Genomic DNA, 118,505 nt, shown 5'->3' on the forward strand with positions numbered 1-118,505 from the left:
GGACGGAGGGAGTATCATTCAGTTAAAAAAAGTACAATTTTTGTTTAAAAAAGTACCATTTAATTTCTTTTTTGTCATTTTTCTTATTTTGTCTTTTGCTATGATATGCATTTGCCCACACATATCTGATATCCGAAAATACTTCCTCGTTTGTTTCGTGGGGGTGATGCAAAATATAGTGATGTAAACGAAATTTGATCATCTATTATTTTCTCATTACCAGAATTTGTATTTTTAATGACAACCTAATTACGACGGGTCAAAAATTTCGTCGCAAAAGCCGTTTGCGACGGGATTGACAACCAAATAAAGACGGGAACAATCGTCGCAAATGTCTTTTACGACGGGTTAATTAACGACGATATTTTCCATTAACGACGACCCATTTTATGACGGGTTCGCGACATGAAATCACGTCATTAAACAACAATTACTGGCCTTTAAGGACGAGATTTTCCATCGTTAATGGTACAATTTCTTGTAGTGTCTTTGTCCTAAAATGTTTTTTACGTTTGGAATTTTGCATGCAATTTAACGATTAATTAATGTGTATTGAGATTTCTCTATTTTTTTATTTAAATAAGACAAATTATGTTTATTTATAATGTTTCGCTTTTATCAAAAGTCTGACATTGGAGAAATGGAAAGATTTAATGCCCCAGTGAAAAAGTGTGAAAAATTAAATACCCCAATGAATTTAATTGGTTAAAATAATATTTAATACAAATTTTAATAGAATATTAAAGCATTTATGTGAAAATATAAAAGTAAATGTAAAAAAAAAAAAATTTAGGACACCCAATTTTGAATGGAGGGAGTAGTGAGGTTTCAATTGAATAATTAAGTTTGATGATATTCACTGTCTACTCGGAATTAAGATTTGCTTAGGAAAATATAACTCTTTAATTTAGCACTTATTTTGGAATCATCGAAATTGGGCAAATGCAAATCCAAACAAGTCATTTGACCCAAATCAAAGTCTTTCAGCTCAAAGTAATAAGCCTAATAGAAAGTGTTTCTTATGTTTTAAAACAAAACAACCATCGATAAGTCATATACTACTTAAAATCTTTGGGGAATATGTCATGTAGGGAGTGAAACATCATAGAAAGAGCAGAAGTGGCTAAATCATTTATACTACTAATTACGGTCAAAAAATTTAAATTTTGACCATATGAATATTAAGTCTGAGTAACAACATTATGAAATGGAGGAAGTATATCTTAGTTGTCTTTTAATGAATTATCGTGAATGACACAATATTTCCTAGTAATAATCCTAAAAGAACAGAAGTGGCTAAATCACAATGTTTAAAGTAGTTGAGACTTGAGAGGATACAATATTTCAAAACCGCAATCGAATCTCATTTACACAGTTATACATTAGTTGTCTTTTTTAACGTACTATTGTCACACAATTTCCTAGTAATATATAATTGGGGAATACGGAGTACTCAGTATTTATATAATTAGCGGCCATAATATATAGCATAGTGATAGACTGGTAGTAGTAGTAGTGGTGTATAAGGCATTAAAAGACCATGTCTTGACAGCTTAAGATTGTAGGATAGTGCCGACAATCTGCAGATAGGCCCTTGAGAGAGAATGGACGTTGGTCCTACTCCTTATTCGTCTACATATTCTACTCCAACTATTAAACGTGTGCATGTACAGAGAGTTGTACCACTTATTATTCAATTCATTCTCTACTACTCCCTCCGTCCCGGAATACTCGACCCGGTTTGACCGGCATAGAGTTTAAGGGACTTGAATTGACTTATTTAATTTAATAGGTAGTAGTTGATAGTGGGGTATTATTTTAATGTAGTTAGTGGGAAATGTGTGAAGGAATGGGGTTGGGGGAGAGTAGGGGTTGAATTTTTAATTATTTTTTGTAAGGAGTAGGGGTAGGTGGGTTAATAGGGGTGGAGTGAGAAATAATATAATATTGTTAGAATATTTCCATTTTTAGAAACAGGTCAAGTATTAAGGGACGGCCCGATAAGGAAAACAGGTCAAGTATTCCGGGACGGAGGGAGTACATTTATTGATTCACCCATGGATGCAACGCACCAAATTCTCCCTAATATTTTCTTATTTTTATGATGGCCGGGTTCAACAATGCATGTGTTTTCAACGAGAAAAAAAGAGTTAAGAAAATATAGTCACGGAGGTAAGGATCGAATTCATAAGAAAATTGTGTTTTTTACTACTCCAATTATCGGATTAGACTAATAGTAACCTGTAAAAAGGGTGTTTGTATGATTAAAATAAAGCGATCATTAAACCAACCAACAACCAATAATTAAAGGTCTAGCGCATCGGTTCACCACAAATATAGACTAGGATTGGACAAGGCTCTCGCAATTTACTAGTAAAAAAAACCTATGTAATAGTCCTAGGTCAAAAGTATCAAATTTATACCTCTCGGCGCATGCATAATCTAAGACTAACCAAACTCAACCAAAATAGTTCGGCCGAACATGATCAACCAACTTAAATCAGACTTTAGAAATCATAATTAACAACCAATAACGAAACCAATCCAACAATCAAACATTTATGGATCCCCTAAACCCTAGAAATAGACTACTCACACATAATTGATATTAAAACAATAAAAAAAATTAATGGAAAACTAATTAATAATAAAATTGGAATAACATAAATAATATCGAATAACGAATTGAAGAATGAAAGCTTGAATCTTGAATTAAAATTGATAATGTAAATAACAAGGGTTTCAGAGAATACTAAAACTAGGTGAAATAAATTTGAAAAAATCAAAGATAGTATCTAAGTCATTAGTACTTAGTATTAATAGTGTTTCTAAAAATTACGGAAAATAGAAGTCATTAAACTAAGAAAAATGAGGAAACGAGTCGTCACCCGATCGGGCTCGAGTTGCACCCGCTGCTTCAAAATCTTGGATGAAACTTCGCCCGATCGGGTCAGCTTTGCCTGATCGGGCGCGTATGCAAGTAAGGATCCAGTGCTAAAGTCGCTAGGTCGGACGCACGTGCCTTTATTGTTGCTCAGCCTTGTGATGCTAGCGAGGATTTCCACCCGATGGGGACCGAGCTAGCGTCTCCCGACCGGAAGCGCGTTAAATTTGGATTCGGAGATTTAATCGCCCAGTCGGGCGACTATGCCCAGTGCTCACCGGGTCGCGCACTCGTTGGCTTCCGTGAACTTCCTTTCTTTCTCCAAGGCCCAAGTCTAAATCTTAGGGCCCAAACATAAGTTTCACAAGCTCCTTGGAGTCGACTAGGATCATCCCGAACTAGCTCATCTTGTAGTGGTCCGAATAACATGAAATGGGCATAGAAAAACAATTTCCATTTAAATGACCTGGAAACTCAAAACTCACTACACAACTTATATTAGTACTAAAAGCTCCGAAAAGCTCATTTGAGATCAAAAAGTAATAAGGGACGGGGAAAAAAATCTATATTAAACCGATGTCATATTCTCATTCTGATTATGATTACTTAGGCTCTATAAGTACAATCACCATTTTCTGCACAGTCCAAATTATTTGGCACATATAATAACCTTGTCTTCTTCTACTTATGTTTGATATTTTGCATTGACGTTGGACATACGAAGTGAAAGGGAATTGTGAGGGATCAATACAATCCAAAGCCCAAAACATTCCATCATGAAAAATGTCCATCAATTAGTAGTTTAATACGGAGTATCTTAATACTATGTGTTTTTCAAATAAAAATGTTTTTTTTGTTTGTGAATGGGCCAAAACGATAGTACGCACGAATTACAAACAGGGAAGAAAAATTTGAAGTTATGATCTATTTTACATAGATCCTTGATTTTCACCACTAGGTTAAAACCTTATATTTCAAATGAGTACAGATGAAATCACAAAAATTATAAAAAATACGAGGCTAAATAGCTATTTAGAGTAACTGTAGACCAATTTTGTCGGTTTTTTTAACAAAACTAAACATTTAGAGTAACACTAGATAGAATATTACTTCTTTCATGAATGTCCAACGAGGATGACATAATATCACATCAAATAAACACAATCAACATCAACATTTAACACAAAAGTAGCTAGGTGGGAAATGCAAATCATAGAATGAATATTGAATAGTGAACAACCTAAAATCTAATCGTATAATTTGGCCCGATATTGTTAGCATTTGGGACCATTAACTAGTCATATTTCATAATATTTACTTCAAACAACTCATAATAAAGTTTATGGACCGCCATTATATATAGTAACAATGAAACTTCATGAACATCCACTTTTAGTTAGAGTTGCGTAAGGGTATTAATTAATATTAGATTTTGTTAGAATCTTTACGTTTTTCATTCTTCTAGAAGATTACCCTATCCTGTTTGGTATCATTTTTTGTTTATATTTTACAAGAAAAATTAAACAAAAATGTAAATATAAAAAATATTAAAAAAATCCAACTTTTATTGTCCGTTTTCAAAATCAATATAAGCACTATTAAAATGTCTATTTTGAAATGTTATGATCAATCCACATTATATAACTCCAAAATCATAAAATCACAAATTGGAAACTAACACCAATACCGAACGGATCATAAGCTTTTGGCCATTTCCTTGAATTTCTTTTATCAAAGCCAAATATAGAGACTTGTACAAACAGGCAAATTGGGACAAACATGCTATGTTTAATTCAATCAATCTGTCCTTCATGTTAATGCTAGTACCACTAATGGCCTCAAAGTGCTCCCACTTCAGGTGGAAGACGACGTTTCAAAAGCACTCTTGAACGCGCACGCGATATGCCTAGTACACTTGTGTTTTATGAGATAGAACTTTGAATGTTAATTTCACAAGCAAAGGGGGAGATAGTGAAAGGCCGAGAGCATGTACAAAAGATGATTCCTTGTAAGTTGTAAATGAAGTTGGGATAATAGCTTCATAGCTCCCAGTGCAAACTTCATAAACCGCAATCAAAACTAAGGTGATGTTTGGTTGTACTTGGGGGTTATATTTTCCTTGTATTTGCAATTCACATGTATTTTAACTTCCTAAGAATTTGAGTATTCTTGTTTGGTTGAATATAGGAAGTTAAAATTCCCATGAGAAGTTCTACTTACCTGGGGAAGACTAGGTAAGCAACTTCCCCCATTTTGGGGGAAGTAGAACGTCCTATGAAGTTTCACTTCCTATGCACATGTCAACCAAACAACCTCTTTGCTCTTCACCCTCTAGGAAATGAAACTTCTCATGTATTAGAATGTCAACCAAACTATACATAAGTTTGAAGAGAACGAAACATAATAGTGAGACGGACTGAGACCTATGCAGAAAAGATGGCTGTGGGCCGAGGTTAGGGCTTAGCCCATGGGTATAAACAGGCCGGGTCGAGCCCAAGCCATACCTATTCTACATCGTGCCGAGCCGGGCTAAAAAGTTCAAAATAGGGACCAGGTCCAGCCCATGACTTTGTGTTTGTGTCACTTTTTTCGTGCCGGGTCGGGTCTCATGCCAGCCCCGCCCACATCCATCTTTGTGGCTGTGCACCCTCTCTAAACAGTAAAATTGCAGAAAACAATGGTGTTTAACCTTTCAATGCTAACACACAGAATAAAAAAAAACCTAACTGTTTGTAGTGATTTCACCACCATCATGCAGGAATGTTCTTTACAAGTTTCAGAAAAATAATTACTGCTAATCTGGTACTTGTGCACTAATTCATCCATCGCTGCATAATAATAAAAAAAAATCACAAGACCTGTCAACTTCTACATATTCATAGCCCAAAGACATAAAAAACTACCTCACATTTACCAAAAATTTGCACAGGGCTGGATAGAATCCTCGAGCGACATCCTTAGATAATTGACATCGAGTCATATTGTTGATCATATATCAAGGACTTCAGTACTGTGGTGTTGCGCCCATTTATGCAGAACTCGCATTCTATCTTCCAATAACAAAGAGTACAAATTTCCATGCAAACCCATCAGAACGGACCTGCAGTCCCTGGGAAGAGCTGTTGTATTTTGTTGAAGACATCCATAACCTAATACCAAAATTTAGAAGAAGAAAAAACATCATAAATTTACTACCTCAGGAATTCAGCAAGTAATTGAGTAAACTCGGAGGTAAGACAGTAGACAGGTATCGAATCCCTTTATTTCTCCTTCCTATCATCAACATAATTTATTGGCTAGTTGTCTAGTGATAGATAGTACAATCTATAACATTCAGGAAAGAAAAACTAGAATGAGTCAAATTTTATGAAATGGTTCCAAAACAAGAATCTGTTAAAAACCAGTAAGACTAAATGAATGGTTAGTAGCTTGAAATTTTAATTTACTGTGTTAAGCTTTTGCATCATAGATTCATAGGCCATAGCTTAGGTTTAAAATTTTGTGTTGGCGTTGGGTCTGGTTTCTACTGATACTTGTGTACACTGATCCGCCTTCACCTTTGCAGAGGAAAAGTGGTACTCCGTACCTTAGAATAGACTTAGGACACTTTGAGTTTATAGTTAGGTGATAGAATCTAGCCTTATACACTAATCAATCCCATATCCCTACCCCATAAAAATAAAAATAGAACAGGAAAAAAGAGGAGGGGGGGAAAAATAGATGAAACCAAAATGATGGTCATGCAGAAGTGCAGATGGTAAGACATAAACAGCAAGCCAAGAGCAATTACTCCCCAATTCAACTTCCATTACCTCATTATCGTTTTGATATTTGACGATATTCAAGGGGTTCTGTGAAACCTGCAATAGCAACAGGAGTCAGACGAGTTCACGAGAGATAGGATAGGACTGTAAAATGAGAAGAGCAAACATACATCCATAATGGCTTGTTGAACTCTGGGATTCTGGAACGCCATTGCAATATCAGGATTAGCCATGATTTTTGAGATAACTTCTTCAGGTGTAAGGCCGATTTGGTCTACCAAAATAACACCAAATTTTAGTCAATAAATAAACCAAGGCCAAGAAGCTTTGAGAAGGTAACCATGCCTTGTATACAAATCACATGAGTTCATGAATCATATAGATTACAAGTATATTAAATTCAACCAGACTCATTCACATGGGATCCGTGACAAGTGTCCATACTCCATATGCAAAGTTCAAGTGTTGAAAAACCTCATGCGGAATAACCAAGGACTGTTAAGGTAACCCGACAATAAGAGTCCAACTACATAGCTTGTCCAGGAAGACGTCTAACTAAATGGGAAACAATGCCTTTAAGAGCATATTTAGCAAATACCACAAATTCGGATTTCAACCTAATAAAATATAATATTTTATCTTTTCTCTCTCCCCAACAATATTTGAACATATTTAGCAAACACCAAAATTTTACAAGTATGCATCACTTTTCCACCATCTCTTTACAATATTTTAAAATAAAAAATTTGTTAGGTGCTCATTTGCCACATGTCAAACACTCCTTGCGTCAAATTGGTTTTCCATTTGGTGATCATGAACACCAAATGTTGCATGATTTCACTATCTCCTTCTTCCTTTCTCTCTCATCTCTCTACCTACGTTATAGTTTTTTATTCCATTCTCTCTCTTGAACACCAATTTTTGGTGTTTGCTAAACATGCTCTTAATCCACCTAAAACATTATTTTTTATTAGCCATCATCAACTTTTGCCTTTTCAAGCATAAAACTGATTCCGAAGTTATAGGACATTTTAATGAGGAGTCATGATCTGTAGTATGTTGCCTGCTTAAAAAATAAGAAAGATCATAAAGGGGGGATGGGGGGGCATTTTAATGAGTCACGATCTCATGTTCTAGCTCAGAAGCTACTGATGCAATCTATAGCATGAAAAGATCTAAAGGACCTTTAGATAATTGATCTATGACTTTGAACGTGCAACCTATAGCACGAGAAGAGCTAAAGGTCCTTTTAGATAATTGCTCTATGACTTTGGACGTGAAATACAGGCAACGATTCTGAAGGAGCAATGTCCATAAAAGCCGCAGAGTTTTGAGGTGATTTTTTTGAATTACATCCTAGTTGATGTGTAATAATATCTGCATGATGGTTAGGTAATTGAATAAGAGCCTTTCCGACAGGACTTTCCCCCTAAACATCCCCGTTTTTTTTTCCGACATGTATCGAAACAAATTGAGAATTTGATATCTCCAACAATAGACAACATAGACTCAAAAAATGTTCGAATGTATTTCATTCAATTACTGGTGAGTGATAAGCTCTGCATGATGGTTCGGTGATTGATAAGAGCCTTTCCAATAGAATATTCCCCCTAAAATATCCACCCTCCCCCCCCCCCCCCCCCCTCTCAATAGAAATTCAAAGGCAACTTCTTGGATTTAATGAATTTCTTTTCCTCGATCAAAGAAACATAAAGGACAGAATTGTCTAAAAAACAATATTGCATTGGAAAAATCATGAAACTCACCAAACTGCTGCTTAACTTCAGGACTATTCAAATCAAAGTTTTTTAGATTATCAACCATACGGTTGTCCCAATCCGGGCTTCCCCCCATGTTGTCCCTGGGAGATGAACATAACAATCAGCATCTAACTTTCAAAACAAGAGAAAAGGCAAAGCAATCATCACATAAAGCATAACTAAACTAGGGACACCTAATTTAAGCAAGATCCCACAACAGATCTATAGTGCTAATAGTCTACTAGAAAACAATAACTTAACAAACAATTTAAAACATGTTAGCAAATTATGGTTGACAACATAATTTTGAAAACTTCTTTATTATTTTGAAGATATGAAAATTTCTGAACTATTTGAAGGCCAGACTATGAGTCACAATTTCAATTGTAGATATGAAAACCAACAGCAACAGGTACAAGATAAAAATGAAACTCACAAAGTCAAAAGTATCATGTCCAACAGACATGCAGAAAAAGATGATCTACAAATATATCTAGAACATGGCATAGCATAGATAGATAAAAGCACACATCTAGATATTCCTATATCAACTTTAAAACTTGTAGGGATAGCATCAGAAAGACCAAACATGCACAAGATAAAAATGAAACTCACAGCATTTCTTGCAGCTGCTGACGATATACTGGATTTTGTAGCATCCCTGCCATGGAGTAAAGTAATTTTAGCATCTTCAGTAACCATATTTGCATCATCCCCGAAAAGAACAGTAAAATAGGAGAAGATTGTTACATACTCCATAATAAGTATGAACTATAAAACACAAAAACATAATCAACTTTATTTTGTTCTTTTTGATAAGGAAATAAAACATAATCAACTCTGACATTGAAAAAATAGTTTCAGGTACTATTACACTAATGAGAGAACTGTATCCAATGACATATGTTAACAGAGTTAAAGCATACAGAGAGGTGAATCAGTGGGCTTACACTTAAAGGTAGCTGGATCCCTCATCTCTTCAGGCAAATGTCTGCAACAAGAATATAAAAATAAATAAATTATAACTACCTTCATGGTTTTTATTTTTCTAAAATATAGATTGTAGCAAATGAAGCTTAAACTGCATTTTTTATGTAAAAGAAGGCTCAAGTCAAGTCTGGTTCTAAAATCATGCCAGACCACACTCAAATTACACGAGAAAAAGAAAAGTCCAATCCAATATTTCCACACTCTAATGTCACCTTCTCAGTTAGAAATTGTTTACAAGATTTGAAATTTGTGACTCACTAGTCACTACAAACACACTGGCAAAATTTACTTGTTTAATGATGTGGAAATCATTGGAAAACATGTAACTTCAATACAAACGCAATGCGTTAAAAGAACTCCATCAGAAGATGCAAGGCGAAGTCATTGTTGAATCAATTACAATTACTGAGAAAATGATGCTTGTGACCAACACTGCAAACCAATTAAGAAATGTTATGAAGGTGTTTGGAGGAACAAAACTTAGAGGAAGACTTAAGCTCCTCTTATCTATGTTACTCGGACTCGGTACTCGTGTCCAATACGGGCAAGTGTGGAAGACTCGACTATTTTGTGAAAAGATTCATGATTTAGGCCCAAAATGAAGTGTCCAAGTGTTCTAACCCATGTCTGAGTGACGAGGATCCGACACAAGTACTTGGGGTGGAACGAAGAGTCCGAGTAACATAGCTTCTTGTATCTCCTAAAAGTTAATAAAGTTTTTCTCCAGGTTGAAATATGTGTGGATGGGTGCATGAGAGAGAGAGAAAGACAGAGAGAGCGAGATTCTGGGAGCAGACACAAGATTAAGGCCGTGAAGCATGTTAAAATAATACGGAGTACATTATAGAATAAAAGGAAAGATAATATTACGGAAAAACCATCTGCTGCACAGTCGGATCTTCCATCATTTTCTCCAAAGTGTCCACGGATAGCAAAGAACCGTTATTTCCTGGGAGGGCGTAAAAAAAAACACCATTCCATGATATTAGGGCAAGGAAACAAAAACCATAAGAAAGCAGGTTGAGCAGCATAAAAAAAAGTAAGCTTATGAAGTTGATCATTCATCAAACTAGTACTCCGTATAAGTTACACCATGCAAAAGTATAACACATTAACACAAGATAGAAACAAAGCTCTAGCAGAGTCATTTTCCTCATTTATTTTTCACATAGAGAGCATGCAGCGGTGCAGCCGCATTATTTACAGCAACCTTTTCTTATTACATTTTCTCTATTGGTCAATTATAACTTGGGTATGAATAAAAAAATGATTAACATAAACAGGCATAATTTTCACTTACGTGTAGATTGAGCTTGCTCTGAAGTACTTTCTTTTGAAGTAGCTCCATCTTGTACTACCTGCACTTAATGTAGTTAGACACACTAAAATCAGATTCTAATTGTGCTGAACTTATTGCTGATTTACACTAGTTCACTACCTCAGCAAATTTTGCATTCTCGGATGACGTTGCCGAAGATGAGTCATTATAGTTTTCAAATGCAGTATTTTGGAAAGTTTCTTCAGGAGAGACATCTACAAATGCTGCATATAACACGAATACCACCCAATGGAAATGAAACAATTGTCATTGTTCGGCATAAGAAACGAGTCGTATGCACCACATTTCAGCATAATAAAGATGTTAGAACGACAGTAGCACCCAAACAAACACAAATTTCCAGCAGAATAACACAAAGCCGAGTTTTCAAATTTGTTAAAACCCATCAAACCAGCCAGGAAAATATAGATAAATTTTGTTTTTGCAACTTTTATATAAGGTCTTGCATTGAAATTCATGAGAATGGTATGGTATCAAGTAATAACTTTTTTGAAATAACAGGAAGATCTGGGTTTATTCCTGGTAGATTAATTTCTGATAACATCAACTAATTGGAATAAGTAACAATACCAGATCTTTTAGCTTCAGCCTTAGTTTCGGCTTCATCTTTAACAACTGCAGGCCTTAAGGATTCTGTTTCAGTTGCAGAAGCATCAACTGTCACAGTGGCACCAGAAGCAGCGGGAGAAGGAGTGGTAGCCCGGTTCGGTGCAGAAGAGAAAGTAGATGGTTGTTGGTAGGGAAATCCAGAACTACTAGGGCCTGATGTAGGTGGAGGTGGAAATGGGAAAGGTAAGCCAGTTGAAAAGCCCGCGTTACTAAATTGATTATCTTTCGGGCCCATCTGACCCATCATTGTACTGACAGCTACTTGCATTGCTTTTTTCTGACAGAAAAACAGAACATCAGTTCCACAAGATGTTAACAAAGAAAGGCAACTTGCAAGCAACACAAACACTTGAAGGATATATTGTATGTCATCAAAGACGCGATAGAAACCTAGAAATCGTGAAGAAATGACAGGTAAGTTTGTTCCAAAAAAATTAATACATACCAACCAAGAAAAAATCAGGCTGCTGTTCTCTACATCAATAACTTTTGGAATACATACAAACAACTGCAACGCAAATGCCAAAGAAAAAAAGGTCGTAGCCATAGCACAAGGCTCTCGCTATTTAGTGTAGGGTCTGAGAAAGGTCCAAATGTAACATTTTATGGTAAGGAGATTCCAAAGAGTACCTTGGATTGATTTTACAATGGAACGGAGATAAGGGAAAACTGATTATGTTGGTTTCAACATGTGAGACATTGACCAAAAGATGTATGGTAAAATAAGGAAACTGGAGGGTAAGATGACAAAGTTGGCCAAAGATGACTTGGATGGAAGAGTTGAGAATGGTGTGAAGAAAATGGTTTACAGGAGGGTAAAACACTCACGGCCCGTTTGGTAGCCGGCCATAAATGGTGTCAATGAGAATGAATTTGTATGTAAATTGGTAAGGATATATTCATTCCCGTGGTAATGCAAGTTCACTCAAAATTATTTCTTTTTCTTTATAATTTCTATTACCATCCATTGCCATTTGGTGAGTGGTATTCATAGAAAAAAAACGCGGATGCGGTCGCGTTCGCGGTAAAGGTCGCGTTGTCGCGGAAACCGCTTGTAATGGAAGAATAGAACGGATCGCGGCTGACGCGTTGTGAATTTTTTGGAAAAAACTACATTAACACATCTAAGCCTTATTATTACATTTTTAGTCTAAAAAGTATTATATCAACACGATATAACCACATCTATCCTAATATAAGTGAGTATCATATTTTGTGAACAAATAAACACACGAAATATCATGTTTCATAAACTACATAACTAATTACGAAAATATTTTTGGTCAATTTATGTAAAGAAACGGTGTAACGGAGAAAAAACGTCTAACGCGGCGAGTCACCGTTACGTAACGGACGACGCGGGGAGAAAGATGTGAATTTTGTCAAACCGTAACATAACGGGTTTTCACGGAACGGCAAATCCAAAATAGGTTACAGAACGGCCGTTACGTAGCGGAACGGCAAATCCAAAATAGGTTACAGAACGGCCGTTACGTAACGGAACGGCTGAGTTTTAATTCCATGGTGGTATTAGGTGGGAATACAAATTTATGAAGGAAAACACCAAGTTTAAGACAAAATTTCATTACCATGGACATCATGGTGTTATTTTCTTGTCAAATAACACTAAGATTCATTCTCATTCCCACCATTTATTACCGACTACCAAACGGGCCGTTAGTAGAAGTGAAAGGAGGAAGAAGATACTAGTTGATGACCACATGAGATAAAAGCTTTGGTTCATATAGCTGACCCCGTCCAATTGGGAATAAGGCTTTGACATTTTTTTTGTTGTTGTACCCATTTAGTTCTATGTGCTGACCACACTTCCATAGACACTGGAAAATACCTCCATACATCCAACTTCTACAACCTATTCCAGGGAGTTCCAAATATTATGCCATTGTCCCTTGCATTCCCATGTCCCCCATGTCTTAATCTATGCTTCTTCTACACAGCATATGCACTAATGACTCCTGGTTTCAAATTTTACACCCTCTCCTCACACCCCTCCCATTACTCTTTCTTATAATTATAATAGTGTGCTCGTTATACCATTAAATGTTTCTCTACATCTCCGAAAAGCACTTAAAATCTAAAGCAATTAGTACCACCACAAAGGTAGATTACTAGTAGAGTAGAAGATGTTAAAACAGTCTAACTATTAACTTAAGACTCTACACAAATAAAATACAGCATGTAATTATTTATTGTAAGAAAGTTCACAAAGTAGTAGTGACATACACATCTAAAGCCAATATTGTGTGCCAACTGCCAAGACATTAGTTTTGCTTTGAGACCTCAAGATACAATTTATAATCATAAACTTAATTACTTCCATCCTTCAATTGTTACAACCAATTGAACCACAAACACAGCAAAAGCGGATATTTATTCAAAAACAAAAAAAACACAAATTTCATCAAAACTTACCTTCATCCATGATGAAACAAAGGAGAAAAGTGCAGAAACACCAACACCAACTCCAATCCAGAACAAAGGTGACCCACTACAATCCCAAATCAACAAGTCAAGAACAAACAAACTTTCACCAAAATTCAACCCCAAAAGAACTAACAAAACATGCATGAAAAATAAAAATTAAATAGAAATGATAGAAATTACATTTGGGAAGAAGGAGGTGGAGCATAAGGCTGTGGATTAACACCCACAGAAGTAGTTGTCTCTTGAGCAGTAGCAGAAGTGCTTGCAAATAGCTCAGCCCCATTATCTTTCTTCCCATAATTAGAAGATTTTCTCCTGGAATTTGGGCTGGAGAAGGCAAAAAGGACAGTTTTTGATCTGGGTTTTGAGGCTAAGAGATACCCAATTGGTTTTGGGGGAAGAAGAGGGAGGCCAAAGCATTGTTTAGTAGAAAGGGTTCTGTAATTTGGGGAATAGGTTAAACCCGTTACTGGTTTTGATGAAACTAGGGATAAATTCTCCATCTTTTTGCTTGGCTTACAAATTGGAGTTCTTTGGAAATGGTGGTGAACGATGAACAAAAGGATGAAGATTGCTAAAAAGTTGTTGCTATTTTGCGGGGTTTAGCACAGACAGAGAGAGAGCGAGAGTATTGCCTTATTGGCTTACTGGGATGATTGTATGAACAACATCAGGCCTCATTATCTTGGTTTTCGCATTTTTGGGCTGTGATGAATGAAGATGGCCAATTCCAAGATCCATCACTCAACATTTCAACCAGTATAGGTGATCATGGGTCGGATCGAGTCGTATTTTTTACCCGAAAAAAGTTTTTTTTTTAACTCAAGCCGACGAAATTATATTAATATCTTACAAAATTGTACAGGTGAAAAAGCCTCGCTTAGCGAGGGCAAAATTAAAGTTCCAAAGGCCCACATACATCCTCGCAAACCCCCATCGAACCCAAAAACTTGCCAAAAAGGGGTGAAAACATCTACTTATCATGTGTCTTGTAAAGAGACTTAAAAACCTTTAAAAAAAAAAAAACCGAAAGCAAAATAAAAACAAGCATAGGAAGCATCAAAAACCATATCGTCCCTTTTCACTTCCTCCAAAAAGCTTGTGTAACTCCTGAAAGTAAACTGCTTCAGTTGTTGGTAATCTCTCCTTCTTCAACTTCAACAATTTCAATGGTCGTATCCATTGTTGAACCACCAACAACAAAAGGTGTGAAAGCTATACCTTTGCCCTTGTTACGAGTATCATTATCAGTATATTTCAATTTCTCCACCACTCCTCTAATATCTGTAACTATCGAACCAAAGACCAATTCTGAAGCTGGAATAGAGGTAGCAACTTGGTTCAAAGTATCTGCATTGTCATGTGGTCGTTTTGCCCCAACAATTGAAAGCGCCTGTTCTCTTGCATTCCTCGCAATAGCACTGACATACTCTGGATTTGCATTTTCAAAATCAGCTTCATACTCTCCTTTAGCACAAGAGGGAATGATGTAATGCATCTTACTACTAACAGCCATGATTAAGGAATGAGCAGCAAGGGAATGAGCAACTTTGTTGCAAAATTTTGGAATATGAGACAAACCCACAACCCAGCTCTGGCCTAGAAGAGCAGCTACTTCTCTCAAAACTGGACCAAGCTCATGATGATCCTGCTCCTCAATCTTTCCTAACAGCATTTTAAGATGCAAGGCATCTGTTTCAACTTCCAACTTTTCAAACTTGAATTCTCTTGCAATAATAAGACCCTCCCTTAGTGCATATAATTCCGAAGCAAGAGATGATGTAACTGTGAATTTACTGGAGAATCCCACAAACCAGGAACCAGTAGATCTTCTGAAAACTCCTCCACCACCAGCAACTGCATCTGATTTCCATGCTCCATCCACATTCAATTTCATAACTCCATCTTTTGGGGGGAACCATGTCTTCTTAGTCAAACCTGGAACCTGACTGGCACCTAATTCTTTTCCCTGTAAACAAATGTTAGCAAAATTCCAATCGACATAAAAGGCATTATAAAGAGAGAAAGCAGATTTCATTTTAAGATAAAAAACAACTCTATTCCTAGAGGGCCAAATCTGCCAAATTGCAGTAGTAAAGATATGCTTCCATTTCATAGAGTTGTTTAAATTGAAAATAATCCATTCAATCCAATTTGAATTGGCATTGCTTCGATAAAAGTTACCTATTCAAAATCGATAAAATTGGCATTGCTTCGGCCTCACGGGCTAGATTTTTGTATACTTTCTTTGTGTTAAATATTGCAATATTCTCTTTATGTAAGTATACCGATTTAAAACCAACATAAGTTGGTGGACTTGGTGGGGAACTCACCTTGTGACTTGGAGGTCACAAGTTCGAGCCTCATCAACTGCGAAATGCGCATCCATCCGCTCCACCCAGTCCATGGATCGGGTGATATTCGGGTGAAAATAGTAAACCATTAAAAAATCATCAACTAATAATATGCATAATAATTAACCATAAGAAAAAAAATTATATACCTACATTCATCTCCTAAAGACCGAAACATATAATTTTATCAACACATTTTATGTTTAAATATAAATATAAATAATATATTTAAAATAAACGGGAGACGAATCGGGTGGAGATGTAAGTTTGAGGTTGTGATTTATAAATTTGAAAGTGTAAAGTTGTAATTGGCAAAGATACAACTTTATTGGGTTGTATTCCGTATTTGATAAATTTTTCTTATTCTATTAATATGAGTTCTGCTTTTGTTAAGAGAACATGTAAAATGTCATAGCTCAATTGGATAAGGAACTAGTGTTGAAACCTAAGGTCATGGGTTTGAATATTATACAAAGTATATTTCTTATTTTTCAAATTAAAGTGCACTCATGGATTGAGTGAAAGTGTAACACCCCGACAATTCTCTCTTTTCTAAAATAACCTTTTAATATAAAACATAGAGAATTATCAAGGCGTTATCGCCCGTGTGAAAACGTAACGGCTTATTCAGAATTTTGCAGCGGAAAACATAAAACTAACTTTAGGTTTATAAATAATCGATTACAGGTTTAGTCTCAAAATCAACCAACGAAAATAAGGAAATATAAATAGTATGACAAGTTTAAAGTCCATTTAAACAAACCCAAGTCAACTTAGCAAATCAAAACTAAATACAAGCTCTCTATTCCCGATCCCAATGATGCAACATCTTCAAACCTGCAGATGGACAATGCTTATTGATCCTTAGAGACTGCTCACCAAAGATTGGGTCATCACAGGATCAATAAGGCATAGCCATGATCAACATGCACAAGCAAAAGCACGTAATCAGCAAAGCTGAGTACTACATACTAAATCAATAATAATCCTAACATGATTCTATTAAACGAACAACCTAACATGGTACTCAATAAAACATAAGCAAGGATAATCAAGATATATTGACTTGAAAACTATATTTGACTGAACTAGACCTTTGTATCATTAACATTATTTTAATTGAAATAGTCAATGGACTGAGTTGTCTACTAGAAACTTCTTCTTCTTCACTAAGGAAGACGAGGTACGGGCGCGACTCCGTAAACCCCAATGACCTGCGATATCGAGGGACTTTTGAATAAAATAGAACCGGTGATCAATCCGGCCCCAGAAAAAGCCATAGGCGACCCATGACCCCAACTCCTGATTGTCCGACACTTTAGACGTGCACAGTCTAAAGCTATTGCTACTCATGTTCACTTTACATGACTTAACTTTTAATACTTGGTTATGACTCATCAAACATAAATATTATATTCAACAAGTAAACGCAACTTCTTTTATCTTTGAATTAAACAAGTGATCACAGAGACGTCACACAAGACTTATTCCAATTAATTCAACCTTTCCTTTAATACTGATAAACCCCTCTATATGGGTATAAGGTTTCAACTTACTAAACAAGGTCCTCGGCCCTTATAAAGTAGTGAAAAGCTAAAAGGGAACACTGAACAATCGATCTGAATCAACATATATGATAATTTAATGTTCCCAACCAACATGTTCGCATCAATCATCCATACCAACATGCTATAATTCTCATAACGAAATATATATGCTTAACATGTCCATCCAACAATATTAAACATGCACTTTCAACATAATCTAGTTCATCAACAATTTCAACATAACCAAGTTCCTTAATCATTTCAACATAACGAAGTTCATGAATCATTTCAACATGGTTTCCACAAATCACACTCATTCCAAGCACACAGGTATGTACGTACCTTGTGTAAACAAACTGATAGGCCACTTTAACGAATTCAAAAGTCGCCTAAAGAGAATTCTCCTCCTAAAACAACCAACAAATAATCCCAATCAATTTCTAATCATTGGCAACCATAATAAAGCATTCTAAATGCATCCTAAACATATTTAGATCATTCCCCAATATCAAAACTTAAACCTTTGATTTCCTAGCATCATAATTATTGAATTAGTGATTGAAATTCGTTGAAAACTCTTTGCAAACATCGTACTTTAAATTTTCAGCAATATAAACTCGTTTAAAACTCCGCCAAGGCCAATTTAACATGCCTAGTACGTTGAAACAATAATTTTAATAATCCACAAACGTCCTACCATGATTTAAAACCATTAAAACCTTAAAATTCATACTTTAAATAATTCAAATTCTTATTTCAATCAAATTATATAATCTGAAAATTAATAATTTAATTATGCAAAACATATAAATATGAAATTCATAATTGAATCATAAAACTATAAATTTAATTCAAGAAAACATAAATTAAATTAATAAAACATAATTAAAACCCTAACTTAAACATTATTAACAAATCTGAAAATTAACTAGTTTATAATATCAAACATAAAATCTGAATTCTAAATGTACATCATTAAAACTAATAATTTAAACAATTAAAACATTAATTAATTTATTAAAACATGAATAATAATTTAAATAAATTGAAGGGGAAGAAATAACCAAAAGAGAAGAGAGAGAGAGCTGGCCGGCGGCAGGGGCGGCGGCAGCGAGGGAGTTGAGCGGCGGAGAGAGCTGGGCGGTCGCGGAGCTAGGCGACGCAGCAGGTGGCTGCAGGTGGTCGCGGTGGTGGTTGCACGTGGCTGAGCAAGAAACAGAGAAGCAACAAGTGGAGAGATGAAGGAGGGCGGTGGCTGGTCCTTTCGGCGGCGGCGATACAGAGGGTACGGCGAAGGGCGACCGGTGGTCTGGTGATTGGTTGCCGGCAGTCGAGAGCTTGGTGGTTGCTGGGATTGCTGTCGGTGGTGGTGAGAGAAGCACGTAGAGGAGGAGGGAACTCCACGCGAATTGAAAGAGGAAGAGAGTAAGGAAGGGCGCCGGCTGGTTGGCGGCGGCGGTGCAGCAAGGGTCGACGGCGGTGCTGGTACAGCAGCCACCAAGGAGAGGAGAATTACGAACGTGAAGGAGGAGGTTTTGGGGTTTTTTACGTGAAGCTTGAAGTAGCAGGGGTTTTGGGGTTTGCTTTTCCACGTGAAGTTGGATTAGAAAAGGGAGTAGTTTGGGTTTTTGTTATTTGGGCTTCATCCAAATGGGCTAGAATTAGGATTGAAGTTGCTTGAATCCAGAATGGTTAGGATTGCTTTTTAAATTCAAACGAACGTGTTTTCGTAAAACGAATTCTTTTCAATGTAAAGTTCTAAAACTATTTTGATTTCATAAAACGTTAAAAAAAATATTTAAAATGTAATTAACTAAAATAAATATACGTTAATTATATATTTATTACTTAAAATTCGTAAATTCTATTTAAATATACATAATATACGTTAAAATATATTAATAAAATTTATAAATTTACGGGGGATTACAATCTACCCCTCTTAAAAGAAGTTTCGTCCCGAAACTTGACACGAAATTTCCCGCATTTTCCCAAAAGCTTTTAACTTATTCTTACTAGAGAAGTACTTGTGCCACCGATGTGCACTCTTTTGCTAACTCAAAGCTATTTGTGTTACTCATGAACACCTTTTCTTATGCGGAGAATCTATTTGCTTTGCATCAACTTGTAAAATTTGCTAAAATAAGCACAGAAAATGCCACAAAATAGGTAAAAAGCGCGAATTTCTATCGCATTCTACCCCCTTAAAGAAAACGAGTTACGCCCTCGTAACTCACCTCAGGGAATAACTAACTAAAATTCTCTTTTGACGAATTCTATCCTCAAAATTCCTATATCACTAAAACTACTAACTTTAGACTTTTCACATCAGATGACGAAACAAAAGAACAAGTCACCACGAATTAAATAATGCTTAACTTGCGCGGAGTTAATAGAAAAGTACCAGAATCCATATCGGCAGATCGTTCATCCTCATTCTGATTCATCATGTACAACTTTCCTGGAGCCTTATTCGGGTTGTTGTTATCATTTGCAGGCTTATTATAGTTCTCTTGATTGTTTTGTGCCCCTCCAGGCTTTGAATTTTGACCTCCAGACTGGTTAAACCTCACTTGGTTTCCACCTCCATTACTATTTTGTTCCTTTCTTTGCTTAGTGAAGCACTCATACTCCCTATGTCCCCTTTTCTGACAATAGTTGCAGGTCACTAATTCTCCTTTGCAGTTCTTACCAGGGTGATTGTTACTGCACATCTTGCAATAATGCACTCTCTCAGATGGGTTCGAGTTGTTGTGGTGCCCCTGATTGTTTCCTCCTTGGAAATTTCCATTTCCATTCCCATTTCCGTTTCTATTCTTTTTAAAGTTTTCTTGGTTACCCCCAGCATTAAAATCTTTTCTCTTTTCCCCAATTACCACAGTTTTCTTTTCCCTTCTAGACTGCAGACCATAAATATGAGCAGCTCTCCCATACACTATGTCTAAGGAAGTAAAAGTTTCTCCACCTAATCCCAGTTGAATTTCATCCGTCAGCCCTTGCTCAAACCTTTGAGCCTTTAGCTCCTCAGTAGCTACCACCTCAGGTGCAAACCTCGATAAAGCTATAAACTTGCTATAGTATTCAGCAATAGTCATATTCCCCATCCTAAGGTTGATAAACTCCTGCGCTTTCTGCTTTCTCATAAAAGGAGGATAAAACTTTCCCCTTAAGGCAACTATGAATGAATCCCAATTGAATCCCTCAACAGCACTTAGTCTATTTCCATTTTCTTTCCACCACAAATCGGCTTCATCTTTTAGATATAGGACAGCTTGACTTACTCTCATACTCCCAGGGCAACTCACAGCCTCAAATAGTTTCTCAAATTCCCTAATCCAGTTTTCCAGGAAGGTAGGGTCTGCTTGTCCCTTGAAATACGGTGGCTTGACCTTAGAAAGTCTTTCAAACATTTCCCCTGCAGAATCGGGGCGCTCAGTTCTCTCCTGGGTTAGCTTTTCCGCCAAGAGGCGAATCGCAGCAGCTAGATCATTGTTGTTGGCCATTCTAGAACGCGACCTGCAATTAGTATACTCTATTTTAGGTTTGAAACACCACTTATACATTATCCCATACAATTTAATACTTGAATTGACCATAAAGATCGCCTCAACCAACAATGTTCACATTAATACACATCATTTACGAAGGCACGAAAATCGTTTATGAAGGTGCAACGATCGTCTACAAGATGCAATAATCATTGGAAAATAATCATCCTCAATAATTCGCGAAAGACATTTACGCACTACACATAAGGCATAACATTTTGAATCATATTGGTCATGAGGGTCTAGATTGGCCCTCACTTCCTTTATGTACTCAAATCATTTAATATTTTTTTGTGGCAATTGAATTGATCCACAATTCACACTGAGTATGCAACCAATAGGAAGATTAATCCACGACGTACTACCTAGAGGTTGGGGTATTATGGAATCCTCAAAATAGAATAAAGAACAATTCCTTGAAAACTTTAACTTTTATTGCTAACTCCATAGAGGTTTATTACATCCTTGAAAATAATAAAGAATATTTCAAACTTCAATAAACTTAAACTTTAAACATAAAAGAGCTAATTAACTATTTATGACTTCAAAATATTTGTGGCCTCTTGCCTATCCATTGCCCTTGAAACTTGCGGAGTGAAATTTAGATCTCAAGATCATCGAACTCTTCTTCAGGGTCTTCATCGGGGTCTTCCTCAGGGTTTGCATCTTCACCCATGTCTTCATTTTGATTAGGCTCACTTGCCATCTCCTGTTCACTTTCGAGCTCTGCATTCGAATCACTAGAGATCTCAATGGTTGGCTCATGAGCCGCTGGGTTAGGATTCTCTGTCTCAACACCTACATTCTCGTTCTCCACATCTACATCATTTTCCTCTAGGTTATTATTTACACTAATTCCCATAGGTTCTTCTGTAACTGAATCCCCAACATGACTCCCTACGATTTTACCGTCTCTAAACCCACTTTCTGCTGCTTCAATAATGGTGGTCAGAATTTCTGAATCATATTTCCATCTACCATCCCAAGTTCCATACTTAACCAAGTTTGGAGTTCCATTATCAGAATGCATGTCTTTAAACCTTTCCTTGAGTTCTAGGTATGGAAATTTGTTAGGTAAGCAATTAATGATAGTGGCTGCTATGATATCCTTTCTCATTAAGATAGGTTGCCCTTGAACCTTAGCATAATATTCACATCCAAACACAATTTTCTTCACATAAATATCTGGGGTTTCTATATCAAGTTTCTCGAAGGATCCTATATTGGTATACTTGGAAAGAAACATTTTATTCCTGAAATAAACAATTCAAGGTCTCACTAACGATTTTCCAGCCAAAACATAAACAAGGTTCAGTAATCGATAAGTTTGGTGGAATCAAACAATTCTTTATGCACTTGTAAATGTAACACTTAAACAATTAGCACACGCACGTACATAATAATCAATTTCTAATGCTAGCGTTGACTAGCTACTAATGCACATATAATTCTATCTTATATGCCCTTCTTATACTACCCATCTCTCATAAGCTAAAGCATTGGAATAATTTAAATAACAAGGTAAAAGGACGCTAATATAATAAAATTATAACATAGAATAATAACATAAATAAAATATAAAATAAATAAAGTAAAATAAATTAAGGAAATGCGTAGCGAATAAATTAGAAAATAAAGTTATTAATTCGAAAAAGATTTATATTTTCTAATAATGAATTCTAAATCTTAAAACAACTAAAAAAAAAATTTGAACTTCTTTAAAAAAAGATGTATTCATATTATTTTTATTTATTTGTTTGAATAATAAATAATAAGAAAAATAAAATGTCGAAAGTATCACTTTAACTTTGAAAAATAATTTGATTTCGAACGTAAATAAGGAATATCGTATACTTTCAAACAAGATAAAAGGAAATCGGCCCCCCAAAAAAAAGTACCAATTTTGAACACTATAATCCGTAGAAGCTCGATTTTTAAGAAATTTATTTTAAATAACTAACTAGTTAGGCGCCTAAAAATTTATTAAAATAAAACCTTAGCTCTGATACCACTTTGTAACACCCCGACAATTCTCTCTTTTCTAAAATAACCTTTTAATATAAAACATAGAGAATTATCAAGGCGTTATCGCCCGTGTGAAAACGTAACGGCTTATTCAGAATTTTGCAGCGGAAAACATAAAACTAACTTTAGGTTTATAAATAATCGATTACAGGTTTAGTCTCAAAATCAACCAACGAAAATAAGGAAATATAAATAGTATGACAAGTTTAAAGTCCATTTAAACAAACCCAAGTCAACTTAGCAAATCAAAACTAAATACAAGCTCTCTATTCCCGATCCCAATGATGCAACATCTTCAAACCTGCAGATGGACAATGCTTATTGATCCTTAGAGACTGCTCACCAAAGATTGGGTCATCACAGGATCAATAAGGCATAGCCATGATCAACATGCACAAGCAAAAGCACGTAATCAGCAAAGCTGAGTACTACATACTAAATCAATAATAATCCTAACATGATTCTATTAAACGAACAACCTAACATGGTACTCAATAAAACATAAGCAAGGATAATCAAGATATATTGACTTGAAAACTATATTTGACTGAACTAGACCTTTGTATCATTAACATTATTTTAATTGAAATAGTCAATGGACTGAGTTGTCTACTAGAAACTTCTTCTTCTTCACTAAGGAAGACGAGGTACGGGCGCGACTCCGTAAACCCCAATGACCTGCGATATCGAGGGACTTTTGAATAAAATAGAACCGGTGATCAATCCGGCCCCAGAAAAAGCCATAGGCGACCCATGACCCCAACTCCTGATTGTCCGACACTTTAGACGTGCACAGTCTAAAGCTATTGCTACTCATGTTCACTTTACATGACTTAACTTTTAATACTTGGTTATGACTCATCAAACATAAATATTATATTCAACAAGTAAACGCAACTTCTTTTATCTTTGAATTAAACAAGTGATCACAGAGACGTCACACAAGACTTATTCCAATTAATTCAACCTTTCCTTTAATACTGATAAACCCCTCTATATGGGTATAAGGTTTCAACTTACTAAACAAGGTCCTCGGCCCTTATAAAGTAGTGAAAAGCTAAAAGGGAACACTGAACAATCGATCTGAATCAACATATATGATAATTTAATGTTCCCAACCAACATGTTCGCATCAATCATCCATACCAACATGCTATAATTCTCATAACGAAATATATATGCTTAACATGTCCATCCAACAATATTAAACATGCACTTTCAACATAATCTAGTTCATCAACAATTTCAACATAACCAAGTTCCTTAATCATTTCAACATAACGAAGTTCATGAATCATTTCAACATGGTTTCCACAAATCACACTCATTCCAAGCACACAGGTATGTACGTACCTTGTGTAAACAAACTGATAGGCCACTTTAACGAATTCAAAAGTCGCCTAAAGAGAATTCTCCTCCTAAAACAACCAACAAATAATCCCAATCAATTTCTAATCATTGGCAACCATAATAAAGCATTCTAAATGCATCCTAAACATATTTAGATCATTCCCCAATATCAAAACTTAAACCTTTGATTTCCTAGCATCATAATTATTGAATTAGTGATTGAAATTCGTTGAAAACTCTTTGCAAACATCGTACTTTAAATTTTCAGCAATATAAACTCGTTTAAAACTCCGCCAAGGCCAATTTAACATGCCTAGTACGTTGAAACAATAATTTTAATAATCCACAAACGTCCTACCATGATTTAAAACCATTAAAACCTTAAAATTCATACTTTAAATAATTCAAATTCTTATTTCAATCAAATTATATAATCTGAAAATTAATAATTTAATTATGCAAAACATATAAATATGAAATTCATAATTGAATCATAAAACTATAAATTTAATTCAAGAAAACATAAATTAAATTAATAAAACATAATTAAAACCCTAACTTAAACATTATTAACAAATCTGAAAATTAACTAGTTTATAATATCAAACATAAAATCTGAATTCTAAATGTACATCATTAAAACTAATAATTTAAACAATTAAAACATTAATTAATTTATTAAAACATGAATAATAATTTAAATAAATTGAAGGGGAAGAAATAACCAAAAGAGAAGAGAGAGAGAGCTGGCCGGCGGCAGGGGCGGCGGCAGCGAGGGAGTTGAGCGGCGGAGAGAGCTGGGCGGTCGCGGAGCTAGGCGACGCAGCAGGTGGCTGCAGGTGGTCGCGGTGGTGGTTGCACGTGGCTGAGCAAGAAACAGAGAAGCAACAAGTGGAGAGATGAAGGAGGGCGGTGGCTGGTCCTTTCGGCGGCGGCGATACAGAGGGTACGGCGAAGGGCGACCGGTGGTCTGGTGATTGGTTGCCGGCAGTCGAGAGCTTGGTGGTTGCTGGGATTGCTGTCGGTGGTGGTGAGAGAAGCACGTAGAGGAGGAGGGAACTCCACGCGAATTGAAAGAGGAAGAGAGTAAGGAAGGGCGCCGGCTGGTTGGCGGCGGCGGTGCAGCAAGGGTCGACGGCGGTGCTGGTACAGCAGCCACCAAGGAGAGGAGAATTACGAACGTGAAGGAGGAGGTTTTGGGGTTTTTTACGTGAAGCTTGAAGTAGCAGGGGTTTTGGGGTTTGCTTTTCCACGTGAAGTTGGATTAGAAAAGGGAGTAGTTTGGGTTTTTGTTATTTGGGCTTCATCCAAATGGGCTAGAATTAGGATTGAAGTTGCTTGAATCCAGAATGGTTAGGATTGCTTTTTAAATTCAAACGAACGTGTTTTCGTAAAACGAATTCTTTTCAATGTAAAGTTCTAAAACTATTTTGATTTCATAAAACGTTAAAAAAAATATTTAAAATGTAATTAACTAAAATAAATATACGTTAATTATATATTTATTACTTAAAATTCGTAAATTCTATTTAAATATACATAATATACGTTAAAATATATTAATAAAATTTATAAATTTACGGGGGATTACAGAAAGCCACGTCGAACATATACTTTCTTTTCTTTTCTTATTTTTATATTTACTAGGTAAGCAGAAGAGACCCTACTGAACCAACACATATCACAATTTAATCAGCTCATCTATGCAGATCATCGCTTGAACACTCCCAAATATTTCGTAGTTGATGGGGATCGACCATGTTGCCCACCAACTCTACCAACTTGTGTTGCACATATATTTTCTTATAACATTTTTTAATACACGGTATAGAGTATGGATAGATTTTTATAATTTTTTAGGGTAAGATAAAGTGCCCTACCAAACCGAAATCCAGCACGGGTCAACCCAACCCGGGTTCAGGGCCGGCTAAAGGGAGGTCCAGGTGGACCTCCATCACCGGGCCACAAAATTTTGGGGCCCCAAAAAGAAATTATGTTGGTTAAACCCCCAAAAAACAAATATTATATATTTAATAGCTGCTTTATAATTCGATATGTAATCTTTATCCCAGTTGGTATGGACTCATAAGTGTGGTAGCTGAAACCTGGGTTCGATTCTTCCCATGCCCCCTTTTTTATTTTATTTTATTTTTTTCATGTCCTTCAAATCTTTACATCAATTTTCTCAAACCATCACACATAAAACGTTATACCATATTATTAATTTGACTCTATATTTTGTATAAATGAAACAATATTAATATAAAAATTATGTGTTTATCTTAAATAATTGCCCGTAAAAATTATTAAGGGCCCAATATCTGTATTTTAGCACAGGGCCTCCAAATTGCCGGAGACGGCCCTGCCCGGATTAGCGGGTAAGACACTTTGAGAGTGGGGCATGCTTAGAGCAATCCTTTCTCAAAGTACCCCCTAGTGGGAATTGAACCTCCAACCAAGAAATGATCAAAAGACGAAAACCATAACGACATAGTAGGATAAGAGCTTCCTTTTGCGTCAAAAAATCCGCCGCTTGTTAAACCCTTAACCTTTTAGTTAAATGGTGTAATCTTTTCTATTAGGCTAAAACATTGTTTGGTTAGAGTATAGATATATTGTTTCCTACAATTTTGCTTAATATTCGAACTTGTTATTCAGTATTCTACAAAATCTTTTTAGCTAGTCAAACACTATCGTTTTGGCTTAATTTTCACTGCACAAAACCAGCTAGCAATTTAAGAATTTAAGATCTCGATGGAATGAAACATAAATATTTAAAGTGTAAATGAAGCATTATTGTAGAATGAAGAGTATTTTGAGTAATACTCCGTATAATTTATGAAATATAATGCACAAATAAATGTAGTATTACAATGTCAACTACGTAGTACTCCGTACTAATTTCGTCCCACAAAAAAATTTGTCTGCAACTAAGCCAACAAGATATCCAAATTCAATTATTCAATTATCCATGCGTATCAGCATTTCACTAAAAAAATAATGTACATTAACACCTAATTAAGCCGATGCATCATACTTTCGTATTACTTATTTTCTTTTATTTGCGAATGAGCCGTAATGACAATACAAATTTTTAATGGGCATGTGAACCTGTAACATAACATACTTCATATGCCTCAGTCTTAACCACTAGGCCTAAGACATCACTGGTACATTAATTCTCTAATCTTTATATATTCATCCATAACCATGTACCATTTTAATCATCCTCACCACAACACACACACCATGCCTCTCTCTTCATCCTACTCCGCCTTTGCATTATTATTCCTCCTCCCTGCCTTAGCCGTCTCCACCTCCGACAACGTGGCTGTCCACCACCATGACAACGGCCTTAAATCCATGCACTTCACCCTCTACCAGCATGATGACCTCAACAAGACAGCCTTCCTCATAGTTAAAGGTTTTGCAGGGCCTGAGCTTAATGCAACCGTAAGCCCCATAGGAAGTATTTTCGTAGTAAGGGATCCACTTACTGCAACACCAGATTCTTCCTCCGAGGTTCTCGGGTTTGTGGAGGCTGCATCCATCACTACGAGCTTTGATGGGCTCGAAAACTTGTCCATTGGAAAGATCACTCTCAACTTGAAAGGACACAAGGGATCTATATCATCTCTTGGAAGTGTTAACAATCTCAAGCCATCTTCTGTTCCTGTAGTTGGCGGTACTGAAGATTTCTTTCTTGTTCAAGGATATTTGGTTATGGCTATTGTTGATATGAAGGGTTACAATCTTACTTACAAGTTGGATTTCCATCTGTATTGGCCTCCTTATGCTGCTCAAGCACTCAACTGTTGATCAACATTTGCTTGCTCGAACACCTGCAGACTGCTCAGCACTTTGCTGGTAATAGATGTGTGAAAGAATAATCAAAATTGTAATGTGAATTGTTGCTGTTTGATATTTGTCTTTGCTTGAAATTCATTGAAAATATTGACATTAGAAGACAGTTAACATTGTTTACATAATAAGATCCAACACTCAAACTCAGTTTATGATGCAAATAACAGCCACTAAGTTAGCAATCAAAAACTACTGATCTACATACTATTAACTTTCAGTAAGCATCAGATATCACTATATCAGGAAGAAACCAGGCGGCCTAATCAGGTAACATAACGATATGTAACATATCTACCGGCATTCTCACTTGGTCGTATGATCTTCACAGCTTGCCCACGTTGAAGGCCGTAATGTCTTGCAATAGGATCAGTGACCAGCATTCTTGGTAGCTGGAAAACAGGAGATTAAAAAGGCTAACATGAGAAAGTAATTAAAAGGATAAATAAATGCATATATATACAGGGAGTTTTCCACAAATTGTGAACATCAATGAGCTAATTATGTATAGTTATGTTATATACTACTGACCTGAGTTTCTTTAACTCCATATTTCTCAAGCACTGCCTTCTTTTCCCCATCTGTAAGCACCTGATGTTCAGGAACAAGATCGTGCTCGGTAACATTATACAGCAGTTCAGAATCCTGCATCAGAAAAATGAAGGTATAATTGTAAGAAATCACAAGATTATTTGGATCATGTTGATAGCAGTGAATTCTGCAGACATGATTCCCAGCCTGAAAATCCATCAAAATGCCAAAATTTTTATGTTCTTGAATAAGGAAAATCCATTTAGTAGTAAAGTATGTTACTACTCACCTGAAAGACCTCCATTCTTATATTTGTTATTTCACAGACCTTCTTTGCTGAAGGTGTCAAACGTTGCTCAACCACCAAAATTGCCCTGTATACTTTCTCAGCTTCCATCCTCTCAAAGCATTTCCTGAGTGGGCCTATACCTATGGCTTGCTTTGATGTCTCCGGAATCACAAAGAAAACCATTATCTGCAACACAACAACTAACCGGTAAGAAAGTTGTGTTACTCCGACTCTTCATTTGTTCATGTACCAATATCTGAAACGATTCTGACATGATTTACCAAGTCCAATTCCAAGTCCAACACTTGTTCATGTACCAATATCTGAAATTCTGACATAAATTACCTGATCAGAGGTGTCATTTCGCTTATTCTTAAACAAGAAAAGGTCATCTCTGCTCATATTGTCACCATAATGTTCAATGAACTGTTGTTTAGTCATGTTAATCTCATCATCAGTCACTAAATAGCCTCGATCATTCAACATTTGCATTACAGTTTTCCGAACTTTGTGGAGTTTCGTAATTCCTTCATCAGAGGGAGCCATCTCTTACCCAGTAATGTCTACAAGTATTAAAGCAGGCTCAGTCACTAAATACAAGTTTAATAAATCTGCAATTACATTTATAATAAACACCAATTTCTGGTAGACATAATAAACACAAATATGGAAATGTGGTGTGACATCCCCTCCCTAGTTTGTAATTTAGATTGCCCTTTCACTCATTCACATCAAAATAATTAAAAATTTAAGATGTTAATCATTAAAAAAAACAAAAACAAAAGTAACTTTTGCATAAAATTGGTAACAAATACGAACCCATTTTGCGGAGTACATAAACAAACCCTAAGATTTATCTATTATGAAAACAAAAAGGTACTAGCATTCATGGCCTGTCATTTTTAATTCATGCAATTAATAAGCAATTATGAAGAAAGCGGAATCAGAAAATTGCAAAATTCAGGTAACACATAGTAGTAAGAATGCAATCAAAATTCAGAATTTATTCTTACTGGGGTTTGGGAAGGCGTCGGGAATTGGTAAAAGCGTCGGAACTGTGGTGGTCACAGCGGCTGGAGATTGTAGGACAGAGAATGGTTACCCTGTAAAACCCTCCAAAACCCAGATGTTACTTCGTACAATTAGACCAGTAATCCGTATAACATTATAAGTAGGTCAACTTATTCCTTGTTGGTTTAGTGGTGATTGGGGCTGAACTTGGTAGGGAGAACCCGTGTTCGATCCCCCACAACAATAATTGGGAGGGGAATGGAACATAACCACCCGAACTCGTCCCGAATCCGGATTAGCCCTAAGGGTGAATCGGGTGCTAACACAAAAAACAAAAAATAAGTAGGTTTTGGGGGTGTGTTCTGGGTACGATAGGTCGTAATATGTGGTTAGTAAAATATAAAAGGGGTTTTGGAGATTCTTATTTATAATGGGTGTACAATAAATATTGTACACCGGAGTAAAAGTTAACTCAAAATGCTTAAAAGTTAAGCATATATATGTAAAAGTTATCTATTTTTTAGTGATAAATTTTTTCATTTTAGTAAAACTTATTTTTCAAAATAACTAATAATGTATAAAATCAATCATTTAATCCTTTAAAATATTTATCTATCATTTTTTTTACTAATATAAAAGTTAATCAAAACTAGGTTAAAGTTACAAAAAAAATGGTTAAAGTTATCTTGGTGTACAATAAATTTATCGTACACCTTGTGCGCACAAGACCTTTTGTTAGTTTTATAATTTTTCAAATGATAAATTTAGGGTCCGTTTGTTATCGTTTTTGTTTTCAGCTTTCTGTTTTTTCACAAAACTAAAAACCAAAATATGAAAGCCACACAAAGTAGTTTTCGATTTTTTGTTGTTAGTTTCAAAAATAAATATGATTACTATAAGTATGCTTATTTTTTAATTCATAATTCAATTTAAATCATATGATTTACGAAATACTAAATTGAAAAACTGAAAACGGACAGTGATACCGAACAAACTCTTAATTATTATTTTGTAAGAATGGGGTCAATTTAAACCGTTAGAGATCCATATGAAGTCGCTCTTGTCTCACACAACTTCTTCTATTTCTTTAGTTTTAACTTGCTTTTCTTAAAAATGAAAAGGATGAAGATAGTTCCTTCTATTTTTTTAGTTTTAACTTGCTTTTCTTAAGAAAGAAAAGGATGAAGATAGTTCCTTCTAAAGATTTGTTGGAATTCCAAATTAGGGTATTCAATTTGTGACGGACATAAATTAACAAAAGTTAACATTATAATATGAAAAATTGGTATAACTAAGGGTAATTAAGACAAAATAGGTGCCAATTGAGAGTAAATTAACATGACAATATAACATTATTAACTCTTAAACATGATTGTATGTTAACTAATTAAGTTGGTAAAATTTTAGGGTGATACCAAAACCTGAAATTGAATCTCGTCTACATCATTTAATTTGCCCTTTATGACTTTCTCTACACACAAAAAAAAAAGCAACTCCTAAGCATGAAACACATTGCACTGTATTCACAAAAAAAAAAAAGCAACTCCTAAGCATGAAACACATTGCACTGAATTCACAAACATTTTTGTTTGGGCATATGGCAAATACAAGTATAACATTACATCGGATATATTGTAGGAAAATGGATTACATTTTGGAATTAGAACATTAAAGACCAAAAACATAGAACCTTCATCATTTCTCATGAGGTTGAAGGCAAATCCTCAAGCCTTCTACGGGAATTGGTTCAGGGGTATAAACAATCTTTTCGTTGGGATTCGCCTTCTTCAATTTAAACCGGGTCACCACATTATGAATAAACGCGAGTATTTCAATACGAGCGTACTCTTTCCCCGCACACATATTAGGACCTCCCCCGAATGGCACAAAAGTAAATGGGGGCGGACCATTTCCTTCGAATCTTGAAGGGTCGAACTTTTCAGGATCATTGAAGTATTTGGGATTCTTGTATGTTGAATGAACTGACCAAGACACCTGATTAATCACCATCAAATTAACAATTAAGTAGTAGTTAATTTGAACAAAAAATTATGAGGGTAAAATAAGTGTCAGACTGTCTGATAGGACACGAGTTGTATATGATTGAATACCTTCCAGCCTTTTGGTATAGTGAACCCTGCGTAGGTGATGTCAGTGAGGACCTCTTTAAAAGCTCCTTGTGAAGGTGGTGTTAATCTCATTGATTCACATACAACATTCCAAGTGTACTTCATCTTCTGAATATCTGCCCAAGTCAGTAGCTCCCCTGCCCCTTTGGACTTGCTAATTTCCAATTGCTCTGATCATCAACACAAAAATTGTAACAAAATTAAAACATTTACATTATACCAAATCTTATAAGACTTATAACTTGTGGTAACGGACTACTGGGCCCCCACCCAGAGGGCCATTACAAGCTGACTATGCTAGGGAAGAAAGGAAAGCTCACTACTTGAGCCAACCCCAATTCCTCCCATGTCAACGTTCATGGTAATGCAAATTTTATTCAGCAAGTATCCCAAGGTACACATTCAACAAAAACCACGGGTAAATTAACGAGCAGTCAAAATACGTAATTCCTCCGTTCCTAAAAGATTGCTCCATTGCATTTTTCTGGGTCAAATTTTGAATATTTTGATCATAAATTCTCATTAGTCTATAAGAAATAATATAGTCACGTCACGTGAGATCTTGTTAGATTCATTTCAATATACATTTTTAGAATATCAACTTTTAATAAATTTTACGCACGTAGAATTATATATAGATATTTACGTTTCATGTCTTGAAAACCATGAAAAGTCAAATGAGACAATCTTTTACGAACAGAGAGAAGAATAAACTAATAGCTTACGTACCTTCGTAAACGTTGTCATAAACCTCGGGATGAAGAGCAAGGTTGTCCAAAACAAAAGTGATAGTTGTGCTAGTAGTATAAAAACTAGCCATCAAATAACCAATGATCTTATTCGCAATATCATATTCCTTCGACAAGTTGTAATTTTCATCACAATAATACGAAGCCAATAATCTACTCAATAAATCTCGATCCCCTTTCTTCATCTTCATCTTCTTCTGTAACTCCTCCCTCCTGTTTTTGATGATCTGTTGAAGCTTTTCCTTGATGATTGCTCCACCCTTAACGGCGCCATTGAAAGGGGTACCTGGAATATTCAATGGAACTGACAAGATCCCCTTCGCCACATCGAAGAAGGGCTCAGCTAATTCTCTTACTTGTTCAGGATTGTCATAGTTCATAAACACTCGACAAGCTAAAGCAAATGTGAATTCTTTCGAGAGAGGATGTACCTTCACTAACACCAAAATAATCCCTTATCGGTTATCCGTAAGCACAATAAATTTAATTAAATTACCATGTTTAAATTTCAGGAATCGAAACAGTAAAAAGTTTTAATAAATTATCCTGTCACCTTATAGCTAGATTTAAACTAGTGTGTGGCCAGGGCGTTGCCCCGGGCGTTGCCCCGGGTTTTGATTTTTATTCGGATTTATTTGTTGTAAATATGTGTCCATGTATATGATGGGTCGTCATAGAATTATGGGGTTAGACACAAGATTAGCTGCCGATTAATAACCTTCCCAAGCTGAAACTCCACGCTCTATTACCCCGAATGCATGTAATATGTTCTATAATTATTCAACCACTTACTCGTTATCACGTTCTATTACCCTGAGTTTATTTTTTTAGGCTTAATCTAGAAAAGTAATAATTGTACATTTATAAATTGAAAAGTAACAATTGTACATTTTTAAATTGAATAATCATTCCCTTTTTTTGCATTCACTTCTATTCAATTTGTTGATTATTGTAAAAAGATCATAAACGTTTATATAGAATATATAACACAAGTTGTGGTTGGTTAAGATGGTTGGACGTTGAACTTTTAACAAAGAGGTCTGGTGTTCGATCCTTGCTTACATGTTTCTTAAAAACGTCTTTTAATATATTAGTATAGATAAAGTATTGTCAATTTATTAAAAAATAAATAAATTATGATTTGAGTTTTGATTGTTTTACATGGTTACACGGTTGCTAAACGCAGCCTGAATTTATTTGACGTAATACTTTTTACTTTCATTTTTTTCATTCTAAAAAAATCTTAGCCCTCACTTTTATTATTTTCTCTCAACATTTTCTGACATTATTTGGTTCAAATAAATTTGATTGTTTAGTATCACGTGTATCTAATCAAATAGAATACATATTTCGTTTGCAATGAATGATTTTTTGATTTGGAAGATCTTGTTCAATTTGTACGATATACTTACTTCAATTCTAATGCATTAGTTGACTGACACGCTTGCCAATGAATTAGCTTGACCGTAAGTAACTAAATAACTATAAAAAATATTTGTTATTTGTAAAATATATTATTAATACTATCTAACAACACACTCTTTATTACACAATCACATTTGATTTTTTATATATTAGTAAGAAAATGAGGTTAAAGTTTATGAATAGTGTAAAAGTTAAATTATTGCAAGCATTAAAAAACAAAGGAAGTACTCCGTAGCTCGCTAGGGATATCTGACTACATGGACCTGTATGGTGCACCCAACTACCCGCTCCGTTCCTAAAAGACTGCTCCAAACCATATTTTTCACTTTATTAAAAAGAAGTAAAAAGAAAAGCAAGCTAATGTACCACACAAAACATTTGAGAATCACATACTATAAATGATGTGGGACATACTCAAAGAGACGAAACGAAAAAGAACTTGTGGTCATCTTTTAGGGACAAAGGGAGTATATGACAAAAAATGCACCTTTAAAATCCAATTATCCATGTCTAGTTAATAAGATATACACATACCTTAACCTCTTGGTGAGGTGCCCACCTAGCCTCCAAATGCTCTTTAGCCATTGAATCCATGATAGAAACATAGTGTTGCATCCCCTCTAGCTTAAAGAACGAATGATCTTCCACTATGGAAGACGGCGACGAGGCCTCGTAAGGGAAAATCATATGCTTAGTGATCGAAGTCGGCCACCAAGTGGTAATGGACTTGTTAGTTTCATTAGAAAACAGGAATTTGTTACCTAAAGGACCACATAAAACAGCCATTTTACCACCAGCAATAGAAGTTTTAAATATCTCTGAAGAGTATTTGGTCATTCTATCATGAATGAACTTTTCTGGGGATGAAACAAAAGCTAAGGTTTCTCCGATTATTGGCCATCCAACTTTTCCTGGAGGAAGTTTTCTTTGATCTTTCTGGGAAATTATTAGTGTCAAAATTATGAAGATTATTGATAGAACAAAGCCTAACAAGAAGATTGAAGCCATGGTTTATGGCAAAATTAAGCAAATTTTATTTCTTAAATTGAGATTATTGGTCAACTCTTTTAGTTTCTTGATTGGAGTTCTGATTAAACATCGTTTTTGGGACAATATTTTAAGCACATTTTTTACAGCTTGCAAGTCAACTAGTGTACCGTGTACATTAATTATATCATAATAATATTTTAAGCACATAAATTAGAGATGATCAACATGCATGATCCAAAACTCCAAATTAAACTATGTACTCTGTGTATGATTTAGCAATGATTTAGACCCATTTTAATCTAGTTTATTGTCTCAGGCCATTTTCCGTTCATTATAGGTACGTTATATGACAGAATCAATATCTTATTTTTAAAAACTGTACTGGCTCGTTGTTTTTAAAAGTTATCCATTATACCTTAAAATCATTTTATGCTCCATAACCTTCTCATCGACTTAGTAATGTGGTTAATTAGTTAGTTACTATTCATCATTATCTTCCCTTTATTGCGACATGGTGTGAGCGGAATGACGTATTTTCGAGCCTCTGCGTGACGCGTCCATGCTAAGGAATACACTTTTTTTTTAAAAAAATCATCATTATCGAATTACGTACTATTAGGGTTTGTTTGTGCCATTGATGTAGTCCAGGCCTTGAGAAGAACACCGTGTAACTCCAGAAAACATACAATGGATACGTTTCACACAACTTACACAATGGGTAGTTGGGTACAAGTTGTACAACTTATAAAACACATTTATGGTGCAACATAGCCACAGAGGGGCACAATATAGAAATCACAAATAATAATTTTTTATCAATTAAGGTTGGCATGAGTGGTTAAGGGTATCTTGCTCTTTAACCAAGGTCTCGGGTTCGAGCATTTGGAATGGAAAAAACCTCAACTAGGAGGGATGCTGCCCATCGACAGTGGCGGGACCAGAAGTTATACATAGGGGGGGCCAAATTTTAATTTATAATTTTTATAACATTAAAAAACAAAAATAAAATAAGAAAACTAAGTATAAAATTGAGGGATAACCGTTTGAGCTATACTAGACATGTGCTCTTATAGTGCATATTTAATACTTGAATATATCTTAGGGGACATGGTCCAGCCAACCCCCCCTAATTCCGCCCCTGCCCATCGAGGTATCAATGCAAACTCCCGCTGGAGATTAGTTTACTCACAAAGGCGATGAGAACTCCTCCCAGTAGAACCAAAAAAAAAAAAAACAAATAATAATTTCTTTTTATTAATGAAATATGGCAACTTTATAAATCAACAAATTTATAATACTTCGTATGTAGTACTCCGTCGTAGTTGGTTATTTTAAACTGCCATATTAATAGTACAAACTTTTCTATGAGACGGTCTTACAGGAAAGACCGCCTTGATGGCCTCCAACATGCCACGTAATTGCTGACATCAGCCCGTATATATTTTTTAATAAATATATATATACATTTTTCATTATTTTTCATTTCATTTTCACATTTTCAACCTCAAAATCTGTTTCTCTCTCCTCCCTCAGAATTCTGGATATGGCTCTCTCTCCTCCCTCAAATTCTCTACCAAATCTTCGCCGTCGCCGCCGCGGTCGGTCTTCGTCGCCGCCGTGTCATCCTCGACGTTATCATCGCAAGAATAGAAGAGAGGAATGGAGATGGAGGAGCACCGTGGGGATGGGAGAAGCAGGGAGCTGAGGCGGCGATTTATCTCGCATCAGCAGCGGCCTGCAGCTGTGGTCTCGGCTTCGGCCTCGGCGTCATAGGCGGTGGCTGCAACGCAATGAGAAGCGGGGAGTAGAGCGTCGAATGAATGAGAAGAAGGAGAAGTCGATAACGGTGGTAACGAAGGCCTTCTCTCGCCACCAAGGCCGTCCGCCTCAGCCACCGGATTCCGCCTTCAAAACAGGTTAGGTTTTCTACAATCTGTAGATTTTCATTTTATTTATATGAATTATTATGTTCTTATGCTAGAGTTTTTGGATTTTGATTTTTGATGTAATTAGGTCTTGCGATTTTGTTTTGATTCGATTAGGTTTTTGTTTCGTTTCGATTGAATTGATTAGGTTTTTGTTGTCAATCCTTTGGGTTTTTGGTGTCGATAAGATTGGATAGTTTAGGTTTACTTTTTTTCAGCTTATGTGGATGTAATTGATTTGTTCTTGTTTCCGACAGGAGGAGGAGGCTTTGCGGTGGTGGCAGTCTGGATGATGGTTGTGATGTGTTGGTGCTGTGGTGTGATGTCGATTATTGTGATAGAATCGCGTCACACTGTGGATTCGTAGCTGGAAGCACTGGTGTTTTAGGTTTAGTTAAGAATTGTAATGTTTTAGTTACACTTTTTTTATATTTAGTTAAGAATAATTATGTTTTAGTTTTAGTTATAATTCTGAAATAATGATCTTCTCGGTGGAATTGTTGGACAGATTTTTTATGTTTAGTTATGAATTTTTAAGTTTTAGTCACGATTTTTTTGGTTTTAGTGAAGGTTTTTTGAGTTTTAGTTACGTATTTTTGAGTTTTCATTCAGGGCTTTAGTTATGATTTTTCGAGTTTTAGTTATGATTTTACCAGTTTAAGTTACGATTTTCTTGGTTTTAGTTAACATTTTTTGAGTTTTAGTTATGTATTTTTGAGTTTCAGATAACGAATTTCAGATTTTTAGTTAAGGTACAAATTTTTAAGCATTGAAAATAATTAGTTGAGCAATTGAATCAATTAGTTAAAAATGAAACTAATAAGTTAAGCTTCAGAACCAATTAGTTAAGCAACGTAATAAATTAGTTAAGTAATGTAACATATTAGTTAAACCATGCAACCAATTAGTGAAGCACTAGAATCAATTAGTTATGCACTGGATTTAATTAAGTTATCACTGGAACTAATTAGTTAAGTTTAAAATTCAATTAGTTAAGCAACGAAATCAATTAGTTATGCAACGAAACCAATTAGTTATGCAACGAAACCAATTAGTTAAGTACTGAACCAATTAGTTAAGCACTGAAACCAATTAGTTAAGCAATAAAATCAATTAGTTAAGCATTGCAACTAATTAGTTAAGATTTTATGAGTTTTAGTTAATAATAAGTATGTTTAAAATCAATAACTATTTGGCTCATAAGTGTAACTATTTGTCTTTATACCTTAACTATTTTGTTATTCAATTAAATATGATTTTTATTACTTTTAGTTATGTTTTACACTAGTTTAGTTAGTACCAAAAAAAATTTGAAAATTTTAATTTCCAAAAAAAATTCGGAAAAAAAAAAATTCGAATCGAAAAAAAAATATTTAAGCCTGAAATCCAATTAGTTAAGCTTAAAGTCCAATTAGTTAAGCTTGAAGTCCAATTAGTTAAGCCTGAAAAAAAAAATCAAAAAAAAAAAATCAAAAAAAAAAGATTTCAAAAAAAAAAAATTCAAAAAAAAAGTTACATGCTGATGTCAGCATGACGTCAGCACACACGCCAACATGGCTGCCAGCAAAAGTGCCAACAAGGCGGTCTTTCCTGTGAGGCGGTCTCACACAAAAATTTCTCTATTAATAGACCTATGGTTGTTATTCTATCCTTCTGCATAACCCAATAAAAAGTATTTATAATTTAGAACAGATTTCTTAATCTGAATTTGAACACCCAAAATTTGATAGACCGCAAAAATGGAGCCCCAATCTTCTCCTACACCTCATGTTCTCATATTTCCACTTCCAGTACAAGGCCATGTAACTCCAATGTTAAACTTAGCTGAACTTCTTTGTCTTTCAAATCTGAAAGTAACTTTCATAAATTCAACCCACAACCATCAACGCCTGACCCGGTACACGAACATCGAATCCCGTTTTTCCGGGTATCCCGGGTTCGGGTTCAAGACGGTGCCCGACGGACTACCCGATGACCACCCACGGGCTGGTGATAAGAGTTGGTTGAGTGAATTGATTCAGGGGTTAGCATCAAGTGCTAAACCTGTATTGAGTGAGATTGTAGTTGGGGCCGAGGCAGAGGCAGAGGCAGAAGCAGAAAAAGTTACATGTTTGATAACAGATGGGTGGCTTAGCTTTGCTAATGATGTGGCGAATGAAGCTGAGGTTCCAGTCATTGCAGTCAGGTGTTTTAGTGCGTGCTGTCTTTGGGCCTTTTTGTGTATGCCCAACCTTATTCATCTAGGAGAAATACCCTTCAAAGGTATAATCTATACTACTAATATGTTTTCCTTTGATTTTTAATACTTGCAACGGTAGTAACTTTCACGCATACCTATGTAAAATTTTAATCATTAATATTAGACCTGATTAAATGGTGGGCCGGGCCGGACTTGGGCATAAAAATCAGCCCGTTATGTCGGGCCGGGCCAATATTTTGTGCCCAAACCCGTTATTTTCGGGCCTAAACTACCGGAAAATTCTGCCCAAACCCGCAAAAAATTTAGGCGGGCCGGGCTCGTCTTAATCAGGTCTAAATTTAATATCTTTAATTCTCTTTAATAAAAAATAATAAAAAGTTAATATTTTGAAAATACAAATTGAGACGAATCTAGGATCCTACCTGATTATGTTTTATCTTACGTATAAATCACCAACAATTCTCAAAATAGAGTATGTGCATAGTGTAAAATACACGAACATTGCGAGTATTAAAATCGGAATAAGTATTAAATAGCATTTTTAATAACGTATGTGTGCTTTGTAGAACTCTTTAATCACTAGAATATGTCACATCATCTCTTTAGCAAATAATATGTACCACATATAACATTCATAAAATAAGATTCATACTTGGACCTGTCACGCAAAAAGTTAATATCTTACAATTTTAGTCAACCATTAGATATGTTATTTATTGCACACAAATGCATAAAACTTGGAACATCCAAGTGTATACTACACACCATCTTTTTACACAACGCACACAAAGTATTAACTCGGACGTCGTTCGGACCAAACACTAGTTAGGAGTATTACTTAATAATTGCTACCACCCAAGGGCGTGTTTAAAAGATGCTTCCTCCGTTTCTTATTAGATGACACAATGTGATTTTTATCACTATTCACACGAGCTCTTTTAACATCTTTTGTGATTTATATTTAAGAAAAAACTTAGTCATGTAGGTCTTATTAGATTCGTATTAATGAATATTTTTAAATATCAACTTTTATAAAAAAAATTATCCAGAATTAAATATATTAATGTTTGAAATCGTGCACCAGAAAAAATGCCTGAAAATTGTGTCATTTAAAAAATAACAGAGGAACTGAGGAAGTAGATTATAACTTTTTGGTAACTTGATTTTGTAATGGTTTTTATTTTTTGTTTTGTTTTATGAACAATAATAGATAATGAAGAAATGGATGAGCTAGTAAAGAATGTTCCTGGAATGGATAGCTTCCTTCGGTACCGCGACCTTCCAAGCTACTGTCGAACCAAAGACATACCAACATGCCGTCAACTTCAACACTTGTTCACTGGCGAGATGCAACAAATCCAAAAAGCCCATTCTTTCATCCTCAACACATTTGATGATCTCGAAGGCCCAATTCTCTCTCACATCCGTCAACATTGCTCAAGCTCAAGAGTTTACTCTATAGGCCCATTACATGCACACCTTAAATACAGACTCGGCCCAAATGAAATAACAATATCCAAGCCCAACAATTCGTCTAGTAACTTGTGGGAAGTCGATCGAAGTTGCATATCGTGGTTGGACCAAAAGCCCGACAAATCCGTCGTATATGTAAGTTTTGGCAGCATAACTATCCTCACAAAGGAGCAGTTAATGGAATTCTGGGCCGGGTTGGTACATAGTAAGAAGTACTTCTTATGGGTTATAAGGCCCGATCTAATAATAGGAAGTACTTCCTCCGAGTCTCTTAAGCTATTGGAGGGGACTAAGGAAAGAGGATGTATGGTGGGGTGGGCCCCACAGGAGGAGGTCTTAGCACACCGGGCCGTGGGCGGGTTCTTGACTCATAGTGGGTGGAACTCGACGTTAGAGAGTATAGTAGCTGGGGTGCCAATGCTTTGTTGGCCTTACTTTGCTGATCAACAAGTGAATAGTAGATATGTGAGTGAAGTGTGGAGAATTGGCTTAGATATGAAGGATACGTGTGATAGAACAATTGTGATGAACATGATTAATGATTTGATGGACAAGAAGAAGGACGAGTTGGAACGATCAATGCGTAAAATTTCGGATTTAGCAAACAAGAGTGTCAGTCAAGGTGGGTCGTCGTATTCAAATCTTGATCATCTAATCGAAGAAATAAAAGCCATGTCCAACAAAGGGGAACGTTAGATATAATCGTTTAATCTTGGTCTTCCTGCTATTTTATTTATTTAATTTATAAATTTCGAATTGTTATGATAATCAAAACATTACATCATTATCCCCTACCACGTAATGGTGGTAAGATCATCAATGTTGCAAGTTTGAACTACTAATTTGCAATTGGTTTTACATACTACATAGGGTGCTCAGCAAGATGCATGGCCAAAGCAAAATTAGGTTCTTAAAAACAAAGCATAGTTAATTCATAAACAAAATAGTTATAATACAATACAAATAGATGCACTAATGAGTGAAATAATTAGAGTCATAAACTCCACGAATTAGTTATAGCAACACAAATAGTTACACTTATGAGCCGAATAATTAAGTTATTATATTATTCCATAATCAGTTAAAGTTGTGATGTTTTGGCATCTCTAGTCAATTCATCAAAATTCACAATGTTCTTAGAAAAAGCTTTCTTGTGAGACGTTCTTAAAAATAACGATTCTGCGAGTTAATTTATATACAATCTTTCTAACTACCAACGGATATATCTTAGAAGTGAATTGAATGAAATGATTATTGACGAAAAACCAAGTTTTTCTACATCAATTCTAAGATATACATACACAGTTGAACACTTGAACCTCCACGCACATGAGCATATCTCCCACGAACATCCTTATCCAGCTTCCCCAAGGGGGCATTTCCGCCTCCGTTTTTCTTTTTTACTCCTACGGTCTCGCAATAAAGAACGGTAAATAAAAATTGAGCAAAATTATTTATTACGGAGTAACTAACAAAATAAAAGAACTATTTCTAAATTACATGGCCTATGGCAAATTTTTGCCAGTAACATATTTCATACAATAGCTGCTTTTTTCTACAGGAGAATAGAACTGACCAGGCTTTCCTTGATATTGGTACACAGAAAGCCCTGTCTTCTTATGAACCTCTTTTTTTTCTCCATCTTTCCCTTTCTCGTCCATGATAACGTGAATCTTACTCGATTTCCTCATCATGGTGCTGATCACTCAACTCCTGGAAGGTTTAACAGTTAGGAAGTCAACTGTTTATTGCTTTAGAAACCAAATGGCGACTTTCTCCGGCTTCCACCTTCTCCGTACTGTTCATTCCACTTTCGCAATTCGTTCATACTAGCTGCATCAAAGGCAACTGAAGGTCCTACCTGCAAATTACAGAATGATCAAGCAATGACCAATTTTGTCAGCAAAATGATTAGCCTTTGTATGATACTATTTACTCCCCAATTTTTATTTTCATCTGGTTTAAAGGAGGTTGTGTAAAAATTTCCCCATTTTGCCTATACACTCACTGGCTCGTGTAGTGTTGTCTAATCCAATCATTCCACATTTCCGGAGAATCATGTTCTAGAATGCGCAAACTGGGTTGTGGTTTGCTTGTGTCCACGTTCTCAACGGCCTAGTTAAGAGAAGTTAAGTGACGGATAACTAATAACCTCATCCCTTCCAAAAACAAGAACATACTGCATTCTTGATAACATTACTCGCAACTCCTTCAACATATTTAACAACATTAGCTCCAAACAAGAAACAATACTATATTTCAATCACATCAACAGAAATATTTTCCATGCAATTGAAATAGAGTCCGTAAATAGAAATTATTTGTTTCCAGTAGCTTTCTCCTTAAGTCTTTTTTTTAGCCCTTTACCATAATATTAAGCCCCAAAACAACTAGTCAAGTCATGTCATATGAAGGTTATGCTGATTACCTTGGATTTTGACTGAACAAAATCGTCCAAACCAAGTGGACGTAGTATAACAGATGTATCAGTCTTTTCAACCTGTCAGGAAAAGCAAATGAAAGCATTACAGTCAAGCTAAAGACTTTATTACGTATACACAAAAACAAAATAGAGGCACGCAAACACGTCCCATATTTGACTACCCAACTTCATAACATCCAAATATTTACATTGCTTCATAACAACTCTGTAAATCCAAAATGGAAAAGCTCCTAATCCAATACACCAGTACCCATAATTATCTGGTATTACTTTTTTCACAATATTGAATCAACTCATGTTTGCAGTATTAAAAGAACAGTCACATGAAAAATGTGCAAGGTCAGGCAGAAAAAACAATCAACTATAAGGTTTTTGTTTGCGAATGAGCTAGCTCTATACTCACTACCGTTTTGTGGAAGTACATGAGTTCAACTCCCGGAAGCCTCAATCCCCATGTGAAGAGTCAGTGATATCAATTAGGCTGATTTACTGCTTTAGGGTGATTGATTAACTTCCTCCGTTTTTTTACTTGCACCATATTCCTTTTTTGGAAGTTGCATATTAGTTGCACTATTTCCTTGTATGGTATGCATGATTGCATTCACATACTTCCACATACTTCTTGGTGTGTTCACACACCAAATACCCATTTTATCCTAAATGTACATACTTGTTGGTGTGTTCACACACCAAATACCCATTTTATCCTTACCACTAATTCCTAACGTTTTCTGCCTATTTGTTTATTAAAACATGGACATTCTTGATATTTACTTCCTTTCTTAATGTTTGTGCCCAACCCAAATGGTGCAAGTAAAAAAAAAACGGAAGAAGTATGTTGTTTGTTATTTTATGTGTTCATTCATTAAGGTAAGATATACATGTACCTTATTTTCTTCTTCCAATAGTTCTTGGACAGGTCTATATGCTGCAGCAATGCAGAGGTTCTGTGGAACACAGGGAATTTATGTCAGACGCTCGCAATAAGTAGGATAATGATACAGAAAATGCGAATAAACAGGAAAAAATACCTTCAAATCACTCCCAGAATATCCTTCTGTCACCTTTGCCAGCTCATCAAATTGGAAATTTGACTCAATGTTCTCTTGAGCAAGAAATATTTTCAATATTTTCATTCTATTTTCTACATCTGGAAGGTCCACATATATCCTGTACAACAAACAGATATATAATGATTCTAAAGAAACTGTTTTCAGTTCAGTACTTATGGCTGCTTATCTCAGAACTTCCAAAATTCAAGCGACCAACCAATCAGAGAAGCTAAGTGCACGTATAATGAAATGTCCCATAAAAGACAAGTATATCCAGGTAAGAAGAAATAAAAGGAGGGACCAGAGTACTGAAACAAAAATGGCGAACTACACCATTAATACAACGCATCATGCATCACTACAATTTCTTTGATAGCACCGGGGTGGGGTTTTCTTTCTATGCGTTCCACAGAGTCACAGACTGTTATTTGGATAATTTAAACGGACACTCAAATAGAACATCTTTGTTTCTGTTCTCTTTCAGATTTCCAGGGGACTTATCGGACTAAAATACTCGTACAGTCATCTCCTCATTGATGTATTAACATAAAATAAAAGAACATAGTAGCATAAAGTTCCTGGATTACGCATTCTTCTGAAATAATCTAACAATTATATTCAAAGTGACCTTCCAAGGTAACATAATTAATACCACATAGGTTTCCAGCATAAATTGATCTTGCAGCCTCAACCCTAGAGATTTTCAAATTAATTTAATCAAGTGGGGTAACTTAGTTGGCCAACGAAGCAGCCAGGTAATGAGCATAAATATTGTCTTACCTTCTCGGCAAACGACGAATGACAGCATCGTCAAGGTCAAAGGGCCGATTTGTTGCACCGAGGATGAGAATTCTTTGACTATCCTTTGTCCTTAACCCATCCCAAGCTGCCATAAATTCATTTCGCATTCTTCTTGTTGCTTCATGTTCAAAGGAACCTCCACGAGCACCAAGCAAACTGTCCACCTACATGAAAAAAGGCCCTCTCTTTATTATACAGAACTCAGGCAGTCAAATAGATAATTTTCATAGACAATGAAAACATAAACATGTCCTTTTTCATACTATTACAGTGTTGGGGAAATCAGAAAAATAAGTCGAGGCAGAAAACAAGTCTTCTATTGATCCAACTCAACTACACTTAGATTCTTAAATTTCACCATCACCAACTCAGATTTCCTCCTTATCAAATGAAAATATGACATATAAGATGGATTTGTTCTCCGGTCTCTTTCAACACCCCTTCATTATGCATGGGGAAATCACCTTACAGAACGAAAAAGAAACGAAAGACAACCAGGAAGTAATAGAACAAGGAACAATTTCTGACTACGTTGCCGTTTATATTATTCCCCACAATTGTCCTCAAAATCAGCAGCATAATTACATAATTAAAAAGAAGCCATACAGCAGAACTTAAAACAATCATCATGACAATGTATATTACCTCATCAACAAATATAATGACTGGTGCCAGCTTACTAGCAAAGGAAAAAAGAGCCTTAGTAAGCTTTTCAGCATCTCCAAACCACTGCCACAAAAATAAGTGATACTCATTAGGCCGTCCGGCGACAGCGGACAAAGCCAGCAAAATAAATCATCAAGAACAACAATATTAAAAATTCTTAGGTTCACCAACAGCTAGATGAACCAAAGGGTGTTAATGCCCATTGGCGGACCCTCGCACATCTTCCCCTCACAATTTTTGGAGGCACATGTTAGGGGAAAATGTAAGCGGATGCATCTAGAACTAGGGGCACCCTGGTGCACATTAGATGTTCACCAACAAATCAACAATACCCAGGTTGGTTTCCAAAGCTGCCAATATAAGGCAAGGTCAAGATGTAAACAGCCTCACCCGTAAAATCCAAAAAGACCATGCATTTAAAAAACAACTTCTCAGAAGATATGAGATAATAACGAAACAATAGTATCAAAACTTACTCAAAAACGAAACAACAGTATCAACAAGGCAGCCTTTCAATTGCCAAAAAAATAATAATGCGGCAGTCTTTGAAGAACAATTTTCTACACAGAAGGTGCGATTTTTCGTATTCTAGTTTTTTCATTTCTGAGGACATCATGACCTCTGATTGTATTCCACGTTTGTTATTAATATATTATACTTTTCTTATTTTACAAGATGAAGTAACTTTGAGACTCAGAAGGGGGGGAGAGGGGGGGGGGGGGGAGGGGGGGGAGGGGGGGGGGGGGGGCCTAAAGGAGAGAAGCAGAATGAACTGAAAATTTGTTAGTACGCACACACAATATAAAGTAGAAAATTGGCGGCAAAACTTGTCAGCATATCAAAGAGACTACAAATCGCATGCAGGTGCTGCTACAGTCAAGGTAAGAAGACGACGAGGCAGGAAAACTCGTTAATTAAGAATACAAATTCAAGTCCGCATAAACGTTCATACCTTTGATGTTAGATTTGAACCAGTCACGCTAATGAAATTTGCCCCTGCCTCAGTAGCAAGTGCTTTGGCAAGAAGAGTTTTACCAGTTCCTGGAGGCCCAAACAGCAAAATTCCCTTGCAAGGCTGATAAGAGCTTCAGGTTATTAATAAAGTTGTTACCTTAAGAACAAAACTCAATTACTATTTGATGCAAAGTAGTACCCGCAGCAAATTTCCGCGAGAGAAAAGCTCTGGCCTTTTCATTGGAAGAATAACCAATTCATTCAATGCCTTCTTCACATCTTCTAGAGCACCAACATCATCAAATCGGACACCTATTTCCCCAGGAGCAACTACTGCCGAAACAAAGTTACTCTCATACTCGTCTTTTGCAAGGTTCTGTCACACATATGATTTAAACATATGAAGCTAAAACCGTAGAAAATAGAGTCATTAAATCACATATTAAACAAGAGCATACCTTTAGACTTTGTGAAGGCTTTTTTGTTATTGATTCCTGCTCCATCAACCTTGAAATTGCAACCTCCAGGCTATATGCAAAGCATCAAACCAAAAATGCAAAAAAGAAGTAAGTTAAGAGCACTTATAGCAGTTAGCAGAGAATGTTAAGTGGCAAAATGATGCACATTGAACACAAAAAATAACTACATACCTTTCACGAGGTATAGTGAGTCTTTCCCCCTTAACTGACGGAATTAGGCAGGATGCTAAGTAATGATTCTTGGCCCAGCCAACAACCTTCTCGGCCTCTATGGACAGGTTTCAAGAAAGCAGTTAGCCTAATAGGACAAGGAATAGAACAAAAAACTTGATAAAGCATAAGAGTGGTAACAATTATGTGCAAAAACTTTCCTAGTCCCTACACTCAGACAACTGAAGATGGAGAAGACCGCCAAATAGATAGCTTTTCTTACATGGCTGACCTACCATTTTCCCAGAAAAAAATAGAAGGTAGAAACCCTTATAACAATATTCAGTTTCTAAAGGGCCCAATCAAACCCATGGAAGAAAAGGTACCGAAAACATGTGGTCCCTGATAAGGGACCAACCCCAAACCAATACCTAACATGCCGTACCTTCCAAGGATTTCACATTGGTGATTGGTCTATATTCCCCTCTTGAAAATTTCATACTACTCAGAAGAAGAATTACCAGCATAAGTTCAGAAATTTATTTCCTATATTATCACATCATCCAGATTTTTATTGACATCTGAATAGAGTTAAGTGAGGAGAATTCCATCATTGTTGAAGGCTCAATCCAATTAACCTCAACAGGAAGAAAAGGAAAATGAACATAGTAAGACAATGAGAAAAATCAGAAAAGGCATCTAGAAGGCGTGGAGAATGCAGACATTTTAGCCCGCGGGCTCAGAGAATTCGAATAGGAAAAAAATTTATAGGCACATTATGTAATAAGTACCTATTTCACTCCAAATTTATGCTACAACCAATTATTTTGAGGGTTCAATTACAAATAAAAAAAGGAGTTTTTTTTCTTTGCCGAAGGGGAAACAATGGGAAGCGGCCGACGATTATTAAGGAAAAGGGGTTGGGGGAATCAAATGAGAGGGAAGCGAATGTTAAAAGGTGTGATCTGGATTTGAACCAAAATCTGAGGTAAATATTGTACACGAAATTTGAGTGGAACCGCTGGGCTACCCATTACACATTCAGATAGTCTATGCGCGAAATTGTGAATACCTTCTTTGCTTTTTATTTTTTATAGAAGCTTTGCAGATTTTTCAAAACTTTCACATGGTTCACTGAACCTACGTCCTTTAGTGGATCGGCCAGAAGAAAAAACACCAAAAGTTAAGGTACCGAAAGGGCCAAAACAAAGATAGGATGAGAGAAGTTAATCCCCCCACAGGCAGCATCTTACTTGAAAATTGAAATACACATTGCAATCCATTATTCAACAAAAATCACAATCTACTCCCAAGCACCTAGCTGAAATCTATCTTGGGGGAAGGCTACATACTCTCTCAATAATAAGACAACGTATGGATGTCGGCAACGTGGAGAAAAGAAGCATCAACCTTGGGAATTTAAGCCTAGAACAATTATAATATTAATAATATGACAAGCAGGACCCAAGTATATATAACTCCCTCAATCCCACAAAAAATGCCCTTTCTTTCCTTACAAAATGTAATTAAAAAAAGACCAAATTCCCGTAAAACCAATATATTTATTAAAATACTGATTGATTTAACACAATTTACAATCAAAACCGTACATTTATTATAGAATAAAAACACTTTTTGTATGACAGGTAAGAGAGACAAAGTTATAAAAAAAAGTTTTTCATCAACTTTGTACACAGAGAGACCAGGATGGAAGAAAGGATATCAGATAATAGTTCTTCTAACTTTCTTAAACCTCTATCAGTTTAATGATACCATAATAGTGTAATACTACAAAAACTCAATGTGTGAACTTTTATTTAGCATCTTCACAGAATGGAATTAAGAAGTGGTGTTATATTTTGTCGTTAATGAAATAAGTCAACATTTTCTGAAGTACGTTTGAGTAAATTGAAGCTCATGTAAACAAGAAAAACTTAGTGTAGAGAGTCCATCACTAATATACCCACAATAACCCTTTTGCGTACTTACTTCTTTTTGTCAAGACCATGCCATCAGTGCCAACCTGTAGTAACTCCAAACAAGACAGCTCATGCTCTTCAAGGACCTACAGTACATCACAAGGATGTAAAATCCACTCAAATAAACTCAACAATAAGGTTTGTGCCAGGCGCTTTCTTTTTTTTACCATTTTTTAATCTAGGGTCACTATATACATCCATAAAAGAAGTTTAATGCCAATAAAGTTCCACATACAAAACTAAAGGAACTCTATGTATATGCAACGAACAGGAATGGCAGGAGCTCAAGTGATGCACCTCCTTTGTCTCCAAACAATGGTTACCTACTTACATTTAGCCCAAGTTTTAAACGGGAAGGCAGCAACAAACAACTAAACTACAGTTAATAACAGCAATTAGACCAGAGTGGATCATATGCCAAGCGGAGTCTAATAATAAACATATACTCAGCCTTCCACCTGATTAACTTAATGGCTATCCCCATACGAATATAACAAAATCATGCTTTACCTTATGTAGTTCATTCAGATTGCTTCGTGAAATTACTATTCTCCTGTCTTCTTCAAGTTGTTTATTGAAAGTCTGAAGTAACTCTTCCTCCTGATAGCAGCATGTGGAAAGAAGACAGTCAAATAAACAGAAGACAAAATAATCAAGACATCTAAAATACAAGCAGTAAGGACATTAGGTGTGAGAATAGATAAGCCACTTCACAACTGAAATTCATTATTCCAACAAAATATATTTTAGGAGGGTCAACATGATTTCGGCAATGCTGATGAAACAGTGCCAATCAATAGAATTATTTGAAGACTGTTCAGTTACACAAAGTCGTTTCTCAGAAATTTTAAACTCGCAAATTTGCAAAAGTGCTCTACATATGCTTTCAAATCATACCATGACATCTGTTGCAGACCTTTACGTTACTTCATCAGTAGCTATACATAATCCATTCTAATAATTTTGGTTCATCTTATACTACTAAATTTCACATACAACAGAAATTTAAAACAAATATTTTGGACACTACCATGTTTAATTGTTTAGATTCCTTGATATCTACAAAAAAAGACAAGACAAGATGCCAAAAGATTTTTCACAATCTAATAGAGGATATTTCAAAACTCTTGAATTACTAAAATGAAATAGAACAACTCCACAGTTCTACTGCAAATTTCTTTCCTTGTTTTATTAATTTAACCAACAATAAGGAAACAAGGGAAATAATTTCTGGGTCATCCTAACCTAATAGGAAACATATTACAGTCTTCTTTTCCCATTAGGATTTTTTTAAATTTTTAATGGGTGGAGCTGATTAGAGAGAAGTTGGTTGAACCACATGGAGGGTATGTGTGGGTAAAATGGTGGCCCTTCACACTCATTTACCGTATGTTTTGGAACCCACATGTTTTAGAATCTACTTCTTAACACAGAACCCACAAGTTTAGGAATCCACTTCTTAACACAGAACCTACATATTTTGGAATCCAGAAGCTTAACACCAGAACCCACATGTTTTGGAATCCACTTCTTGCCTCAAATGTTCACAATCATCAAAGAGTCATCCAAGGGTTTTCGGACTGAACCATTTAGTCACCGTTTTCTTAAAAAATAAAAAAGGTGTATCAAAAAGTATGTAGAGCTCTAGTCATCCTCCTTATATAATGGTTGAAACTTGTTCTCCTTTGGGATCTCTCATGTAACAACAGGTTTCATATGGTTAAGGGAAAACACTTCAAAAGAAATAAATAATAAAGAGGAAGCCCCAACATCTAAAATATAAAATGCATAGTATTTCCAGAAACTACTGCAGTCACCTTTGGTGGATGTATGCACATGACATTTGTGAAAAGCTTATATATATCAGTGTCATCAGATCTCTTTGTTGCTTTGAGTCCCTCTGTCAATCTTCTCAAGGGAAGTGGCTGCCAAATTGAGAGGAAATGAGGAAGGAGTTAGATGCAAAACAATGGGAAATCATGTAAGTTTAAAATTACATCGTTAACTGGCAAAAACAGCAGCAATCCAGAATCACCAAGAAGTTCATCCATTAAAAACTTGTTGTTAATCTCAATACACCAACCCGGCATAAAAAAATGAATACAAAGTTATCAGGACAGTTGCCAAAATGACAAATATATTATAAATTTATGGAAAAATTGATTCTAAAAATACAACATTTAAACGATCTGCTTAAAAAGGGATGACTTTCCGTTTAACTAAGAATAACCACAACCTTTTAAACCTGTCTTCTTTTAAAGGGCTCCCCTCATAAATGATTTGCTACAATAGGTAATATGAAAACCAAACTTACAAATTAAACATTTTTTCTTTATATAATTAACAAGAAGATTAAAAAATATTGTAGCATAATACCTATTTTAGCAAGTTATTATAGATGGGAGCCTTTTAAAAGAAGATAGGTCTAAAAGGTTGTGTTATTCTTAGATAAACATAAAGTCAGCCCTTTTTAAGTAGATCGCTTAAAGTTTGTATTTTTAGAATCAATTTTTCCTAAATGTATAAGTATAAGAAAAAAATGCAGTCAACAGGGGGTAGTAGGAAAAAAATTGCTGTTGGAAAATTGTACCCTGCTTTATCAAACTCTTCTCTTAGCCCAGTTGCTTCATGGCATGAAAATGAGGAGTACTTTTGCAATATCAAAAGCATAATTCAATCATACTATCAACAGCTACTGTTACTGCTAAACCAGACTTGTTCAACAAGTACAACAAGATGGAAAACAGCACAACCAGAAGAAAATTAAGCACTGAGCAGGTGAAAAGGTTTCCCCGTCACAAAAACTTTTTGTTTTCTTTGAAATTATCAAATAATTTCATAATGTAATTCAGAGAAATGAGCTGCGGTACATTTTTCAAGGCAGCTTCAGTATACTTTACTAAATATGTGGAGCAACTTAAACAATAAAACAAATAGGATAATATAAGGAAAAAAACAAAGACAAGAGGAAATTAGAAACTTTTAAAAGAAAAAATATGACAATGTCTATTGAATAAGCAAAAAAAACAACCATATCAAAAATTTACAAGTAGATGTATGAAATCAAATTGTGGCAAAAAGATTGTGAGGCATTACCAGCTTTGCAAGGCGGGCGAAATTCGGGAGTATCATTGTCTGCCAAAAAAATAATGAAAAAGATCATTTAGCAAAAAACTAGCTGCTTGCATGCATCATACATGTGAAATGGAGAGGGGAGTGAGGACAAATTAACGGTAAACAAACTATAATCGGGCTTCTAAGGTCTACCAACAGGATGGGTGACCATCCACCACATTTAGTTGATAAAAATAATTTCTAACGGAACTATAGACAACAGAACAAAAATGCAAGGAGTTCACACATAATATTATGAACAAACTGAATGAGTGGTCCATAAAACATTCAAGAAAGAAACTCGAACAAGTTGTTTAGCCTCCTTTGGAAACAACCAAATATTAACAGCTCCCTGACTCATTTACTCTTTTGAACAGCTGAGAACATAATAATTGTAATTGATTAACAAAAATGTGCCCTAAATGAAACCGATTAGATTTCACTACCCCCGTTCCTCAATGTTCTTTACGCTTACTATTTGCACGGACTCCAATGCAATATTTAACCACTAATATATCCAATTCCGTATGTGAAAAAAGTATAAAAAGTTGATATTCTGAAAATACATACCGAGACCAACCTAACAAGATCTTACATGATAATGTTTTGATATACTTCCTCCGTTCCAGAAATATCGCACCATGGTTGACTTTTACTCCTCTAACCGTTACTTTGACCCTTAATATCTCAAATCATGTGCAAGTAATTATTATAACAAAATAATCTTTAGAAAATATATATCGATACGAATCTACCATGGCCCCACAAGACTAAAATTTTCATACATTACTAATCACAAAAAATGGCCAAAGTCGTAGTGTGAGTAGTGTAAAAAACAAATGGTGCGATATTTCCGGAACGGAGGAAGTATATAAGAGTGAGAATTTACGGTCAAAGTTTTCAAACTTTGGACACATATTCCAAAGCGTAAAGAACTTTCAGGAACTGAGGTAGTACACGTTTGGAAGGTTTGATCTCCAACTCTAACATGTGTTCACCGCAACTTCATCGAAGAATTTGATCTCTGCCGGAAGCCAAATGATGCGCCCGTTAGAAGGATTGAAAAGTGGTAAAACGGATGGGATTGTGAGGGAAGGGGAAGACCAAAGCAAACAGGGAAGAGGGTGATCGAGAGTGATATGTATTTATTGGGGATTGAGGAAAATATGGTGTATAGGGAAGAATGGAGGGAGATAATACATGCCGACAACTTAACATGACTTCTTCCCCCCCCCCCCCCCCTCTCTCTCTCTTTTTCCTTTTACTATTCTTTGCAAACTTCTCTCGTTTAACCTATTTTTTTTAATGTTCCGCAGACGGCTCCTTATGACGGTTCATGCTAGCAGACCCCAATCATTTTGGGACTAAGGCTTGGTCAATGGTGTTGCTGTACTACTTCCTCCATTCTTTAAATATTACCATTGTTCCCTTTTTTATGGAAAGTTTCAATCATTGCAACGTTTCCTTTTTTGCATATGATTGTGCTATATCCTTATCAGTCATCACATGGGTCCCTCTATACACTTCTCTCTATCTCTTTCCTCGATCCTCATGACATGGGCTCCTAAATTACCGTGCATCCCTTACAGTACTAAAAGAATCGTAAGAATAACAAACAAGTATGAAGTATCAGTGGAAAATTCTCAAACAAGTTGGCAGAAGTCCCACCAATATATATTAAGACCTTACCTTAACAAGTTAACATATTGTCAAGTTCAAGTTTGAGATATGACGTGATTTTTCTAGACAAATCAGTCGTAATTGAAGCTATTGGCATTAACATGGATATAAGATCCCCATCAATCACAGAGAATTTATGGATGGACAGAACCAAACGTCAACTACTGGACATGAAACTTACAAATTTCTCTTTCTCTTTGGAACCAGCTTCAACTTTGTTCTGCCCACAAATCAGAACCAACGGCCCTGATAGTCTGTCAAACAGTTCCCCAACCTTGCTCACAAACTCAGCACGATTGGACTTGGGAGCTGCACGTGACAACCATAACGAAGAATCGGGAAAGTAGACAATGAGAGGTTGATGCGCCTGTAAAACCTGAAAAGGAGTAAGCATAAAGTCAGGATAAAAGAAGGTTCATAACATAAATAAGAACTCATACATTATCTCAGCTTGGGTTTCCTGTTTCCATATGCAAATTTTATTTTATTTAATTAGTCCCTAGTCTTGATTCATAACATACTTCACATAAAGCTTCCATAGCAATGTAACAGTCAGCCTGAGCATCAAGATCACGTTCAAGATCCGTCACTGCAAGGGAAAAATAAGGAATAAACAATGTCAGAACAAATATATATTGTCTTCTCAACTGTCAACACATTAAAGGCACTTCGATAAAGTATACTTCCTTTGCAATGATATAATAGCAACATTGGGGGGGGGGGGGGGGGGGGGACGTTATTTAAGGAGCCATGTGACGAGAGAGATAAAAAGAGGGACCCATGCAATGTAATAACGATTGGTTCGTAAGTTCGGATGTATGTGAGTGTTGATCTGATCCGGCAATTTGCTTTTGTAAGCAATCTGTGAGTACCGAGGAAGAACAAGTAGCGGAGAGGAACCAATTTATTTTTTCTTTAGGAGTCTAATGCCATTTTTTTGGAATCATTTTAGGGTTGAAGAGTTTAGAAGGTGAATCATTTTAGGGTTGAAGAGTTTAGAAGGTGCATTACCATGCATATATATAGACGTTGTAAAGGATTGTTAGTATCATTATAAGGCTGTAACAATCCTACCATCCTAAATGATTCTAACGATCCTATAATGAACCTATGGCTTTTGAGACTGAGTAACTCTATGGCTTTTGAGACTGATCCTAGTTGTTTGGAAATATCCAGATTAGGATAGGATGATCAGGGTCGCGATATTGTTGACATTATGTGATGAGGAGAGGGATTGAGAGAATCACATGCATATAAGGTAAGTTCCAATTATACTGGAACTTGCTAAGAAGGAAAGGTAGCAATTAAAGAAGAACGGAGGAAGTAATCATTCGCATACATGTAAGAAAAGAGTCATTATCATTATCATCACCTCTGCAATTGCCGGGAGGTTGTTTCCAATTGACCCACAAGTGATAAAGGGATGACCATAATCATAAACTAAAAATATTTACAAGCACTAACAGGTACATAACAATAAAACAAAAATTCGACAGCAAATACAATGACACAAGGGGCTTGGCTTCACGATAAAAAAAGAAAAAAAGAAGCACCAATTAGTAGACACAAAATAATTAAGCCTAAGGGTAAGAACTTTTTGACCATAACTTCTTTTTGTGGAGGAGGGGGGGGGGGGGGGGGGGTTGCCTATACAAACACTTGGAAGAAACACCATCATGCTCCCAGAGTTCAAACCCCAAGTCAAAGTGCCCCCAGAAAATGTCAAACAGGAACACAGCAAAAAACATAGCAAACAGAAATCAACTATTTACACAATCATAACCTGTAGAACTCTGAATCTCTGAAGAAACTCAAGAAAGAAATCAAAGAATGCACTGTGAAAATTGAGGAAATTGACATGCTTGGAAATATTCAAATCATGCCCCAATACAGTGTTTAAAAATGCGCGCTTAAAGCACGCTTAAGCCCTGAAGCTCGAAGCTCTAGGGCAAAACGCTTAATTAGGTCTGAGCGAAGCTCTTGTGATTAAGCCCGCTGAAGTGCGCTTAAGCGCATAAAGCCCGCAAAGTGCAAAAATCACGCTTTTGGCGCTTCATTGAAATTCTTTTTTTTTAATTGTTACTTTACGTTGAAAGCGTTTTTATATGTTGTTATTGTGTTTTGGACCACTCCCTATTAATCCTTAACAATAGAAAGTATACCAATAGTCCAAAAAAAAGAAAAGAGAAGACAACAGTCACAACAGCCGACCCTAGCTTCTAGCTTCTGGATAAACACTATGTTATATGTTTTATTTTTGTTAAAGCAAAGAGTAATATATTTTTGGAAGCAAATCTGTTGTTTATATATTTTTGTGGTTGTTTTAGTAAGATATATATTCATAATAGTAAAAATCTTTAATTCTTAAAAAGTGCGCTTCACTTCGATGAAGCCCGTGCCTTGCGCTTGCGCTTTGCGCTTAAGTTCTAGGACTCATATCGCTTTAGTGCGCTTTGCGCTTTTTTATACACTGCCCCAATAGCAACATTAGATGAAGAAGATAAAGAAACATAAACAACATCCAATACTCAATTCGTCTCATTAGTTTCATCCTATCCCTACGGTAAAATACTCTGTAAAACCCAAATCAAACACAAGTACACAACTCAACACTAGAAGTGATGAATAAAGAAGAAAACAACTAAATGGATCAACAACCAAAACGAAAAGGAAACAAGAAAAAGAATCTGACAACCTCAACCCCGAATAACCCCCACCCTCCCCTAGCCGCAGTTTTCTACCGGATGAGACTTTCCTCTTATTAACTTCATCGGATGTAAAGACCACCACCTGTCTCTTTATTCACTATTTCACATTGATGGAAGACCCCTGTGAACCTGTGTCCTGGTCCTTTCCGTGAATTTCTCTACTTCAATGAGATAATTTAGTTGCATTTTATTTCCATACCCTGACCAAATTGGGACGGGCGTAAAAGAAAGGTGTGACAAATAAATTCGGACGCAGTGAGTACTGTATTTCTTTATTTGATTTGATTTTTACATTTTTGCAAATACAAAAAAAATGGATTAAATTAGGAAAAATATACTCAATGGCAAACAGGCCACCTCTTACAGGTGTGTGTTATTCGGCCAATTTTTCACCCGGGTGGATAACAGTGTAACCAAAAAAATTATAAAAAAGTATCTCAGAATTATGATACAAAGAAGTAGCTAACAACAAAAAGTCTGAGTCCATAGAGAAGCATAAGTAAAGAACCGCAACCCAGAATAAAAGAGGACATCTGTCTCTGTTATTTTTCTGTTACAGATTTAAGCAAGCACAACCAAGATGATTTTCTAGTCAAACATTACAGCCTATTAGTACCTGAATCATTAGTGTTCACTACCGAGATGATTTTCTTGGCAACCAATGGACTAACATATAAACAATATCGCTCCACAAAAATGAACCTTGATCAGTGTAGGAAACTACCTGGAATCCAATAAATTGGAGGTTTTGCATCTTCCTCTGTGCTACCATCTTTTTCCACCCTGTCCAATATGACAGCTACACGCTCATTCTCAATCTCATACACCACGCCACGTTGCCCAGTTAGTATCTCTCTGCAAAAGTAGCCAACTAAAATATAATAATATCCAAGAAATACACCAAACACACGGAAAAAAGAAGTAGAACCCTAACTCACACACACAGAGTTTAAGAACATGAATGACTAAAGTGATAAAACTACTTTCTTTCTATAAGCAGCGACTAATTCACGCAAAATACCAAAGATCATGGTGTTTGGTGTAATAAAGGCTGTAATACACCTTTTTGAGGCTTCAAATAGTGACATGAGGCATTAGAACTAAAGAAGCCGCCAGCATATCCTCAGTAGTGGTGACTGTTAGTACCAACTTACTAAGAACCTATCCTTCAGAAAATTAGAAGTAAAGCTATATGCAAATGTCAACCAAATATCAAAAGCTCCATCAAAGACTTAACTTCTATAAAGAAGCTATCATAATAATCATACTTATCAGCATGACTGCATGAGTATGCAACTTCCCCCCTCAATCAATAAAACATACACACGCAAAGGACTAATGTGGGACAATGGTGATAAAAAAGAATAGAGAAACAATCTAAAGAATATCAATGGTGAATCCAAACAAGACTATATATTTTACAATGACTGCTAGTTAATATCATTCTGAACATATCCTGCAAGCTAACAAGCTACACATAAACCCTATCAGAAGAAAATATTTCCTACTAGTTGTGTTAAGCAAAGAACAAAAAGGCCACTGAAATACCCTAGCCAAAGGAAGATACGTTTTTAAAGTTTTGATTGATTTCTGATAAAGAAAAACAGACTATATAAAGCATATATGCGTCCAATCAATGTATAAGTTGGTTCACCCGATTTCTTTGGAAGCAAAATATAACTCACAGTACAATATCAATACAACATTACTAGTTACTACACAAGATAAATGTAGCATTTAAGTCATATGATATCATACATGCAAAAATCAAAACCAGTTTAGGAAACTGTTGCAATTTTAACTGAACTCGATGGAAGTAGCTAAAGTAACTATACTCTGGAGCCGAGGGAATAAGTAATGTGTTTTTAGGTATTAATTGGATTTTTTCTAGAACATTATGACAACTTACCAACCCACCTGCTACGAATAATAGTATAAGCATTCATCGGCCCATTGGATGTTGGAATCTTCCCCAATAAGATCCTGTGATGCATTGTATATTGTCAAAGATTAGGGGAGGGACAATGTCTGTAGGAGGAGATAGTGGTAAAGGTTTCTCTAGAAGACATGAAGAAAAAAGAGAAATGAATCCTTTTCTTAACTTTGTCGGAAGTGTCAAGGTATTTTCATCCCACCCATAACAAAACATATTCCTCTTTCTAATACAACATGCTCCTACGCACCATCTAATGGTACCACAACGAATCTCAGTAACAAATAACAAACAAAAGATTGCCCATTGTGCGTCTTGAATCAGCCTGTATTAACGTCCTACCAGCTCCCTCTCAAAGTACGAAATAATAAAATCCTGAATTAAATTACACGAGGAAAGTGTCTCAACACAAAACCAAACCAATGATTGTTTGGACAAGCATTAGATCATCCCACAAATGCAAAAGAGAAGTTTTTCAGGCAATAGGACAAAGACATGCCGAACAAGCATGATTTTCCCTAATCTTCAGTAACAATAAAACTTTCGAGTTCATACATGCATAGATAAATGGCAAAACTAAATAGCACCCTAACTTAGCAGAAGAGCAGTGGGAAAGAAATGGTCAAAAAATAGCAGTATTACGAAAAAAACACGAGACAAGCTTCCTTCCAAAATGAAACATGAGTGGAATAGTTATAACCTGCTATCTGATTCAACGTGCACAGATCGCCCAACGTACTTGATATGGTCACCTGTGAGCAGACAGAATAAATGACATTGTGGTATATCTGCTGAATAAGATAACTACCAAGCAACAATCGGCAGTGACTAAAAGCGATATATGAAGTTAAACTCTATCTAAAAAGTCAATCGGCAGAGTATAGACATGTACATGCATAAGTTTCAATACTGGGACTAAAATCTCAAACTAGCAACCACCAGAAATACTCCCATACAACTGATGGTTTACCATCCAGGTATCACTAATTAAAACAACAATCCATTGAAAAAAAATAAAGACCAAAATCATCTTCTCCAACAGATAAATATTCTTACAGGAACAGGAACCCATGAAGTCACACCAAAAGGAACCAAAGCACAATACATTATCCCAAAAACACTTGCATTCCAGCTCATATTCCAAAGAATCATCAACTCTTACATACAATGTGATGGTTGACTACAATTCCACAAAGACAGAAACGACGGAAAAAATCCAGACCCGGAAAGAAGGACCAAAGTTAAGGAGAGCAAACCGACAATAATCACAAACGCTTAAAAAATATGTTTAATAGATGTGCAGCAACCTGATAAACACGGACCGATGTGTGCCTATCTTCACAACCCAAAACACAAAAGACAATACATCAGGGGACACTCACTTGCTAGGCTACCATACGTAAAAATGATCATTAGCATTGAACCACCAAAATCAAGCTTCAAATTTAAGGGAATTTAACTATTCAGGGACCTTAGGTTTCCACGTGTAGGCAACTAACGAAAAAGAAATGAGTATGGCCTTCTTAAATCCGTAAGTATTAAAAGAGTGGGTACTTCTGTAATATAAAGATCAACATAGGATAGTCAGCAGCACAGTCTAGTCAACCATATACATACAACAACAGGACATAATACAAATACAGATTAGTTTAATCAAAAAAACATAAAGAGGAGAAAAGCAGAGTTAAAGTAAAGAAAAACTACTGAATACCTTTCCTCAGAGGTCGTTGTGACTCATTAGCAGTCTGGTTATCAGCTGACTCGGACTTAGAGGATTCAGAGGAACTTTCACATTCTCCAGACACTCGCTGCAAGATGAGAAGTTAAAGAAACAGCCACTAAAGTCATTACACTATCGGAAATACAATATTAGCTCAGAAACACTGAAAGAGTGAAATGTGTTTTTTTTATAAGGTAAAGAGTGAAATGTATGACAACGTGCAAAGCATATTTTGTAGGAAAGGCACTGAAGTCAATTGCACTGTCAGATACAACTTTAAAAATTAAAATGTCTTCCTAGTTGGGCTGATCTGTCAATTTGTACAACTTTAACAGAAAGCCTTAATGCAAAAGGTTCAATCCCATGCTCATCCTAAAAGGTTATTTCTCAAGGATATCAAGAGAACATGAAGTGCCTAGAAGGTTAAGAATAAGGATACAACCAAATTCTTCAAGTGCTATGTAAAATTACAATATGAACGAACTTCTTGGACACATAAGTGTGCTTGGACATTCGAGTAAAAGTTCTGGATATGTAGATTAGGGTAAAGATAGTTCATTCAGGACCACAAAATTCACATAGCTAAGTAGTAAGAATGTCATTGGTGGTATAAAAACATTTCTGAAAGAATAAGGTTATAAATATAAATTAAAAGTTGCTCAAAATTATCATTTACATAGAAACTAATATATAAATAACCAAGTAACCAACTATGCCCTCTTCCCCTTTTTTTTCTCCTAACCACCTTCTACTTCCCTCCGTTGCGCCTTAGACTTTGATCAACTGTCTTTTAAAGTCCCTCCTCCCTTTCACTGAAGTGCTCCATCCCTCTCATGAATGCAGAAATCTGAGCTACACCAGAAGACGAAGACGAAGCTGCAATTATAGTATTCATATAATCTCGTCCCTGAAAAGAAGGTGATCCAGCTGCACCTTCCAGTACGGCTCATTACCACCTGGACAATTAGACATCCAACCCGCAATCGCAACGACCCATACTCATTCGGTTAGCTCGAAAATGTGCAGACCTTTAGCGGCTGGATCACTCTCTCGGGAATAGGAGGTAATAATAAAAAGCACATCAGAGAGTACTCCCCTTTCTCGTCAAGATGTCTGGCTGTACTAAAAAGGTCACTTTTGCACCTTGCCCTCAGGTTTACCTAAGCAAGGTGTCTGTTTTCCAAATCAAGGTGTCCACACAAAGGCTTAACCTTTATTTAACCATAACCATTTCCAAAAGTGGGTGGCTACAGAGAAAAAATGATATGTCATGACTATAAAGATTTGACAAGTAAAACTAAAAGTAAAGAGTCCCCAAACACACCCTCCTTCGCTACAATTAAAATGATGCACAAGACTCCAATTCACTCAACAAATTAGCCAATCCTATTAATTCTCTCTTTTAGAATATTGCATCGACAAGAAAGTTTACGAACAATTATTAGTCTATCTAGAAAAGAATATCAAAGATAAGGGCATAGTGAAAAGTAGAAAGGGGATAAAAGCACACAATAAATGTGCTTCAGCGCTTCTTTGAGCCATAAAGTTATTGACTTCACAAGAGACAATACCTTTTCAAACTCATCAAGATTGAAAGGTACAAGCTTCTTAAGGGCTTCTTCAGCTGTTGCTTGCACATCACTTTCCTCGTCCTCAGTAGCATCCGATTTTGTCTCCTCTTCCTCATTTTCATCCTCAGCTTCTGACGCGGAACTACACTCTTCACTGGACACTGCTTGTTCATCATCTGACTCATTTTCAGACACACCATCTTCCCCAAAATCCTGCACCATGATATCACATTTTTAACTTCACTACAGCTTATACACGTATATTGCCCACAAAGAACCACTATTGATGACTTACATAAGGAGCAAGAATGGTGCTATCAAGCACCAATAATGGAACTTTTAAATCACGAGCAAGCGCTCTAACTAATCTTTCTCGATATAGTTCAGTGCCTAGAAATCATGAAAATATCACATTTTTTGTAAGTAACTTAAGAAACTTTCATAAGCAATGCAATTGTAAGCCAAAAGTTAAAATATTTGACCAAGCAAATTAGCAACCTGGAACACTTTGAAGCAGTATTCTCCCACTTGAAGATGGCAAACGAGAACCATACGTGGAAGTGAGTTTCTTGTTGTTTAAGTGGGAAGAAGCACAATCCACCAAAAGACTTTTCGTATGCTCACTAAAAAAACAAATAGCTTTAATGAACACGGTATCAAGATAACATAAGTTATAAAATAAAATAAAATAACAATGGGGAGTATTTACTGGACATAATAGGGAAATGTTTCCCATGAAACAGTTATTTTCTCGGACGGAACAATCCTCCGAATGAACTCGTTTTTGAACTTTTCCTTCCTGCTAAGAAAGGGGGACTCTTTCTTTTTAAGCTCGATGGCTAGCTTCTCGTTACTGAGCCATTCCTTCTGATCTTGTTCCCCTAATCGAGCATGCTGATCAAATTGATGAAGGGCCTCCTTTACTTCTGTCCGCAGAGCACCATTCTTGTCCAAGTTCACCCCATCTTTCACAGATATATGCTCCTTATCTCTAGCATTCCCCCCACCGCCTTCCGAACTATAAAATCGACCCTGCCAAGACGTATGTAACTTCCCATTCAATTTATTCAAAACCAATGAATTGCTTACTGTAGCAATCACCCGGCTAGATTCTAACATATGTTGCCTCACATAATTACTCCGTACATAATTATTCCCCGCAATAGAACCTCGAAAGCTAGAGCAATCGTTGGAGTATAATCTAATGGAGTACTTTAATGACTGATATATATTCTCCCACCTCTGGTTTCTACATTTAAATCTTCTTGCAAGCATTGCAACTTCTTTATTTTCCACAAAATTCCTATAAAAATAACAAAATTCAGCTCAATAAAGCTCATTTGTAATTCAATTCGGCAACACATTTCATATATTAATATATATCCTTCAATTCATCAATGAGAATAAAAGCAATAATCGTAAAATAAAAAAATAAAAAGAAAATATTTCGTCTTCCTTCGTCAAAATTAAAACTAAAAAAAAAAGAAGGTTGAATTGTATAATCGTACACAAAATAAATGAAATCTGGAGAATTGCTGCCCAAATGTAAATTAATTGCAAATACAATTGATGAATTATATGAATAGGCCCAGTTACCTAAAAGACTTCGTTCGTTTCTTGCTAATCTGAGTCAAATGAAACAGGCAAATATAAATAATTTAGGGTTTTGAAGTGAATTGGGGGAAAAAGTTATTGGGAAATTAGGGCTCGAGGAGACGAGGATAATAGAATGGCATTAGAACTCGAACTCTAACTCGAATGCGAACGTTCTGTTAGCTTGTTCCTCAACTCACGTGGTCACGTGCTTATGTTTTTGGGCTTTAAACTCAAAGTGCACCGGTCGCGGTTCGTAGTGTCGCTGAATGGTACGATTGGGCTGTAATGCGGTTTTTATGACGGTGTTACGGAAGTACATCCTCCTTTTCTATTTACTAGATTTGAAGTCCGTGCGATGCACGAGTTACTTATTAATACATTAAAAATAAGTCTAAAACTCTGTACCGGTAATTATCACTTATTTCTTTTTATTTTTTATTTATTTTTAAAGTTTATAACGTAAAAAAGTAGACTTAATTTGTGCAAAGTGCAACACTAATTTTCTTATCATAACTCTAAAAGAAGTGAAATTTTATCATAACTATAAAAGAAGTGGAACACCATAATTTAAAAAAGTGAAATTTTATCATAGAAGTGGAACACAATAATTAAACTATCTATGTGGCACGTAATATCTACGTGGCACCTAATTATTTATCTATGTGGCACTCAATTTTTTTAATTCCAAAATAAATTACAAAACTTATTTTTCATTGGCCGAAACCAATAGTAATCCTAGGTGGCGCTCTAATATTGCATTTTGGTTTGGTGTGTTTATCAACACATAACTCTGATCGTTCATACTTATGACTAAGATAAGAAAGGAAAAAATAGTTGATAAGAAATATATTCTTCATAAATTGAGTCAAATTTAACAAGATTCAACATTATTCTGTTTTAAAACTAATTAATGTTAGAGTGAAAAATATGAAAAAATATTTAAAGTCAATAGTACAACTAAAAAACGAATAAAATACATTGTTTGTTCTTGTTATAGTCACAAACTAGTATAGTACCTATGCAATGCACAATTTATAATCTAAATACAAATTTATATGAAATATAAAGTATATAGTGGTAAATAATTATCATCAAAATAAAGCTTGTGTGTATTCTCTTAATTAAAATTATTGATTGATAAATTTGTTATTGCTTCATTCGATGTCTTATTTATTACTCCCTCTGTTCCTTAATACTCGCACCGTTTTGACTTTTTGCACTATTCACATAATTCACTTTGACCCTATTTTATTTATAGTATATGGAAACAAATGTTAGTATATAATATATTGTTGGCTTCATCTTAACATATATTTTCAAAATATTAATAATTTTATAAGTTTTTATAATATGTAGTTAAAGATATTGGTGGTCAAAGTTGTGCATTGGCAAGCGTGTCCAGTCGAAACAGTGCGAGTATTAAGGGACAGAGGGAGTATAAAAAAATTAAAAAATAAGGTTACAAAAACAAATTTATCTGAGCTACACCCTAAACCCTAAATCTACAAAGCAAACTATTTTTGCTTTTGAACTGAAGACAAGGAAAACAACTAACTGTCGCATTTGAACTGTTGTATGCATGTATAACAAGGTTTTAACGACCCGAACACCCGACCCAAGATAGTGCCACAAGATCCTACTTGTTTAAGCGATACTTACAGGCACTTCACTCAGAAGTTGATACAAAATGACTGCATCCAACCCATTTGGACAGAAATTCTTGTTCCTATCTCGCCTGCGAAAAAGGAACATTTAAATGTGGACAGGGCAAGAGAAAGAAACATTTTATTAGGGACAGGGCAAGAAAAGTAACATTTTATTAGGGACGAGGGAACCAAGAGTTTAACATATATATAATGCAACTTTGCTTCTGCTCTAGTTTTGTACAATACAACTTCCATCTCCAACAAATTTAGAAAAAATAGAAATTTTGACAAGGAACAAAACAAAAATATTCATATCATAAGAATGAAAATGATGTTTTAGCACACTTCTCTTGCTACCATGAAGAGACGAGAAACATAACATCATGAACCTGAGAAAAAACACTAGACTTACCAGAAACATAATGCAAAAATATTAACATCAAAACTCTAAACTTCCACATAGTTTCCGTTGGACCTTTTTACTTCCAGTCATGTGTTCAACTTCCATTCATCATTATCATGACCATCAAGGAAAATACAAGCCTTGTACCATTTCCGCACATAGAACCCAAATACAAGCATTAATATTCTAAGACTGAGAGAACAATGAAGCTTGTTAAGAATGAATTTAAGAAATCATTGAGTTTTAAACAATCCAATTTCACTAAAAATAATACTCCCTCCGTCCCAGAATAGTTGTTACACTCTCATGGGCACACAGTTTAATGCGATAAGTAGTAGTGTGGTTATCAATTGTTATTTTATTGAAAAAGTAGATGTGATAGGAGTTAGTGGGTTATTTTTTTTAATTGAATGAGAGAGGGTGTGGGGACAAAAAAAGATTTAGTGGGAAGAGAGAGACAATATAATAATTGTGGGGTCATTCCTAATTTAGAAGTGTAACAACTAATCTAGGACGGACGAAAAAGGAAAGTGTAACAACTAATCTGGGACGGAGGGAGTAATAAGATATCATGAATAGGAACAAGCTCCTCTCTTTCCCTTGTGAAAACAAGTTGTGATTCACTAATTAACAACACATGATGGCAAATCCTGAAAGATACTTTTACGTTTAGTTTTCTGATTCACATGGCCATGATCTAAACTCGAACTCAATCTCAGATGAGTCCACTACACTGAAACCCATCTGCAAAGAAACATAATTAGAGTTTCTTGATTTGATTCAAGGTCTTGCTCAGCAAATGAAGATAGGAACGCTAATGATCACATTGGACAAAGTAATATAAAATATGATTCAGAAAGGACATCAAAATACTGCTCTGTATCTTTCATGATTAGAAATTTAAGCATAGAAATCTTGATTTTGGAATAGTATGTAGCAACAGAAAAACCATCAACTAAAGAGACCTGATTCCTGATACGGTAATCTGATATTACTGCTGCACTCCGTCATATCTCCAGGGACCTATGAGCATCTCCAGAAAAAGCAGCTACCTGGTTACAAACATCGACATGAATGTCATCATAAATTCACAATATTCGGATGGAGAAGACACAGTGGTTGACATAAAAGTGCGTATCTTTAACAAGGCTACATTTCTAGAAACGAAATCCATAGCTTGCTCATCAAAAGCATAATTCCTTTAAGTTGACTCATAATAATTTCTTAGTGTTTCTGGTAGGTACAGGGGCCAAAACAAAAGGTTGTATGGTATTCCCATACAGTTTGATATACAAGGAAGAAACAAAGGTTGTACGGTATTCCCATACAATTTGATATACAAGGAAGAAACAAAGGTTATACGGTGTTCCCATTATATTAGTTATTCCTGCAAGTAGGGTATGGGCGCGCTATGGAGTAAGTCTTGAATGTTACTCCGTACAATCCTCATACAAGATATCGTAATACAACAAGGAAGCAACAAATCTTCACCAGTAGAACAAGTCTAAGCCTTGAGAAGTATAATCAGGAAAAAAAATCTACCTACCGATGAACCGCTATCCCATTTGTCGACTACACAAAGTTTATCCCCAATTAGAAACAAGAATAAAAAAACCTAGAATAAAAATAAAAATAATCAAATTATGAAATTAAAAAAAATGTTATTAACCCGGCAAGAGTTGCAACAATCATCTTTAGTAATATCAGATGACCTTGAACTGACTTATACCTAACTTTTTCCATTTTTTGATGTAGCGAAGTTTTTTTGTGGGAAATTAAAATGAGATTAATACACAAAATAGTCCGATGGATTTCTGGGAATCAAATTCCAAAAAAGCAAATAAATTGAATTACTAATCATCCCCAAACATATTGAAATTGGATATTTGATTGAAGCAACATCAATCATTAATCTGATAATAATAACAAGCAAATATGAGAATTGAAGCTATGAATAAAGTACCTGCGCGTTGACGGCATTAGGGTTAAGAAGAGAGATGCTATATTATTAGAAATAATGACATTAATCAAATAGAAACAGAAAATATTGAAACATTGGAAAAAGAGGGGAGAGCGAATTGCTAAAACGTACTGACAATGGAGAGTTGTCAGATCGGGGGCAAATGGAGCCCTTCAAAACGAACGCCATGGGAGATGTCCTAAAAAGCATAGTAATTTTTTGGTAGCGCCAAGAAGAGGAGGAAAAGGGGCGAAAAAACAGAGTAATTTGTAGTATATAGAGGAAGAGGAACACCGTTGAAGAGAAGAGGAGAGAACTGAAGAAAGAGGGAGAGGCGAGGGTGAAGAAACGGAAGAAAGAGGAAGAGGCGAGGGTGATGAAGCGTGACAGATTAAGTGAAGAAGGTCAAAACAGACCTTTGACTATTGATAAGAATAAGGACAAAAAAAAACTAAGAAGGAAATCAAGGGCATATATGTAACAACACTATTGGGTGAATAGTATTATAAGTATGAAGCTTTATAAGTGTTAGGATTTGACTCTTCAAAAGAACACACACAGATCATAGAATCAGTAATTCAGTACACATAACATCCAGAAACCCATTATAGAAACAGATTCCACACAACAATATATACATAGGTCCCATCCATTGTTACACAAACATCACATGTAGATTTTGTGCAGCATATTTCTAATGCTTGCTCGTGTAGGAGGATATGGATGGTGTGACAGTTCGTCGCTCACCCATTGTTGCATATGGACTCCAATAGAATCTAAGAAAGTGCCACTCCTTCCATAGAACCCAACTATTTTACCTTCATTATTTGTCGAAGAAAAGTATGTGCCTATGGAAAATCAAATTTTATCTGCAACATTACTTGGAGAGTCAGGTTCATTGAAATTATTTTTAATGTATGTGTCAATTTCATAGGTGAAATAAACAAAATTTGACAAACTTGTGCAGGTGTGTGCCTAGTTAGTAATTATGAAGAAAAGGTGAATAACAAAGTAGGATGACATTTTGGAACTCCTGACTAGATTACCTAAACTTAAGTAAGCTGTGATGTCACCTACCTAAGTTAGTGAATAGTATCATGAGTGGAACGAGTATGGGAGTATCATGATCCTTTTGAGGTCTCCCCATATGTACTTGTGGACAATTTGTCCATTGATTAATAATGCACTAAACTTTTCCCTCAAAAAAAACTAAAGGTGTGATGGGGAGGCGATAATGATAACTAAGCTATTATTACTGGTATATTTGCAAAATCATGTAATATTCTTAATCGCGAGAGGTTGAGAGTCTTGAGACCGTGTGACAACTAATGAACCGAGGGAGAAGATATTGAAGTGAAATAGAGCAGAGTGCAATAAATCGAAGGAAGAGATATTAGTAGATGAGAAGAAATCAATTACATGGTAAGTGCAGGCGCCGTTGGCTATTCCATGTGGAGCAGACCAAGCAGAGTGGCCATGTTGATCATACTGAAATTGTATTGAGCAAATAGCATCTCCTTTTGTTAGAATAATTTTCTTCACCCCTGTACACACTCCATCATCCCAAGGCTTACCTCCTTCACCTCCCCATGGCCCTGATTCGTGGAGAGCTGGTTGTCTAGGCACTCCCCATACAACCTGCAAATTGTACAGAATGAAAAGCATTCAAGAGATGATTTTCTATTACAACAACGACAGTCTGTTATGCGCATGATACAACTGTATGATGTGACTTGTTTTTCTAAGTACGTACGAATATTATATACTTCCTCTGTTCTTATTAACATGACACAATTATTTAGTCACGTTTGCCAATGCACGATTTCAAACATTAATATCTTCAATTATGGATAACCTTTTTTATAAAAAGTTGATATTTACTGAGACGAATCTAACAAGACTCCACACCAATATATAGCATGAAATGTACCTCAGAAGACTTTAGGCTAGGCATGTCATAAGGATCAGGATAAGACTGAGTGAAGATTGGTTCGCTTTCTAGACCATAGACTCCAATGCTATCCATAAAATATCCATTTCTGCCATGAAAACCAACAATTGCACCAGATGAGCCTGTGGAAAATGAAAATCCTTGTGGATTTCCAAATGGTCCATAACTCCTTTTGTTGGTGTGGAAAGTAATTGATTTGATGATTGTAGGCCCTCGCATGATCGTGGATCCGTAGGAGCCTGTTATATGAGTCAGCCTTTCGTAGGGATAGTCGAAAACAATCTGCAAATCACCCACAAAAATCAACAACATTCTGTTTGAAATAGACCAGATAACAGAATCTGTAAAATAAAAAGGTAATATGTACAATTATACAAACCTTATCAAGCTTGAGTCCTCCAGATCCACCATGCTTTCTCCCCCAAAGCACTTTCCCGTTTTGATCATAACAAACTCGAATTGATACTAACCCTCCTGATCGCGTTATATGCACTTCTCGTACCCCTGTATAAATTCCATCATTGAATATCTTTCCACCATCCCCTCCCCACGGTCCAAGTGACAGAACTTTCTTGCTAATCTCAGGAACTCTACTTGTATGGGTAGACAGGGTAGTAGGGATCATCTATTGAAGCAATCACCAAAGTGAAAATTATATGTGAAAATTTCAGAGCTTAGACTTTTGAACAATTAAAAATTAACAACATTTTTAAAAAGAGATGACAAAAGGAAAATGCTGTTTATACCCTTTGCGTCTCCAAAAGTCTTGTTTGCTGGTGAGACTTAACATAAACCCCAATAGAATCAAGGTATTTGCTGCTCCATCCATGAAAACCCACTAAAATCTCACCACTTATAGATAGCGAGAAAGGAGCTCCCTGCTCAATACCAAAAGGTCCATATCTTTTCCTGTTGGTTTCCAAGGAAAGTGATCGGACAATTACTGGACCACCTTCTGTAATAGAGCCACAATATCCGCTAATTGAGACAAGGAATTGAGTAGGGTAGTCAAACTTGATCTGCACAGCACAATTATAGTAGACTTAACCATGTTGTAACATCAACTTTGATATCATTGTCATAAAATGTACTTCATTTCTTCTTGAAATGATTAAATTTGAAGCCATGGATTTGGAGCACACCTAATAAATAAGTTTTTACACTGATTGGAAATTTGGAACTATGTCATGGGGTAATATACTAATATCACAAGGCTCTATTTAGGAGGTAACGATAGAAGTGTCTGATTATTTACCTGATCAGTCCTAGTACCAGAGTTGCCGCCATGCTTGTCTGACCAAATCGCGTGACCATTCTTATCATACTCAAACTGGATGGAATGGATTCCAACCAAACTTGTAGAGATCACTACTTGCCTTACACCGGAAAAGATTCCATCATCCCATCGATTCCCCCTTTGGCCTCCCCATGGTCCAAATGCTATGTGGCTTACCTCGCTCCCACTGATGTTCTGTCAAAACCAATGTATGTAACCAAACACGGGATAGTGAACTGAAGATCAGTGGTAATAAATTAACTGGCAGAAAAAAACAAAGACAGGAAATTAGATCAGTGAAAATAAGAGCTTCAGTTACCATTTCACTTTCACTTTTAGTTCAGTAGTTTCTGTTTCTGCAGGAGTAAGTGGTTCTTATCTATAAAACTGTAGGTACAGTAGTTTGCTTGCATTTGTATCCAAATTTGGGAATCAAATCTTGTCTGCATCTCTGCATTTAGTGATTTCATAAGGCATGAAATAGGGATGTGATTCCCAATTCAGGTATGAAGAGCCATTTCACAGAAAGCTGATTCTTATTCAGTTAAGTTTGCAGTACTTCACCAAATAATAGACAAGGATATATGCAATACTTTTGAAAACTAGATGTTAAATAAGATCAACCTTATTTAATTATGCATATCAGCATCTTCTTTGTTTACTTATCAGCATCAACCATAAACAAATACAATACCCTATCAAATTCAAGTAGGCATCTGGAAAAAAAAATTAATGGATAGCTAGATGCTAAGCTAAAGCATTCACTTTTTCTTTTTTAATCATTTATCTTAGTAATATACTGAAGAATGTTCAAGAAATACCAAAAAGATAAAATGCCTTCAAATGTCTTTCGAGTATTTAACTCATTAATTTGACCAAATCAACCACATTTCAAGCGACCATTGGTTTCACACAAGTAAATATGCAAAGAACCAAAGAGAGGCAACAAGAAATATATCGCTCAAGAATATGAAGCATGGAGCATCTCCATCCAATCTGTCACCCACTTTGTCCGTCACTCGCTTCTCATTCGAAAAAAGAAAGCTAATTAAAGTTCAAATGTTGGTACTTGTGCGGTGAAGCCATGAATAGATTGATATAGCAATCGGGGAATTAAATATCTATATGGATCGTGGTCTCGTCTCTCCTTCAAATAAGCAATCGATCTTTCAACCTCAGACTTGACATGTTCATACATTTCTTGAGCATTCTGCTTGTCCATTAGCTCGTGCCTTCTCCCTTCAGCGCAACAAATGTATAATATTATCAAGACTAGAACATGCATGACCAGAAAGGGAGACAACTCGAGTTTAGTAGTATACTAACTAGTTAGCTGATGATCAACACATACCTTCTGTTTCTATTGGCTTCCCGAACAAGTAGTATAAACGTCCTGGAACTTTCGGGAGTATTATAGGAAGGTGTGCTGGTTGGTTTGCAACTTCACCACTTCTCTCAGTCCTGTTCAGTGTTCTCAAGTCATGATCACAACAGTGTGTTATGAGTACATTTTAGTTTTTGAAGCTTATTAATCCCTTTGCCCTGAAATAATCTCATGTATACTAATTTTTGATGTCCGGACAAAATATAATGTCTCATTTTCTAAACGAGGACATATATGACTATAAACATGGCTACTTTACTTCATTTCAGGGTAGGAATGGAGTGAGGCTGGGAAAATGTGACTATAATTTGCGAATATGCACGAGGGAGTATACGAATAACTTATCATTAGTACCTCAATTTCACACCTATATTTGTTTCTGCTTCAATTGCATCTTTGATGAAAGGAATCTTTGTTAAATCATGATAATCTGCAAATAGCTGCAATATTTGAACTCCATTCTGATCAATATTTATCACACAGAAAAAGGGACTTATTATATGAGTATCTCTTACCAGGACCAGGATCATGAACAAATAGCAAAAATGCACCTAATAGCTAAAGTAAATTAAAGCCCTTTAGACTCACTTCAAACATATCATCTGCACCCACGACCCCAAAAGGAACAATTTTGGCTCCAAATCGTGCTGCCATCCGAACAAATTCAGGCTCTTCCGGCCAGAATAACTTGTAAAATTCACCCTGGAGTTTTAGGAAACATGAATTGCATTAAAATCATCATGAATCAACCCATTTTTATCAGACAAGATTGTTGTTTAGTCATGTTCCTAGTGCCAACTTCTCCAATCAGGAGACGAACCATTATGAATAAAATTCAGTCCATCAGTTTATAAGTAGATTATTTATGGGGCATCCAAATAAAGTATACTATTTAGTTTTTTGTACGGAATGGAAGGAATACTAGTGTACTACACTCAAACATTATACAGACTTAAACAAAATAAGTACGTAGTATGTTTTTTTCATATATACCTTGCGATGAAATGCCTCTCTCATACCTCCAGGATACAATAGAACATGTGATTTGGAAGCAAGCAACTTGAACAAATTAAGACCAGAGACAGGAACAGCTCCCATAACTTTGAAAGGGTCATATACTGAAAAATCGAAATATCTTGCATCTCTTGGCTTTGTGAATATTATGGGGTGTGCCATTCCACGTACAACGATGTTTTTCTGCTCAAAAATAGAGGACACCAGGGGAATCAACTCCACTCCAGCTAGCAAATGACAACCAACCAGTATTGTTGGTCCGTCACAAGGAAATCCTGCAAGCCCATTCACAATCTCTCCATTTTCCAGGGTTGATAACATCACAGGTGCAGTAGCTGGACCAAACAACCTATCATCATTTATACCAATCGAAAAGATTGCATGTTACTCGAATATTTTTCAAGAATGACACTTCGTATTATCTCTAAAATTTAAGCACAAACTATTCTAGTCATAAAATGAAGGCATATTCATAATACTTCTCATTCATCCAAATTAACTACTACTGATTAATAGTCGTGCTATACTAGTTACCAATACTGGCGTACCCCTCTTCTAAATTCGGAAGGGGTTGGTGGCACATAATCTTTACCACAATCAAGGATTTTCCCACGACGGTAGAAACAGGTCCCTTTAATTGTATATACCAAGTCAACACCATCTTCCTGTTAAAAACAATTTGGCAGTATCAGGTTACTTAATCATCCACCGCCAACCTAGCATTGGAACAAGTACACCGAGAATTTTAAACATACACAATGTCGAAAGTGCACACTAGGAAACAGGAAGAGAAAAGAGATCTGCAACGGATGCACACACAAAAAAGAAAGCCTGACTGTGTGAAAAAAGAAAAAAGGGATTTCATCTTACCAGGAATAAGAAATGACCGTTGTCCTTAAACTTTCGAATATCACAATTTGACAACACACGAATGAGTCTTTCACCTTCCTCTAGACTTGGCAGTAATCTATCTTTACCACTGAAATGACAGCATATTCCATGTTATAAAAGTAAATAAAATCTGAAAAGGAATAGAACTAAATGAGCAAGTAGAAATCACCCCTCGAAAAAATAAGAATTAAGATTTTGTGAGATTGCCTTACACACCAACAAGTAAATTGTCTGACTGTATCCAGATGGAAGATGTATAGATCCTGTTTATGGAATGTGATGTATTCTATACTATTCATATTACAAACACCTTATTGAAGAATTTTATAAATAAATTGAGACAGAAAATCACGGAAGAGTTGTAAGTAAAAATAGTAAGATCCATGATGTAACTTTCTTCACTAGCAGTTTAAAATCTCTACCCGGGCCAGCTGGGGAGCACGCAATTTAGTTAGGATTTCTCAATAATTTAGAAATAAACAGAAGTAAATAAAGAGAGAGAACCTGGAAAGAATCAAGGTTGGAGCTTTGACAGCATGGAGTCTCGAATTGGCATAGGCGGAAGCAGTCATAAACATTTCTATCTTCCACAGTAACGTACTTACTGATAAAATGTTTGTAACGACCTGCAGAATACTTTTCTGTTTTCTCAGTAAAGTTAAATAAGAACACACATTTCTTATGCAGCATATAATAGTAATGGAAGGCTTTTGTCTATGAAGTTATCAATTCGTAAGCTGTTCTGAAGTTTTCAAAATACACCTAATGGCTAATATGCACTCCAAGAGTTAAAAATCTTACAGAATAGTAGGATATTATAGTGTGAAAAGCTTCAAATATGTCTTCAAGAACTTGTGGCTGTGGAAATATTTTGAGCACAGCATCCTTAAGCATGCTCATAACATCACCTACAGATCAGTAGCAGAATTACCAATAATCTTCAGTCTGTAAAGTATTAGCAACATTAGTAAGTTATGTTATGACCAAGAGATTTTGTGAATAAAGGATGGTACCTCCATGAAAAAATTGGCTCGGCATTGATGCCAACAAAGGTTTCAATAATTGGAGTTTTGATCTACCAAAAGATGTAGCTGCCAAACATCCTCCCCAATCCCCCAAAAAAAGGCATCTGTGAGTAACACTTTGACGTATATATGCGCTATACAAATGTGTGTTTGAAGAGGTCACCAACCTGGATTGGCCACAATTAGCATAAGATCAATGTGAGGATTATTAGCTGCCACAGCTAATGCGAGGCAACCTCCAACACTCTCTCCAATAAGATATATCGGCCTGTTTGGTGACAGCTTATACTCTGACCTCACAGTGCCTTCAACCAACTTCACTAGTTCTACAGTTGAGGTGGAAAAGTGGGATTTTAGACATTAAATACAAACTGTAGAACTACCAGTTAATTAAAAAGTTACTACTTCTAACAAGATAGCTGGCAGAAAAATGAAACGATTATCAGGCAAACTATATTCCAAAAAAAATCTTCCATATCTCCATGCTACATCAATTAGCAATAATTCCTAAAATTTTATTTAATGAAAAAAAATTGCTTCTGAATTTATCTAGTAATGCATAGAGAAGAACAAACAGGCACAAAAAGGGTCTTCACAACAAACTGATGCAGGCACGCAGCATTATAATTTCAAGAGCATAAAAAAATCTACTTAGTATATAGCAAGGATAACATAAGGAAAGAATATATACGTAAATTGTAGACAACAAAATCATGATTAGAATGACAAAGCACCTGAAAATGGAGTTCGATCCACGAGGGGAATATGCAAGCACCAAACTTCAAATATCCTACATATTGACACAAGGGCTCAATCAATCAAAATAAACCAAGAAATACTGTGATTAACCTTCTCTGATTATTGATGTTGTATCCTACCTGCTAGTACTTGGGAGTTTAAAGGATAGGCATCTATATATTTGATGCGACAGATATATACTTCTTATGAATTAAGTTGCATGTGGAAATCATGGCCCTTTTTTATGTAAGTAATTCCATATTTTGGTCCAAGTTAATCTAAAGAAATGTGATACAACACTACCACCAATACCATCACCAGCTCCACCAGTCTGTATGTACACTCTTCAATCCGTGTGTCCGTGGAAGTGTAAATTAAAATCTCCTTTAGTGTAAAACTGATTCTTAATGTGATATTTTAGTTTGAAAGGGAAAAATGACAGTAACTTAAGCACACATAAAGTATTAAACAGTATATATGGTTCTTTTTGCTCGCAAATAAGTCATATTCACATATACTCCATACTAGTTTGGGAAGTTCAGAAGAAATAGTGGCCTGTCATAAAATTATTCTTAACTAGATTAGGTCCCATGCACGCACGGATACTCGAAAATTATTATTTGACAATCTTTTTTTTATAAAATATTTAACAAAAAGTTTATCCCTTAAAAGTTAAAACTAATCCGTAATCAATAAATTAAGCTTGAACATACTCATTTATTCATTTAATATGCAACTTTTCCCTACTACGTATTATATATTTTATATGTTTAATATGATACTTTGACCAAAATATTCGATATGCTTTTAATATGTTAATTTGACCAAAATATTGAATAAATATATTTTATATTATTGATATGACGATTTGACTAAAATATTACCAAAATCGTCTAATACTGTTATATACTACAATCCAATATATTTTTTTTCCCATACATAAATACTCCTAGTTTATGTAAAAGGAGAAAAAAAGAAGTAGATATGGAGTATGTTTTTTTAGGAAAGAGTTTTTTGGCGGGAAAATTTTGCACCAGGAAGTGACATGTGTCATTCCTGGTGTTAGTTTTAGTATAATGTAATAATAGATGACTTGTATTTCGTAAAAAAAAATGCCACTACCGGGGGTTGAATCAGCCAATCAGGTAATAAGAGAACAATCTAACTATGTCCAGTGTTATGTGTTCAAGTTCAACTAGTTTCGGACAGAATATATCGAGGTGAGTAGTCTTACTGGCAAATTTTATGGTGCTGCCTTAAAAGTCCAATCCCAGTTCCATCTATCCCTGCACAATTACACCCCAGATTAAGAACAGACAGACAAATATGTTTTATAATCAGAAAAATTAGAAGTTAATGAGAAAGAGAAGCAACCAGGGAGATAAAGGAGCAGGGGGAGTGGCTCTTTGGGCTTTGAGTAGAAGTTTTTAGTTTCACAGGGGGGAGCACTTGGACGGCAATCCAACGGGGAAAACCATCTTGGTCCCCCACCCAGAGCCGTACCCATACCTGTATCCTTAATATCATTATCAGAAGTATGGTTGTGGTTGCATGTAAGAAAGCCAAATTGGTGCATGTATAACTTGAGACTTTCACTAATCCTCACTTGACGATGTTCAACTTCTGCCTGGTAGCCCTGCTCATCTTCCAGTGGCAGTTCCCCTCCTTCCAAGTTCAGTCTAACCACACTGTGTCTGCTTCTATGCCTATGTCTAGTACTGAAACTGCTTATCACACTGTCTCCAATACCATAAGCAAGCCGGCACTGCCTCTCTTTTAATGCACATGACCCAGTCACGGTCGCTGTAGAATAAATCCAACGGGGTAAACCATCTAATTCTACAGGTGCCCTCGCTCCGTAGAATATGTTAGAGTATGCACATGTCTGCATTGTCGTGGATCCTCCTATGATACAGAAGTTGTAGTGATCGTGTTAATAGAACCGATCTTTATCACTTCCAACTACACAAATTACAGCTACTGATATTAGTACTCGATACAATACAACGTTCTGTTGTTAGGGAGATTGGCTAAATAAATACTTCTTATACTTGTATGTACTCTTAACCAACCATCTACATGTATTTAATTTGGTGCCCAACAAACCTTTCATGCTCTTTCAAAACGGCACGTCCTAAAGTTGGTTACACAACCTGAAGTTCAATGCTTTTGGAACCTAAATTGTACCAATCATGCATGTTGTGATGAACAGTTAAGTTCCCTTTTGTCATGCTATTTTTATGCAAACAGAAGAACAGTACACAACTGATTTTCCCCGTTTATGTACATATAGTACCACAAAACTTAACTTATTTTATTCTCTTGCTAATCAATCTGTTTCCATGAATTACGACAGGTACGACCATAGAGGTTACAGTATGAAATAATGTCATCCTATTGAAAATCACAGTTTATAGAAAATTAAGCTGAATTAGACTAGCCAAATTTAATCAGAAAAAATTCTAAAGATCATTTAAGATGAATGACGACATAGCTATAAGTTGCTCTTTAGTCTTTACCAAACTAAAGCAGCCCCTCCAGCATAAATCTCACCCATGGTAAAGTTTTAGGTAGGTCAAAAATGCGCACAACCATCCTCTTTAGTCTTTACCTTCATTGATCTATTGCTTCTAACATTTGTCATTTTTAAAAACATTACCTGTTGCAACATACTCTGGATCGGCATACCCAAATGTGCCCATGACTCTGGTTGTCACATTCGAGTGTCCACCAGATGGTCCCAGTTTAGCTAAGCCGGAATCTGATATCTTTGCATCATAATCCGTGTTCAGAGTAAAATGTGAACAGATGAAAGAACATCACAAGCAATTTCCTGACAGAGATGACATTATGATTAGTTAATAACAGCTGAACAATTTAACAGAAATGTTTGTTGTCAAATATATTCACATCATTTGTGTGCAGAGATCCGTGGCATAAAGTTAAAAACAAAATATTCCAAATTTTCTTATCAGTAGAAGAGATTCAAGTTAAGATGTTTTCTAATAAAAGACGGCCTAAGCAATGGGTCATGGCTATAAGTTGCTTTCTTCCATTCTCGTTGCCATTTACTATAACTGCATTACTATGATTCTATGAAACATCTAAACATATTACCACAGCATCAAAGCTAAAATCAAGAAAATGTATATAGTTCATAATACGACATCAATAAGTATATTTGAGGCCTTAAAATCTCTATATATCATTTGCTTGTCTGAACTATGCAGAAAAGCTAGGCCTCGAGCTACTCCCAAAGCTGCGCTCATCCGCCTGTTACAGCTGAGTGGTTTCGTGGAGATATTCCTTATAAATTAAAAGAGATCTTTTTTTTTTTTTTTTGAAGTACAATATTCTCGACAATCAATCACTTCAAAACTTACTTCTGAACAGATTGTTTTCCAAGCTTTCTTTTGACAAGTATTCATATCAAGAAGCAATTCCTTATCTTCCCAACAATATCCCAACAACTTAACCAGGTTGGGATGGGACAATCTTCCCTAGAAATGCACCTCTGACTGCATTTTTAAGCAGAAGCAACAAACAAGTCAGGACCCCAATAGGAAGGTTTTCCTGTCAGATAAACCAACTATGAAGAAAGCCAAATGCATTATGATAATGGTCTTGCCCGTACATGCACAGATTATGAAAAAATATCTAACTGTAAAATCCTCTATTCTGTCCTAACCACTCCAGATTAACAGGAAAAAGGTAGCACATCAGCAGCATCAGTTAAAATATTAAACGAGACACTTCAGATATATGATGATTGGTTCGAAGAAAAAAGTAATTTATAATCTCTTCTATTCCATCGTGAAGCTTGGCCGAAATTGGCATCAGGATAGCTTATAGGTCAACTATCTTGTTTATTTAGTACTTTAAAAGAACAGTTGATAGTTGTAAAAGATGGTCACTATCATGATCATTTTGCATGACTAATGACATATATGTACTAAGCAGTAACAACAGCAACACACTAGCAATTCTATATCTTGAAATTGTCAAACATTTACCTGATCAACAGTTCCAGTATTCCCCACTTCTACCATGATGATACCAAGATCTTAGTTTTTGTTCAACTACTGAAGACAATTGAAACGAATCACAGTCGTCTGTGATTTAGAAATGCTAATAAATTGATTTATAAAATGCAACTTGAGAAAACAGGCCATGGTAACAGCATGCAAAAAGAACTAAAGTCACAATACTAACTGCCTCTCAATTAATCCACCACTATCCAAGCAGTACATATCTTCCTTTCTATTTCGTGCAGAAGTTCTAACTAGTAACTACAACTTTTACCCTAAACCTCTTAACGTTTTTACAATTGAACAAATGCTAGCCAAACGGAATCATTGAATCTAATACAGTATAAAATTTTAAAACATACTTCCTAAAAGCATTATCACAACCCAATGGTCTATCCTAGGTCCTACGATTCGCCCTCAACTACAACGCTTGCTGATTCCCAATGGAGCACCTAAAACTCCTAATTACTGAATGATAATCTTGGTCTACTTTCACAGAATACCATCATGAATGAAAATTATGTACAGGGCCAAGGGAAAACCACAAGAGGCTAAAAGAAGAAACATTAAGCATAAGCCAAACAATACCAACACTACTAGACACGCAATTTTGTCATAAATTCCTAAACTAGTTCCATTCCACAAAAGTATTTCATTTTCCATATCGTTCCACTATAACAAAGAAAATCAGTGTCAACTCATTTACTACCCTAAGTTTACTGTGAACCCAAATCAAGTGCGATGAGTTGAAACTGACAGAACCCTAAATTGGGTATGCATAATAACATCACTTCGAAAATACTCAACCAAATTTGGAACAGTACAACTATGGTGACGCCGATGATTTCATCCAAAATACATTCATTCCAACATTTATAGAAGGCAGTTGGATTCCACATCCTAGCATAATCTTAAAAGCTCGTTCAACCAACTACGCTCTTCTAATAAGTTTCATCACAATTGAAATTGCTCAATCCCTTTTCAAAACTTCTAGCTGCCCGTAAACACAACCAAAATCTGTATTACAAGTTATAACATACTGAATGGAAACACCATTTATACCAGCACAAATGACCATAATGTTCAATTCAATGAATTCAAAAGCTTAGCTTTTCCTGAACTTACGATCAGATAGCCTTTCCGACTCATACAATATGTTATTTAAAAGTCCCCTTTGGGACTGCATACAAACAGTACGAAACAGAAGTCCGGAACATGGTTGTATTAATAAAGTGGATTAAGTATACACTTACAATACTCCTCCATTCGCTTAAAATGTCGTACTAAACCAAGATACGGAATGTTTAACTGTTTTGGTGTAAATGATTAGGATAATGGAACTAAAAACTTACGCATCCTTTAATTTCTAAATCTTCTCTGGATCTGTCTCATGCATGCATGTGTTCTCTGAACTGTTCCCTCACCATGTCAACCACAAGCTCTGTGTTACATTGCTGTATTTTCAACACAAAACCCATACACAAATGTAAAAAAAATAATCTAGCTATCTAGTACTCCGTTGTAATTTTTACCTTATTCATCCATTTGTTTACCAAATTCCTACGAAAAGGCATTTTATCAGCAACATTATATTTTCAGTCTCTAAATTTCTTCCCATTTTTCCTATTACCGGCATGAATTGAGCTAGTTTAATGATAAGAGACCAATAGATTTTCTCTCAAAACCAACATATTAGGTTGTGCTCTATTCACTTCATTTACACTTATTTCAAGAAAAATAAGTTCAATTAAATTCAAATAAGTTCAGGAATAAATAAAAGTTTTGATAAATTCATAATCAAGTTATGGAAAAAATAAATGAAAATCGGGTGAATAGAAAGCACTCTAAGTAACCACCTTCCACGGATTGTTCCATTTGACTTTTGCACTATTTACCTAGAATACCATATTGTTCCACAAGAACAAAAAAATCTAAAGTTGTGACATTGACAAACGTGAAAACAAAGTGAAACGGAACTAGTCGATTTTAAGGTTATGCAATGCACGGCTTTACCTAATACTTCATTTAACAAATAATCATTAAAACAGCGGAAGAAGGCGATGAATAAGTGAATAACGCACCTTACTGCCAATATAGTTTACTCGTCCCAGGCATTCTCGATAAAGCTATGAATACACAAACAATTAATTAACCAGCAAAAATAAACAAATTAGTACTAATTTATTTCCAAAAAAAGCTTCAACTACCAAAATTAAAGGTAAAAGAAGGAACATGCACTAACACTGATGACATTGTTGGCGAATTCTGGAGGTAATGCGGTTCGCAAAGACGCCCATTTTTGTGATTTTTGTGGGATATTCCCCCGATTTTTTTTCAATTTGAAATCAACAAAAAATTACATCAAAATTGAACGAAATGCTCAAGTAATTGAAAAGGAAGGTTTTAGCGGGAATGACTAATGAGGGATAAATTGAGGAAGATTTTGGCATACCCAAAGTTGATTTTCGAACATCTATAGGTGCTTACTCACACGGACGCTGTACTTTATCATTTTAATGAAGTAGTTAAGTCCGTAATACAAAAGATGTCACTGGGCCGGGCCATTCCAAAGCATGGCATGGCAAAAAAATGGAAAAAATATGACCCGATATGAGTACGAAGTCTTCTGTTGTGGGATATCGACTTAGACTACTTTTCAAAAAACACGAGAAGGTACGACAAAATATGTTAGTTTGAGTAAAATTAAGCTTAGGCACGACCCGGTCAGGCACGTGGAGTTGGTCGTGGATGGGCCGCATTTTTTAAATTTCCAGCACAGCCCGGCCCTGCATGAAACAAGTGGTTGGGACCCGTTCAAGTCAAAATCGAGTCAACCATCAGAATCGGATTAAAAGTGGTATCTCGCCAAACGTTTTATAAATCGAGTTTCTACTCGGAAGATTTTTTTAAAAAAAAGTGACTTCTCGCAAAACATGTCCTTTAAAATGTGATTTTTGACCAATTTCCCTAAAATCATTCTCCATGTGTTATTGGATGCACAATACATATTCATTAGGTGATAATACCTCGCAAATTATAAGGTACACCCGATTGCGTGTAGCTCTACATGCAACCGGGTTAAAACTACGTCGTTTTGATAGTTTTTGAGAAAAAAAATTATTTAAAAAAAATAAAAAAAAAAAAGCAAAAATATTTTTCGGAGATTCTGGCTGTTATCTAAACTAGGATAAAATTTTAAAATTCAAAAAAGTGCCAAAGAATAAGGCTAAAGAAAAGGAAATAAATTTTGGGAAATCAAATTATTACATACGGAGTGAAATCGGTTCCTCAAGAACAGACGTTGGGTCAATCGATTCGTTTACCAATTGATGCACCATCGTGAGTACTATTATTTGTTGTCGGTTTGTTTTCTCGAATTGTCTGGTTGTTGTTCTTTTCCAGATTGAACATATGCTTTTATTCAAAGTTATGTGCTTTTAGTTGGAATTATGTACTTTATGTGTAGTAACGTTATTGTGGTCGTAAATTGTTAATTTGAGTAGGATTTGTTCTTAAATGTTGTACTTCTAATACTATTATTTGAGTAGGATTCGTTTACCGATTGTTGCACCATCGTGAGTACTATTATTTGTTGTCGGTTGGTTTTCTCGAATTGTCTATTGTTGTTCTTTTCCAGATTGAACATATGCTTTTATTCAAGGTTATGTGCTTTTAGTTGTAATTATGTACTTTTATGTGTAGTAATGTTTTTTTGGTCGTAGATATGTGATTTTAGTTGTAGTCATAAGATAACTACTTGGAAGTGATTTTGTTCTTAAATGTTGTTCTTAATTATTATTTTTTTAAGATTTTGATGGAATAATTTGTTAAGATATTGATAGAATCTTTGACTTTTTATTTAATAAAAGTAACTGAATTTTTTTGTAACGATTTTTTTTTAAAACAATCAAGATTTGCGTTTTTTCTGGCGGAAAGTAATTATAATTGTGATTTTAATTTATTTTTTTTGGGCAAAAACTATCAAAACGACGTAGTTTTAACCCGGTTGCGTGTAGAACTACATGCAACCGGATGTACCTTCTACTAACCCATAATACCTCCGTTTCAAAAAAATCTTTACGCTTTTCGTTTTAGTCCGTTTCATAATATTCTTTACACTTTACTTTACTTTATTCTATTTTTGGACATGAAAATTTATTACCTTACCCTTCTTACCTCACAATATTTATCATTTTCCACTCACTTTCTCTTACTTTATTTATTTTTTCTTACACCCACCCACCTTTTTACACATTTCTCTTAGTTTATCCATATTTTATTATACTAGTGACATGTACGTGCGTTGCACGTGGTTTTTTTCAAAAGCGTAATTGTTTTCGTTTTGCATTCTATGAACTACTTCCTCCGTCCCTTAATACTCGCATCGATATTTTTTTCGGACCTGTAACACCCCGACAATTCTCTCTTTTCTAAAACAACATTTTAATATAAAACGTAGAGAATTATCAAGGCATTATCGCCCGTGTGAAAACGTAACGGCTTATTCAGAATTTTGCAGCGGAAAACATAAAACTAACTTTAGGTTTGTAAATAATCGATTACAGGTTTAATCCCAAAAATCATCCAACGAAAATAAGGAAATATAAATAATACGACAAGTTTAAAGTCCCAATTAACAAACCCAAGTCAACTTAGCAAATCAAAACTAAATACAAGCTCTCTATTCCCGATCCCAATGATGCAACATCTTCAAACCTGCAGATGGACAATGCTTATTGATATTTAGAGACTGCTCACCAAAGATTGGGTCATCACAGGATCAATAAGGCATAGCCATGATCAACATGCACAAGCAAAAGCACGTAATCAGCAAAGCTGAGTACTACATACTAAATCAATAATAATCCTAACATGATTCTATTAAACGAACAATCATAACATGATGCTGATGAAACATGATTCTATTAAACGAACAATCATAACATGATGCTGATGAAACATAAGTAAGGGCAAACGACACATATTAATTTGAATACCACACTTGACTAGACTAAGCTAGACTGGACTAGACTTTTATAACAAGAGTATTATTTTAATTGAAATAGTCAATGGACTGAGTTGTCTACTAAAAACTTCTTCTTCTTCACTAAGGAAGACGAGGTACGGGCGCGACTCGGTAAACCCCAATGACCTGCGATATCGAGGGACTTTTGAATAAAATAGAACCGGTGATCAATCCGGCCCCAGAAAAAGCCATAGGCGACCCATGACCCCAACTCCTGATTGTCCGTCACTTTAGACGTGCACAGTCTAAAACTATTGCTACTCAGTTTCACTTTACGTGACTTAACTTTTAATACTTGGTTATGACTCATCAAACATAAATATTATATTCAACAAGTAAACACAACTTCTTTTATCTTTGAATTAAACAAGTGATCACAACGTTCAACCAAGAGCCAATCCAAACTATTTTAATCCTTCCTTTATCCATATTTAAAAACCTTTATTAGGTATAAGGTTCAACTACCAAACAAGGTCCTCGGCCCTTATAAAGTAGTGAAAATCTAAAGAGGAACAACGATCAATAAAGATCTAAACCAATATTAAATAATATAAAGTTCCCCAAAACCAACATGCTTGCATCAATATTCCATGCTAACATGATTCAATTCTTATAAATAAAGTTCTATGCTCAACGCATTAATTCAACGACATTGAACATGAAATTCCAACATAAACAAGTTCATAAATATAGTCATCATATTCTCAATACAACACACATCTAAGCACACAGGTATGTACGTACCTTGTGTAAACAAACTGATAGACCACTTTAACGAATTCAAAAGTCGCCCACAAAGAATTCTCCGCCAAAACAAGGAGAGAGAGTGGCTGGCCGGTGGAGGTACGACGGCAGAAGCACTGGTGGCCGCGGGTTGGGCGACGCGACTGGTGTTGGTGGTCGCGGGTGGTTGCGGTGGTTGTTGTCGCGGCGGCTGAGTTTGCGGGGCAGGAAGAAAAGAAGCAACGAGAGAAGGGGTCGTTGCGTGCGTGGAGGAGGAAGAAGGGAGAGGAGAGGTTTCTGGTTTGGGCGAAGGACGCGGCGGCGCAGCAATGACTGGGCGGCGACGCTACGGTGGTGCGGAGGCTGAGCGAGAACAAAAACAGAGCAACTATTAACGTGCAACCGAAACCAAGGAGTTTAGGAGAACGAAAGAGAGAGAAGGAGAGGTACCGACGGCGGAGGGGACTGGCGGCAGGAGGTTGGTGGCAGTGACGGTGGTCCAGCGAGGCTGCTGGCTGGCGGCTGAGCAAAGGGAGGAAGAGGAAGCAGGTTCCACGAAATTGGGAGGATGAGGGTTGAGGGTTTTTGCTGCTTGATTTTCACGTGAAATTGAAAAGGGAATGGTTTTGGCTTTTGTTTCTTTTGTTTTACGTGAACTCAACAAGTGTGGGGAGTTTTGGGTTTATCTATTTGGGCTTTGTCAACTTGGGCTAGGAATTAGAATTGAGTTTGTTTGAATCCAAAACCGGTTATGATTATTTTCCAAATTCCAATGTATTTCGTAATTCAAATTCTTTTCAACATAAAATTCTAAAATCATTCTTGATTGCACAAACCGTTAAAATATTTAGGATATATTTAAATAAAATTAAATATACATTAAATATATAATAAAGTTCTAAAATCGTTAAATATTTAGAACGTAATAAAAATAAAATTAATATACGTTAATTATATATTTATTACTTAAAATTCATAAATTCTATTTAAATATAAATAATGTACGTTAATATATATTATAAAATTTATAAATTTACGGGGGATTACAGGACCTTCCCTTGATACTTGCATCGCTTTTATAAATTTTTTTTACCAATATTATATTATTTTCACACTTACCTACTAACCCACCTACACCCCTACTCCCTACAAAAAAATCATTTAAAAATTCACACCTCAACTACCCCTTACACATTTCTCACTAACTATAATAATAAAAAATCCCACTATCAACTACTCCAACACCCATCTATACCTAGTATTTAAAAAGCAAAACCATAAATCTATAGATGACATGTGGCATCCCCTTTTTTCATGCATCATTTTTTGACATGTGACATCCCTTTTTTAATTCATCGTTTATTTCCCAATTATTTATTATATTTTACGACTTTAACACCTTTTCCACTTCATCTTCTCCATACAACATCGATTTACCATTTCAATTCATATAACATTAATCAATCTTTTCCACTTCATCTCTTTCTTTAGCACTTAATATTAATTTCATCATTTAATTTAATTTTTTATATTCTTTTAACCTTCAAATTTCTCACCTCTTTTAAATCATATATTCCTATTCAAATACAAGCCCTCCAAAAAATTTGAATTTTAAAAGACAGTCCAGTAACTACTAATTGCCGTTCTTGGAACGAGCTCAATAGCTAGTTAAATTAATAAGTCAATCAATTATCTTAAACTTACGATCCTTAGTTAATGCCTTAATGTCCACGTGGATGACATGCATCTTTCAAATCATAAATTAGTTTAATTGTAATTAGTTTTTAAGAGGAGGGGTATATTTGGAACAAAAAATTACGCAAAATAGGATGTGTGTTGGGGCTTTTTATAATAAGAAGATTCAATCAACTTTCCTTACTTTTGTCTTAATACTTGTGCAAATAATAACTGTAAAGATCTTTCTAAAACGGAGTATTAAACAAATACGCCCGAGAGGATAATCCTAATTAAGAGCTAATAGTCCAAACGGTTTCTTTCTGGGTTGTCGGATTTTATTAAAAATAAGAAGCGAAGGTCAAACAAGAAACATGCATCTTACCAACAACCGTATACTTCCATTATCACAAATCTAGAATTTGTAGATTTCGATCCATTTTTCTTTACTCATCTCTCATTTTTGCAGTCAAAATCTATTTAATAACAAAAAATATTATATTATTTTATTTAGGGCGTATCTGTCTCATCATCTAATTAGCGTGTAATATTAGGATCAATGCTAGTATTTGGTTTTACACTTTCGACCTGTATACATTAGTGTTTATGCACAGTACATTGCTTATCACTTAATCAGTATCAAATTGCTTACCACTTGAGTCAATTTTATGTTGGTGATAACAACAACATTAGAAGGAACCTTTTATATTGGCAATTTTTTTCGTGTGCAAACTCTTGTCATTCACCATCATCTTCCTCTTCAACGAGTTTAACCCCTATCGCCAATACGGCTATATACGTATCTTAACTTTTGTTGTATTTTTATTTTCTTTAAAAAAAAAGCCATATACGTACTTGGCTAACTGTAAAACACAAGTTAGATATACACCTAGATACTTAATTCAATTAGTACGTACTTCTTGCTATAATAAGTTATGTTACTAGAACTTTTCATTTTATCTCAAATACTCGTGTCGGATTCTCAACACTTGGACATGGATATGGACGCCTCGAAACTTCATTTTTTGTCTAAAATCATGGAAAATTTTCACGATTTAGCCGAATCACACACTTGGACATGTATCCATGTCCAACACTAGTTTCCGAATCCGAGTAACATATAGTAAGGCAAAAACTTGTACATGCAGTACATTTTACTCAACCCTAAATCCTAATCACCCAAAATCGCATAACATCATCCATTACGCATGATGCTAACTTTCTTAATGTGATACGGATTGACTAAATTTGACAATACACTTATTGTATACAAGACCTACCGAGTAACTAATTCAATATTAGTAATCCTTCAGATGGCATCAATACTTGTAAACTACGGAATTCAAGTGCAAGAAAACTCTTATAGAATACAAAAGCAGGACTAAAAACAGTTAACACTTAGGTTAACAGTTATACCAACTTCCCATCCTCCCAAGTTTGTGTCAGCACCATTTCAATACTTCAATAAGACTCCCCCCCACCCCCCATCCTCATTATTTTCCCTCCTGGGGATAAGAATTTTAAGACCTAAAACCCAGAAACAGCAATAAAAGCTCTTCTTTCAAGAAACAGACCCACAGCTTTTACTATTTATAGAAACTCTTTTCACAAACTCAACCCTTAATAACTTTATAAGCTAGTAGTATAATTATCCTCTGCTTCTCATTTCAGGTCACCAAATCAAAACCACCCACAATATAAACAAACTTAAGCACGCTAAAACAAGCACAATCACATTTTCACATGCATATATGCACTCCCTTCATATAACCCAAATGCTTCTTAGTTCTTACTTTCATTTCATACACCTACTCACTTCTACTCATTCTACCATCATGAACAACCAGCACCTCAACAACAACAACAACAACAACATGACTTCTTCTTCTTCTTCGTCATCATACTACTCATTTTCTCTCTTCTCTTCCCACGGCATGACTGGAGTCTTTTCATTACACGATATTCAAATTGTAGAGATTTTCCTTGCTGTTGCTGTTTTTATAGTGATACATTCTCTAAGACAAAAGAAGTTCCATGGTTTACCTGTATGGCCGGTTGTAGGTATGCTGCCTTCCTTAATCTTTGGACTTAGGCAAAACATGTACGAATGGCTTACTGATACTACAAACCGTCAGAGGGGTACCTTCCACTTCAAAGGACCCTGGTTCAGCAGCCTGCAAAGTGTGGTAACATCTGATCCTCGGAACTTGGAGCATCTTCTCAAGGCAAAATTCTCCAACTTTCCCAAAGGAGGGTATTTTCGGAACAACCTGAAAGATCTTCTTGGTGATGGGATCTTCAATGCAGATAACGAGACTTGGGCTAAGCAAAGGAAGACAGCAAGCATTGTGTTTCACTCAACAAAGTTTCGACAACTAACTGCTGATTCCTTGTTCGAGTTAGTTCATAAAAGACTCCTACCTGTACTTGAGGAATCACTGAAAAATGATATCCCTATTGATTTGCAAGATGTCCTGTTAAGGCTGACATTTGACAATGTCTGCATGATAGCTTTTGGGGTTGATCCTGGTTGTTTAACCCCAGGGCTTCCGGAAATACCCTTCGCTTGTGCTTTTGAGAAAGCAACAGAAGCAACAGTTCTCCGTTTTGTCACTCCAACCTGTGTATGGAAGATGATGAAGTACCTCAACATTGGGCCAGAGAAAGACCTGAAAGAATCAATCACAGGAGTTAACTTATTTGCTGATGAAGTTATTAGGACAAGGAAGAAGGAGCTAGCTTTACAAGATGAGAATAGTAAACAGAGATCAGATTTACTTACAGTGTTTATGAGGTTAAAAGATGAGAAAGGACAGCCATTTTCTGACAAGTTTTTACGAGATATCTGTGTAAACTTCATACTTGCTGGTAGGGATACCTCGTCTGTAGCACTCAGCTGGTTTTTCTGGCTTATTAATCAGCACCCAGAGACCGAGGAGAAGATTCTAGAAGAGATATGTAGAATTCTTCGCGAAAGGGAAAGTGCAGGTAATGTAGAGATTACAGGACCAGTTATTTTCCAGCCAGAGGAGATTAAGAAGATGGACTTTCTGCATGCTGCTATCTCAGAGGCCTTGAGACTCTACCCTTCAGTGCCAGTAGATCATAAGGAGGTAAAATACTCTGTTTTATTTATTACATATTCGTTCACAGAATTAAATCAGAAGAACACACAATTTTCTGTGTTCATGAAAAAGTTCTTGAATAAGGCAGATTAAATCTCAATTCATCCCCCAGTCAATTTCCAGAAAAACAAAGATAACTTTACATCTTACCAGTATTAGACCTCCTAGACATGCATTACACAAACCTTCATCATGGTAGCCATCTACTATTCTCCATACCATTTTTAATATGAACCAACCCAAATTTTCATATGATTACAATTGATTAACTATTTTATCTTATAATAGACTAGTAATTGTCAATATAGACCCCAACCTGAATCTGACCAGACCATATATAACCTCATCCAACCCTAAACCAGAACAAATGACATACCAACATTTTTTTTACCAACATAATATATCGGCAATTATTCCAAATTGAACCAACTCGTTTGCAGTTTGCCACCCCTATCCAGAACTCCACAAACCCCACCAACAGCCCAGGTTGTAACATCCACCACTAAATGGGTTCAGATAAAACAACTTGAGAAACACACAGTCTTGAGACCTCCAAAATATGTTTGATTTCTGTTTCAGAAATTAAAAGCACCCCCTCGTCCAGACACACTTGCACCTTACATGAAATTAATTTGAAACAGAGAGAAAGATAAGGAGAATAATAAAGGAAGAAAAGAATTAAAGAACAAGTTACTCCTACATTGATTGACTACAAACATCACTCACTAAGATTCTGATTCTACGTACTTTATCGATGTACAGGTAGTTGAAGATGATGTGTTCCCAGATGGGACAGTGCTGAAGAAAGGAACAAAAGTAATATATGCTATCTACTCGATGGGAAGAATGGAAGCCATCTGGGGTAAAGACTGCAGAGAATACAAGCCAGAGAGGTGGCTTAGAGATGGGCGATTCATGAGTGAGTCAGCATATAAGTTTACAGCTTTCAATGGAGGACCTAGACTATGCTTAGGCAAGGACTTTGCTTATTACCAAATGAAATTTGCTGCTGCCTCCATTCTCTACCGATATCAGGTGAAGGTGACGAAAAATCATCCAGTTGAACCAAAGCTCGCACTGACTATGTACATGAAATATGGGCTTAAAGTAAATCTCATCAGGCGCGATGAAGCTGAGCTTCATAAACTCCTCAGGGTTAAATACTAGAAGTATTAATTTCGACAAACCTGTGTGTTATGTCTTCTGTTTTAGCTACTTTTTGTGATTAAAGTTGTGTAAGAATACATATGATTAGAGTAAAAGACTAAAAGATAATTTGAGAAGCTATTTAGAATATCCACATTCAGGAGCTGCTACATGTCAATATATAGTTAATTAATCATAGAGTTGATATTTAAAGTTTAATGGAAGCATTCACTATTTGATTATGGTTTACCTCTTCTACACAAGATTATACTTATATTTCGAATGAAGCATTCACAATGTAGCTTTTTTTTTTTGTTAGGAAGCATTCACAAACTATAATGTCTTCGTCTTTTATCTTTGGGACGTAAGAACATATTCAAGCTAATTTACAGAATAATGCTTCATAAACTGAGAGGATGATAACATAATAGCATTTTATCTACGGAGTATTAACTTGTCAACAAATGAAGTGCATCGCCAGCAATAATTCCAGATCGATAAGAAAAGACACATCTACTGTATGGACAGCCATCCGTGGCATCATATAAACAGAATAAAGTTCTATTTCAAGTGCGAAGATAATTTGCGACTAATCACTATACGCAAGTGCGCAAAATGATACGAGACAGAGATAGCAATTGTTTTAACAAAAATAAATGATAGATAAAAGAAAAAGATAAAGATAAAGATAAAAAATACCATCTTCTACCTCTAACTCTGGAAAGTATATTTATTAACTTTCTTAACGCTGTCTCAAGATTCTCAACCTACAATACCTTTAAAAATAGTTACTTCACCAAACGTTGTTTAGATTAAGTAGAATTTTGGCTATAAGCTACTTAAACTTGTTTCCGAACAGGCGAACAGGACCTAAGTTTATCAATTCAGTACCATTTTGGCTCAGTACAATCTCAGCCTCTATAAGCTACTTAAAAATTTGTTGCTGAATAGGACCTAAGTTTATCAAGTTCCTAAAGGAATCAAAATGGATAAAATTGATGGAACTAGTCCACGGTGAAATATTCTTTTAGGCTAAGAGCTTCCAAAATCCAAACACATAAATAAAAACTATGCTCACAAGTGAACAACAACTGCAATGAATAGCACAGAAACAACTATACAGCTAAAATAGGGAGGAGCATCCATCAAATAATTGGAAAAAAGACTCATATACATCTAACCAATGAAAGATGGCTGCCGTCCGGACCCGGGTCCAGGAATGTCAGATCAGACAGCCCTTGCCATTAAGAAAAATCCCCTACGTCTATTGCACCCAGACCCACCCCCCAAGTAAGGTGCTCCATGACCTGGACCCTGAAAAAGTATTAATTGAGTTACACATCACATTAATTGCCCATGCCAACATGTTATGTATGAAGTACCTTGCTCCTCATAAATTCTATGTTGGTTATGGGCTGAAAAACAGTTTTGACGTTTAGGTTCAGTTTCCCTATATCCACCTCAGTCCCCATCTGTAGAACTATGAGAGACAATGACAATTCTTGGTTTTATTAAATCAAACTAGAGTACAGAGTGCCAGAACTGCAAGTATCTACTTAAATACGCTCAAATTATCCCTTCTCATAATGAGCATGCGTATGACCCTACTCTGGTCCGGTATAGAATGTAAATGCTAGATCTAGATTATAGGTTCATAACCCTGGCCCCTTCCCATTTTGGGCGGAACGACATTTTTCTTCAGCACTAAAATGACTGATATACTTTTTATGTTTCCTCCTTACTATTCTACAAGATGAAAAAATGCCAAGAAAATAAAAGCTTATAGTAGATCGTCAGAAGTGACATCCTGCTCATCGGCAGAAGAATAAGCATGAAGTTGAATGTAGTTTACATAATGCATCTATGTCAACACAATCACACTTCATTATAACACCATGCTTTGTTCAACAGTCATGTACATAAACATGAAAATCATACATCGTGACATTCTGTTACAAGACTCAATTATTGGTTACCGTCTACTCAAGCTCTCCCGTTCCATTCTAGGTAGAATTCTTCTAAGTATTCTTCCATGAACTTGTGCCTTTTCTCTGCCCTCCTCCGCCCAGCCTAAACCATATACATGCCAGGAAAGTTTAAATGTCAAAAAATGAATATTAAATAGGCATTAAGAAATTGCAAAGACAAATAAGTGGAATGGTTATGCACTTATGCAGGCAGTATACATGTTTAGAAGGCAACAGCACCAATGGCTGTATTCTCAATCTTAAAACTACAGACATGGAAGAGGAAAGGATCATCCTAAAACTAAATGAATGAACAAATAGATAAATACTAATAAATAAATATCAAACTAACAGTAAGATGCAGACTGAAGTTTTGAAGCCACAGTTAAACATCTCATTTTTACCTGTGTTTTCATCAAATCCTTCAGTTTCAAAAGCTTCTCATGGAAATGATTCACTGTAGTCTGCTGATTTTTGTTCATGTACTCCTCTTTTGACATTGTACCTCGCGGCTTAATTGCAGGATCATGCAGCACCCTGTTCCTACTTCCTCCAAATGTGAAGCAACGAGCAATACCTGAAATTAGAATAAAAACCTAAGGTCTATTCTAAACTTGAGCAAGCCTAGTTATTATAAGTTAATAACCACATTGAGGTGCAGATGAAAGCATTGGGCTAGTGGTATAGTATGATAATAATGACACATGATCATCTTCTTATGGTGTCAAAAGACATAAAAATTGGCTCAACAAAGAAATTAGTGCTGATTCTTCATTTATTAGACAGCATTTCTCAATGGCCTTCTTTTCTTGTCTTCTTTTTCTCTGGAAAAGGGAGAGAGGGATGGTAATTGGGGTAGTAAAATTTGACCTTGTAGAGAAAATGTTGTGTTCTACAAATCATCAAATTGAAAAGTGCTACACAAGTTTGCATAATCTTTTGATATCAGAAAAACTGAATTCATTGAAAATATAGAAAATGAATAGGAGATAGAATTGGGAACTGATACATCTTCCTGGTTATAGCTTTTATTTTATTCAGGCAACCACATAAACTATCTCATCAATGTGAAGTTAACTGAGTGGCATTTAACCTTCAATTCCCTACTAAAGAACTGGAGTTTCATCCAAACATGATACATGGAAACTATCAAGGTATTCATGTTAGAACAATGAAATTTAAGAAAGTACCAATAGCACCAATAGCATCAAGACGATCTGCATCTTGTACCACCCCAAATTCCAAAGAGCATTCCTGATCATTATGTCCTGCAAGTTCCTCTTTGAATCCTGCACAGATCACCATAAAAATTTCAATTAATGGTCCAGTTCCGTGGATAGTCCGATTTCTACCCTTTTTTATCTTAAGCAAGCATAAAACAAGCAACACCGACTTTGTTTGAGAGGTTTGAGAGGGGTGGGGGAGTTGAGAAAAGCTACAGAAGGAAATAAAATGACTAGAACTGCAAATATCATGAATTATGGGATAAAACTTTATTGCAGGCAGTGAATGAACGAAGACCCCTCATGAAGAATTAGAAGAGCCCATCGGTGAGAGAAAACCCAGTCCAAAATAATCAACAAGAACAAGGATAAACTAAAGGAGAATGCAATATCTCACCCCTCAAAATCTCAAGAGCACCTTTACATGCAAGGAGAGGACAAGATCATCTCAGAGTGAAGTTTACAACATCCCCAATTACTGTGGGTATTTATACGCAACAAGCACATTTTTAAGTTGAAACAATAATGATAATGTTAAGTTGTAAAACTTCACTTGCTAGACCTGTAAGGGCAACATTTTCTACAAGGGGAACTAGCAAACATACCCATTCTTTTTATGATGCCCACTATCGTGTTCTTCTTGCTCTCCTCTACGCCTTCCTTCTCAAGAAATTCCTCAATTAAATTTTCCTCAGCAGGATCTCTGCATTCAGAAGGCCAACATATGACTAAAGAAAAAAGTATAGTTACATAGAGAAAATGCCAGGGGCACAGAAGTAGATTTATTATTATTTACTAAGTCCATGAAACCAGCATGTTAGGGGGAAAATATACGATGTGGTTAACAGTTAAGTGTTAACAATATAAGAGGGGGTAAAAACACCACTCATTTCATTTAAATCTCCAAATGTATCTACAACTTTGTTAAAAATGGTAGCATAACATGACAAATACAGTCATGTGCAACTTGAGTGAATCAGAAGTTGGCTTTACACATAAAGTTCCTTGTAAAAAAAAGTTCAACCACTATAGAGACTTTAGAAAGCAAGAATTGGACAAATCAAGTATTTGCAACAAAACTCAGAAACGGTTTCAGCAAAGAGGTGAAAGACTGAATAACTGACCTAGCATACTTGTAATCTCCTGCAATTGGTCATCCAAGGTAATACACAATCAGTAATATCAAATGATAACATCATCATAGCCATAAACACATCAACATTAATAGTATGCTATGTACAAACTACGAAGTATGGTGCAAGCTTGAATTCGATTACAATTTACAATAAATATTGGGCTTATGTAATCATGATTTTGTGCATTATTCTTTCATTTCAAACTTAAGGGGTTTAGTTACAAGATGTGAGAAACAAGGATTACCTATGTCATGTAACAGTGCAGCAAGTTCCACCTACAAGCATACAGAAAACATGAAGTCAATGAAAGTGACATACTTCAGAAATGCTAACATATACTGATATACTAGTACTGTCTGCTAGCCTTTATTCCATACATCATGTGGTCCTCTTTCTCGATGCTTTGTATAATAGTATCAATCCAAGTAGAATCTATCTCTTTTATTGAGGACATTTGATTTTTTTTTTTTCAAAGCACGGTAGGAATACCTTTGTTTGAGTTACTTCCACATGGAAACAAATTATGTGATAGTAACTTCAAATAACAACAATCATTCTGTGTAACTGTTTAAATTAATACAGGGAAATCCACCTTCGGTCCTTAGAGGTGCTTCATATTCAGTAGCAATGTGCATTTAGTCGATTTCAATAAACTAAGTGATCAAAGAGCATAACAATGTGTGCGACAAGTCTTAGCACTCAAACAAGCAGTTGGTAGATAGTCCTAATCACTGAAGACCTATTATACCTTGAGTTTAAAAAATCATTTTTTCCCGCAAAGGCATCTTACTAAAAACAGATTATTCCCTTGTAGCTGGCATGATTTTATTCAATTGATCGAACTCCCCAATAGGGAAAGCAACATGAAGACTTATCATACCATTTAAAGTTCTTTAAAATGAAAAGCTCAAACTCTCCATTTATTTAGCAAAATAAAGAAGGCAATTTTTGCCCCTTGATGACAACTCGCCTTCTACAATTTTAAACCACGTAGCCTTATCAACATCAATTGATGCTGGGAAAAAAATCATCAATTGACTCGAAAAAAGACGAAATTCATCCAAAGACTCTAATTACTAGGGTAATCATAGTTGTTCTTATTATCAAATAATTAGTATACATTAGGTCTAATCAATAATACTATCAAAACCTTAATCCCAAAAGGACGGGGTCGTCTGCTCCGAACCAATAATCTGTTCAACGTGGTCGTCCACAAAGATCTTCTTCATCCGTTCACTCCAATTGTTCATATATAAATAGTAAAATAGCTAATTAATTTATGAATTACTGTAATTCTTTACAATTAAACACAAGACCTAGCCTCACACCTCCTCGTATATTCAATTCAATTGACAAATTGAATTAAGAAAATGTAAATTGAAATCAAATGAGAGTTTTAAAAAATGAGGTAGTTACTGTAAACATGGAATCGGGGGAAGAAGAGAGGCCTTCTTCGGCGGCAAGAGATAGTGACAAGTCGCGAACACGAAAGATGTGAGCAGCATCGTGGGAAGCGTCGTTGCCACTCATGTGTTCTTCCACCAACTTCTCTGCTCGCGCAATTGTCTCTCTACTACCCTCCATTTCTAAACTCTTTCTTTCTCTCTCCTCTTTTTCTCTCTCCTCCTTTTCTGGTTTTCTGGAAATGGCGGACGCCGGACGGTGTTTATGTTGAAGACGAAGTGCAAAATGGGGGGAAAAGAAGAGGAAGTTTCGATGACGTTTTATCGGTTTCACTATTTATTTTTTGGCGCGGTTGTTTGTTTATTTGGTGTCCCTCTCTTCCCGATTCCCATTCATTGAATCATCCTTCACACTCAAATCAAGCCCACTTGTTATGTGTCGGGTCATATCGTATCGAAAACTTTAAAAAATTGTTCAAATAGGGTACTAGTGTACGTGTCTTGATCTGAAAAGGCACAGTCCACACTAAGTCACTGGGTCTACTTGGGTTCTTACCGGGTTTTTAGGGCATGGCTCAACCCCATGTGACTTGCCTACTTGTCTAAACCTAATTTCACTTAATTTAACATAGTTTGTCGTGTCTTGTTGTGTTTTTTTTCCAAAAAACGCGGCTCGAGCACAACCAATTGTCTATGAATTCATGTCGTGCCAGGCTGGTTATTTTTGTGTCCGTGTCATGCCATGTTTTTTTCGTGTTTGGACGTGTCGTGTCTCTGGTTGTCCCAACTCAATGTCATCTTTACTTTCATGTAGCAATGACTAGCAAAATATCATGACTTATAAAGTAAGATATAGTAAAAGAGCGAGACTATTAAGTTTAATTAAGATAAGATAAATGAAACTCACACAAAAGATTACGACATAAGAAATGGGAGGGCATATCGAACTAGAATCATAAACTACACTCAAATAGATCCTATTTTTCATGCCATATATTATTATTCATTAAGGACCCGTGAAAAATACCTAACTAATTAAGATGAAAGCTTTTAATTCATTTGATTGAAGTGAACAACACGGTTTGGGAACGTGAAGAAGGTTCATTCTTTTTGACCAAAATGCATGCATAGCCAAACAAATCTCCTTTATGCTTCTAATTGGTACCCCACCAAGTTTAAAGTCACCTCCCTCTTGTGAGGGTCCAAACCTAGACAATTACTACCAATTCAACAACCAAATAGAAACAAAATACAACGACCAATCAAAATCATAAACAAAATAAAATATGTACGAAGTATTTTTTTTTTTTTTTTTTTGAAGAAACATATACAAAGTATATTGCCAATTTGCCATGCACAAATACTATAAATTATAACTCAGTATAATTTCGACATAAGACAGTTTCATATTATATATAGCACATAAGTATTATTACCTAAGCTATTAAGAACTATAAGTTACACTAATTATATTTGTTATTTAAAGGCGCTATTATCTTATCAGTTTATCGTATATGATACAGTCATTTTACATGATAGTTACTACTCTATCTCCACTAAGATTTTCTTATACCCTTTTGTTTACTTTTTTTTAAGAATTGATTTCATTTTGAAAACAAGTGCAATCATTGGTTTTTAAATATTTTTAAGATGTAAATGGGTTATTAAGTGGGAAAAATATTTCATAAAAGGAATGAGACAAACTCAATACGGCATTCATTTTATCAATATATATATAGAGCAATCTTAGTGAGACCAAGGGGGCATTTTATAATACCATAATCAATAAGCTAGACCCGTGAGACCAATTGCGTGTTGGTTTAGTGGTGATTGGGGCTGAACTTGGTAGGGAGAACCCGTGTTCGATCCCCCGCAACAACTATTGGTAAGGGACTGGAACGGTGGAACCTATCCACCCAGAACTCGCCCTGAATCCGGATTATCCCTAAGGGTGAACTGGGTGTTGTAATAATTGGGTTTTCAAGACAAAATAATATAATAAGAACGAGTTTAGGAAATCGTTGCGCCGTGGTAACCAAACAATTCAACCGCCTTGAAAACGAGATTCGGTGCAACCGGGGTGCACAATTGTATTCACCGATTCGTTCCCTAAGGTTTACACAACCCTCGTCACACAAAGACACTTTTGGGTGATGAGATGGAGCCACATAAACTTATGCCCAAAAAAAGGAAAGAAGAGGAGAGGAGAGGAATAGATAACAAGTGTGTATATTTCTTATGTTGGTTTTCTCGAAAAATGAAAGAACATATATATAATACTCCAATCAAGAAGTGAAGGAAGCTATAAGGTTTTTAGGAAAACCAACCACCAAATGAAGTCCAAAGATCTAAAGAGATCAATGACCATAATGAATAATAAAATGACTCATAATCATGAGAGATTTAATTATCTCCATAAACATGGAGAATAACCACAAATAACAACTCTTCATCAGTAAAAGGGAGGTTACATATGACTTAGTGGAGGAATCAAAACAACCCAAGGAAGCCAAAGGATTCAAAGGAATCCAATGACCATCATCAATAGACTTAAGTATGATTATGAAAAGTTTAATAACATCCTTAATCAAGGGGATCTTCAAACAACTTAACTCAACATAATTGGAACAATTAAGTCACTCAAAATATCAACAAAAAATGTTGTTTACAAAAGGAATCACGAGGAACCAAATCCAACGTCCAAAAGACGTCTTTTGGTATCCGCCCGATCGGACGACCACCGTCCGGTCGGACGAATTACTCGCCCACTTACACATTATACGCGTGCCTGATCTGGCGCTTTCCGCCCGGTGACCATCGGGCGGACTTCTTTTTCAAGCTTTACTTCTAACACCGGGTGCTAACACAAAAAAAAAAAAAAAATAAATAAAAAAATAAAAAAAAATCAATAAGCTAGATGTTGCTAATTGAATTGGTGTCATTATCAAGCGTGTTTGAATGAAAACAATGTATTGAACAATCAAATATTTTATTTTATTTTTTTCTTTTAAAATTTTTGAACAATCAAATATCAAAACAAGGATATAAATTATTATATTTATAAAAATAATAATAAAAAAAAAATAGACAATAACTTAGTCTCCTCCATGCTATGCCAAAGTCCAACCAAACCCAACACCTTAAAAAACCCTCCTTTTTTTTCTTCTTCATGGGTTAACCATCATCTTGTACATTCATCCTTTTTCCATGGCCCCAAACCAGAAAACAACTCAACAAAAAAGACCCAAAACAAATTGTTTTCTCGCTTGTTTCGGGTTTCCACCAAAAACAACCTCCTCCTCCTCATCATCTTCCTCTAAGAAGAAGCCTAAGAAAATCGACGCTCGTAAAAAGTTCTTGAAGCTTAAGTTACATTGGCCTAAACTTAAAGTCATGATCATTGAGAAGAAAAGATTTATCTTTGATCCAAAAGCAGCAGCTCTCAAGGCCAGCCATGATCTCATGTTTGAAGCAACCAAAGTTCAGAATCACCTCAAACAACGTATTGATCATCATCATTTCTCAACTATCCAAGAGGTACGTATATATAGTAATTGGTACGTGTCCGAGAAAACTATGTTAAGATGTTTGAAAAAAGTTGTCAAATTTTAAAAGGTTTATGATAAGATCTTCGCGCAATTCAACACGACTTAATAAAGGGTAAATGATTAATAAAAAATAAGAAATGAAGCAACTATCACAAAGTTTTTTTTGGTTAAAACATGGAGCTAGAGAGGAGATTCGAACTTGTAATCTATTGTGAACACACTTGTATTTTTACCTCTCAATTGTTAGAAATCATTTGTTCTTCAGGGGTTATGACAATACTTTCTTCGATTCTTTTTAGTTGCAACACTTTGCTTTTAACGCTTGTCAATGCATATCTTGAACAATTAAGTTAATTACACATATTCGCAAAATATACCTTAAAACGAATCTAGCAATATCACACGTGAATATGTTTTTCCTAAAGTAAAGTATAGATCATAAAAAATAAAAAACAAAGTAGATTTTGTAAATATTGCAAAAAGTGTTGCGATTATTTTTAAGTTAACTAATCCCCGATGACATAGGTAGGGTACAAATGCAAATGTATAATTTTGTTACGTTGCACATATTTACATCATTAAATTAATTCATAATTCTAAGGATACGTACTTTGATTAATTTATGATAATAATTTCATTTTTGTGTGTTTAATTATTCTCATTGAATTTGAAGGTGCCCTCAAAAGGAAGCATTACCCACCAAGACAACAACCAAAGTGATTTAAAAAACCAATCAATTTGTGCTACATGTCATCATCATAAACAAGATCCCGCCACTCCCAAGGCCGCCGTCATCCAACGATCTATTTCCGGTAACAAATTAGTTACCAAGGATCCGTCGATCGGGGTGGCGATAATGGTGGCGATGTTAATCATTATGTCGATTTGGGGGCGATTGTGTGCTATTTTATGCATGTCTGCGTGGCTATATTGCATACCATTTTTCCGGCGGGTACCAAATCATACCAACTCAAAATTGGGTACGGATAATTTGAACCCGGAATTGAACAAGAAGAAAGTGGTGCTACAACAAGGGCTACTTCAAAGGGATCACAAAACTGGTATTGGCATTTCGTGACAACAAGTCTTTTTCATTTTTAGAGGTACAAAATAGCTTTTTTTTGTCACCATGTTTGCAAAATTTTGATGGGACCGGATGATTGCCAAGATGTCATTACAATGCCACGTACGGTCATTTTTTATTTTTTATTTTTTTTGCTATTGTTAATAATTTTTTGAAAAGGATCGATTTCTTTCAATATTGCATAAAGATCTAACAATTCCCTAAATACGTTACTTTTTAAGTTATTTCCCACCATACCGTCGACGTAAGCAAGAGAGAAAGAGAAGTAATTTTTTTTTTCCGGTTCAGCATTGAACCGCTATATGAGATAGCGGTTTCGTTTTAAAGCAAACCGCCATCTCAGATGGCGGTTCAATGTTATAAACCGCTATCTCAGATAGCGGTTTGTATTAAAACAAAACCGCTATCTCAGATGGCGGTTTACTTAATTGTAAATTATTTTTAACATGAATTACAGTTTAAATAGAAATATAATTTAGAAGTAACCTCTTATGACATCAATTGTGTCTGTAGCTCAGTAGATAGAGTGTGTTGTTTCTACGCAGGAGGTCGTGGGTTCGAATCCTACCTGATGTGTTTATTTCTTTTTAACCATTTATTAATATTAATTATAAACATTTCTAAATTTAACTTATCAACATTAGTGTCTGTAGCTTAGCGGATAGAGTGTTTATTTCCCAACCAAAAGGTCGTGGGTTCGACCCCTAGCTGATGCAGTTTTTTTTTTAACCATTATAAATAGTACTACTTACGTGATTATAAACCGCTATCTCAGATAGCGGTTGACTAGTGTCGCTTCGTTAAAAAAAAAGAGACCGATTTTAATGCTGACGTGGACGGTATGGTGGGAATTAAGTTAAAAAGTGGCGCATTTTGGGAATTTGACGTTCTTTAAACAATATTGAAGGAAATCGCTCTTTGAAAAGGGAATAAAAGAGTTGTTTCGTCGTGTTTGAGTCTTGGGAGTGTAACCAGATTTATTAGAAGAGTTTACCTTCCGTTAATGATAATACTTAAAAAAAAAAACCTCCCTTTTGCCTTCTTACTTTTTCTAAATGTAGATATAGACATATAGTACATTCAAAGATAAATAATACGTAGTACAAAGTAACATATGCATATATATATATATATGCAGAGTGTTATAATGTTATATATGGGCACGCCAAAGATATAATTGAACATTTGCATTGGAAGTAGTTTAATTTTGGTTTGTGGTGTATCCGTGTATGAAGTTTGTATTTCAAATTGGTGATTTGTTTAGCTTGGTGTGTGTTTCGTCTAGTTATGGATCCAAAAAAGAGGTGTTCGATTTCATTTAAAATGAAGATGTTTTTAGTTAAATTAGGAGATCGATTTGTAATATGTGAATTACTTCTTTTATTAGTAATGATCGATGTTAATAACTTTTTGTTGTATACTACTACGTATTATGCATAAATTTGAATAAGTATTATACTCCGAAGCAAATTAAGAATATGCATATACTCACCATAATATACCTAAAAAGAATATTCAACCCGTGCATTATAAAAACTACTCCATTTTATTCACTGTGCCATAAGTTGAATTGAATTTAGTCAATATATTAGTATTATCGTACCGTCCATAGACCAAACTCTACCATAAATATATTGTCACAAGTTACAACTATATGATAATCATTATTCATTTATAATAGTACCAAATTTCATTAAATTTGCCGTAAGCATGTAAGCAATTCTGAGGAAATGTCACCAACTCTAATCCGTTTTCTTGAAACAGTCTTCACTAATTAATTAATTAATAAGTGTATATACTACTAATATAGTAATATGATACGTATATCTGAAATCCTTGATAACTTAATCAAGTTGAAAGCATGAAATTAAATATACCTGAAACAAGAGATTAGACTCAATTGCCAGCGTGTTGCCGGATTTTGTATTAAACTCGAGCCAAGCCAGCAGTTCGAATGTGAATAACGTGCAAACACGCCAAAATGCTCTTTGTTGTACAATCATACTTCCTCCGTTTCGCAATAGATGCATCATTTTTTTTTTCACGTATCCCAACATGCTCATTTGAACATTAATATCTCTAATTGCGTGTAAGTAAAAATTATAAAAAATTGATATTTGGAATCCTCATATTGATACGAATTTAACAAGATCTCACTTGATTATGTTTGTTTTCAGATAATGTGAAAGAATAATTGTCAAAGTTAATTGATGAATAGTGTCCAAAAGAAAAACGATGCATCTATTCGGAACGAAAAAGTAAATTATAGTACTATTTTGAAGGCTTAGAGCATAAGAGTACAATTAGTTAACGTATACATCAACAATTTTCAGCAACAAATCATATAATATGCAACGGTCCTAGCTTGGCGGCTAGAGTACCGATTGATACAGACAAGAATGAATTATCAAACATTGATTTTAAGCAACAAAATCAAACATCCTGCAGGGTTCTTAAGGCGCATAAAATGATACAATTATCAATATCGGAGCCTTTGATATGCAAGTAAAAGTACACTAATGATAATTCAAGAACACTTCCACCCAGAGTGAAAAATACGCTTTAAGGTGCATAACATGATACGGGAAAAAGGCAAAATAATACAAAGCATTCCTGAAAGATAACGTAATAGCACCGGCCATGGCCATGGCCATGTTCAAGGATCACTCTATCCAGGTTTTTATCAACATTGTATAAATCTCAATTCAGCAAAAAAATCACCGAACATTGCTCTCTGAACTCTTCCTCAACATCTCCCGAGTGATGTTCAATCGTTATTGATCTACTATGTTAGACGATAACTTTTTCTTTCAAGATTCGACCATCTGCCAAGAGAAATAATAACCTTAGACATTTAGCAAGTAACAAAGATAGCTCTCCAAAAACAAAAACAAAAACAAAAACAAAAAATCTATCGAAACAGCCTGTTATAGACAAGTCACCATCAATAGGCAAGGGTGGAGAACCTGACATCAAGAATATTTTGATTTTAACTATTTCAGATATGATAGCAAAATGAATACAAAGAAAAATAATTCAAGTCAATAAGATATGCCTAATCCCGTCCAAATTCTGAAATTTTTAAACAATTGATAGACTATTCAACTAAAGATATAACTATCTTTCTTGGCTAACGTATCTACAAGGCACAAGATAAAATAAAAATCAAAAAAGGCACTACAAAGCCAGAAAACCTGTAAGGCAAAGTCATCATCACAACTCACAATATCACACTCACCCATGCGGATGCCTTTCGTAATGCATCCCTATAAATTTGATAGAAATGAACACTGATCAAACACAAACTTGGGTGTGCTGATGCATTACTGTTACGATAGAGTATATCGTAACAATTACCAGAGACATAAACACTGGACTCTCAATTAAAAATGACACACACACTCTTCAGTCGTTACCATAACCTCAGTCTATAACCTGACATACCGGATAGGTACTAAATGCCCTTTGATTGCCTAGTACTTGGTATCTCTTTTGCTGATTTTTGTCTGTTTAGAAGGTGAACAGTGGATCAGACAGACTTCCCATATCTACCTCGAAGCACATGACTATGGAGGAATGTCTGGGGCAAACGATCTTGCATCACAGAGAGTCTTGCTTCTGTTGATTTTTGCATGTATAGAAGGTGAAACTAGAAGGTTTCCTAGTAGCTTAGGATGTTGGGTTGGAACTCTTGGAAGTGATATGTAGGTTAAAAACAAGTTAAAAGATGGATTTGTTGAATAACAGCAGCCCGACAGAACTGTCCAAAAACATGCTACACTACTTCAACTCTTCAAGTGGCTATATCTGGCTACTAGAAGAGGTAGATAAAGTATAGTTGCAGATTTGGGTCCGCAAGCATCTCAATCTTCCGAAGCGCTGGTTTATTAGCTTGAAAGTTATGTATGCAAGCTGAAGTGAAAGTTATGTATGCCCACTAAGAGACAAAGGCCCACTGGACAAGAGAACTCGTGTCTTACTATGATATTCCCACCTGTTAGAGCTCACAAGTATATATAATATTTCGGGACTAAACAAACAACTACTCGAAGGAAAAAAATATAACGTAAGAAAATAACCTCTTATATTATATTCTAACTTTTTATGTGATTTTAATAATTACAATTTCCACAACACATCCTAAGATTTTATATTTTTATAATAAAATGAGGAATGCTAAATAAGAAACGTTTTCTAAAAACAATGATGCACACTATTGGTTTCCTACCATTCCTCTTCCTTTTTTTTCCTTAAAAAGCCTCTCCACAATATCAGGAGATTTAATCTTATAGCCAATATTTATTCCCAAAGTTATCCACCTCGTTCATAATTTCAAATCATTCAAATTTTGGACGACAAATTGTGTTATCCGCATCCAGTTGCACCATTTTTTACAATGATTACCTACGGACCCTCTACCGGCACCAAACAAATCGTAGTTCCATTTATTTTTAGGTCCTCTAAACTCCAAAGACGATGGCCATTAACAGCTTTTGGATACCACAAGAATATACTTTATTGGCTCTTTCATCAAGCTTGTTACCCTTGACATGACAATAAGTTGAGCACCCAAAGCCTCTAAGTGTCTTGTGATCCGCATGTTGTTCCCCTGACCACACCCTATGAATGTGGGGATCGATTTACGATAAAGCAAGTTACATCAACCGACATTGTAACCATTCTTTGCTTAACTCGGAATTATAGCACATACACCTTGCCTACTCAAGTAGTGTACAATTCAGTCTTTCTGCAACCCCATTGCAACCCCATTCTATTGAGGTGTGTATGTGACTCACTGAACCAGTGTCTCACAAAGCCTTAGCTCCTTGAAAGTTCCTTTTGTGTATTTTTTACCTTTACAGGACCGTATAATTTTTAGCCTTCGACCCATTATGTTCTCAACCATTGATCTCCACCGCTTGGAAATGTTGGATACCTCATTCTCATGCTTGAAAAAACTAGTATTTGGTGCACATGATGCGTGCGTATAACTAACAGATGTAATAAGGATAATGTTGGATAAATAAACGTGAAAGAGAGTGAAGGAAATAATTGAATAACATTGCATTTATTGTCAAAATACCGTATATATGCTGCTTGACAAAACTAATAAAGCTAAAATCAAGGGAACAATAACTATGACCCGCCAACTAATTAAATCAGAAAACTTATCCCATTAACTTTGACCCATTATTCCCATTAGTCCATGACTTAGTAAACCACTAAGTTAATGACTCCTAGAAAAACTCTAACAAACAAAATATTATCTAATTATTTGAATCATTAATCTAACATCCTCCCTTGATTCAAAATCACATACAATTGCTAAACCTTGCTATTGTCTTCAATGATTCATATTGAGGTGGACTCCGACTTGAACTCGACACTTTTTTAAAAATGTCTACACGAATTCTCGACAAACAAGAACACACGACTAGAAGAGCTTGCTTTCTTGTCCTTCGACATTTTGAACAAAATTGGTTTGCTCTTGCTCTTTCTCATCACGTTGTTTATCCCAAAACCTATCTTCTTTGTGACCATATCTTTTGCAATAGTAGCATTGAATGCTACTCATGAATTGACGTTGTCCTTCGAATCGACCACGACCACCTTCATCACGACCACAACCACGACTACCCATACCGCGGCCACGGCCACGACCTTCATCATAATACCAATCACCCGACATTTGCCCCTTAACTTGAAAGGCTTTCTCCTCGACGTTTTCATCCATAGACTTATCCATTCTCTCCTCATGAGCCATCAATGAACTCATCAACTCATAGATATATCCTAAGACTCTAAAATTGCAGTCACAATATGTTTATAATCACTATTCAAACTCCTTAACTCATTGCCCACAATTGTCTCATTTGAGATATTATCACCATATATTTTCATTTGACTGATAATTGAAGACACTTTAGACAAATAGTCTTGAAATGATTCTTTCTTAGTCATTGTTAAACTCTCAAATTGTGTACGAAGAGTTTGTAATTTTACAGCAATTACCTTCTTATCACCAAAATACTCTTGTTTGATGATCTCCCATGCTTGCTTTGAGGAAGATGCAGCGGAAATTCTAGGGGAAAACTCATCATCTAATGCCGATTGGATAAACAATAGAGCCTTCGCATCTTTCTTATGATTTTCCCGCATCAGGTTCAATTGGACCCTCCTTGGGTTCTTCATACCCTTGCTTAACCATTTCCCACAACTCTTGAGACTTGAATATAGTTTTCATCTTGAGACTCCATAAATGGTAATTCGCCCCCTTAAACTATGGGATTAGGGGCTGAGAACTAGAACCACTACCATTAATTTCCATACTCCAAACAAGTAATTCACTCACAAACAAACTCTCACAATAATAGCAAAGAGAGCTACGTTGCTTTCCTTGACTCACAATTTTCTTTTTAACGTTGTTTGTTCCTTTCTTTCACCCTCTCCTTTTTTTTTGGTTTGGATCTATCCTGAAGCTCTAGATACCATGTTGGATAAATAAACGTGAAAGAAAATGAAGGAAATAACTGAATAACATTGCATTGATTGTCAAAATACACGTAAAGCTTGACAAAACTAATAAAGTTAAAATCAAGGGAAGCGTAATCCCATGATGACCCGCTAACTAATTAAATCAGAAAACGTATCCCATTAACTTTGACCCATTATTCCCATTAGTCCTTGACTTAGTAAACCACCAAATTACTGACTCCATGTCCTCCCCTCTTCCCTTATAAAATAGAGATAAATCTAAACATATCTAATCATCAACAAATGTAACAAAGTACCTTGGAAGAAACTTTAGCCAGACCATAAACAAGTATGCAAACAACCCTTTGCTTGAACTTAACCTTGTTTGCTTTTCCATACACACAATGTTCACAAAATTCAACTTGTGGTTTCTTCGTGTTCTTCAACAAACCTTGTCCACTAAGCAATGATAGACCTTTTCCAACACATGCCTAAGGCGCATGTGTCATATCCCCGTGCATTCTATTTGGTCCTTACTTCCACAGATTCCAAAATCACTTGTATCCCCGGAAGAGGATAAAGGTTATTATGACAAATCCCCTTAATCGTGCCAAGGAACCACAAATAACTTTTAATACTCCATTCTCCATGATTATTTTGCAACCATTTTTCTCTAATAACCCAAGAGATATAAGGTTTTTCTGCAATTTTGGGATGTTTCTCACATCCTTCAAGGTTATTATTGTTCAATCATGCATCTTGACTCGGATAGTACCTAATCCAACAGTCTTGCAAACATGAATTTCCCATCAAAACTGTGCCACCATCCAAACTTTGATAAGTTATAAACCACTTCTTGTTTGGGCACATATAATATGATGCTCCTAAATCAAACATCCACTTACCAAATGTTTCATTTCATTGTTCTAAAACGAAGTAAGAACAATCTTCCTCGTCATTTGAGACATAACTTGCCTTTTGTTTTCCTTGTTGTTTTCCTATGGAATTGTCGTTGTTGTTCTTCTTGAATATTACCCTCTGATTTGGGCGATTCGCTTTAAAATGTTCAAGCTCACCACATTTGAAACATGGTCTTTCCGCAAAAAGTATAGATTTAAGTCTAGATTTCCCTCCCTTGCCTCTTCCTCTTTCATTGGTCCTTCCTCTAGTTATAAACAATCCTTGAGCTTGTTGCTTGTACTCTCTTCCATTACTAGACAACATCCAACTTGTAGCAACCTTTTGAAGATCATCCGCTAAAAGTAATGTTTTAGTCTCATTCATGGTTACAATATCACCCACAAGCATCAATGTTTGAACCAGATTATCGTAGGACTTAAGCAATGAAAGTAGCAGTATGAGTGTTTGGTCTTCCTCATCTACTGTCACATCTATATCCTTTACGTCTGATAAAATCCTATCAAACTTATTGATGTATTTTCGAATTGAGGAGCCTTCTTCCATCTTGCATATATACAATTTGGATTTAAGTAGATCCTATTTGTTACAGCCTTCCTCATGAAGTTGGTTTCTAACTTTGCCCAAAGGCCAATAGTCGTTGCTTCTTCATTAATAAAGAATGCAACATCCCTCTCGGGGCATAAGATTATGGTTTCTCGTGCTTCAAGATCTAGCTCTTCCCAATCCTTGTCCTTCATATCTCTAGGTTTTTGTCCTTTCTTCCCGCTAGTGCTTTGTGCAGCTTTTGTGAAATTAGCAAATTTTTCATTTGCATCCTCCAATAGGAAAAATCATTTTTCCCATTGAACTTTTCAATTTCATAATTCCCCTTTCCACCGGTATAGGCCATTATAAAGATTTTTCAAAATAAAAATTTACCACTTAATATTTCGACGTTGGCTCTGATACCAAATGTTAGAGCTCGCAACAGAAATGTAGCTTATATAGGTAATATAAAATCGATACCTCACAGTTATATACAATATTTTGGGATTAAACAAACAACCACTCTTTGAAGGAAATAAATATAACATACGAAAATAATCTTATATTATATTCTAACTTTTTATGTGATTTTTAATAATTATAATTCCTACATTACATCCTAAGAATTTATAATAAAATGAGGAATGCTAAATAAGGAACGTTTTCTGAAAACAATGATGCACACTATTTTGTTTCCCACAATTCCTCTTTGTTTTTGTCTTAAAAAAATTCTCCACCATATTGGGAGATTTAATCTCATAACCAATATTTACTCCCACACTTCTAAAGAATGAGAAACATCAAACAAAACCTACTTTATTATATTAACATCCAAAAGAGAAAGCTAATTCATAGTATAAACATCAACCATCATAAAATTTAGTTCATACATATGTGTCTCATTAGTTGATTCTACCTTTTAAAGCATATATATATGACATTAAGCCCAAAATATCAATGCATCTTTATACAATCACATACTACCTCTGTTTCAAAATTAAACCGGAGGAAGTATGTCGCAAGGTAACCTACAGAAATACAAGATAACCTATTTTTACTCCTATGTTATTTATAAGCCTTATGTCATGGGGGATTGTACTTGTATAGTGATGAAGTTATATTTTGGGCTTAATGGCATGTAATCATGTATATATGCCTCAAAAGGTAAAATCATCTTACGTGATATATATATGTACGTATGAACTCATGTGTATGATAGTGTGATGCAATAAACTCTGTGGAATTAGCTATTTAATATAGTGGTTTTAAACTTTAAGCTTATAGATAGTAATGACTATGTAAATAGTCTTTTTTGGATGTGTATGGTTAATTTAATAACGTAGGTTATACGTAGGAACATAACCGTGTCAAGGAGGAAGATGTGGGTTGACGATTTCACAGTGACGGGTGGTCAATGTCACTGATTACACATATTGTTTAAATATTGTTGGATAACCAGCCTAGCCAGTGTTTTTCAGCAAATGTCAGATTCGGTAAGACACTATAATCAATCCATCCTAGCAAGTGTTTTTCAGCAAATGTCAGATTCGGTAAGAGACTATAATCAATCCACCCAACTGCAGATATCTTTCTCTTCTGACCCCTACATGTATTATTGTCCCCACCCCAAAAATTAGTTTAACACGTAATAGGCAAAGGCTCATATGGCCCTAAAATATGATATTTGAGGAGCTTGACAAAGTGAAATCATGTGGAAACATAATATGAAGCAAATGAGGCAGCACACTAACAAGCCATATTCCAGAAGAAGGTCTTTGTATATAGAGAGTTATTAGTTTATTACAACATCCCTTCATCACTGTGGATCACAGATAAACAGGAAAAAAAAATGGATGTAATTCTATCAAAGAGAGTGAGGTATGAGTTATGCTTTCAAGGCATTGCAAGTTGCAACATTCAAACATTCAATTATCAAGCAACATGGAAACAATCAACCACCGTCAAAAACAAATATTCAATGATAAGTAGACTTGATCTCTAAAACTAACTGTACCTATAAGTTTTACTTCTAAACTCTAAGGTCTGTAACCCCTTACTTTCTACTGAGGAGCCGTCTCTCTGCCCAATCTCTCTGATGAAATACCGTGCATAACAGTCTGTGATTTATCACCACAACTCTGGCTTTGCACCCAAAAGGATTACTGACACCCATTCATCACAAAATAAGCCAGGTAAGAATACCTTCATATATCCTTAAAAGTTAACATTTGAGAGAGGATAATAGTTTAAGGGTAGACACAATTACACATCTAAACATTTGAGGGGGTGTTTTTTTATATTGAAACAGTTAAAAGTGATTGATTGTAGACAGCATTCAAGGGTTATATGTTTTGCAGGTATCTTTAAGTTATCAGTGTATCCTAGTCTTTGTCATGTAACCAATGACTGATAGGCTGTATTGCATGGTGTTTTTTGCTTATTGTGAGAAGGCGATTACAGAGAACTTAATTACATGGTTTTCTGAATTGATGGAGTTCGAAGCTAGTTACATTATGTGCTGTAAGGAGTAAATCAGAAAGGGCACACATTTTGTCGCATGAATGATTGGAATATATTGGTTAGAAAGGATAATTTAAGAGGATCACTTTTCAATAGTGGCACTTCGACAAACAAAACGGATGGGGAAGGGCATGGGAATTAAATGGGTGAGAAAACCTTATAAGAACTTTAGTATCAGCTACACATGCCACCAAGTACGATAAGCCACTGATGTAATTGACTTTCCCTGCCAGAACCTATTTGCAGGAAGCCCCTTGGGAAATCAAATCCCTGACCTGTTTCTCTCCCTCCCCCTCCCCCTAATACCTCTTCTTCACCCCATTAGAGTCGAAAGCAAACACTTGGGAAGCTAATAAATCATCACAGTCAACAAAATGAAAATAATCGCCAAAGTAAACAGAATGCCACGACACATACCTCACTGATGTATCCTAGTTTGAACCTTTGCCTTTGTCCTTTTCTTCTGTGCTAACAGCGTCACTTACCAAATCTATGGGTCTCTCATTAATGACTTCATCAATAATCCCAAACTCTTTTGCCTCTTCTGGTGTCATAAAGTAATCTCGATCCATGTACTTTTGAATAACGTCAACAGGCTGCCCTGTATGCTTAGAGTACAATGCATTCAATGAATCCCAGACACGGACAATTTGTTTTGTGTGAATAGTCATATCCTTTGCTTGCCCGCTGTAACCACCAGATGGTTGATGAACCATAATTGTTGCATTTGGGAGGGACCTTCTCTCACCCTTGGTACCAGCGGCCAAAAGGAGTGATCCCATTGATGCAGCCTGTCCCAAACAAATGGTATTAATTGGAGAGCGGATGTACTGCATGGTATCATAAATTGCAAGACCTGCATTACACAAAGACATGGTACCAATCAGCACAAGGATTGAATTTAAAACTTGTAAATAATTACTAGAACCTACTAGCACAAATTTTATTTCCCCCTCGTCAAGACATACATATACTCCATCCTTCCAGAAATCATTGCACATTATCCCAACCCCAAATATGACATTTTTCCCTATCCACACACACACATGAGTCACCATCGATCATTCTAAATAAGTTCATTTTTGGATACCGTGACGGCGTGACAACATTTTCATGAATTCTACAATCCAATTGCCGACTTTTCTTTCCAATGAAGGGAGTATTTAGGGAGCATTGCCTAACTCTAAAGAACTTTCAAGAGAGATTCACCAAGACCATCGCTTACTCTTCCCGTACACGTGGTTTGCTTGTGTGTGCACACACACTCACAAAGTCCCTCTTTTCAGCTTGACAAATTCCAACTTCCCACCTCAATTACCACGGGATAATCAAAGAAAAGAATCAAAACTCACATATGCATTTGCTATTAAACCAAAGTACCAAACACTAGGGATTACATCGCCCCTAATCAAAGCAAAAATTGAAAGTACACAAGAAGAAAAAACAAATATAAATTTCACATACATTTATGCAATTAAACCAAAAGGGCTCATAAAATTGAACAAAAATGATAGAATTAACAAATACCCACCTCTTAAAAGCATCTAAATCTTAATAAAAGTGAAATGAAAAAGAGGAAAAGAGAGAAAAATAACTGACCAGCAGTGACGGCGCCACCGGGGGAATTAAGGTACATATTGATGGGCTTAGAGGGGTTCTCAGATTCAAGGTAAAGGAGCTGAGCTACCACAACATGGGCGGTATCATCGGCGATGGGACCATTGATGCAGATGATGCGCTCCTTGAGAAGGCGAGAGAAGATGTCGTAGGCTCTCTCCCCTCTGGAAGAATGCTCTATAACCATTGGAATTAGGCTGAATGCCCGACATTTTTGAGAACTCAGCCCATTTGAGAATGATGATGATGATGTGCGCAGAGAAAGGCCCTTGCTCAGTGCGCTCCGCAACATCTCTTCGCTGCTGAAATCGTCGCTCGGATTCAAGGAGAGAGAAGAAGAAGAAATGGAGGGAGGGTTTACTGCCTTAACTGAACAAGTACAGAGTAACAAATACGAAGAACATACGATCACAAATTCTTATTTACATGGGTGTACAATAAATATTGTACACCGAAGTAAAAGTTGACTTAAAATGCTTTAAAGTTACATTTATATATGTAAAAGTTATCTACTTTTTAATGATAAATTTTTCATTTGAATAAAAAATTATTTCTTCAAAATCACTAATAATGTATAAATTAATCACTTAACCCTTTAAAATGTTGGAAAAATTGCTTTAAATAATCCAACCTTTTGACAATTTTCCGATAATAATCCAACTTTTGGATTATTATTTAATAATCCAACCTTTGCACCCCATTAACTTTTATTGAACCCAAATGACTAGTAACCGGCTAAAAAGGTTAACTTTTTAAATTTTTCTTTTTAAATTTTTGTTTTCTACCTCCTCTTTCTTCTTCCTTTCTACCTCTCTACAAATTTCATATTTCTAACTCAACTTGTTTGGATGAGTCAACTTACTCACTCCTTCACTTTTAAAAGATCCAGTCTCCACCCACCATCTCTGAATTCCTACTTTCCTTAAAAATGAGTCATTTTCCATCACCACCATCTCATCGCCACCCTTCTTATTCCTCACTCTTTTCTTAGTCCCGCGTCCTGCCCCACCTTCACCACCACCGATACACCCACCAACCGACGCCCTCCTAAAAGAGGTCAAAAACCTCAAATGAAGACGACCCTATGCCGTCGTCCTTCTCTTCTATCACTTCTGAATACTTTTCCTCATATATTAAGTTGAATTATTAAGAATTTGGTTGATTCTAGTTGGAAGACCTTGTGTATTGTGAAGTGACATTTAATTTCTATTGATATTATAATTTGATTTATGTAGAGAGAGATTATAGGTGATGACAGGGGGTTAATTGGATGGAGGGATTAATCTCATCAATATTTAATTTTGATGATTAATTGATGTTGATGATAATGACAGGATGGAGGAGGGAGGGAGGAAGGAAAGAGGTAGGAAGGAAAGAAAGAAGTAAACCAAAAAAAAACCCAGAAAGAAGAAGGAAAAAAGAAAGAAAAAAGAATTAACAATTAATAAATTGTAACAAATTGTGGAATGACACGTGTATATGTTACCTGTTGTATTATGTTGATGACCGGTTGGGTGCAATGGAAGTTAATGGGTATCAAAGGTTAGATTATTAGATAATAATCCAAATGTTGGATTAATAACGGAAAATCATTGAAAGGTTGGATTATTTAATGTAATTTTTCCTAAAATGTTTATCTCTCAACTTTTTAATTTTACAATATAAAAGTTACAGAAAAATAGGTTAAAGTTACGAAAAACTGCATAAAAGTTATCTTGGTGTACAATAAATTTATTGTACACCTTGTGCGCGCAAGACCTTTTGACATACGATTAGCCTTGCAAAAGGTTTTGGACATCCGATCGGATACACAATAAATTTAAGATAAATTGTTTTTTACCATTGTAAAAAATCGAAAAAAAAAATTAGCATTTAAAAATTAAAATTAGTTAGTGTCTCGGACGATGTCCCGAATAATAGAAATATGGATTAATTAGATTATTATATAACTCGTTTTGAGTCTAATTTAATTTTAACATTACAATATATCTTGCATTGAGTATGCTTTAATGAATTTTATCAGGTAAGGATTAGTAACTTGTAAAAGTAATGACTAATTAGTGATGTGAGACTATTAAAAACTGATTCAGTCCATTTTTCTAATTATATTGAGTTAATATAATTTTGAGCGTACAAGGAATATCAAAATGAGTTGTGGCATAGTGGTTAAAATATGTGTTTACCAAATGAGAGGTCATGGGTTTCAAAGCCCATAACTAACAATTTTTCATGATCAAGAAAATTACATGAGATGACATGTCAAAGTTGACGATACGTGAAGCGACATGTGGCAATATGGCATTTCTTGCCTTGGAATTTTAATAATAATATAGATTTGTATTTTACCATCTAAAAAAATTAAATTTGTTTTTACCACCTGAAAAATGGAAAAATAAATGAAAATTATGTTAGGGGTCACAATAACGGTGATATTTATGATATGTTCTCTTCTTCCACAATTTTCATATATTTAACTATATTCTCTTCCCCGCTTCCTTATCTTTCATAAATTCACATAGTTTTTCGCCACCATTAATTCATAAAATTAACAAAATTTAATGGAAGTAAAAAATGTGAAAGAGTTAAAGAAAATCACACAAGTAGTGTAAAAATTGGAGGAAAATTAAATTAGATAGCCACACATTAAGGTTTCATCTACTTCTTCGTTTTCAGATGGTAGAAAATAACTTTTGTTTTTTTTTTATGTGGTAAAATAAAAATTTTAGTTTTTTAGGTGGTAAAAAATAATTTTTCGATTTTTATAGGTGGTAAAAAATAATTTCCCCATAAATATATTATATAAAGTCCTAATTTTTGTCTGGTTTTATAAAATACTCCCTCCATTTTAAATTACGTGCACTATTCATTAGAGGTGTAAGTACCAACTTAGGTTAATTTACTATAGTTTATAATTTAGTTACTCGAACTTTAAATTTTTAGTCACTATAGAATTAAAAGTTTCTCTATGATTTTAGTTGTATTAAGTTGTCTTATACGAAGTAAATTTTACTTACACTCCTTAAATAGTTAAGTAGGTAGTATATTACTGACCGATGTTGTATGTTGCCAAACGTAAAAGTCAATATTACGTATGATAGTGTGATACAACTAAATAAAGGAACTGATAAACTAAGTTTATTGAATTGACAAATTTTGTTAGTGCTTCAAAATCAAGGTCAGGACACGTAACATACTATACAACATGGCCAATTGACCATATGGATATACATGTTAGCACCCTTTTGACACTCAATATGTTATCTTTTTGTTTCAATTGTTGATGATTAATCATCTACTTTAACCTATTATGACAATTAAAGGGGTTATCATGAATTGTGTCCTGTTATTATCAAGAAAGAGATTTTGTTCGCCCTTTTTTTAAAAAATAATAATATGTACACATCTTTATGTTACATGTAATATTTGATATTAAGGATTCATAAGTTTGGTTGAGATATTCAAATGTATTTGGATAATAAGAAATGGATATACTAAGAACTAAGCATGATTCATATTTCCATGTTATAATAAATTCATTAAGATCAATGAAATTACATTATTTAAAATCGATGAGTTTTTTTAAATAAAGTTATATCACATGTATTTATAGTAATTGCATCAAAAAACATGTACTCCGTACTTATTTATAATAAGTTTTGTTTTGGATTTAGCAAAATATTATTATCATATGGTTGTCATGTATAAACTAATAGTGTTTTATATATTCCTAGTTTTTTTTTTGTAAAATAATTAAACTGACAAATAAACAACAAACGTTTTCTTCAAATTATCTCATGTAGGATTTTTTTTTCATATGATGGTAATTTATTAAAAACGAGGTGAAAAAACAAACATAACGTGCTAGATTCGGCGAAAATTAAGGCTAATATATCATCATGTGTTAACTTTTATACCCAAACGCCACTTGTGCTAAGTCTATACCCAAGTGGCAAAAGACAGGGTGCTAACTTATATACCCATATGGTCAATTGACCTATACTTTCACACGCCATTGACAAACTCGTTATACCTT

At 35.4% G+C, this 118,505-nt stretch overlaps 14 protein-coding genes and 1 long non-coding RNA gene across 32 annotated transcripts; 4 read left to right on the forward strand and 11 right to left on the reverse strand.

The window, feature by feature from the left end:
- Nucleotides 1-5,595: 5,595 nt before the first annotated feature.
- LOC110786021 (protein TIC 40, chloroplastic) lies at nt 5,596-14,477 on the reverse strand. Its single transcript, XM_021990534.2, has 12 exons — nt 13,972-14,477; nt 13,780-13,855; nt 11,308-11,623; nt 10,837-10,940; nt 10,699-10,756; nt 10,269-10,347; nt 9,359-9,399; nt 9,024-9,069; nt 8,415-8,509; nt 6,819-6,922; nt 6,697-6,744; nt 5,596-6,033 (listed from the first exon to the last, which is right to left on the reverse strand). The coding sequence occupies exons 1-12, from the start codon at nt 14,292-14,294 to the stop codon at nt 5,974-5,976; spliced, it is 1,350 nt and encodes a 449-aa protein (XP_021846226.1). The 5' UTR covers nt 14,295-14,477; the 3' UTR covers nt 5,596-5,973.
- A 2,315-nt stretch (nt 14,478-16,792) lies between these two features.
- LOC130467163 (uncharacterized) lies at nt 16,793-21,378 on the reverse strand. Of its 2 annotated transcripts, none has more exons than XR_008927323.1 (3): nt 18,757-19,276; nt 18,035-18,099; nt 16,793-17,016 (listed from the first exon to the last, which is right to left on the reverse strand). XR_008927323.1 is itself a non-coding variant. In XM_056835594.1 (3 exons), the coding sequence occupies exons 1-2, from the start codon at nt 21,286-21,288 to the stop codon at nt 18,071-18,073; spliced, it is 1,221 nt and encodes a 406-aa protein (XP_056691572.1). In that variant the 5' UTR covers nt 21,289-21,378; the 3' UTR covers nt 16,793-17,016; nt 18,035-18,070. The 2 variants fall into 2 exon arrangements, 1 of the variants encoding a protein (XP_056691572.1); XM_056835594.1 differs by lacking the exon at nt 18,757-19,276 and adding an exon at nt 20,097-21,378.
- A 1,970-nt stretch (nt 21,379-23,348) lies between these two features.
- LOC130467164 (uncharacterized) lies at nt 23,349-25,860 on the reverse strand. The gene is made up of 3 exons (XR_008927324.1): nt 25,341-25,860; nt 24,619-24,683; nt 23,349-23,600 (listed from the first exon to the last, which is right to left on the reverse strand). It is a non-coding gene; the product is annotated as an uncharacterized lncRNA (long non-coding RNA).
- Nucleotides 25,861-27,825: 1,965 nt separating this feature from the next.
- Nucleotides 27,826-28,490, forward strand: LOC110784956 (uncharacterized). Its single transcript, XM_056837695.1, has one exon. The coding sequence runs from the start codon at nt 27,826-27,828 to the stop codon at nt 28,432-28,434; it is 609 nt and encodes a 202-aa protein (XP_056693673.1). The 3' UTR covers nt 28,435-28,490.
- Nucleotides 28,491-28,532: 42 nt separating this feature from the next.
- LOC110784946 (DNA-directed RNA polymerases II and IV subunit 5A) lies at nt 28,533-30,461 on the reverse strand. The gene is made up of 5 exons (XM_021989387.2): nt 30,310-30,461; nt 29,642-29,859; nt 29,297-29,482; nt 29,008-29,121; nt 28,533-28,868 (listed from the first exon to the last, which is right to left on the reverse strand). Exons 2-5 carry the CDS (start codon nt 29,840-29,842, stop codon nt 28,743-28,745), a joined length of 627 nt encoding a protein of 208 aa, XP_021845079.1. The 5' UTR covers nt 29,843-29,859; nt 30,310-30,461; the 3' UTR covers nt 28,533-28,742.
- Nucleotides 30,462-31,755: 1,294 nt separating this feature from the next.
- LOC110784965 (beta-amyrin 6-beta-monooxygenase) lies at nt 31,756-35,698 on the reverse strand. 2 transcript variants are annotated; one of them, XM_021989411.2, is made up of 4 exons: nt 35,145-35,698; nt 33,166-33,616; nt 32,419-32,606; nt 31,756-32,302 (listed from the first exon to the last, which is right to left on the reverse strand). In XM_021989411.2, the coding sequence occupies exons 1-4, from the start codon at nt 35,616-35,618 to the stop codon at nt 32,003-32,005; spliced, it is 1,413 nt and encodes a 470-aa protein (XP_021845103.1). In that variant the 5' UTR covers nt 35,619-35,698; the 3' UTR covers nt 31,756-32,002. The 2 variants fall into 2 exon arrangements, with proteins under 2 accessions (XP_021845103.1, XP_056691573.1); XM_056835595.1 differs by having other exon boundaries at nt 31,758-32,302; nt 33,166-33,621; nt 35,145-35,283.
- Nucleotides 35,699-39,168: 3,470 nt separating this feature from the next.
- LOC110786031 (7-deoxyloganetic acid glucosyltransferase-like) lies at nt 39,169-42,014 on the forward strand. Its single transcript, XM_021990543.2, has 2 exons — nt 39,169-39,787; nt 40,936-42,014. The coding sequence occupies exons 1-2, from the start codon at nt 39,265-39,267 to the stop codon at nt 41,892-41,894; spliced, it is 1,482 nt and encodes a 493-aa protein (XP_021846235.2). The 5' UTR covers nt 39,169-39,264; the 3' UTR covers nt 41,895-42,014.
- A 222-nt stretch (nt 42,015-42,236) lies between these two features.
- LOC110786042 (uncharacterized) lies at nt 42,237-65,785 on the reverse strand. 5 transcript variants are annotated; one of them, XR_002532780.2, is made up of 26 exons: nt 64,045-64,225; nt 63,158-63,751; nt 62,947-63,071; nt 62,744-62,838; nt 62,449-62,661; nt 60,869-60,965; nt 59,858-59,909; nt 59,142-59,207; nt 57,949-58,079; nt 55,038-55,105; nt 54,698-54,892; nt 52,819-52,857; nt 51,540-51,647; nt 50,233-50,322; nt 49,733-49,808; nt 47,765-47,861; nt 47,573-47,642; nt 47,314-47,490; nt 47,113-47,235; nt 46,140-46,223; nt 45,474-45,658; nt 44,673-44,811; nt 44,529-44,588; nt 43,627-43,698; nt 42,775-43,059; nt 42,237-42,604 (listed from the first exon to the last, which is right to left on the reverse strand). XR_002532780.2 is itself a non-coding variant. In XM_021990572.2 (25 exons), exons 2-25 carry the CDS (start codon nt 63,721-63,723, stop codon nt 42,952-42,954), a joined length of 3,036 nt encoding a protein of 1,011 aa, XP_021846264.2. In that variant the 5' UTR covers nt 63,724-63,751; nt 65,704-65,785; the 3' UTR covers nt 42,313-42,951. The 5 variants fall into 5 exon arrangements, 3 of the variants coding, with proteins under 3 accessions (XP_021846264.2, XP_021846243.2, XP_021846274.2); XR_008928475.1 differs by lacking the exon at nt 59,142-59,207 and having other exon boundaries at nt 64,045-64,222; XM_021990572.2 differs by lacking the exon at nt 64,045-64,225 and adding an exon at nt 65,704-65,785 and having other exon boundaries at nt 42,313-43,059.
- A 61-nt stretch (nt 65,786-65,846) lies between these two features.
- LOC110786080 (jacalin-related lectin 3) lies at nt 65,847-71,878 on the reverse strand. 4 transcript variants are annotated; one of them, XR_008928479.1, is made up of 8 exons: nt 71,600-71,878; nt 71,260-71,475; nt 70,751-71,023; nt 70,384-70,629; nt 69,984-70,286; nt 69,473-69,691; nt 68,190-68,922; nt 65,847-67,145 (listed from the first exon to the last, which is right to left on the reverse strand). XR_008928479.1 is itself a non-coding variant. In XM_056837703.1 (7 exons), exons 1-7 carry the CDS (start codon nt 71,600-71,602, stop codon nt 67,101-67,103), a joined length of 1,305 nt encoding a protein of 434 aa, XP_056693681.1. In that variant the 5' UTR covers nt 71,603-71,878; the 3' UTR covers nt 65,847-67,100. The 4 variants fall into 4 exon arrangements, 1 of the variants encoding a protein (XP_056693681.1); XR_008928477.1 differs by having other exon boundaries at nt 68,186-68,922; XR_008928478.1 differs by having other exon boundaries at nt 68,057-68,922.
- Nucleotides 71,879-72,027: 149 nt separating this feature from the next.
- Nucleotides 72,028-82,838, reverse strand: LOC110784974 (phytyl ester synthase 2, chloroplastic). Of its 9 annotated transcripts, none has more exons than XM_056837699.1 (19): nt 82,603-82,838; nt 82,442-82,486; nt 81,713-81,772; nt 79,716-79,850; nt 78,992-79,165; nt 77,707-78,237; nt 77,567-77,618; nt 76,329-76,384; nt 75,762-75,920; nt 75,583-75,660; nt 75,371-75,477; nt 75,074-75,195; nt 74,549-74,657; nt 74,213-74,343; nt 73,658-74,027; nt 73,253-73,366; nt 73,019-73,125; nt 72,632-72,741; nt 72,028-72,519 (listed from the first exon to the last, which is right to left on the reverse strand). In XM_056837699.1, exons 5-19 carry the CDS (start codon nt 79,032-79,034, stop codon nt 72,329-72,331), a joined length of 2,280 nt encoding a protein of 759 aa, XP_056693677.1. In that variant the 5' UTR covers nt 79,035-79,165; nt 79,716-79,850; nt 81,713-81,772; nt 82,442-82,486; nt 82,603-82,838; the 3' UTR covers nt 72,028-72,328. The 9 variants fall into 9 exon arrangements, 8 of the variants coding, with proteins under 8 accessions (XP_056693677.1, XP_056693680.1, XP_021845114.2 ...); XM_056837702.1 differs by having other exon boundaries at nt 73,658-74,013; nt 74,271-74,343; nt 81,713-81,814; XM_021989422.2 differs by having other exon boundaries at nt 73,019-73,104; nt 81,713-81,814.
- A 6,478-nt stretch (nt 82,839-89,316) lies between these two features.
- On the forward strand, nt 89,317-92,296 carry LOC110784991 (cytochrome P450 86B1). The gene is made up of 2 exons (XM_021989437.2): nt 89,317-90,896; nt 91,671-92,296. The coding sequence occupies exons 1-2, from the start codon at nt 89,535-89,537 to the stop codon at nt 92,073-92,075; spliced, it is 1,767 nt and encodes a 588-aa protein (XP_021845129.1). The 5' UTR covers nt 89,317-89,534; the 3' UTR covers nt 92,076-92,296.
- Nucleotides 92,297-93,816: 1,520 nt separating this feature from the next.
- LOC110785001 (uncharacterized) lies at nt 93,817-98,174 on the reverse strand. The gene is made up of 7 exons (XM_021989445.2): nt 97,797-98,174; nt 96,625-96,655; nt 96,369-96,387; nt 95,850-95,947; nt 95,212-95,310; nt 94,426-94,598; nt 93,817-94,124 (listed from the first exon to the last, which is right to left on the reverse strand). Exons 1-7 carry the CDS (start codon nt 97,962-97,964, stop codon nt 94,038-94,040), a joined length of 675 nt encoding a protein of 224 aa, XP_021845137.1. The 5' UTR covers nt 97,965-98,174; the 3' UTR covers nt 93,817-94,037.
- A 2,690-nt stretch (nt 98,175-100,864) lies between these two features.
- Nucleotides 100,865-103,637, forward strand: LOC110785012 (uncharacterized). The gene is made up of 2 exons (XM_021989455.2): nt 100,865-101,320; nt 102,005-103,637. The coding sequence occupies exons 1-2, from the start codon at nt 100,991-100,993 to the stop codon at nt 102,407-102,409; spliced, it is 735 nt and encodes a 244-aa protein (XP_021845147.1). The 5' UTR covers nt 100,865-100,990; the 3' UTR covers nt 102,410-103,637.
- A 1,052-nt stretch (nt 103,638-104,689) lies between these two features.
- On the reverse strand, nt 104,690-114,871 carry LOC110786093 (ATP-dependent Clp protease proteolytic subunit 2, mitochondrial). The gene is made up of 3 exons (XM_021990612.2): nt 114,455-114,871; nt 113,273-113,711; nt 104,690-105,240 (listed from the first exon to the last, which is right to left on the reverse strand). The coding sequence occupies exons 1-2, from the start codon at nt 114,762-114,764 to the stop codon at nt 113,287-113,289; spliced, it is 735 nt and encodes a 244-aa protein (XP_021846304.1). The 5' UTR covers nt 114,765-114,871; the 3' UTR covers nt 104,690-105,240; nt 113,273-113,286.
- LOC130467697 (uncharacterized) lies at nt 107,850-108,574 on the reverse strand. Its single transcript, XM_056836291.1, has 2 exons — nt 108,336-108,574; nt 107,850-108,216 (listed from the first exon to the last, which is right to left on the reverse strand). Exons 1-2 carry the CDS (start codon nt 108,572-108,574, stop codon nt 107,850-107,852), a joined length of 606 nt encoding a protein of 201 aa, XP_056692269.1.
- Nucleotides 114,872-118,505: the final 3,634 nt, after the last annotated feature.

The sequence above is a fragment of the Spinacia oleracea genome, chromosome 2, assembly GCF_020520425.1.
Source record: "Spinacia oleracea cultivar Varoflay chromosome 2, BTI_SOV_V1, whole genome shotgun sequence".
Taxonomy (NCBI): Eukaryota; Viridiplantae; Streptophyta; class Magnoliopsida; order Caryophyllales; family Amaranthaceae; genus Spinacia; species Spinacia oleracea.

Excerpts from the sequence above, each read along its gene's own strand:
- LOC110786021 (XM_021990534.2), bottom strand. The coding sequence starts at position 14,294 with ATGGAGAATTTATCCCTAGTTTCATCAAAACCAGTAACGGGTTTAACC. Across the intron at positions 10,757-10,836 it reads AGAATGCAAAATTTGCTGAG|GTAGTACAAGATGGAGCTAC; the intron begins GTAGTGAACTAG and ends CATTAAGTGCAG. Across the intron at positions 6,034-6,696 it reads AATATCAAAACGATAATGAG|GTTATGGATGTCTTCAACAA; the intron begins GTAATGGAAGTT and ends TTTTGGTATTAG.
- LOC130467163 (XM_056835594.1), bottom strand. The coding sequence starts at position 21,288 with ATGGTCAATTCAAGTATTAAATTGTATGGGATAATGTATAAGTGGTGT. Across the intron at positions 18,100-20,096 it reads ATCTGCCGATATGGATTCTG|GAGGAGAATTCTCTTTAGGC; the intron begins GTACTTTTCTAT and ends TGGTTGTTTTAG.
- LOC110784956 (XM_056837695.1), top strand. The coding sequence starts at position 27,826 with ATGTACCATTTTAATCATCCTCACCACAACACACACACCATGCCTCTC.
- LOC110784946 (XM_021989387.2), bottom strand. The coding sequence starts at position 29,842 with ATGGCTCCCTCTGATGAAGGAATTACGAAACTCCACAAAGTTCGGAAA. Across the intron at positions 29,483-29,641 it reads GAAATGACACCTCTGATCAG|ATAATGGTTTTCTTTGTGAT; the intron begins GTAATTTATGTC and ends GTTGTGTTGCAG. Across the intron at positions 29,122-29,296 it reads TAAGAATGGAGGTCTTTCAG|GATTCTGAACTGCTGTATAA; the intron begins GTGAGTAGTAAC and ends TTTCTGATGCAG.
- LOC110784965 (XM_021989411.2), bottom strand. The coding sequence starts at position 35,618 with ATGGCTTCAATCTTCTTGTTAGGCTTTGTTCTATCAATAATCTTCATA. Across the intron at positions 32,607-33,165 it reads TTATGACAACGTTTACGAAG|AGCAATTGGAAATTAGCAAG; the intron begins GTACGTAAGCTA and ends GTTGATGATCAG. Across the intron at positions 32,303-32,418 it reads CTATACCAAAAGGCTGGAAG|GTGTCTTGGTCAGTTCATTC; the intron begins GTATTCAATCAT and ends GTGATTAATCAG.
- LOC110786031 (XM_021990543.2), top strand. The coding sequence starts at position 39,265 with ATGGAGCCCCAATCTTCTCCTACACCTCATGTTCTCATATTTCCACTT. Across the intron at positions 39,788-40,935 it reads AGGAGAAATACCCTTCAAAG|ATAATGAAGAAATGGATGAG; the intron begins GTATAATCTATA and ends GAACAATAATAG.
- LOC110786042 (XM_021990572.2), bottom strand. The coding sequence starts at position 63,723 with ATGCTTGCAAGAAGATTTAAATGTAGAAACCAGAGGTGGGAGAATATA. Across the intron at positions 63,072-63,157 it reads ACATTTCCCTATTATGTCCA|TGAGCATACGAAAAGTCTTT; the intron begins GTAAATACTCCC and ends TTGTTTTTTTAG. Across the intron at positions 59,910-60,868 it reads ACAACGACCTCTGAGGAAAG|GTGACCATATCAAGTACGTT; the intron begins GTATTCAGTAGT and ends GTCTGCTCACAG.
- LOC110786080 (XM_056837703.1), bottom strand. Across the intron at positions 71,024-71,259 it reads CTGGTACTAGGACTGATCAG|ATCAAGTTTGACTACCCTAC; the intron begins GTAAATAATCAG and ends TGTGCTGTGCAG. Across the intron at positions 69,692-69,983 it reads CTAGCCTAAAGTCTTCTGAG|GTTGTATGGGGAGTGCCTAG; the intron begins GTACATTTCATG and ends TACAATTTGCAG.
- LOC110784974 (XM_056837700.1), bottom strand. The coding sequence starts at position 79,034 with ATGGGCACATTTGGGTATGCCGATCCAGAGTATGTTGCAACAG. Across the intron at positions 75,921-76,328 it reads GGATCGAACTCCATTTTCAG|AACTAGTGAAGTTGGTTGAA; the intron begins GTGCTTTGTCAT and ends CCTCAACTGTAG. Across the intron at positions 74,344-74,548 it reads ACGGTCATTTCTTATTCCTG|GAAGATGGTGTTGACTTGGT; the intron begins GTAAGATGAAAT and ends TGTTTTTAACAG.
- LOC110784991 (XM_021989437.2), top strand. The coding sequence starts at position 89,535 with ATGCACTCCCTTCATATAACCCAAATGCTTCTTAGTTCTTACTTTCAT. Across the intron at positions 90,897-91,670 it reads TGCCAGTAGATCATAAGGAG|GTAGTTGAAGATGATGTGTT; the intron begins GTAAAATACTCT and ends ATCGATGTACAG.
- LOC110785001 (XM_021989445.2), bottom strand. The coding sequence starts at position 97,964 with ATGGAGGGTAGTAGAGAGACAATTGCGCGAGCAGAGAAGTTGGTGGAA. Across the intron at positions 94,599-95,211 it reads TGATGCTATTGGTGCTATTG|GTATTGCTCGTTGCTTCACA; the intron begins GTACTTTCTTAA and ends TTCTAATTTCAG. Across the intron at positions 94,125-94,425 it reads AGGATTTGATGAAAACACAG|GCTGGGCGGAGGAGGGCAGA; the intron begins GTAAAAATGAGA and ends TATATGGTTTAG.
- LOC110785012 (XM_021989455.2), top strand. The coding sequence starts at position 100,991 with ATGGCCCCAAACCAGAAAACAACTCAACAAAAAAGACCCAAAACAAAT. Across the intron at positions 101,321-102,004 it reads ATTTCTCAACTATCCAAGAG|GTGCCCTCAAAAGGAAGCAT; the intron begins GTACGTATATAT and ends TTGAATTTGAAG.
- LOC130467697 (XM_056836291.1), bottom strand. The coding sequence starts at position 108,574 with ATGCGGGAAAATCATAAGAAAGATGCGAAGGCTCTATTGTTTATCCAA. Across the intron at positions 108,217-108,335 it reads CAAGACTATTTGTCTAAAGT|AGTCTTAGGATATATCTATG; the intron begins GTCTTCAATTAT and ends CTGCAATTTTAG.
- LOC110786093 (XM_021990612.2), bottom strand. The coding sequence starts at position 114,764 with ATGTTGCGGAGCGCACTGAGCAAGGGCCTTTCTCTGCGCACATCATCA. Across the intron at positions 113,712-114,454 it reads CGGTGGCGCCGTCACTGCTG|GTCTTGCAATTTATGATACC; the intron begins GTCAGTTATTTT and ends TGTGTAATGCAG.